This window comes from Leucopleurus acutus (assembly GCF_964270905.1).
Source record: "Leucopleurus acutus genome assembly, chromosome: 6".
Taxonomy (NCBI): Eukaryota; Metazoa; Chordata; class Mammalia; order Artiodactyla; family Delphinidae; genus Leucopleurus; species Leucopleurus acutus.
The window spans coordinates 99,482,366-99,623,363 of record NC_139149.1 but is presented as its reverse complement, the minus strand read 5'-3'; the positions used below and the strand labels follow the sequence as shown (position 1 = coordinate 99,623,363).

The 140,998-nt window shown below is 47.3% G+C and overlaps 7 protein-coding genes across 11 annotated transcripts in view; 3 read left to right on the top strand and 4 right to left on the bottom strand.

The window, feature by feature from the left end:
- Window positions 1–8,844, bottom strand: part of LOC309963397 (putative hydrolase PNKD) — a gene marked incomplete at its 5' end in the record, with an annotated part of 19,500 nt that extends 10,656 nt beyond the window's left edge. The window contains one exon of the mRNA XM_082841729.1: window positions 8,684–8,844. Coding sequence (XP_082697855.1) covers window positions 8,684–8,844 — 161 coding nt within the window. The remainder of the gene's footprint in view (window positions 1–8,683) is intronic.
- Window positions 8,845–26,859: 18,015 nt separating this feature from the next.
- TMBIM1 (transmembrane BAX inhibitor motif containing 1) lies at window positions 26,860–43,138 on the top strand. 3 transcript variants are annotated; one of them, XM_082841334.1, is made up of 12 exons: window positions 26,860–26,934; window positions 35,510–35,742; window positions 36,948–37,048; window positions 37,845–37,909; window positions 38,124–38,177; window positions 38,589–38,639; window positions 39,168–39,207; window positions 39,456–39,493; window positions 39,671–39,758; window positions 40,074–40,169; window positions 41,216–41,269; window positions 41,680–43,138. In XM_082841334.1, exons 2-12 carry the CDS (start codon window positions 35,550–35,552, stop codon window positions 41,824–41,826), a joined length of 927 nt encoding a protein of 308 aa, XP_082697460.1. In that variant the 5' UTR covers window positions 26,860–26,934; window positions 35,510–35,549; the 3' UTR covers window positions 41,827–43,138. The 3 variants fall into 3 exon arrangements, with proteins under 3 accessions (XP_082697460.1, XP_082697459.1, XP_082697461.1); XM_082841333.1 differs by lacking the exon at window positions 26,860–26,934 and adding an exon at window positions 29,651–29,869; XM_082841335.1 differs by lacking the exon at window positions 26,860–26,934 and adding an exon at window positions 32,860–32,984.
- A 738-nt stretch (window positions 43,139–43,876) lies between these two features.
- Window positions 43,877–46,316, bottom strand: LOC309963398 (putative hydrolase PNKD). The gene is made up of 3 exons (XM_082841730.1): window positions 46,243–46,316; window positions 45,314–45,482; window positions 43,877–44,230 (listed from the first exon to the last, which is right to left on the bottom strand). Exons 1-3 carry the CDS (start codon window positions 46,307–46,309, stop codon window positions 44,014–44,016), a joined length of 453 nt encoding a protein of 150 aa, XP_082697856.1. The 5' UTR covers window positions 46,310–46,316; the 3' UTR covers window positions 43,877–44,013.
- A 374-nt stretch (window positions 46,317–46,690) lies between these two features.
- AAMP (angio associated migratory cell protein) lies at window positions 46,691–51,706 on the top strand. 2 transcript variants are annotated; one of them, XM_082841107.1, is made up of 11 exons: window positions 46,691–46,879; window positions 47,341–47,493; window positions 48,223–48,342; window positions 48,879–49,018; window positions 49,272–49,416; window positions 49,694–49,777; window positions 49,877–49,992; window positions 50,153–50,256; window positions 50,378–50,468; window positions 50,663–50,817; window positions 51,211–51,706. In XM_082841107.1, exons 1-11 carry the CDS (start codon window positions 46,759–46,761, stop codon window positions 51,284–51,286), a joined length of 1,305 nt encoding a protein of 434 aa, XP_082697233.1. In that variant the 5' UTR covers window positions 46,691–46,758; the 3' UTR covers window positions 51,287–51,706. The 2 variants fall into 2 exon arrangements, with proteins under 2 accessions (XP_082697233.1, XP_082697232.1); XM_082841106.1 differs by having other exon boundaries at window positions 47,338–47,493.
- Window positions 51,707–52,101: 395 nt separating this feature from the next.
- Window positions 52,102–53,519, bottom strand: GPBAR1 (G protein-coupled bile acid receptor 1; the record flags this gene model as incomplete). Its single annotated transcript, XM_082840988.1, has 2 exons — window positions 53,434–53,519; window positions 52,102–53,136 (listed from the first exon to the last, which is right to left on the bottom strand). Exons 1-2 carry the CDS (start codon window positions 53,497–53,499, stop codon window positions 52,102–52,104), a joined length of 1,101 nt encoding a protein of 366 aa, XP_082697114.1. The 5' UTR covers window positions 53,500–53,519.
- Window positions 53,520–60,050: 6,531 nt separating this feature from the next.
- ARPC2 (actin related protein 2/3 complex subunit 2) lies at window positions 60,051–90,595 on the bottom strand. Of its 2 annotated transcripts, none has more exons than XM_082841377.1 (11): window positions 90,288–90,595; window positions 89,265–89,346; window positions 81,057–81,091; window positions 79,300–79,412; window positions 75,623–75,668; window positions 72,011–72,197; window positions 71,260–71,353; window positions 65,279–65,405; window positions 63,630–63,730; window positions 63,199–63,299; window positions 60,051–60,512 (listed from the first exon to the last, which is right to left on the bottom strand). In XM_082841377.1, exons 1-11 carry the CDS (start codon window positions 90,346–90,348, stop codon window positions 60,488–60,490), a joined length of 972 nt encoding a protein of 323 aa, XP_082697503.1. In that variant the 5' UTR covers window positions 90,349–90,595; the 3' UTR covers window positions 60,051–60,487. The 2 variants fall into 2 exon arrangements, with proteins under 2 accessions (XP_082697503.1, XP_082697504.1); XM_082841378.1 differs by lacking the exon at window positions 90,288–90,595 and adding an exon at window positions 89,566–89,689.
- Window positions 90,596–121,678: 31,083 nt separating this feature from the next.
- LOC309963396 (C-X-C chemokine receptor type 2) lies at window positions 121,679–122,764 on the top strand (the record flags this gene model as incomplete). Its single annotated transcript, XM_082841728.1, has 1 exon — window positions 121,679–122,764. Exon 1 carries the CDS (start codon window positions 121,682–121,684, stop codon window positions 122,762–122,764), a length of 1,083 nt encoding a protein of 360 aa, XP_082697854.1. The 5' UTR covers window positions 121,679–121,681.
- Window positions 122,765–140,998: the final 18,234 nt, after the last annotated feature.

Below are 140,998 nucleotides of genomic sequence, written 5' to 3'. Positions count from 1 at the left end.
GGTGAGCCCTGCAGTGGCTGGGCCTTATCAACTTCTACCCGGAGCCCTAATCAGCGCCGTGCAGGGGGCAGGCAGTCACCAGCCTTCTCCTCGTGGCTCCTCTGCACCCCTATGGCTGCCCCCAGCACTAGCCCAGCACAGAACTGGGACCCACAAAATGCTGGCTTAGTGACCAGGAAAGGCAGGGCAGGGCCAGGCGTGCAGGTATTAAAGTGACGGGCACAGGACTTCCCTGGTGGCACAGTGGTTAAGAATCTGCCTGCCAATGCAGGGGACACGGGTTCGAGCCTTGGTCTGGGAAGATTCCACATGCTGCGGAGCAACTAAGCCCGTGCACTACAACTACTGAGCCTGTGCTCTAGAGCCTGTGATCCACAACTACTGAGCCCGTGTGCCTAGAGCCCGTGCTCCACAACAAGAAAAGCCACTGCAATGAGAAGCCCGCGCACCACAACAAAGAGTAGCCCCCGCTCGCCGCAACTAGAGAAAGCCCGCACGCAGCAATGAAGACTCAGTGCAGCCAAAATAAATAAATAAATAAATTTATTAAAAAAAAATAAAGTGACGGGCACAGAAAGAGGATTGTCAACGCTGTGGTTGGCCCCGTGCCAGGCCAGTGGATCCTGTGAGGGCCGGTGGGAGCATCCAGGGCCCCAGTTACAGCTACCTCTGCCCCTGTTCTCCCCTCCCCTCCTCACCCGCCTGCTTCCAAGTCCCTCCCCTCTGCCAGATGCACCCACATGGCAGAGCATGCAGCTCACCTAGACCCAAGGGCATGGATGGGGCAGTGTCACTGGGGCACAAAATCCCAACTTCTAAAGTCAAAGAGATGCGGCAGGACAGAGGAAAGGGGGTCTGAAGATGGGTCCATAGTCCCGGCTCTGCCCATACAGGTTAGAGCATCTCTCCAGAGCCCACTGGCCTCATCTTTAATAATAATGACTTTGCCCACAGCTTTCCTAGACCCCACCTGTGAGCTAAGTGCCTCCCATCAATTATTTCCTGTCATCCTCCAAGCAACCCTGAGGCAAGTATCATTATTTCCTCCATTTTACAGACAAGGACAATGGAGCCCAGAGAGGGGGGGAAGGGATTTGCTGAAGATCACAGAGCGGCAGAGATTTACCTGAGGCAGCCTGACCCCGGAGTCCACACTCTTAACCGTTGCAAACCCCAAATAAGAGGGTAGGATGAGATGAGTGGGCCTGAACTATTCGGGGGCAGACCCAGCTCCTCTGAGGGCCTTTGCTGGGAAAACTGATCTGTCAGGGTGGTTACAGTGTTCCAGACACACAGCCCAGGATCTGGCCTCTGGGACCTCCTGGAGCACTAGTTTTAGTCTCTTTGAGACACAGACCCCTTTGAACGCTGTGACTTCTCTCCCCAGACCAACTCCTTACATATGCAGCAGTTTCCCCGAGGACTACAGAGGGTCAGAGACCCCCGTAACTCTCAGGAGAAGACCCCTTTCAATCTAGGCTCTGCCATTCTCTACCCTGGACTTATGACTGGGTGGATGGCTCCGTGGGGAGCATCACGAGCCAGATGGAGAAGAGAATTTAGGAAAAAAGATGGGACAATGTGGAAGTGAATGAGTCCCTGGGAAGAACCTGGCCTTCTCCGCCTCCTGTAAGGTGGCCCCACAGCTTCCTTTCTTCTGTTGCCCAAGGCAAGAAGCAGGAACTCACTCTCCAAGCCTCAGTTTCTCTCTCTGTAAAACCAAGTGCTCGGGCTTCCCTGGTGGCGTAGTGGTTAAGAATCTGCCTGCCAACGCAGGGGACAAGGGTTCGAGCCCTGGTCCGGGAAGATCCCACATGGAACGGAGCAACTAAGCCCGTGCGCCACAACAACTGCAGCCTGTGCGCCACAACTACTGAGCCCGCGTGCCACACCTACTGAAGCCCACGCGCCTAGAGCCTGTGCTCCGCAACAAGATAAGCCACCGCAATGAGAAGCCCGCACACCGCAACGAAGAGAAGCCCCTGCCCGCCGCAACTAGAGAAAGCCTGCACACAACAACGAAGACTCAACGCAGCCAAAAATAAAAAATTTAAATTAAATTAAAACAAACAAACAAACAAAAAACCCCAAGTGCTCCTTTTCTCTGAATGAGCAGCTGAGTCCAGGAAGTTCACGTGACTTACAAGATGACATTGACCTCCCCAGGGCCTGATGTGGAATTCTAACTCCCTGCCACGGGGTCCCCAAGCAGGGTCAGAATGTGCCCGAATGCATCAGAACGATCTCGGAGTGCTGGTGAAACAAAAAGATTCTGACATTTTCCTCTTTTGCTTACCCCGGCTCTGCCCCCCACCCTGCCCCTCCTGGATTCTGATTCAGCAGTTCTGGGGCCCGGAACTACCCACTGTGGCCTCACCAAAAAGAAAAGAAAGTTTCCTAATTGGTCCTCTGGGACCCACTGGGAGACAGAAAAACCACTCTGCAGGGCGGGGCTGGGGTGGCGGCAGCAGGCCTGGGGCAGCCTGGAAGGTGCCTGAGGGCCCTCCCCGCGGGTCGGGGCCGCAGGACACAGCACCCCGTGGCCCCAGTGAGGGCCACAGGCATACCTTTCACTCCTTGCCTCGCTGAACCAGAGTGTGGTGTCTCTGGTATCTGAGCCTGAACCTCCAGCCCATGGGAGGCCACCAGGGACAGCTGGGGCAGTGAGACACAGCCCCTCCCCACCCCCTTCTTTTGGCTGGCTGTGGAGAACACACAATGAAGCCCTTCTTCTCCCCCTCCTCCCTTGAGCAGTCTTGCCATCCTGGGCAGCTCTGAGAGAGGCCTGGGGGCTGTCTGTCCCAGCTAGGCCCTGGCCCCAGATTCTACCAGCTGGACAGCAAGCCCAGGCTGAGAGGCTTCTCTGGTCGGGGGGTGCTTTTGGCTTCTCCTCTCCTGCACCCCCGGGACCCAGGTTTTCCCAGGCTTTGCATCTGACCAGTGACAGGCAGTCTTTATGAAACCAAACCGGAAATGCCTGTCTGAGGGCTGAGGGACCTGGACAGCCACCAGGACACAGAGTCCTACTGGAGCACAGCCTGCTCTGAGGCCCCTCAGGAACAAGTCGAGCCACTAGCTGTTCTGTGCTTTCTCAGAACTGAGGAAACTGAAGATAAGGAGATAGCTAAAAAGGCCCTCAAGAGTGAGAGTTTCCGGAAGCTGCCAGCAGGGGCTGGGGGGTAGGGGGACCATTTCCCCATGACCAGGAGAGGGGCAGTGCCTGCGTCAGGTCAAGACACAGGCCTGAGCGGGAGACCACGGGGCCTGTGTCTATTGTCTCCATACCCATCCCGGGTCACCGTCTTTCCCAGGGGGTAGGGAGAGTGGCTGCTGAGGGCTCTTGGGGAGAACCAGAGACACAGGCATTGCTGGCGGCCTCTTTGCTGAATCTTGGTCCTGGGCAGGAGGCCTGGACTATTTCTGTCTCCTTGCCTGAAATCCCAGGCCACCTGCCCAGACAAGGCCCCTGGGGTTTGTTTGGTTCGTTCTGTTCTTTTTGATGCCCCCTCCCCACGCCCCCGCTCCCTCCCTCACCCTAATCCCAGGCCCTCTTGAGTCAGTCCTGCTCCCTGGGCTAGGCCTGTGGGAGTCCAGTGGGGGGAAATCACACCTCTGAACACCTGATGCAAGAATTAGCAAGAATATGCAGTGAAGGCTCTAGGAGGGGAGACAGCGCTGGGGGTCACTGGAGGCGGAGATGAATTTTGACTGGGGAGGCCAGGCAGGCTTCGTAGAGGAGATGGGACTTGGGCCAAGCTATTTATTCATTTAAAAGCCCTTTAACATGGGGATATATGTATATGTATAGCTGATTCACTTTGTTGTAAAGCAGCAACTCACACACCATTGTAAAGCAATTCTACTCCAATAAAGATGTTAAAAAAAAGCCCTTTAACAAGCACCAGCTCTGTGCCGGGCACTGTTCTGGAAGCTGGGATACAGCAGTGAAAGAAGTTTCTTCTTTCATGTGGCTCATATTCAGGCTGGGAAAGAAAACCAATAAACAATAGGCAAGTCGATATATAGGATGTCATGCGGTGATATGTACTACGGAGAATAACCTAGCAGCATAGAGTAACAGAGCGCAGGCGTGGGGGCCTTGCTATTTTTACACAGGGTGGTCAGGGTAGGCCTCTCGAATAAGGTGACATTTGAGCAGAGACCTGAAGGAAGAGAGGCACAGCCATGTGGCCATCTGGGGGAAGAAAGTTCTAGTGAGACAGAACAGCGAGAGGTCTTGGAGGTCAGACTGTCTCAGAGTGTTTGAGGAACAACAAATTGGCCTGTATGGCCGAAGCCCAACGAGCAAGGTGAACAGCATACCAAAAACAAGTGAGGTTGGGGATCGGCGGCCGCTCAGGGCCTTTGAGCCATTCTGGAGGGATCTAAGCAGAGAAGTGACACATTTCTGACTTCAGTCTTAACAGTTTCATCCTGGTTGCTATGCTGAGAGTGCGCTGGCGGAACAAAGGCGGAAGGGAGCTGTCAATTAGGAGATGAGGTGAGAGGCGACCACAGGCTGGCCCAGGGTTGTAGCAGTGGAGGTGGGTTAAGTGCTCGGTTTTGGATATATTTTGAAGATGAGCTTTGATGCAACAAAATTTGACGTAGGGAGGAAGGCCTGGCAGGCCCCAGACAGAAGTACAGCAAGAACACAGAGCCTGGGGAAGATGGGATTGGGGGAGATGGGTCCGGAGGGGATGTGGGAGAGCCCCTTTGGGTGAGGGGTGTGGACTCCACTCTGTAGGCAACGTGGCCTGGGGAAGGGGGCACTGGGAGCCATCCAGCCGAGGGGCCGCTGTAGATGGTGACACTGCAGCTCTCCAAGGTCCCAAGGCCTGCAGAAGAAGGACCCTCCCTGCTCCCTTCCTGCAGGCTGTGCTGTGGATGGCCCAGACCACTGCCTCTATGTGGCCTTTCTTCGGGCCACGAGCAGGTAGGTCATTCACTCAAGAGTCCTCAGCTCAGGACCTTTGCCACCCTTTGAAATCAAGCCAGTGGTCCTCACTGGCCCCAGAGAAGGGCTTTTCTCTTTCAGAAGTGGAGCGAGCAAGGTTTGTCCTGAGACAGCTGGTTTCACTTGGGTCAGGAGGTTCAAGAAAGATCATCTATGCTTAGGAGTGAAGAGAGCACTTGGTCAGGGAGGGTGGGAAGGTTTTGTCAGCTAGGACTGTCCATCCACAGAGGCCGAGTGCTTTCCACTTTCTCAGACATTCTCAAGGCATTCCCAGCCTAATTCCCCATTCACCCCCCTCCCCGCCCCACCCCCTGCAGACAGGCTCTGCTCAGGGGCCCTTTCTCTACTCAAACCTCCTCAACTACCACTGAGAAGGCAAAGGGGCAAAAGGGAAACAGAGGCATGAAGCAGGAGGCACACATAGGGGAGCACACACTCCGGATCCCAGCCTCCTCAAGCACACCCTGTTCCTCCTGGGGGAAACTGTCACGCCCTGCCTCCTGCCAGTTAGGGTGCCTGTTCACATGCTCCTCTCCCCGACTCCTTGAGAACGGCGACCAGACTCCGCTCATATCAGTGATCCCACAATCTCGACCCAGGGCAGTTAGGGGGGTCACTGAATGAATGAAGGGTTGTGGGATTTCCTGATGGGTACGTGGGCAGGATAGGCTTGGAAGACAGGAGTAGAAGCATGTAAGGAAGCTCCAAAAAAAAAAAAAAAAAAAAAAAGTGAGGGGCTTCCTTGGCGGTCCAGTGGTTAAGACGCCGTGCCTTGGGCTTGCCTGGCGGCGCAGTGGTTAAGAATCCGCCAGCCAATGCAGGAGACACGGGTTCAAGCCCTGGTCCAGGAAGATCCCACATGCCGCGGAGTAATTAAGCCCATGCGCCACAACTACCAAGCCTGTGTGCCACAACTACTGAAGCCCGCACACCCTGGAGCCCATGCTCCGCAACAAGAGAAGCCACTGCAATGAGAGGCCCGTGCACCACAACAAAGAGTAGCCCCCAGCTCTCCGCAACTAGAGAAAGCCCGTGCACAGCAACGAAGACCCAACGCAGCCAAAAATAAATAGTAAATACATTTATAAAAGAAAAAAAAAAGACTCCATGCCTCCACTGCAGGGGGCACCGGTTAGATCCCTGGTCAAGTAACTAAGATGCCGCATGGTGCGGCCAAAAAAAATAAAAAAGAAGTTGACAAGCCTCCCCAATTAAAGCTATCTGGGTGCCTATTTAAAAAAAAAAAAAAAAAAGGAAGCTCCAGAAGGAGCCGTGGCCCAGCGCCATGTATCCTCCCTCCCACCCATCCCCCATGCTATAGAATGAGCAATTGCTAACATTTCCTGAGCACTTACTACAAGCCAGGCCCTCTGTAGCATTTCATTTGATCCTCACAGGAGCCCGGTGAGATAGGCACTATCACCAGGCCCGTTTACAGATGCAAACAACTGAGGCACAGAGAGGCTGAGTTATTTGTCCAAGGTCACGTGGCTACTAAGGAACAAAAGCTAGGATTCTATAGCAGATTGTCTGTCCCCACATGCTCTGTGCTTAACTACTACACGCTGCCTCCCAGGCCCCGCAGAGTCCCAAATGTGTGTGTCTACCTCAGGTTAGCCCAAATCAACCCTCCATTCTGCCCAGTTATCCCCATCCCAAGACAATGGTGGTTATGTTTGAGGAAAGCCCTTAATAACACTGTCAAACACCAGTGAGTATTGTTATTAATGATAACATCAACAACGACTCCTCTCCCAGCCATTGCTTCCTATCTCCATCGTCCACTTTCCAGCGTCCAGCAGAATCCTCTACTTGTGGTCCTCTCAGCCACACATTTAGGATGGAGTGTGCCCATGTGCTCTGCCCCTCCCATCATGTCCTGCCCCATCCTGTCCCCCTCCCTCTCCATCCTTCCTGGAGGCACCCTCACAGCATTGACACCTGCCCATTTCCCTCAGACCGTTTCCTGCTAACACCCCCTGTCCCTCCCAGCAGCCAGCGGCTTCTCCCCCAAGGGACTGGACTGATTGTTTCCCAGACCCTGGAGGGGCAGGATCTGGGATTCTGATTCCAGGCACGCCCTTCTGCTCTGCAAATTTGGGGAGTGTATTCCAAGGCAACCTTGAAATCCAGCCACAGGAAAGCCCACGGAATACTGAATTCCAAAGAAGCTCTCAGAATTCCAAGTTTGAGGATTTGGAAACTCCCACACCCCAAGGTCTAGGACTAGCCAAACCCTCAGGATCCTGAGGTGGCGACCTTGGGAATTTTGATCTCAGGACTTCTGATTCCAGTCTCTTGTGGAAACTTAGTTTTCACTTCCTCAGGCCATTTGTGTGATTTCAATGTTACCAATTTTGAAAGCTGGAAGTAGATTTAAAAATCCCTCCCCAAATACAGCAACAAAATTTCCATAAATTTTGTAAGGAGAAATATTCTTTTAAATCCTAAATATGCAGATATTTGAATATTTGTAAATCTCATTATTTTAATGCAGAGCAGTGGTGACTTAGTTGGAGCATCATTGAGAATGTGACCACTGTTTGGGCTATTAGAGATATGCCCCAAAAGGCACACGTGCAAGATTCCCCCCCACCCTATGTTTTTCCAGTTTTCCCCCCACTGGGCCCTTATATCTCTTTGTCTTAGAGTGAGTGTGAGCACAGTCCTAGGGGTGAAGCTTCTGGGATATCTGGGGTGGTCGGGGGAGGAGGGGTGAATTGTACAATGTCTTCTCTGAAACTCAGGAAATTCCCCGCTTAGGTCCTCCCCCGAGCCTGGCCTGGGGCCAGGGCTCCCATAGTTCCCAGGCCCAACATTACCGTGCTTCAACTGGGGCCTGAGGTCCTGCCCCCTGGCCCTGCTGGTAATGGGAAGGGGATAGAGACCCTAGGAAGCCTTCCTCTTGTGGCTCCTTCCCTGCCTCTTAGTGTTTCTGGGGCAGAACAGGGCTGGTCGCCACCCTTGCTTGGCCCAGGAAGGAGTAGAAGTAGGTGGAAGGGAAGAATGAGGACTGGGGTGGGGGTGGAGGGTGGTCAGAAAGGAAAAAGTCACTGGAGGTCAGTGAACCAGCGAGAAGTCAGGCTGAGTGATTACGGTCGGATTTCACAGCCTGAGGCTTATGACAGGGGCCAGGATTGGTGGGGGAGGGGACTGAAGGAAAGGGACAGACCGACCTACAGAGTTGGGACTCTCTCTTGGGACAGAAGAGCTTACATTGAATGGTAGGGAGTTGAGCGATGGGGAGAGGGACAGGGACACATGGAAGGAGTTAGCGGTTTCACGTGAGACTTAGAAGGTCTGAGACATTCCTTCTCACCAGCACCTGCCCACTGGAGGAGCTTGCGGGGGTGGCGGGAGCCCGGGCTCCCGCACCTGCTCTCTTTTCCAGCTCCCTTGTCTCCAGCCCCTCATCTGGCTCTTTTCTCCAGATGTCCTCTCAACGCCCCCTTTCTCTGGCTACCCTGGCCTGCTCCCCACCCCACCCCCGCCGCAAACTGCTTTCCCCAGCCCAACCCAATTTTCCACCCCCAACTTCTCTTCCTCAGTCCCCCCAGATCAGTGGCTTCTCCAGCCTGCCTCTCCGATCGCTCTTCTCTGGCCCTGGATCCCCTAGCCCTAGCCGCGTCAGAACCCCTAAACCCTCCCCCGGCACCCCTCTTCAGTCCCCCTTTCCAGCGCGACCGCTTTCCCGAGCCCCGCATCCCGCCGGAGCCCGGCACGAACCCGATTCGGAAGAGCAGCCGCTTGCTACGCGCCATGAACAGGCTACGGAGGGTCCGCCGCGCTCGGCAGCTGCTGGGGCTCGCGAGCAGGACAAGGACCAGGAGCAGCAGCCCGCAGCTGGCGACCCACAGCCACGACGAAGGCCAGCCTTGCCAGGCCATGCTGGGGGCAGGCGCCCGAGGCCGCCCAGGGGGCGGGGCGGGGCGTTGCTACGCGACGGCTCGGCCCAGGCCCCCACTTGGAGAACCTGAGGGGTTGGGGCCACGCCCCCTGCACGCGCAAGCTGGGGGACTGGGGGCGTTCTGGCCCCGCCCCTTCATTGGCTCGAGTTCGCACCCGCCCACTCGCCGTCCCTGGCCCGGTGCACTCCTGGAATGTCACCCGGCTGAAGGTGGCCTGGCCCCGCCCCCGGCTGGCCGGTCGGGAGGCGTGGCCGGAGCCGGCATCTGATCTGCGCTAATCCCGGTATAAAATCGCTGGAGTCCGGGGCTCGGCCCCACACCCTCCCACCTTCCCCCAACAGGGAACTCTGAGAGAGGTCCTGGAATGGGCCTCTTGGCGGGAAACCGTAGCCTCATAAACTTTTTCAGCTGGAAGGAACCTGGGAGATCACATGGGTCAGCTGCCATTCATTCATTTATTCATTCACTAAATTACTTTTCTGTGTCCTCCTTTGTGCAGGCACTGTGCCAGGCTCTGAGAATGCAAGGATCAAAGACACACAGTCTCTTCATTCCTGGAGCCTACAATCTATAATCCAGCAGAGAAACAAGTCAAATAAGCAAACAAATATAATTATATATGTATTTATCTATACTTACATATACGTGTATATGTACACATACAGTGCTACCTGTGTGTGATTACAAATTGTGGTGCTATAAAGAAATCGAACAGAGGGGGCAACGATATGGAGGACAGAGAGGGCCAATTTAGATGGGAGGGCCTCCCTGAGCTGGTGACATGTAAGCCATGCCCTGAAGGATAAGAAGAGGCCACAGAGGCTGAGGGAGTGATTCGACCAAGATTATACAGCAATGGATGGCAGACGCAGGACTAGGACCCAAGGTATCCCAAGACCAGTGGGGTTTCCACATCATTAACCACCCCCCCCTCCACACCATGCTGCCTTCCCAATGAGTTCTAGAAGTTGTTAAGGTCAGTGGGTTGGAAGGAATTGTAAAGACAGGTGAGGTGACCTCTACAAATTTGGGCAAACTGGAGCTAGGGCTGGGCTCCTTCTGGCTCCAGCTCTAGCCCTAGCCCAGCACAGGGAGGGAAAGAAATCTGCAAACAGTGAAGGTAGCCATGTCCCCAGCGGGGAGATAGTTGGGGAGGGAAGCAGGGGAGGCACTGCTCTTGTTTCCTTCTCTTGCTTTTTGGGCTTCGGCCTGTGCTCCGGCCTGAGAGAGGCTAGATAACCTGACCCCCAAACCACACTTTTTCTCTCTCCCTCTGATGTACTCTTATTAGATAGCTGACTCTAAAGACTGAGTCCCCAGTGTGGAGAGTACAGAGCTATAGGATCATTACACACAATGAACTGGAGGCCTCATTCCTCCCCCCACCCCAAAAAAGCCAAGAGATGGGTTAAATTATCCCCAGACTGAATTGTAATCCCAACACCTAACCTGGGTTTCATTCAGTAACCCCAGACATGAAGTTTCTTTTATGTGGATACACCTTGAAGGCCGGAGCTATAACCTGCTCCCTCCCTGTCTCCTTACCCACAATTCAGCTTCTTCTCAGTGTCTGGCACATAAAAGGCTCTCAATAAACAAAAATCAGATAGAATTGAATTAAACCCCTGTGTATGCCGCAAAAGAGGCGGGAGTGAGAAGACTGACAAGCTAGTTTGTAGAAGGCCCTTCCGGGCCGATGGAGCTTGCACGTCTCTAAGTCCGTGTCTATACGTGCAAAGGGAAGAATTACAGGGCCTCATCAAAAGTCACTGTGAACACGCTTTTCTGCAGGTAAGGCTGTGCCAGGCATTATATTGAGAAATTAAAACACAGTCCCTGTCATCTGAAACAGGAAATGCAGGCTCAAGCATGAGCCTGCAGAGATACAGAGATGACTGAATCCTAAATCTAATCTCATGCTACACACACATTTACAAGATTATTGCTAATTATCCAAGATACATTTCAGGAAATGCAAGGAGCTGGACAAGGCTGGGGATAAGGAGTGAGAGTGGGTGTTTTGGGGGACTCATGCAGGGCTAGGAAGCCACCCTCCCCTCCCCCAGCCTGTTCCGGAAGACTTCCAGAACATATCTGCTCCAAATCTGCTTTGTTTTCACCTCCTCTCCCATGAGAATCTTCTGCCCCAGCCAGACTGATGCTTCATTATTCACCCCCTCCTACACTTTATACCTGATAATACCTCATTGCTTGCAGACATTTGGCTTAGGGGGCACTGTCAAGGTTAAGGTTTGCCTCTGTTTGGCAGATCTTTTACTTTGCTGAGATCTCCTCTCATTATCCATAGTTGTTATTGGAAACCTCAGGCCCAGCTCCAATTCCTTTGCTTTCAGCCAATATGCTTTTTAGAGTAAATAATTTCTGTGCCCACCCACCCCTCTACCCCTTTTTCTCACTCTGTATAAGCAAACTCGAGTGTCTCCTTGCCTAAAAAACTTCTCTTGGGGGCTTCCCTGGTGGCGCAGTGGTTGAGAGTCCGCCTGCCGATGCAGGGGACACGGGTTCGTGCCCCGGTCTGGGAAGATCCCACATGCCACAGGGCAGCTGGGCCCGTGAGCCATGGCCGCTGAGCCTGCACGTCTGGAGCCTGTGCTCCGCAATAGGAGAAGCCACAACAGTGAAAGGCCCACGTACCGCAAAACAACAACAAAAACAACAACTTCTCTTGGGGCTTCCCTTATGGCTCAGTAATTAAGAATCCGCCTGCCAATGCAGGGGACAAGGGTTTGAGCCCTGTTCCGGGAAAATCCCACATGCTGCGGAGTAGCTAGGCCCCTGTGCCACAACTACTGAGCCTGCACTCTAAAGCCCGCGAGCCACAACTACTGTGCCCATGTGCCACAGCTACTGAAGCCCGTGCACCTAGAGCCCGTGCTCCACAAGAGAAGCCACCACAAGGAGAAGCCCGTGCACCACAACGAAGAGGAGCCCGCACTCGCCACAACTAGAAAAAACCCACACACAGCAATGAAGACCCAACGCAGCCAAAAATAAAATAAATTAATTAAAACAAAACAAACTTCTCTTGACCTTGGGTCCCTATCTAGATTCTGTTCTGCCTTTATCTTAACACAAAGGAACACTAGTTTCCTGAAAGGCTGTCTCCGTGGGTGTGGTAGATTGCATTTCGGTTCTCAATTCTTCATCTCTCCCTGAAAACACACCCTTCACCATGTGACTATGCACCACCTCCATGGGGGTGCAATAGATTTCTCCCGCACCATTGATATTGGGCTTGACCTTGTGACTTGCTTTGGCCAATGGAATGATACAAGCAGAGGTCTTAGATGTGCTATTATGGTTGAACTTGGTCTCTGTAGCCATGCCTTTCACCATGAGAACATCCCTCGGGTAGTTAGTTGCTGGTTTAAGGAGAGTGAAAGACACATGGAAGTGACCTGACCCCACTCACAGCTTGGAAGCCAGCCCAGCCCAGCAAAGCCCAGCCTAGATGAGCTGAAACTTAGCCTGCCCACAGGGGCACGAATGAGAAGTACATGCTTGTTGTTGTATGCCTCTCAGTTTTGGATTTGCTTGTTATGTGGCATTATTGCAACAATAGCTAACACTGACAGTGGGAAGCAGAAAGATTAATGTGCTGAAAGCAAGGTGCTTAAATAACTGATTAGCTATTTGGAAAAGAGCAATTTAGACCCATGCTTCACAGAATACACCAAAATAAATTCCAGGTGAATTAAAGTGCTAAGGACATAAAATTAAAACACATCAAATTAGAAGAAAATTAAATGCATGTCCAATCTCTGGACAGTGGAAGACTTTCTAGGGCTAAAAGCAATAGAAGTGTTTTTCTAATTTTCTTTAATAGGCATATGTTACTCTTAAACTCAGACAAAAAGCAACTGAAGACTTAACAAGGGAAAGAATTACTCTTCTGGTTCCTTAAAAAAAAAATTTAACCTTTTTGTTATGAGGTAATATGAACAAAAGGAAAAGCCAAAAAAAATTTTTTGTGGAAAATACTTGTCTCAAATTTGTCAAAAAGTTAATCTACTTAATATATAAAGACCTTAAATAAATGAGAAAACACAGACCCCCAATTAATAAAGGGATAAATGGCTAATATACACATGAAAAAATGTTAAACCTCAAAAGAATCAAGAAAATGCAAGATAAACAATGAGACAAGATTTTCATCTATCAAAATAGCAGAGATTAAAGACAGTAACACAATTCTGAAGGCTTCTAAGAATATGGGAAGATGAGTATTTATACATTACTTCTGGAGGTATCAATTGGTACAGTTTTCTAGAAAGCAATTACCAATATGCATCAAGGCTTTAAAAATATTCATATCCTTTGACTCAGTAATTCCTTTTTAGCCACCTGCCCAAAAGATCTGCCCCAAATATATCATTTGAAATGTACACAATGGTGAGACTGTAAACAGCCAACAGGTCCGGCAATAAGGGAAGAGTTAAGGTTCTGTGAACCTCTGTGCAGCTTTAAAATGGTGTTTATAGTTAAAACCCAATGTATTGCATGATCCTGGATTGGATCCTGGACCAGAAAAAGGACGCTGGGGGACAGCTGGCAAAATTTGAGTAAAGACTGTAAAGGGATTCTTAGAATTGTATCAATGTTAACTTCCTGGTTTTGATACTAACACTGTAGTTAAAAGTAAGAAGTGTGGGGCTTCCCTGGTGGCGCAGTGGTTGAGAATCTGCCTGCCAATGCAGGGGACACGGGTTTGAGCCCTGGTCCGGGAAGATCCCACATGCCGCGGAGCAACTGAGCCCATGAGCCACAACTACTGAGCCTGCGCGTCTGGAGCCTGTGCTCCGCAACAAGAGAGGCCGAGATAGTGAGAGGCCCGTGCACCGCGATGAAGAGTGGCCCCCGCTTGCCACAGCTAGAGAAAGCCCTCACACAGAAACGAAGACCCAACACAGCCAAAAATAAATATACATTACAAGTAAGAAGTGAACATTTGGGGCTTCCCTGGTGGTGCAGTGGTTGAGAGTCCGCATGCCGATGCAGGGGACACGGGTTCGTGCCCTGGTCCAGAAGGATCCCACATGCCGCGGAGCGGCTGGACCCGTGAGCCATGGCCGCTGAGCCTGCGCGTCCGGAGCCTGTGCTCCGCAACCGGAGAGGCCACAGCAGTGAGAGGCCCGCGTACCGCAAAAAAAAAAAAAAAAAAAAAAGTGAACATTTGGGGAAGCTAAGTGTCAGGTGTATGGGACCTCCTTGTACTTTTTTGCAAGTATTTTGTAAGCCTGAAATAACTTCAGAATAAAAAGTTAAAAAAAATACACACAAATAAAACAGTATTGATATGTCGATAAACATTGTTTTTAAAAAACAATACAGGGGACTTCCCTGGTGGTCCAGTGGTTAAGACTCCGCGCTTCCACTGCAGGGCACGTGGGTTCAATCCCAGGTGTGTGTTGGGGAAGGAGATTCCGCAAGCCAGCGAGGACAATAAATAAATAAATAAATAATAAATAAATGCTTGACATAGTACCTGGTACAACTAAGCATTCAATAAATTAAAAAAACAATACAGGTGTGGCAGATCCTGTTGGTTGATTAATACCCATTCTCCAACTCTCCCTTTTTTCCTTGCTAACCCCTGTTTTGCCTATGAACAGCCATAGCTTCCAAGTGAGCCTCTCCCCAGCCCTAGTGGGGGGGATCCTGATTGGTCCAAGCCAACTGGCACTCTCATTGCCCTGCCAAGTGATTGATTAGACCGAGGAATATGACTCAATTCTTGACATTAGATAATAATAGCAAATATTTGTATAGCACAAATCATGCTCCAGGCATTGTTCTAAGTGCTTTACACAGATTGTCAGTTCTCATGACTACCTTATGAATCAAACACGGTTATAATTCACATTGGCAAAGAACACCAAGGCACCAAAAGATCAAGTCAGTTGCTCCAGGTCACACGGTGATTTGCTCCAGGTTGAGATGGGGAGGGAAATAGGCTGGAGGCCTTCTAAATAGGCCTTTCCTAGTTGTCAAAATGGGATATAGGGACTCCCCTGGTGGCGCAGTCGTTAAGAATCCGTTTGCCAATGCAGGGGACACAGTTTCGAGCCCTGGTCCGGGAAGATCCCACATGCCACGGAGCAACTAAGCCTGTGCAACACAACTACTGAGCCCATGCACCACAACTACTGAAGCCCGCATGCCACAACTACTGAGCCTGTGTGCCTAGAGCCCATGGTCTACAACAAGAGAAGCCACCTCAATGAGAAGCCCGCACACCACAACGAAGAGTACCCCCGCTCGCCGCAACTACAGAAAGCCCGCGCACAGCAACGAAGACCCAATGCAGTCAAAAATAAATAAATAAATAAATTTATTTTAAAAAAACAAAAACAAAAAAAAATGGGATATACAGGACTGTGCTCTTTTCTTGCTCCAGGATGTTGTCATTTGCCTGTGGTGCCTGGAACTATGGCAGGCATTTTAGGACTGTGAGTAAGCAGCCTAAGAGGCTATTCCAACAGCTAAAGATGGCAGAGCAAAAGTGGGGATGGAACTAGTGTCCTTGAAGACATAACTGAGCCCCTGAATTAACCAGTCTGGATTGGCCCCTGGACTTCTTGTTATGGGAGATTAAAATTGTCCTTACTGTTTAAGCCACTTTTAGTTGGGTTTTTTGATACTTGCAGCCAAAAGCACCCAAACTAGTACTGTGGGTAACTTTTGTATTTTAATCTAAAGTGGGAGGAAAAGCAGTATAAATTTTGTGTAATTGATATGACTGCTATAAGCAAAAATGCATAAAAAGTATCGAAAATGCTATCAGTGATGATCTTTAATTGATGGGTTCATGGAGTATCACTTGTTTTATTTTTTTATACTTTAAAAATATGTTCTGGGGACTTCCCTGGTGGCGCAGTGGTTAAGAATCCGTCTGCCAATGCAGGGGACACGGGTTCAATCCCTGGTCTGGGAAGATCCCACATGCCGCGGAGCAACTAAGCCTGTGCACTACAACTGCTGAGCCCACATGCGGCAACTACTGAAGCCCCTGTGCTCTAGGGCCTGTGTGTTGCAACTACTGAGCCTGCGTGCTGCAACTACTGAAGCCCGCTCGCCTAGAGCCCGTAGTCTGCAACAAGAGAAGCCACCGCAATGAGAAGCCCACGCACCGCAATGAAGAGCAGCCTCCACTCGCTGCAACTAGAGAAAGCCCGTGCGCAGCAACGAAGACCCAACGCAGCCAAAAATAGATAAAAGTTAAAAAAAATCACATTTGTATAAAAAGATATTTTCTGACTGTCTATGATGAGAAGGTAATACTATTTTAATTTTAAAAGTATTATTTTATTAAAACAAAGAAAGTGTCCTCCTTGCTGCCTCTACTTTCACTTCCCATCTATTCTCAGGCCACCCCATTGAGCCTCTGCCCTCACCATTCCATCCTAATTTGTCTCTGACCCCTTGAACCTCAAACGCGGTTGTCAGTATTCAGTCCTTGTCACTTAACCTCCAGGCAGAGCCTTCTTTCTTCTTCGCCTTCCCTGTGACAGTGTCTTCTGGTTCTCTTCTCGCATCCCTAGATGCTTCCCCCTCTGCTGCTGTCCCTCACTTTCACTGCTTCCCCTGACTTCAGTAATCACTTGATACCACTCATTACTCCCGAAGAGAAATGTCCACCCCAGCTTCCCCCTGGAGTTCCAAACCTAAATGCCCATCCTCTTTCTGGTCATCTCCAGGTGTGGTGGGGCACGTGTAGGGGGTGAGGGGCTTAGTCTCTTCTCTGCAAAAAGGACTGATAGTTTGCACCGAGCTATTTATTAAGGATTAACCACAATTACCCAAGTAAAGGACATAGTGCCAAGTTCATCACGGGTACTTACTAAATGTTCATTGATATTACTGTAACATGTATCACTCTTGCAACATCAAGGTCTGGTCCTCGTGAGTGCTCAGCCGTCACCCAACTTTGGGCACCTGAGTCCCAACACGTGGTCCATCGTGGGCACCTCCAGCCCCTGTCCACCTTACTTAGGTTATCAGACAAAGGCTTTGGAAGCCCAGCTCTGAATTGGGTCTGCCCCCTGCTCATAGCCAGTATCTGCAGCATAAATTCACACGGCTTGGTTTAGCAATATGGTCTCAACCCAGTTTTCTAGTGTTTTGTGCTCCCACCTCTCCCTTCCATGTCCCCAGCGTTCAGTCAGCCCGCAGTGGTCACTGTCCTGTGCTTTTGCCCCTTACGCCTGCCCTACCACACCTGGAGAAATCTTTTAAGGCTCACTTCTCAAGATACCTTCCACCCCAGCACACCCGAGATAATCTAAGACACTCCAGGAGTAACTGTAACTAATTAAGGCCCAGGTTCTCAGTCTGGGGAATTTTGCAGGCTCTCCCAGGGGGAGGAAGGAAGGAGGGTAAAGTTCAGGACCAGGGAGACTGATATGCCCCTACTTTTGAGTAACAGCTCCTTTAAAGCTAAAAGTAAATGCAATGTCCTCTTTGAAGCCCCTCTGCTCACCTCAACTCTTTGCAATGCCAGGTCACTACTCTACCTCCAGACTCTGGAAAAATGCCTGCCACCTAGTAGTCAAAGAGAAATGAATGGTTTGAAATGTAACCCTCACTACTTTCCACTTTGAATTATGAGGAGTCAAGCTGGGGGAGCCACTGTGGCCTCCGTGCAGGCAGAAATGGTGCCCTGTGCTTCCTGGTGTGCCCATCACCCCAGCACTCAGTGCCGACCCATTACAGAGGCACAAGTGTTCGCTCGGTGCGGGGCAAGGGAGAAGAATGGAACTAGCGTGTATGATTGTCTGTTATGCCCTAGGCATGCACCAAGCCCTCTCATGTGTTATTTCATCGTCCTGAGATAACAGTGTCCTTACATTAATATGAGCACACTGGCTCAGAGAGGCTGCGACTACCCCACACAGAGCTAATAAATGACAGAGCCAGGTCCAGTCCTGGTTTTATCTGACCCGAGTCCAGCCTCTTTCCACTGATACTGTTTTGCCAGCTGGGGTAGGGAGTGGGGTAGGAAGTGGTTCGGTCAGAGTGGTAGCCGGAGGAGAACTTTATGGAAGGACTGCTCTACGGGTGATGGGTGGGGGATAGGAAACACAAGGGACAGTGCAGTTCTCCAGGGCTAGGGACAGTGGGACTGTGTCACCACCTCTAGGCCTGACAGGTGCGGGGAGGGAGCAGTTATGGAACTTGGAGGGACAGAGTTTCGAGGACAGGGCCACCTAACTGCAGTTGTGACCTCTGGTTGTGGGATGACCCTTTGGGAGGGGGAAGAACAAATACCCCAGCCCCACTGGCTCCTGGCCACCCCTCTCCTGTGGGGTTCTCCATTGGCCAAATCCAGCTGAAGCTGGAGGACAAAGGGCCCCCTGCTGTGTCCACCCAGGCCAGCCCTGAGCACAGTGGAGAAGGGTGGGGATGGGTTTGGGGACAAATGGACGGTAGGCAGCCAAATGAGGCCAGAGGAGATATGTGGGTTTGGGGGCGTATTGACCCTTCAGAGGTGATGGCCGGGTACCACTTTTCACCCACTCACTGAGACGGCTCCTAACCGGCCTCCCTGCTCCCACGCTCCACCCCTCAACCCATTCTCCACTCAGAACCAGAGGGTTTTCTTAAAATACAGCCCAAATCATGTCCCTCCCCTATTCAAAACCATTCAGTGGCTTCCCTATAAGGTAAAACTCCAAATCCTTAACAAGACCCAGGAGGTCCTGCAGATCTGGCCCTGCCCACCTCCCCAGTCTCCTCTTAGGCCATGCCCAGTGCTCACCACTCTCCAGGCACACGAGTCTCCTGGAAGTTTCTGGAACACCCCAAGCTCTTTCAGCTTCCGAGTAGCCTCCACTGCCTTCACATAGCTTGTTCACTCAGAGAATAATAACAGCCTGCCTGCCACTGCACACACACACACGCACACACACACACACACACACACACACACACACACACACACAGCCTGTGTGACTCAGGCTGCTCTTCGATGCCAGCTTCTCAGAGCAGCTGCCTTGGCCGCTCCAATCTAAACGAGGCCCCTGTGTGCTGTTCTCGTGGTTGCTGGGTCCATTGTCCTTCAGTGCAGCTATTAGTGTTTGTAACAATACATTTACTTGTGAGGTTAGTGACTAATGTCTATCTTCCCGACTGGTCTGCAAGCTCCAGGAGGGCAGGGGCTGTGCTTATTTCATCCACTCCTGTCTCCCCATTGTTTAGCACAGGACCTGACACGTAGTCTGCCCCTCAGAAATATCTGCTAAATTCGTATTAAAGGGTTGGGTTGAGTTCTGGCTGCGCCACTCCTAACTGTGAGCCCATCAGATGACATTTCACTGTTCTGAGCTCAGTTTCTTCTTACATGAACTTTTTATTATGGAGAATGTAAAACATGTGAAGAAAGAGGAGAAAAGAGAAGGAGCTCTCATGTCCCCATTTTCTAGCTTCAACACTGGTCAACTAGTGGGTTTGGTTTCATTATCTGTAGACAAGGGAGATCAAAGTGATTTAAAGTGACCGTGACTCACAGTTAGGAAAGACATTTTTTTTTACGTGGAGACCCATACACAATACATTTATAAATAAAACAGAAACAAAGTTACACAGAACAATAGCAATGCTTATATTCTCATATTTTTCTAGCCTTTTTTTGAATGTAGGTATCACCTACTTAATTGATGTTACTAATGGGTCATGACCAGCAGCATGAAAAACGCTACGCTGAATGATCTTCAGCCTAGAAAACTGTTAAGGGTCCCCCTTTCCTTGCCAAGGGATGATAGCCAGATCCTGCCCCCTAGTGGTAATGTTTGGAAACCAATCGTGTCTTCCTAGAGGTCAATTTTTGACTGGGGAATAAATTCTTTCCAGGAAAAAGTACTGAGTGCAGGCCCTAGGCCATGCATCTGAGGTGGTGGGCTCTGAGATGAATTACAGCATAGACCCTGACCCCAAGAGTCTTCTCCCAATTGATGACCACAGCGTAATTGCTCTAGGGTCTGTGCTGTCCAATATGGTAGCCACTAGCCACTGAATACTTAAAATACGGCTAATGCAACTGAGAAATCTAATATTAATTTTAATTCGTTTACTTTTAAATATAAAAATCGATACTTGTTTCAGTTACTGGAAAACACTCAAATATGTTTGGACCAAACTTTGTATGTCAATTGACTTTTTCAACTGTACATTTTATAAAATCTAGATAAAGATTCAATATTTCTGATGAAAATTGAACATCCAAATTGAGATGTGCTGTAAGTGTACACTAAATACTTGATTTCAAAGACCTGGCATGAAAAAAATCTCATTAATAATTTTTTATACTGACTAAATGTTGAAATAACATTTTTAGATATGTTGGCTTAAATAAATATATTACTAAAATTAAATTCACCTGTTTCTTTTTACTTTTTAAGTGTGGCTACTGGAAATTTTTAAATTACTCATGTGGCTCACGCCATATTTCTGTTGGACAGCACTCACAAAGCTGGAGTTCCTTTTTTTTTTTTTTTTAGCGGTACGCGGGCCTCTCACTGTTGTGGCCCCGTGGCATGTGGGATCTTCCCGGACCGGGGCACGAACCCGTGTCCCTTGCATCAGCAGGCGGACTCTCAACCACTGTGCCACCAGGGAAGCCCTGGTGTTCCTTTTGATGTCCCTCCCTCCATCCCCTCCTGTGCATCTTGCATCCTTGATGGAGAAGGAGGAAGCTGCGAGAATCCTCATTCAGACTGGGCTATGGATGGGGGTAGGGATTAGGAGTTAAATGTTGGACCTATTAAGGTTGAGATGCCCATGACCTCAACACTCAGAGTGTGGTCTCCACACCAGCACCCCAGCATCACCTGGAGCGCATGAGAAATGCAGACTCTCAGGCCCCACCCTCCCTACTGCAGCAGAACCTGCATTTAACAAGATCCCCACGTGATTTGTTCGCACATAAATTTTGAGAAGCAGTCAGCTATTAGATAGCCAAGGGAGATACAGGTGGCAGTTCTTTTCTTTGCTCAGTGACATAGGAAGCAAGGTCAAGGCTGTGAGTGAGGCTGTGGAGCAGGTGCTGGAGTTTGAAGAGACTGGAGAAAGTGTGGCTGGGAATGTTAATATGAATGGATGAGAAAAACCCAAGTCTTCTGAACTCAGAGTGAGATCAGTCGGTGCCTTGCATGTTTTTCTCCTCCTTTTCAGCATGGGGGTGCAGCGCTGCAGTTTTGCCTGCTGAGTACCACGAGGCAGAGAGGGGTAAAGGAGTGGAGTGATTCTAATGATGGATCTGAGCTGGTTAAGGAGGGAATTGAGGCTGGGAGACACAGGGAAGACAATTCATAGATGGTCAATCCCAACGCGGTCACGGAGTTGTTGGCGGCAGGGTCCTTGAGCTGGAAAGAGAGATGGTGGTCAGAGCGTGGGGTGCTTGAAATTGAGATCATGGCGGATGCAGTTAATGGTAATGAGAGGTTCCAGGGCAGCTATTATCTTGGGCTGGAAATAAGAGGAAATGGCTGTTGGGTTTTTTTCGAGAGGGGAGTTGTTTAGACAAATGCAAGTGAAATATGAGGAAGGGTTTCCCAATCTAACCAGGAGGGGGGGGGGCTGCAAAAGCCGGGAATCCCCCCACAGGTGGGGATGACTCAGAAGGCCGAGGTCCACGGTGGGTGGCCATGGACAGGGTGTGAGAGCACACAGCTGGAAGGAACCTGGGCCTCTTGAGCTACCGCAAATTCCTCCATCTAGGGCCTGCTTAGTCTTCCAGACGAAATCATATAGCCGGCCAAACTGAGGTTCTGTTAATCACTGAGTCACTGGGGTTCTATCTCACAAACGACAATAGCAATAGAGTTTCTGCTAGGTCCCAAGCACTTGAAAACTGCTATTTTAAATCCTTACTGTCCTATAGTATCACCTCCTTTTATATGGATAAGGATACCCAGGCTCAGAGAAGTAATGTGCCCAATGTCACAAACCACTATTAAGTAATTTAAAGAGAACCCAGGTCTGTCTAGCACCAAAGCTGGCTGATAATTATTCTCCTTTGGGGATTCATTTCCACATTCCCTGAAGATTCTGATTCAGAGGTCTAGAAAGAGGTATCCTCAAGAAAATCTATATATTTTCACAAGCCCCTTGGGTGATTCTGGTGGTCAGGGAAGATTGGAAAGCACTGTACCCTGCACCCTGCCGGGCCATCGCGGTGCGGTGAATGTCAGGCTGGTTCTGTAGCCCAGCCTTCCTCCTGGGAAGGAGAAGCTCTTATCTAACCTGATTCAGCTCTGTGTAGTCTGGTAGAGTCACTAACAACATCACTGTGTGCCATTTTCAATGCCTTTCACATAGATGATTTCGTTTGAGGCATTGAAAGTCATAGGAGATAGGAAAGAGCAGTACGATTAGACCCATTAAACCCATTATAGATAAAGAGATGGGCCCAGGCCTCACAGCCACTCCTGGCAAACCTGGGACACCTCTTCCTCCTGGGATATTGCATCCACCATTCTTTCCACTCCTTATTTCTTTATGAAAGTGCTAACTAATGTTTATGGATATAAAGGCTAATTTTTAGGGGAAAGAACTCTGTCCTTCCCCCTACTCTAATATCTGTCATTCCTGCCTGAGAGCCTTGCCCTGACGCCAGTTTAGAGCATTAGAATTCCCTAAATTCAACGGATGATGGGGATGGGCTGTGCTGAGGCCTAGAGATAAATGAGACTTTGTCCTTGCCTTCCAAATGGAGAAAGAGGCATATTTACCCCAGGCCAGATTAAATGCCTCAATTCAGTACTACAAAGTCCTCTGAAAAAAAGGCAACTCCTTTGAGGAAGTTAGTGATAAATGAAAAGACCTAGCTTGGGTGGAGTAACACATAAGCTCTAAGTAACAGGGCATATGGCAGGAGGAATGTGTGGGACCAGTTAGTGGAGCCCTGGGATTGGGCAGCAGAGAAGGTTCTCTGGATCCTCTGAAAAGCAAGTCCCCCTAAAACTGAGTTCCCTTACTGAGTTTATGATTAATCTCTCTATCCAAAACTTCATTCCCTTTCTTGTCCCCTCTGACTTCAATTCTATGCTAACTGAACACTAACGACTAAAATTGCTGTTGTCGGTAACATCGTTAATATACTAAAATTGTTATTATGGATATCATCATTAACGTACAAACTCAGGTTGTTCCTTCTGCGCACGATGAGCTAATGGACCCTGGAATCATGAATCACCTGGCCAGAGAATTGTCAACAAGAGACATCGTGACTCGCGAAACTATGATTAAGATATGTCATAGAACTGTCATAAAACGATGATTAATCCCAGTCTCTTTGTGCTTCCCCCTTTAAAAAGCCCCCTAACTCAAAGACCAACTTGGAGTGGGCTTGGGGCTTGCCTCCCACTCCACTCCCTTGCTTGGCGCCCTGTAATAAACCCTTACTTTGCTGCAAACTCCAACTGCCAGTGTTTGGCTTTCTGTGCCGCGGGCAGGCGAGCCCTGTGCTCACTTTTACCCCCACTCCAGTCAAGTTTTCCCACCCACTCCCTGGGGTCCATCTGGGTTCCAGGGAACCACTCCACCCCCTGTCATCAATCACTAAACTTAGGCTACTCCATCCCTAAAATAAACATCACCCTGATGCCTTTCATTCCCCACCCTTCCTGCGGCCACTGACTTGACTTTCCTCCCAGAGCAGGGTCACCAGAAAAATACATGACACCCACTTAAATCTGAACTTCAGATAAGAAACAAATAAATAGTATTTGTATTACTACTATTGTATTACTATTACTATTATTTGTATTACTATTATTGTATTACTATTTGTATTACTATTACTAAATAGTATTTCCCAACATCGTATGGGGCAATGGGACATACTTATGCTAAAAGTGATTTGTTGTTCGTCTGAAGTTCAATTTAACTGATCGTCCTGCATCTTTCTTTGCTGAATCTGGCAACTTTACCCCAGGGGTATCACCAAGCTTCCCCCATCCTCCCAACCTCCCTCTAGATGGCTGTTGGCAGTCTCTTGGCTCCCCGTTGCCCTAGGGTAAAGTTTCAATTCCTGGACCCCTGCCTCCTTGCCCAGCCCTATTTCCTATCACTCTCGTCCCACTCCACCCGCCCCATCCAAGATTGCTGGGACAAGGGGCAAGCTCCTTGCTAAGCTCCTTGCTTCCGATACTGTTCTGTCTACCTGGAGGACCTGCTTCCCTGCCCCTGCACCAGCTAGGCTGATTCTTAAACATCCACCAACATGGTATCAGGTGTTACTGCCTCTCAAGAGTCTCTTTCTTTCTTTCTTTCTTTTTTTTCCCAGCCATGTGGTGTGGCTTGTGGGATCCTAGTTCCCGACCAGGGATCGATCTGGGCCCCCTGCAGTGGAAGCCTGGAGTCCTAACCACTGGACTGCCAGGGAATTCCCCCTCAAGAGTCTTTCTTGAAACATCCCTCACTCCCACACCACGCTCCTTTTTCTGGGATCCCACAGAACCAAGTGAACACTCTATCCCAGCACTGGTAAAACTGACAAAATTGTAATTATCTGGTCTTTTACTACCTCCCTTAGACTATGAGTTTCTTGAGGTCAAGGGCTGTGTCCTTCAGTTTTGTCATCTCTAGAACCGGAAATTCCTGTCTGCTTGGCAGACAGTAGGGGCTTAATTAATAATCTGCTAAGGGTCCTGCAGATAAGGCCCTATCCCTTTTATCCAGGCATACAATGGGGTCCAGAGAAGGAGACGTCACTATTGACTACCTATTGTGAATGGTCACCCTGGGCCTGGGGCTTCCGATGTTCTTTTAGGATTATAATTGTCAAGAAAAAAACATTGCCTGCCATTCTAGTTCTACAGGATCAAGCCATTGGCCACTGCAGTCACCCACCAACAGTGCAACCTGAGGGGAATTCCGGGTGGAGGAAAAAAAGAACAAACAGGAGGCATTCTGTGCTTTGGATATAAGGGTCCTTATATAGTTAAGATGCATATCTAAGAAAAAATTTTAATGACCCCAGATTCTTGCATCTTCCCATACATAGAACACTAAAATCTTCAATTTGAGATAGCTGTTCTTTGTGATCAGAAGTAACCTTTTTATGCCCGAATACGTGTTTTTCCCAGCAAAAAAGATCCTGTATATTCCGGCTCCTCCCTAATCTCTTTGGAGCAGTTTCTCAGAGCTATCTGAGAGGCTATGGTCCTTAGTAAGGTCCCCGAATAAAACTTAACTCACAAGTTTTATGTTGTGTGTTTTTCTTTCAGTCAACACAATCTTGATTCCATGATCCGAACATGGAGCAAGGCTTGTGTGGGGCTTGTCTGTGTGCATCCCCATGGCCCACTTTCCCAGGGGGTGGATGTGATTGCTGGCTGGAAAATGAATCCCCTTGAAATCATTGTAGCAGTCCTAGAAAGTGGAGCGTACTTTCTGGAGAAGGGACCCAAGTGCAGACAGCATGAAGGGATGTGAGGAGACGTGGCCAGATGCGGCAGCGCTTTGCAGTTCACAAGGACTCTGTTCTGTGATCCAGGGGTAAACTGATAGTGAGCGGAACTGTACTTGTCCCGGTGCGTTCTTGCTCCCTTTGGGAGGGGACTTCCTAAAGTGAGGTCTTTGACCCCAAACCGAACTTACACTGAAGGGTTGGGGTGGCTGGGGGAGTTAGCCCACCATAATGTCCGCCAGTGCCCCTGAGTAACTCCTACTTAAGTTATATACAAATAAACATACAGAGTGTGTGTGGAGGGGGCAATTTAAACAACACCTTTATTTTAATTGGTCCCACTACAATCCAAGTGGTAACCTTGCTTACTATGCTTTCTAGTAGTAAACACACTGCTCTCACTTATGTTTAGTATGCAAATGAGATTCCAGATAAGTCCACAGGTTCCTCCTTCCTAAGCCTTGCTCTGTGAAAGAGCGGGACTGGCCGCTGGAGATAATAATGTAAAGAAAAGTGCTTAGTGATGGGTTTGGAATCCCGAGGTTGTCCTGGTTGTCCAACCGCATTCATTTCTAGCTGTGTTTTGTCAAGTCACACCCCTCCCCATTCAAAAAGGAAAAGTGTCAACAGGCTGTGAACGACATTCAGCGCAGTGCCGATCTGCAGCTACTAGCACGAGATAAGCACCTTAAACAAAGCCGTTCATCTACCGGCAGCCTTGGCATAATGGAAAAAAACCATGGACTTTGGAACTATGTAAATTCCGGCAGCGTTTCAAAACTTCCCAGAACCTATTTCCTTGCCTGTAAAATGGAATGACTAGTACATTCTACCATTAGTGGCTGTGAGGGTTGAGACTACAGGTGCAAAGCCCCCAACACAATGTTTTGCACTGATTGTAGTGATCTACATCCCAGGATTTCTGACTCTAAAACACCTGCTTTCCTGGTTGAAGTAACTTCAGGCAGGCAATGTCTTAGTTCCCAGGGGCAGAGGTTCCAAGTTCCATCTATCTCTGCATCTGGATGTTTGAAGTTTAAAACTTGAAAAGTACATTTGGCTTAAAAGCATAGAATTGTCAAGGATGTTCATCACTGATTTATGTCTCATAATGAGAAAAATGGGAAACAATTTAAATGTCCTTAAAAGTAGGAAACCGATTTAATAAATCAGCAATAGCTGTGTGATAGAATACTTTGTGGCTTTAAAATTATGCTTTTGAAGAATATTTAGTGACAAGAAAAATGTTCATGCAAAAATGTGAAGTAAAAAAAAAGCGACAAGCAAAACATCGTACAAAACAAGTAAAACACGTAGATATATATAGGCAGAGAAGCATCAAAAGCAAGCTCTCGCCGCTGGGAGTCGGGAGGAGTGGGAAGAATTGATCTTTTCCTGTAGTTTTGAGTTTCCAACTATGACTACGTACTGCCTTAAAATCCGAAGACACTAGTAAGTCCTCAGGGACTTGGGAGGAGCGCGAACAGGGCGGGACGCGGGCGGAACCGGGGCGGACCCCAGCGCCGGGCTGGGGCCGGCGCGACGGGGCGGGGCATTGAACACCAGTCCAGTCCAGGCCTGCGAGGGGGTGACCAACTTGCGACACCGGGAGCCCGCGGACGCACTGTCGGGAGCGGCAGGCAAGCCAGGGGCCCGGGGCCGGCGGGAGTGGGGGGCCGCGGCCGGCGGGGACTCGGCCAGGGCTGGGGCGGCGCTGGGATGGGGTCCCAAACTTTCTTCGAGTGCGCGGTAGGCCAGAATGGGGCTCTGTCTCCCTCACCTTTGGAGTTTCTCTTTCCCTGCGCGCCCCGGGCGGGCGAGTGGCGCCTGTTTAGCCTTGGGAGCCGAGCCGCGGGTTGTGGGCACGATCGGGCCGGGGTCTGAGGGTGTCCTGTCCCCCGCTTCCTGGCGCGTATCTCTCGCTGGGCGTGTCCACAGTGCCAGCCCCAGGGTGGCCAGCTGTGCGTGGGATAAAGGCTGTCACGGCCTTAAGCTGGTGGGAGGGGGAGGGGAGGCGGCCCAGGGCCTGGCCTGGCCTCGGCTTGGCTCTGCACGCCCTGGTGGCAGCTTTGGTGTAGACGGGTGACCGAGTATTTGAGTGAGCTGGGGACCGGGTGGAAGCCATGAGCAGCCCCCATTCTTGGCGTGGGGAACCTGCCACCTCTGTCACCACGATTTTGCCTCAGTCCACACCCTTCTAGCCACTTGCCCTCAGACTGGGTTCAGAAAGCTACCCGGAAGTACCAATACTATCCTCCTCGGGCCTCTTTGGGCCGGAGTAAAAACCAAACAGGAAAATGGGAAAGGGGAAAACCGTGGAGACGGGACAGCGGGAGGGGCAGTAGAGGAAGGCTGCTGGGAGGCTCGGCCCTGATCTTGCGGGTTCTGCACCAGCTCTTGTCCACTGGGGGTCACCATCCCTTCTGACCCCACGGTGGCCTCTGTGTGGTATCCAGGGGTTGGGGTTCCCCCTGAGGAACCTGGACATGGGTTGAGGGGGTTAGGCCTGGAAACCAGGGACAGAGGCAGATGTCATGGAAGGTCCCTCGGGTGTCCAGTTCTCTGGGGCTCTGAAATATTCATCTCACTGGTGAGCTTTGGTTTCAAAGCTGGCGCCTTTGGCTTGGCCGGCGGTGGCAGGAGGAGCTAAGCGCTCCCTTGGGGCTGCTTTGTCAGGGGCCAGGGGGCAGCCGTACTTCCGCCTCACCTGCCTGCTCTCCCCACCTCTCCAGCCATGAGGACCCAGAGAGCCAGTTTAAAACTTAGAAAGTAGTGGTGGGACCACACAGGGTCAAGTGCCCTGACTTCCTGTCATCTTGTGCCGTGACCTCAGGGTCTCACCTGTAAAAACAGGCACCTCAGAGAGGTAATGACAGGGTACACCTCAGGTGTGGGGAGAAGCTCACTTCATGAGCTGGGGTAATAGCCGACTCAGCTCAGCCTCCTCCCATGGGAATGGCTCAGCTGGAAGAGCGCTTCCATCCCCAAAACTTGTCACCCTGGACCCTTCAGAAAGAGCAGAAGCCCCAGGCAAGGGACACACACGGGAAGGGCCAGAGTGGAAGCTCATACAGCAACCTGGGGAGAAGGTCTCTGCTAACGGTATGGTTAACCCTGATGTGGGCTTTCTGGAGTATTCTGTTGGGAATGCCGTGGAGGGGATGGCCTTGACAGAATCTTCCAACCCTGATTCTGGGGATCTAGGCCAAAACCTGGGCCTTGTTTTAAAGTAGAAATGATGCCCGGAAGTCCACAGGCCACAGTGCCAGGTACCTAGAGGGTCAGGGAGGAGGATGAGAATGAGTCCTTATTCTCGTATGTAATGATTGGTATTTTTTCCTATCACATGAAGGCGATGTTAAGGGATCGCAGCCTCCTGGCTCTGTGCTGGTTGGAGATGTCCCCCAGCCCTTGGCAGTGAGTCCCGTTTTGGAGATTATAGCGGCTGTGGGGACAGGGCAGAGGAAGGCCCCTTGCAGAGGATCCGGCTCTGAGAGTGAGGGGCCCTGCCTGGTACTGAATGTGACTATTCTGAGGGGCTGGGGGTGAGGACAGGTGTTTCAAGATATGAGGACTTAGGACATGAATCATTCTGAGGTCAGTCTGTAAAACAAAGGTGGCCTGGCCAGCGCGCCACAGGATGGTAACGAGGTGTGCCCTGATACAAATGTTCCAGCCTTAAGGAAGTTTGCAGGAACAAAGCCGAACACGTTTGCTCAGTGCAGAACTTCTCAGAGGCTTCCTGTGCCATTGCGCCTTGTGAATTTCCAAAAGGGGATATGGCTTGTTTTTCAGACTTATCTGTTTCTGAGCTCATCCATTAACATCTCGTGGGGCGGTGCTCTTTAAGGCAGTCTGGGAAATGCCTGGCTGGATGAGTCTAGCTTTCCACTCTCTGGTTCGGGTAACTAATCCCTCTTCCTTTCCCCGATGTGGGCTGATTTGGGGGGAAAAGGAGGCCAAAGGAGGTCATTTGCCTGGATCCTCACAACTAGTTAGTGACAGAGTCAGAACTTGAACCCAGATCTCTTGCCTTCCTGCCTCGTACTCTTTCTCTTCTGCAGCGTATCGCTGTTTCTCTGCAGGCTCTGTGGTGAGTGAGACCCAGGAGATGCTGGTCCAGAGGGCAGTCTGGGAGGAGAGGGAGTTATGGCCACCCCCAGGCCCAGGTCATGCCCTGTGCCTCTGCCCCTGTAGCCATCCTCCAGACCACTTTCACATCCGGCGGAGATTCTTTAGGAAGCAAGTCATTCCGCCCTGAAGCCTTCTGCTCTGGTCTGTTAGGCTGTTCATTCAAAAGTAGAGACTCTTGGAGTCCGAATGGACTTTGATCTTTTGGTTCAGTGCGCTTGCTTTACGGATGAGAAAACTTGAGTCCAGAGATGTGTGGTGGCTAGCCCTGACTCACACAGTGGAGTCAGGACCAGAGCCAGGACAAGAACTCCGCTCCCTGCCTCCTAACCCAGGGCTCTGGCAAAGGTCAACTTTCTACGAGGGAAAAGGAATTGGTGTCAACGAGAAAGGTCTTCACTACCTCAGCTGGCCCCGCGTGTTGGTGTTAGCCTCTTCACACAGGTGACTGGCGGGGGCTTCCGGGGCTTTTGCTCCAGGCAGGTGTAAAGGCAAAGGGCACTCGAAGTCAGACGTCAGATCTGGGTTCAGACCTATCTCTGCTGTTCGCCTGCTGGGGAACCTTGGATCGGGTTTTCTCCGAATTTCAGTTTTCTCATCTTTAGGGTAGGGATAAGGATAGGCCCCTCATAGGGCCCTTGCGAGGAGCAGACATCCTTGGTAGCCGGTAGTAAGTACACGGTACTTGCTACTCTAAGTGGTTCTCTTCCTTCCCTGCCCGCCGCAGGGAGGGGTTTGTCTCCCTTCTCTGCTGTGGGTTGTTCATTATCTGTCTGACTTTCCCCCTCCTCATCTTGAAGTTCAACTGAAAAAGGTAGGAGAAGATGAAACACAAAGGAGATGGATGGGGCTGTGTTTCTGAAGCTGCATCCAGCCCTGGTTATTGCTGTCTGCTTTCCTTATCTGCACTCCCCAGCTGTTCTGACCACTGGCTTGGCTGGGGTCTCCAAGGTCACCTGCACTGATGACACTGCTTTGCTCCCCTGGAGAAGGGTGATGGGGGGACCCTAGTACTTGGGTCTTCCCATGCCCTCCAGGGTGGCTTCCCCTTCCTTGGAGCCTGGAGCCACCTTCTCAGTTTCCGATTGGAGAGAGGCTACCCTGGTTAGAGCCCGGGGTGGGAGGGAGGTCATGGGTTGGCAGCCTTATCTGTTTCTGAGCAGGAGGGCATGGAGAACTGGGGGGATGGGGACTTGTTCTGGCTCTGCCTCAGCAATGCGTGCGCTGGCATCTGTTACTCTGAGTTCTCAGACAGCGGGCAGGGCTGGGAATGAAAGTTCCAAACCCATGACCAAGAGGGCCTGTCACGGGCTGGGCAGGAACTTTCATGGCTCTGGGGTTTCCTGGTCTGTCAAATGACCAGATGATTTCTAAAGTTCATTCCAGCTCTGACGTTTCAGTTTTTAGATCCTCTCGGCATCATCCTGTTGACCGCAGAGGCCAGGGGGACAGAAGGATAAGTTGATTCTGGGCCCCTTGGTCTGTGTGCGTCAGGCCTGGTGGCGTGCCCAGCCACGCCCGGGTGGATCTTTTTACTCCTCTGCCCTCCTGGCTATGTGCTGGGTTAGGAGGGTGAAGTGTTTGCTTGGAGGGGAGTGAAGAGCTGGGGGAGTTGGGGTAGGTAAAGGAAAAGGGAGGGAAGGAGGCTGTCACAAGAGGCCTGGTCACAGCAGGCCAGGGGCTGCGCTGCTGTGCCGGCTGGGTGGGGTTTCCTGAGATGCGCACTCTGAGCTATTCTTTCCATTCTGGCTCCGGGCACCCGTTCCTGGCAGGGAGGAGGGCAGGCTGCCTGGACCAGTCAGCTGCTCCTTTCCGCCCCTCCCTCCGACACACACACATACACAGGCACCCTCTTGCTGTAACCCCAGTAGCTCCAGCTTCCTCTCAGCAGATTCCAGAGCCTTAACCCTTCAGATGCCCCCCAGGGAGCCTGAACCTGGGCCCCAGCTGGCTGGGAGCATGCTGGCCACACTGAGACGGCGCCAGGGGAAGGAGGTGGCTTCCCCAAGGTTGCCTCTGAAATCCTTGACAGCCAACAAGTCCTGTGTTTGAGCCCACCCACTTCCGATGGCTGGGCCTGTGGGTCATGCAGGAGAAAGGAGAGGTTCTGGCTCCTTCCTGATGGGACATGAGAATGGGGTCATGAGATGGGGAGCAAGCTTAGATCTAACTCGACAAGGATGGGGTGGAGTCTGAATGTCTTGATAAACTGCATTGGGAGGAAGAATGTTGTAATGATTCGAGCTGCCAGCAATGGAACAGGCTTGCTTCCTGTTGTTGGAGTGTGTATGCCAACAACAGAAGCCGAATGTCTGCTGTATTTTAGGAAAATTCAGGCTTCCGATGGGGAAACTTAAAGGTCCTTTTTGGCCCCTGGAGACTGTGAGCCCCTCCAGTAGCTACCAGCGGAACTCAGATGCCCTGATTCCTGGTTTCTAGTTTCTGGGTATCAATCATACTCACTTTGTATCTTCTCCTGCCTCTTTACCCTCCTTCCCTTTGGACGCCACATTCTCCTGCGGTTCCCACCTTTAGTCATAGTCATGAAAGTAAATACCGACCACTTCTCCCTTTCCCTACTACCTAGTCACGTGCCAGGCCCAAACCTCATCCCTAGCTGAGGCCTTAATGACGTGGAAGTGGCCAGCGCTCCATGTAGGTCAGGCCGTGGCCAGGGAGAAGGCTCAGAAGCTGCCAATGCTGGCAGCCCTGGACCTGAGGTTCCTGCCCCTCTGCTCGGAGGGGAGTGTGACTGAGCTTAGCTACTCCCCTGACTGGCCTGAACACTCTTTCCATCTCCGGCGCACAGGTCTCTACACCAGAGAGCTGGGATGTAGTCCTGGCCCCGGGCCCCACTTTGTGGCCAGGGACAGGTCACTCTACCTCCTCCTGCACTGTGGCTGGCTCCTGGTAAAGGGAGGGGTCAGCTTGCCTTAGATAAGTGAGTTTCCTTTCAGTGATGACCTTTAAGAATCTCCATCTCTGACCACTCTCTCTCCTCCTGGTGGTTGCACAGGGTTTGCGGACCACGGGGATGATGGAATGGGCTGAATGGTTCAGCGTCCACTTGCTGTGTGAGCGTTCTTTTGTCAGTAGAGGGTCTGAGATGGGAAGCTTTGAGAAGTGATGTGAAGTTCGGATAGGCAGGGTGTCCAAACGAGGATGAGAGCAGAGACATTAAGAGCCCTGGAGTCGGTCTGGAGCTGACCGACTTCATCACACCCTAGCTAAGTAACCTTGGGCAAGTGACTTAATTCTCCTAAGCCTCTATTTCTTTATTGTAAAAAGGGATAACAACATATCCACCCTGTTGGGCTATCATAAGGATTTAATGAAATAATAACTAAAGATAGGCACTATTTTAAGTGCTCTACATAGATTTTCTCATTTAATTTTTATAACAACTCTGGTATAGTGTTAAACCCACTTTCCAGATGGAGAAACTGATGCATAGTGAGGTAAAGTGGTCAGTGCCGGTCTCTGGTGAGCACGGGCTGGTGGCTAAGCCCGCAGAGAACTGGACTGTGAGCTTCTGTGTTCCCTGCGGAGAGGTCTACTGGTGAGTTCCTCTGAAAAGAGAAGCGTCACAGGGAGGGGCGAGGGAGGGCAGAGGGCGTCTTCATGAGTCAGCGGCCCACTGTGCTGGACCGGAACCCCAGAGTCCTGGTGGCCTACCCAAGGCCGGCCTCGAGCTCCCTGATTCACTCTCTGGTTTGGGGAGGGACCTGTCTGCCCGGCTTGGCGGGTGGAGCATCTGGCTGGCGGGGCAAAGGGCAGGCCCCGCGTGGGTAACTGGGTTTGTCAGATAAGTCCCAGTCCGTTAGCGCTGGAAATGAGCTCAGAGATCATCTGGGTCACTCACCTCATTTCACAGAGGTGCGCCCTGAGGAGCCGACAGGACCAGGTCATGGTGACATCACTGTCAGGTGACTCGGCTGGGGCCTCCGATCACAGGGTCTTTCCTGCCAGTGTCTCGCCAGCCGTGTTTAGCCTGTTGTCAGCTGGGCCCACGGCAGTAACGATAGATAACCCTACTCCACAGGTGGCCCACCCGTGCTGCTTCCCGCAGACAGGATGCTGTCCTTCCCGTGGAGTTAAGGGGGGTGTTTGGAAGGGGAGGGGGGGAGGGCGCTGTCGGAAGAAGGAGCCTTTTGCCCCAGGGCAGGAGAGTCCAGTTTCTCTCCCTTCCTTTTTAAAAAAAGTCTATTAAGGGGATGCAGGTATTATAACTGCTCATGAATGTTATCCTACCCTGACAAACCCAAAATATTTTCGAAAACACTTACTATGCCTGTTTCTTAAACTCACACCACTCAGTGTTGGGTCTCCCCGTTCTCCGCTCCCTGTTTCCTCAGGGTGCTCCACCCCACCATGCAGGGCCTTCCGCCATGGCTGTGTCACACCCTCACTGTCGGGAAGGTTTTCTTATTTCTGACCTGACACATTCTTGATGTTCTGGTCCATTCACTCTGGGAAGATGGAGAACAGCTTTCTTCAGAATAACTCATTGACTTGGCCTGTTATTCGAGCCCTCCTCCCCGCCCCTCCCTGCTACCTTCCCCTCTCTGTGTTATCCCAGTCGAGAGAGGAGTTAAGACAATCCTTTATCTGCTGCCTGCACTCTGCAGGGAGCCCTCAAAAGAGAGGCCGCTCTCCCGCCCTCCTGGCAGAGCTCTGGGATGTCTGCTGACCTCGATCTGGGCGTGCTTTCTCCCTGTGGGTCCTGAAGTTCTTCCCTTGGGAGACACTCTAGGGGCCGGTGGTGGCTCTGTGAAGGGGCCCAGATTCTCTCAGGGCTTAGGGCCCTTCCAGGAACCTCCTCCTTAGCTCTTCCCAAGTCTTCATCTCTGCCACCTCAGAGGGGAACACCAGGCCCCAAGGCCATTTGTTTGGCATAAGAGGGCCTAGAGAGCACAGCATAATATAGAGGACGCCTACCCAGGACCTTCAGCCTACCTCGGTTCTGGTTGTGCCATCCACTTGCTAGTTCTGTGATCTTGGGAGTCACTTCACTGTTCTGGGCCTGGATTCCCTTAGTGGAGCTGAGCATCTGGGGCTGTACAACTTTGGGGTCCCTTTGGGCTCTGTTTCTGGGGTTCCCTTCTCCTCATTCCTCAGCCCTCCCCTGGCTGTGGGGCTCTCCTCCCGCAGAGAAGGCACTGGCTGGATCTGGCGTGACTCCTCCGCGCTCTCTCCTATCCTGGCCGCCAACCCGGGGGGCAAACAGGCAGGAATCACAGGGACACCAGGCACTTGGCTTTCGAAACGTGTGTCTCCCCCTCCTGGGGGCTTCGGGGCCCTGCACTCCCTGGCACCCCACTCCCTGGCAAGGCCACGAAGAGAGTGGTGGCAGCCACGGGCTGTCGCATGCCTGACGCTCCTTGGCTCTTATTTGAAGGAACCAGAAAGTCCTGTCTCTGGCCTGCTCTTCTGTGCAGCCTCCCAACCCCCAGGGGCCATCCCCGTGCACCCACTTGCTCAGGCCTCTCGGGTGGCCCCTGACTCAGCCTGCCACGGTTGGCCCTCCTCCTCCGGGCCTGGCAGCTCCAGCCCTGGGGCTAGCTTGTTGTCTTCAGCTTTGGGCCTTGGCTCTCCCCCAGCGCTGCCTTTCAGGCCGGGAGCTCCTGCCAGCTGCTGTGGGTGCTGGGCTGACCCCTTCAGTGGGTCCCAGCTGGCCCTGTGACTCACCCGTGGCTTTGCTGGGGCCATTGGGCTTCTTCCCTGGTCACTGGAAGGCCTTCTTAAGTGAGCACAGGGGTGGGGGCGGTGTGGTTCCCAGGCCCGCTGCTCTCATACCACTGACGCCCAGCGACTGCTTCGGGCTCCCGCACTAAATCCCGGTCTCCTGCCTTCCTGTGGCAGGAGGCTACACAGAAAGGGCTGGCGTGAAGGCAGAGGGGCAGGGGCTGAGCTGGTGGGGTGGGTGGTACTGGGGGGATGGGGGCGGTGGCCCGTGGGCAGGAAATGATGTGCTGTGATGGGGAGAGGAAGTCTGAGGCTTTCCTCTCCACAGAGGCAGGCTGGATTGGGGCTGAGTGAGCGGGGCCTGGGCACTCATGACTGCTTCTCTCGTCTTTCTTTCAGGTCCCAGCAGCTGGGGTCTCCCCTCAGCCCGTGAGCCACCATGTCCCACCCCAGTGCCCCCCCTCCGTATGAGGACCGCAACCCCCTGTACCCTGACGCTCTGCCCCCGGGGGTCTACGGGCAGCCATCTGTCCTGCCTGGTGGGTACCCTGCCTACCCACAGCCTGGCTACGGTCACCCTGCTGGCTACCCACAGCCTATGCCCCCCATCCACCCGACGCCCATGAACTATGGTGAGTCCCTGAAGGGCAGTGGGGGTGGGTGGGAGGAGGCAATACTCATAGCACTGAAGCTACTTCCCTTCCTTCCTTCTCAACTTCCTTTATCCCTTTTTTCATCTTCTCTTTAGCTCTCTCCTTCTGTTTCCCCATCTTTGTTACCTCCCTGCTTTTTCCTTCAGCTCCTAGCCCCCCGGACCACCTGCCAGCCCCTTTATTCAGAAAGGAGACTGGGTCCGTAAGACACACACCAGAACTTACACATCAGAGGAGAAAGTGGCTGGTGAAGTAATTAATTCCTTCAGAGCTGCGACCCGAGGAGGCCGCTTCCATTGCCCAGCGAGGCAGCTGCCACCCCACCTACACTCCCCACTTCCTTAGGAGCTGCCTTTGGAACCCAAAGCACTTTTTCTTTTTTAATATTCTCGGTGCTGACAAATCCTCATCTCTTAAGGTAGCATCTGATTTTCGCCAACATCCAGAAGTCGTTTGGATGCTTGATAAACATCATGGCTGGTAAATTTGGTCAGAAATGAGATGAGATTAGAATGTGGTGAGATTTTCCTGTGTGGCTCACATGCGGATTTTGAAAGCAGCTCCCAAAGAGGCATTCAAAGAATGTGTTGAGCCCCTGCAGCATCTCTGGAATCCTGGAGCACAGCCAGCTGTCATCTGGCCGTACGTGTTCTGGTGTGAATATTGGTACATCAGTCACATTTATGGTCACGCCTCGTCCTGTGCACACACACCCCTGATGTTTCTGTTTTCCCCGAGTCCTAATGTTTGCCTGATGTAGATCAGTCTGCACACTCGGTTCTCCATCCTCCACACACGTGCGCTGTTTCTATCTTCCTTTTCCTCCTTCCACCCCTGAGTCCCCGCTCTGACTCCGCCAGCCCCTCTGCCCCGCGCTTGCCTAGATTCCTCATGAGGTCGTGTCCCCTTGATGGCAGTGACCACAGGTGTTCACACCCCTCAGTAAATACATGCTGACGGAGTGGTCACACCTAAGCCCCCTTTGGCCAGGGGTACGCTGCTCCCTGTGGTACCAGCTCTGGTCACGTGGAAGGTACCTAGAGAACCTGGCTGGGGAGTTCCTGAGTTGTAACACATGTCTTTTGGCTGGAGATACCTGAGACTGTGAGATAGTCCCGTGGAGGCTTGGGGATCGAGGCCACACGTCCCAGGTCCCCAGTTGGTCATATGTGATCTGTCCCCAGGCTCAGGCCAGGGCTATGATGGGGAGGAGAGAGCTGTGAGTGACAACTTCGAATCTGGAGAGTGGGGTGACAGGAAAGTCCGACACGCCTTCATCCAAAAGGTGAGATATGGGTTGGGAGGCCGGTGAACCTGGGCCCCTGGGGCTGGGGGAACGGAGCCGGGGGACACTCGTTTCCACGCACAGGTGCTGCTGCCTTCTGGGTCCTCTGTAGCCCTGCACTCTCCTCAAAGGGGACCCCAGTTCCTCTAACCTGTGTTCGCCCACCTTTTGTTCCTCTGTTCCTTGACCTTGTTTTGGGGGGCAGATTCAATCTGGGAAAATCTGGGCAGCTTCTGCTGAAGTGTTCTGCCCCCTGCAAACTTCCTTCTCCTGTTAGACGGGAGCAACTTGAAGCCAGAACTGATTGCACTAGCTCACAGCCCCTGCCCCCACGTCTCACGTCTGCCCAGCACCTGCTCAGGGTGGACAGATACCTGACCAATGTCGGGCTGAACCGCTGTAGGCGCGGATGCTGAACCTGGGAGTGCGGTGAGGCAGGGGGCAGAGGTAGGGCAGTGAGTGACAGTGCAGGCCAGGTGCTGGGCAGGGAGGGGGAGAGGACAGGGGGCAGTGGGGGGTGGGGGTCAGCCCTGCTGGGGGCGTGTACAGCATCTGAGCCCTTACTGGGGGCGGCCTGCCTGCCAAGCTGCAGCTGGGGCAGGCTCCCAAGTGGAAGAGGAGTAAGAGTAGATCCTTCAGAATGAGGCAGGAGACTCCTCCCTAGCTCTGAAAGAGGGGCCAGGGCTAGGGTGGTAAGGTCTTTGGGGCTCCTTGGTCTCAGGGCCCGGCTGCTTCCTGGGGAGAGTCCAGGAGTGCAGGGTGGTGACCGTGCTCCCCACCACTGCCTGTGTTCCAGGTTTACACCATCATCTCCATCCAGCTGCTCATCACGGTGGCCATCATCGCTATCTTCACCTTTGTGTGAGTCTCTAGGCCTCTCTGCACCGCTGGGAAGTAGCTCTGGGGTCCTGGGCTCTGGGTCACCTGCTGGGAGTGTGGCTTGGGGTGGGCCCTCAACTCAGAGGGACTGGAAGAGGAGCTGGGATGTGGGCGATTAGAGAAGAGGGGGCAGGGCCTCGGCAGGGAGGCAGACAAGCCGCGGTGTGACTCCTCTCTTGTCCCCCCTGCTCCACAGGAAGCCCGTCAGCGAGTTCGTGAGGGCAAACCTGGCCGTCTACTACGCATCCTAGTGAGTCTGTGCTGCTCCCTGCACGGGGGCCAGGAGAGGAGGGGTGGCAGCTGACCAGCTTTTCGGGGCAGGGATCAGATCCTTTTGGAGAGGGGCCCTCCCAGCTGTGCTGGGAAGTGGGGTGTGTGCCACTGAGTGTAAGCGTCACGGAACTCCTGAGAGCCAGGGGTGGGGGACTGGTGTCGACGTGCGTCCTGCGGGACCATCCCCGTGTTCTGGCAGCCTCCTCCCTGGCCAAACCCCCTGTTACAGATGTCCTCAGTGTCCCTGGCTGGGTAGCTTCCCCTCACACTTCTAGATAGCCCTCTGGACCTCCAGCCTGCCGGTGTGGTGAGTGCCGCCAGGCTGGGCCGGGAGGGGGCCAAGGGGCAGAGGGGGTCTGGAGACTACTTCCCTGTCTCTTCTCCCCAGTGCTGTGTTCCTGGCCACGTACCTGACCCTTGCCTGCTGCGAGGGACCCAGGTGAGTCCCAGAGACTTAGACAGTGGGAAGGGATGGGGGTGTGGGGCTGTTTTGCACAGAAAGGGGATTCCTTAGAGCAGCTAAGTGGAGACGTACCGGCAGTGATGATGATGATGGTGGTGGCTATCGTTCGGCTGTGTGCAGAGTGCCTGCCGTGTGTGGGATCTATTTAGCTATCTAGCTGTTATTCTTACAGCTACCCTGCAAGATGTGTAGCACTTAAACTATTTAACAAATAGGAAGAACCCAAGGCTCAGAGAGGCCGAGGAACTTTCTCACAGTCACACAGGTAGTCAGAGAGCTGCAAACAAATCCAGGTCTTTGTGGCTCCACAGCCCAGGTCTGTCCTATTGTCCCTCTTGTCCCTGCACAGACACCTGAGTAGGTATCAAGGGCCATGCCAGCCTCGCCTCCCCCAAGTCCAGGCCTAATTCTCCAGGCACATAAGCCAAGAGTCTCCTTCTGCTAATGGAGCCTCTGAGACCTGGTCGGCCCCACACCACTTAACTATGGTTTCTTTCCCTTCAGACGCCGTTTCCCATGGAACCTTATCCTGCTGACCCTCTTTGTGAGTCTAGAAAGGTCCAGGGTGTGGAGATGGTGAGGGAGGGCTGGTCCCAGGGAAGGGATGGCAGGCCGTGGTGGAAGATGTCCCTAGCTCTCTCCCCGACCTTACCCTGACCCCTGCCCTTGGTCCCCCCGGGCTTTCCTACTCAGTCACACGTATCGTCAGCTCTGGCAAACCCTCCTGGCCGTGCCTCCGGGGCTCCGGCTCTCTTCTTAAGTGTCTCACTCTGGTCTCTGTCCTTCCCTCAGACTCTTGCCATGGGCTACATGACCGGCACCATTTCCAGGTACGTTCAAGGACAGTTACTACACGGTGGTGTGTTTTATAGGGGAGCGTGGGGCATCTCTGGGCTGGCAGCCACCTTTATGGGTGGATTCTGGGCACGATGCTTCCAGAAGTAGTAGTTTTGGAGTCATTCGTGTGTGGCATATGCCTCTGGCCTCTCTCAACTCCTTCCCTGCAGTGTGTATGACACCAAAGCCGTCATCATTGCAATGATCATCACTGCTGTGGTGTCCATTTCAGTCACCATCTTCTGCTTCCAGACCAAGGTGAGGGCACCGGAGGGCCCTTCCCTGGCCACCCCATCCCCCTGTTTTATACAGACCTGGCCTTCCGGGCTTGGCACATGAGCAGGCCTGGAAGGGCCCACACCCCTATGCCAGGCATTTCTCTCAGAGACCTTAATCCCCTTCCCTTCACAACTACATCCACAAAACTGCTTCCTATGTCTGTCCTTAGAATGTCGCGGTCACTCCCATGGCCCCCAGGAAGCAGCACTGGGACTCCCTGGAGGAAGAGGGAGGGCCTGGATGGCTGGGCCAGGTGGCCCGTCTGACACGTGCCTCCCCCTCTCTTCCTGGCAGGTGGACTTCACCTCGTGCACAGGCCTCTTCTGTGTCCTGGGGATTGTGATGATGGTGACTGGCATTGTCAGTGCCATCGTGCTGTCCTTCCAATATGTGAGTGTCCCAGGAGAGCTGGAGTCACTGAACCCAGTGCCCAGGGCAGACTTTCTGTATATGGTGGTGTAGCAGGCCCCACAGGCCTCTGGCTTCTAGAACCTCTCGACTGGCTGGCAAAGGCACCCACGCTGAAGCGTCATCCTCTGGACTGGGGTATCTTTCGAAATGGCAGGTCCTGGGAGCCGTAGCACCTGAGGCCCTGGACAGCATCATGGGATTCCTCTGGGAAGCAGTGGTTAGATCTGACAGCTGAGACCAGGTTCTCAGAGGCAGGTTGCCAGAGGCACCCAGAGGACCGAGAAGATGGGCTTGGGTGGAAGAGACCTTAGCGATCACTGTATCTAACTCTTCTTTTATTCCAGTCAGCGGGAGGGGCAGCGTGTGAGGCCCCTAGGCTGAGGGGAGCTTCGTGGCGGGGAGGGGAGAACAGTGCTGAAAGGGGAAGCACATGAATGGGAGGGCCGCCTGCCCACTTGACCATGGCTGGCCCTGCCCTTCTGTGGACAGGCCCCTGGAGGGCTGTTGAGCAGGGCTGCCCTGGGGGTGCTCCCTGACTCCGCTGTTTATCAGGGTGGCTGGGGGGCTTCCCTCCCAGCCCTCTCCTTTAGTCTGTCCCTCCCAGGCTGGGCTGCAGGAACACGGTCTATTGAAGGCTGACCATGACTAGGGTGAAGGTGATGGGGCTCTTCAAGCGGTGCATGCCTGGGTCTGCCCCTCCCGGAGCTAGAACTCAACCATTTTCTTTCTTCCAGAGCGTAGTGGACACCTCTGTACCTTGACTAACTTTGGAGACTGGCTAGGCTAAAGGATGCTGTGATTGGTTTTATATGGGCATTGGACGATGGCCTCTGTTTTCTCTACCATATATGTTACTATTCTTAACTTCTCCCGGGATCTGGAAGGTAGAAGTAGTCCTTTCACGTAGCTAGCTTCCTGGATCTTCGCACTTGGCCAGACATCCGGGGGGGAAGATGGTCCTGAGGGCCTGCCTCAGTCCAAGCTATGCTAAGATTTCTAATGCCATCCCTGTCCTTTCTCCCCAGGTTTACTGGCTGCACATGCTCTATGCTGCTTTGGGGGCCATTTGCTTCACTTTGGTGAGTAAGACCCCACCCCCTCTAGGAAGGGGAGCTGAGGGGACAGAGGGGAGGAACTGTGAGGATGGTGAATGTAGGCTGCTTGGGAGGCAGGGAGTGAGGCCACAGCCGCCCTTCCCTTTCCCTACTGTCCAGAGGTTCCACTGATTTTCTGGGCATTCCCGTCATCTCTTGTTCACACCGCCTGCTATGAGAACTGTGCCTGCTATGAGAACTGTCAGTGGGCCGTATTATGGAGACGGTGTGTCTGTCTCCCCTTCTGGACTGTGAACTGCTTTAATGGCAGAGACCACGTGTTCTGCTGTTCATTAATGTGTTCCCTAAGCATATCTAATGGCCCAGAGGCTCCCAGGACAGATCTGCTGACCACTGAGCCCCTGGGTCCTCATGTGTGGCTTCCTGTCCTGCAGTTCCTGGCTTACGACACACAGCTGGTCCTGGGGAACCGGAGGTACACCATCAGCCCGGAGGACTACATCACCGGCGCCCTGCAGATCTACACAGACATTGTCTACATCTTCACCTTTGTGCTGCAGCTCCTGGGGAATCGCGATTAAGGAGCACCTCCCGTTCCGCCCTACCCTTGGACTTTTCTTTCCCTAGAGGGCTGGGCCCTGTGATCTGGGTCTGGGCCTAGACCCCTTTCCTTCCCCTCAAGTAATATGCCCATTTTCCTTTCTGTCCGGGGATGGGTAGCCTCTCTGGCTGTGGATGTGTAGGTACTTGGTGGGGTTGGAGGAACTAGGGACTAACTCACTCTTGCCCTTAGTGGACTTGGCAGGAACTGGGCCAAAGATGTGCATTCTCCCTCCGCCCACTATGGGGCACCAAATCCTTAACAGTTGGGGTTGGAGTGGGGAGGGATGAAAAGAGCCTATCTGATAGCTAAAATGGAATATGAGAGGTAGGAGGGACTTTCTGGTGATGGGGTTTCCTCTCCCACTTCTGCCTCGGGCTTCTGGACTTGATAGCTGGAGCTGTTTCCTCTCTCAGCCCCCTGCAAAGCCAGAGAGCTTTGCCCCCGCCTCCTGGACGCATAGGCATTATCCTGTACTTCTTCGGCAACCTTGGCGCCTTCTGACTCAGGAAGGTAGAGGGGGTTTGTGCCCGTGGGTCTCCCCTGCTTCATTCAGCCTCTTCTTTCGACAGCACATATATACTGATCTTCTGGGTTTCGGGTGGGGAGGAAGAGGAGAGCGAGCAAAGCCAAGCGCAGAGGCCAGGACAGAGCAGCATCTCTCCGGGGCTTCCTCACGGCTTGTGGTGGTAGTGCAGGCCCCTCTGCGGCCACCTGGTCCCCATTCTCCAAAGCTGCCTGGGGCCTCCCTGGTGCTTCTGAGATCTCTAGTCAGAGGGACCTCCTGCTTCCTGTGCTCAGGCTGCTCACAGCAGAAGGTGAGGGACAAAGGTCAGGAGATGGGATGGGGTGTATGATCACCACTTCCTGGCCGTGTGGTCAGGAAGCAACCAGGGTGAAGAGAGACGGGGGTGTAGGCAGGGGAAGTGCCTTGGGGTCCCCCACCCTGAGAGATACGGAAGCTTAGTGTGGTGCCCATGGCTCTTCCCTTCTGCTAACTCGGGGGGGGGGGCCCAAGAGGAAGGAGACGCCCTTCTTAGTTTGTTAACTCACGCTTGGGGGATTTAAGACTTGGGCCCCGTCTCTCCAGCCAGCTACCGCTTTCTTCATGACACCAAGTGCCTCAAGCTGGAATGGGGAAGGGGGACAAGGGTCACTCTATGGGCTGGGGTGGAGACCCAGTCAGCCCAAGGGTATAATTAGGGCTCCTCTATTAAGTATTTGGTCCTAAATATATCCCAAATAAGGACATAACCAGAAATGTAATAAAGTTTAACGTTTAGAAGGTAAAACCCTGTTTGGCTCTGGTTTTCTTCACTTTAAGGTGTCGTCAGCTCTGGGAGAACTTGTCTGGCTCTGCCCAGTGCATCCGCATCCTAGCTTTGCGTTCTGGCTTGTATCGTTTACCTTTTCTACGATAACCAAGTCTACTTTGTCCCAGCGCTTCCTGGTGATGGATGGCTCAACCCTCAACCCCAGGTCTGGCAGGGGCCGCTCAGAGCCATTGCACATGACCTTTTCTGCACCACGGACCCTTTACAAAAGTGCATGAGAGCCATGAATTCTCTTCCCCTCAAAACTATGTGTACACACGATTTCACATATGGGGCGTGGGGGTGGGGACGGACCACAACGTTCAGGTTTAGAACTCCTGCCTTAGAAATCACTAGTTCAATCCCTCGTAACGAACAAGGAAACTGAGGCCCAGAGAGGTTGAGTCATTTGGACTCAGCCAAGAGGATTAAGTGCTTTTTTAACCTCCACACCCTGAACGCCTTCTTTGATTCTCTTTATTATTTGTTTAGGCTGAATGGAACCCCACCCTCCTGGCCAGCAGCTCTGAGGGCTTGGTCCCCAGGGCCTGAGCCTAGGCTTGTACTTAAGTCTCTGTGGTTTCCCCAACCATTCAGCCTGGAACACTGAGGCTTCTGTGAGAGGGAGCACACATGAGTAACCAACCCCACACTCTGCCCCTCCCATCCCAAGGGACTCACAAACCCAGTCCTGGTTCCTTTCCACTCAAACACTCAGTAACTTTATTTGCCTTTGGCTGGTTTCTTGGGAGGGATGGGGCTGGCAGCAGCCTGGGCTTCATGCGCCCTCTGGTGGGCCTCAGAGGCAAAGACCAGAAAGGACTTGACAGTCTGGAGACCACAATCAATACAGTCTAGGGGAGGGTGGCAGTGTTCCTCACCACTGCACCCGGGGACCCATCTTCAGGAGTCGGGGCATGATGGGAGGAGGCCCTGAACCTCTGGCTCTCATACTCGCCCGTGTTGGATGCCCGCATGTTCTGCCGAGCCTTCATCTGCTTCAAACGGTCCTTGTCCACTTCCCGCTTGGTGAGGATGAAGAGGAGGATACCACAGGGGAAGCCGATGGCCCTAGGGGTGGGGAGATGTGCACGGGGTTTGGGGAGGGGCCAAGCCTGAGCCAGAGGAGCTGGGGAGAATCTCATTCCAGCCTCACCAATTGCACGAACACTGCAATACCACTCGCATCTATTCAGCCTCTGTGCTGGCTGCTGGAGGGTCCCACTCGAATCAGATCCTGTCGCTGCCCTGCTCAAAACCACATAATAGCTCTCTTATCACTTCCTGACCAAGTTCAAACTCCTAGGCATGGCACAAAAGGGCCAGTGTGGTTGGGTCTCTGCCCACCTCGTCATTACTTTCCCCTTTAGCCTGACACTCCTCAGCATGAGCCCTGCCATCTCCTGCTGTAGCAACTGTGCATGATTTTCCAGACAGCCCATCCTCTTTCCCTCTCCAAGTCCTGGCAAAGATTCCCTCTGCCTAAACCACCCCATACCTCCTCCCAGACTCCCCTTCTTAATCTGAGTAACTGCTACGTGGGAGGCACTTCAGTGTGGGGAAAGGTCATGGAGTCACAAGACCTGGTGAGAATCCAGCTCTGAGCCTCAGTTCCCTCCTCTGTAAAATGGGGATGTCCTATTTATCTCAGAAAGACTAAAACATTACATGATAAAGTACTGGCACACCTTAGGTGCTGGAAAAAATGTTAATTTCCCCCCTTTTTTTCTTTTAATATTGATCAATAATACGTATTAAGATCAGAGTCAGATTCAAATAACAATGCACTGAACACCTTGTAGGTGCTACTACTATACAACTAATACAATCTCGCGTGATCTCAATTAAATCTCCATTAAAATCTCAATTGGGTCTTGCCCCAAGCTCCCAAAAGAGAGGATGAGGCCAGGGACCCAAATATGAATCAGATTAGCTCAGCTCACTCCACAGAAAACCCACTATCTCTCCAATTTCACATACTTTCCCAACTCCCTCCCCTGCCCCAGTCCTCTGAGATTCCAGTCCTCACACCCAGCAATCCGGTCTCCGCAACCTTGGATTCAGCTCACCACCTGAAACTTGGAGAAGTTTCTGGGTTCCACCCTCCCCTGATGCCACTCCCCACTGGTGGGCAAAGGGTTAGTTAAAACTCACCAGGCTAGTCCCACAGCTTTCATTGGGTTCTTGCCCCTCTTTCTGGGAATGTATTCCAGTTCAGGGGATAGGGGCTCAGGCTCCTCCTTGCACTCTGGGGAGCTGTGGCTTTGCAGTGCCCGGGTCCTGTTCTGGGAAGCCTTGTTAGCTGTGGCTCCTGAGAGAATCCCTGTGGATGGAGGCAAGGAAGGTAGGTAAGAGAAGGTGAGAAGAAAGCCCGGGGAAGGAATGGCTGAGATCTGAGGAAGGGGAGTGACTGCAGTTTGGAGTAACAAGTACCAGGGAAAGTCCAGAGGGAAATGGGAAAATCGCCATCGAGGTGGCACCTTTGAAAGCCACTTCCACGTCACTGCGGGCTCATCACCCTGGTGCCAGGAGAGCGAGCTTCGCTGTTCTTCATCTCATCAGACGACAGGATGTGAAGGACTGCAGTGGGGCTCACATTGAGACGTATGAAGGAAATCCGAGAAATGGTTTTCAAACTGCAGAATGTTAGTACTGGAAGGGAGCTTAAAGGTAGTCTACTCTATCCCCTCATTTTATAGAAGAGGAAACTGAAGCCCCAAGAGACGAACTGCTTCGCCCAAGGTCAAACTGCTAATTATCCGGGGCTAGAACCCAAGCCTCCAGAAGCCCAGGGCTCTTTCCTCTGCACTGCGGTGAGTGTGAAACACCTGGAGCACGGGAGTCTAAAAGGCTTCCTTGGGGCTCCCTTTCGCTGCAAGACCCCAGAGGTGTCGTGTAACGGGAAGGCTAAGGGATGGACTGGGTGACCTCTAGAGAGCATCTTTTAGCTCCCAGACTCTTTAAGATCCTGCAGAGGGGTTCGGGCAGTAATCGACAGCCCTGACCTCCTCCTATCGCCGAGCGGGATGTGAGTAAAAGGGTGCCCCCTGCAGTCCGGCCCTCCCCGGGGTCCCTCTCCTTACCCCGGAGGACGCGGGCATTTCTCGCCCCCCGGCCCTTCAGCGCCGTAGCAGCTACCACCGCCGCCATGTTCAGAACCCACCCCCCTTCACCGCGCTCCCCGCCGGGAATTGTAGTTTGCGTAAGGGGCCTCCCCCGCTCTTCCCGTCCAGCCTACAGAGCAGAAACTACATCTCCCAGAAGCCCGCGGAACAGACCCGAGAGAACTACTATTCCCAGGAGATACCCCGGAGGCGCGCACGCTCGCTTGTTGCCCTCCTGTTGGGGGCGGAGTCAGGTCGGGCGGAGTTGGGTTCTCCTCTCCACGCCCCGGCTCCGTCTCCCAACTCTGCCCTGTGATTGGTGGTTAAGCCAGCCCACCCCCTTCTCTATTGGTCGAGAGGCCGTCGCTCTCCCTGCCGGGGAGTCGCCTACGCCTACTTCCTCCCGGGAGGAGGGGCTCGAGTTCCGCGTCGTCGCGCAGAACTGACTCTGGGAGGCGTTTGGGCCCAGAGAAGTGGGTTCGCCGCTTGCGCCGCATGGAGTCCGAATCGGAAAGCGGGGCCACCGCTGACACCCCTCCACTGGAGACCCTAAGCTTCCATGGTGATGAAGAGATTATCGAGGTGGTAGAACTGGATCCCGGTCCGCCGGACCCGGGTGAGAGCTGCCGATCCTCGGGCCACGGGACAGGAGGCGCTCACCACTGGCCTTTGACCCCTGCTTCTCTCTCTCCCCACCCCACCCCCACCCCACCACCCGCCACCCCACCGGTCATTCCTACCGACCTCCTTCGCCCTTCCCCTCTCCCCCAACCCCACACTTAGTTCTCAGGCCTGGCCGGGGTGGGGGTTCCTCTGACGCCTCCCCTGGCCCTTCCCCTCACACACCCCCCCTTCCCATCATTCCCTCGCTCCTCCCTTCCCACACGGTCCCTGGCCAACCCCAGGTCCACAGACCTCTCCTGTCCTCCGTCCCATACGCCCCCTCCCCCTGCCGCTTCACCCCTTCTGTCTGACCTCACCTTGCCCTCTTGCCACACGACCACCCCAGCCTCCCCGCACTTCCTATCCCTCTTACCGCCTGCCGAACCCCATCTTTTAACCCTCTCCCCAAAGCAGACGATCTGGCCCAGGAGATGGAAGATGTGGACTTTGAGGAAGAGGAAGAGGAAGATGGCAATGAGGAGGGCTGGGTTCTGGAACCCCAGGAAGGGGTGGTCGGCAGCATGGAGGGCCCAGACGATAGCGAAGTCACCTTTGCATTGCACTCGGGTAGGTCTCTGAGGAGATCCATCGTAAACCCAGTCCAGGTGGGCATTTGAGCATCAGCCATCCGCTGTGTCGGGAGCATTATGAGGGACACAGCGGTGGGAAAATGCTGGCCTTGCCCTGGAGGAGCTCACAGGTAGGGGGGCAGTATGATGGAATGGAGGAGAGCTTGGCTCCTGGAGTCAGTTGAGACACTTGGGTTCAAATCCTATCCCAGCTACTCGTCTGTTTATGATCTTTATTAAAGTCTCTGGGTTTTAGTTTCCTTTTAAAAAGTTGTCACTGGTAAAAGTTCTTTTATTGTGAATTACAGGTAATAGTACCTTTTGGAGCATGTTTTAGATAATCCTCTTAAATATTAACTCTTAATAAGGAACCAGTAACATGACGCTTTCCTCACTCAGACCCCAGACTGGTGGCATCCCATGCTGAGAATTGTAAGCGCTGCACATGTACCTTTCTCTTGTCCATGGCATCAGTGTGGGGTGGTGAAGGGAACAGCACTGAAGGGGGATCTGTCCTGGAGAAGGACTTAGAGTTCGGCAAGCTTGGGGAGGGATTTCTCCAACAACCTGATGCTTGAAACTTAGAAGAACTTGGATGCGCCCTTCTTTTCCAGGAGGAAAGAAGTGTTACTTTGGGTGGAAGGGGGTGGGCTTCCCAAAGGTCCCGAAGGACAGAATCCTGGGTGGGAGCCCTGTCTCCTTACTCATGGAGTATCTCTTGGGACAGCATCTGTGTTTTGTGTGAGCCTGGACCCCAAGACCAACACCTTGGCAGTGACAGGGGGCGAAGATGACAAAGCTTTTGTGTGGAGGCTCAGCGATGGGGAACTGCTCTTTGAGTGTGCAGGTGAGCGGGCCTGGGTGAGGTCCTGCCCCTTTGGAGGTCTTAGGGGGCTGGCCTGCAGCGGTTGTGCATCCAATAGCCATTTATGGACTCCCGTTTTGCCAGCTCTATACTTGGCCTGAGGGCCCCAAAGAATAAAATGGTCTGTTGTGGGCATAGGGGAGGGAGGCACTGATTGGCTGAGGGAGTCAGGGAAAGGCCTGGGAGGAGGTGACACTAGTGAAGGAGAATTGGGGCAGGAAGGAGGCTGTGAGTATTTCAGGCAGAGATGTGGAACGGACAGAATGGGGAAGACATAGGCCTGGGCTATACATGGTTGAGTGGGGGGCCAGCAGTGTCTCCCCTGGGGAGACATGGGGATGTTGGCTTCTGGAGCAGCTCTGAGTTTGGACCCATCCTTTTTTCTGAGTTTTTCTGAGTTTGGATCCATCCTTTTTTTTCCCAGCTGGTCCTTTCTGGGGGCCAGATACCTGAGTCCCGTGTCCCCAGCACCAGGTACGCTGATGCTCTCTTCTCTTCCTGCCCACGCTTCTCTGCAGGCCACAAAGACTCTGTGACCTGTGCTGCTTTCAGCCACGACTCTACCCTGGTGGCCACAGGGGACATGAGTGGCCTCTTAAAAGTGTGGCAGGTGGACACCAAGGAGGAGGTCTGGTCCTTTGAAGCAGGAGATCTGGAGGTGAGATCATCAGAGTGGGATTCAACTCTGAGGGCCGGGGGAGGGGTGAGACCCTGGGGGTCCGTGCCACCTTGAGCAGACCAAGCCAGCTCTGAGCCGGTCCGCTCCCAGAGTACAGCAAGAATGTCTAGGCCCATTCCCTGGGATGTCCCTGCTGACTCAGAAGCGGGGAAAACTTGGCAGAGCTCATGGGGCAGACTCCTAGGTGAGATGAGGTGAGGGGCCTCCCTCTTGAGCCTTTGTCTCTGCCCAGTGGATGGAGTGGCACTCTCGGGCACCTGTCCTACTGGCGGGCACGGCTGACGGCAACACCTGGATGTGGAAGGTCCCGAATGGTGACTGCAAGACCTTCCAGGGCCCCAACTGCCCAGCCACCTGTGGCCGAGTCCTCCCTGATGGTGAGAGCAGCTTTCCTGAGTGCAGAGAGGTGGGGACCAGGGTTACGCGTCTCCCTGGCTCCCTCCTGGGCCACCGCCAGCAAACTCTGAGGCCTGCTCTTGGGAGCACTGACCTCCCAGGCCCCAGAGCAGACAGCTCCCCCTTTCCACCCGGGACTGGGTCTTCCCTGGGGCGCTGTGTGTTCCCTCACTTCCTTGCCCCCATCCCCTCCCTCCCCTGCTGAGGTGTCTGAGTGTGCTATCTGTTCTCTCCCCATCTCCATCTCTGGCCCTTTAGGGAAGCGAGCTGTGGTCGGCTATGAAGATGGTACCATCCGGGTTTGGGACCTGAAGCAGGGAAACTCTATCCATGTACTAAAAGGTATCTGGGGTGGGGAAGGTGTTAACCTAGGCCTTTGTGGGGCAGGGGCTGAGACCTGGGACAGGATGAAATCCGACTTACTCCTCTGCTTCATCCTAGGGACCGAGGGTCACCAAGGCCCTCTGACCTGTGTTGCCACCAACCAGGACGGCAGCCTGATCCTCACTGGCTCTGTGGACTGCCAGGCCAAGCTGGTCAGTGCCACCACTGGCAAGGTGAGTGGGACCTGGAGCCTGGCTCTGGGGCCTCCGCTTTCTGCGTCTCCTCCCCTTTGTCTCTTATTTTTCACCCAGCCTCCTTGCCCCACTGCCTTTCTTCTCTTAATAGAGGACCATGTTTCCAGGCTCTTCTCTGATCCTCTCCCCTGGCTTATAGGTGGTGGGCGTTTTCAGACCCGAGACCGTGGCCTCCCAGCCCAATCTGGGAGAAGGGGAGGAGAGTGAGTCCAACTCCGTGGAGTCCTTGGGCTTTTGCAGTGTGTGAGTGTGAGCGGGGCCTCAGCCTGACACGAGAGCAGGGGGCTTGGGGGAGGGGGCCTGGGCTGGGGGACCCCGAGTCCAGGTCCCTCCACAAGCTGTCGTGATACTCTCCTCTGCCCAGGATGCCTCTGGCAGCTGTTGGCTACCTGGATGGGACCTTGGCCATCTATGACCTGTCTACGCAGACCCTCAGGCACCAGTGTCAGCACCAGGTACAGGCAGCCTGGAGCCATGGCCACGGCCATGGGAATCCCAGGTCTCTGGGAGCGTCTGCCCCAGACCTGGCTCCTGTGTGGTCCTTCCCTATGGCCCATAGTCCCTCCCTCCTTCCTTGAGAGGTGGGAGCAGATGCCTGTCAGCTCTCCCGCCCCTGACCGCACGCCGCTTCTGCCGTACCCTGCTGCAGTCGGGCATCGTGCAGCTGCTGTGGGAGGCAGGCACCGCCGTGGTTTACACTTGCAGCCTGGATGGCATTGTGCGCCTCTGGGACGCTCGGACCGGCCGCCTGCTTACTGACTACCGGGGCCACACGGCCGAGATCCTGGACTTTGCTCTCAGCAAGTAAGTGAATTGGGCAAGGGCTGGGGTCTCTGTGTGTTTGGAAGGTGGGAATAGCCCATGGGGGTGTCACAGGGTCCTTAGGGTGTAGGGGGCAGCTGGGCCCCAAGGCCTGGGCCTGCCTGGAGTCATCTTCCGTTGACGGTGCGGCCTCACATCTCATCCCCTGGGCGCAGGGGCTGGGACCCCTTCCCCCATGCGGGCGGCTCTCCTCTGATCCCCTTGCCGGTTGCTGGCTTCAGGCGTGTTCACTGGGTGTGGGTCCGCCCAGCGCCAGGCACTAGGGGTCTGGAGTTGAGGATGAGCTGCAGGAGGTCCCCAGAGGGTCCCTGGGTGGTGGGCCTGGGGTGGGCCCGAGGTCTTCCAGTCCCTCCCAGCTGTGTCTTCTGTCCACAGAGATGCCTCCCTGGTGGTGACCACATCAGGAGACCACAAAGCAAAAGTATTTTGTGTCCAGAGGCCTGACCGCTAACAGCTGCAGCCTCTGCTTTGTGTCTGGTGTGGAGGGGGCACAGAGATCCCCATCAGCAGAGGTGGTAGGGTAGGAGGGAAGAGGAGGGGACGGGCCTCGGACTCACTTTCCAACCACTTCAAACTGACTTGCCCCCTCTCTGTCCCTTTCTTCTCTTAAGAGTCCCACCCCTCGGGCCCCTCCTTCCCGCCCTCTCCCTCCTAGTCCTCGCCCAGACCTGGCACGCCCTTCAGAGGGAGGTTCAGCCCTCTTTCTCTTTCACTTCCTTTGCTGGTGTGAGCCATGGGGGTGTGTATTTGTATGTGGGGAGTAGGTCTTCGAAGTTCCCGCTCTTTCCCTTCCCAAGTCTCTGGGGGCGGAAAGGAGGAAGAGATATTAGTTAACAGATTTTAAAAATGTAAATAAAATATACTTCCCAGAGACGTGTCTGTGTGGATTTCGTGGTGGCCGGACATGAGGAGGAACCAGTGAGGGGCGTGTCGGGGTGAGGCTCCCTGCCACATCTGCTGGATCTCAAGGTGCCTCAGCTCACCCCCTCAGGCAGCAGCATCCTCACCTACAGCTAGCTGCCTGCCTGTCTGGAACTGGAATCTCCCTGGATCCTCTAGGTTCTTTCCGCAGCTGCTCGCCTGTCCCTCCCTTGCTAAGATGTGGAATGAGATAACCACAGCTGGGAGCCAGGGGAGCTTTATTCAGTCAGGGTGGGGTCATATAGGGGCAGGGTCTCTGATCCAGAGGTGCGGGGATAAGTGGAGATGGGCTTGGTGGCCAAGATGGACGGATGCTTCTAGTAGGAACGAGCAGGGGCCCCTCCCCTAGTTCAAGTCGAGGTCCATGCTGCTCTGGTTGCTGGTGTGGTAGGCGGGGCTGGGTCCAGGACTGCCCTGGGGTCTTCCCCGCAGCACCCGGAGCCACTTCTGGGCGGCCGCCCTCCAGGGGGCCGTGTAGCGCTGATCACCCAGCCCCATGGCCACGGGCACGGCCGCCGCACTGGCGCTGCCCAGGGAGATGAGGGACAGCAGAGTTCCGGGCCCCAGCGGCGGGCGCTGCTCATAGGCCAGGACGGAGAGGAGCAGGGTGGCCACGTAGGGCCCCCAGCACAGCCCGAAGAGCAACGTGGCTCCAGCCTGTGCCCTGGCCTGCCGCCAGGTGAGGGCGCGGGCCAGGGCCGAGGGCGCGCCGCGGCACACGGCCCGCTCCAGCCGGCGGATGTCCTGCAGCTGACGGCGGGCGGTGGCCAGCACGTGGACCGAGAGAAGGGCGGCAGCGCCCACGGCGGGCAGCAGGACCCCATAGACTTCGAGGTAGAGGTAGGGGGCTGGGAAGACAGCCTGGGAGCTGCAGTTGGCCCCAGGGGCCCAGTGGTTCCAGCCCAGGGCAGGCAGGCTGGCAAAGAGCAGGGGGCCAGCCCAGGTGAGGAGCAGGGCCATCCGGGTGCTCCCGCGGGGCCGCAGAGGCCGCAGCACTGCCATGTAGCGCTCCCCGTGCACCAGCAGGAGGTTGGCAAGCAGGGAGAGGAAGGAGAAATTGGGAGCCAAGTAGAGGAAGAGGCAGGACCAGTAGCCTCGGCGGCTCTGGTTCCATAGGCCTGGCAGCACGGGCAGCGCCAGCCCGGTGAGCAGCCCGGCCAGCAGCAGGCTCAGGAAGAAGCAGCCAGCGGGTGGGCCGCGCAGGCGGTGGTCCCTGGCGATGCCCAGGGCCAGGAACAGGTTGGCAGCGACGATGAGGCTTGCCAGGGCCAGGGAGAGCCCCAGGGCCCCTGCGGGAATGGGGCTGGGCATCTCCCTGGTGCTGTTGGGTGTCATCTTGGGCCTGGGGACGGGGGAGACCTGGAGCAGCAGCGGGCGTGCCTAGACGGAAGATGGGGCAACCGGAGTTAGGGTGGGGCTGCAGGTCACTGTCTGCTCGGCAAGGCTGCACATTAATCCAGAGGTCGCAGACCAACAGACTGTGGGCCATATCCTGTTTGCTGATACACATTTTCCCCCCAATGAATTGCCAATTAAAATTTACATAAAAATTCATATTTTGGGCTTAAAAAAAATCAGGTCCTGCCTGTATGATAGCAACCAGCTGGAGTTGAGTTGTGGCTGCCTTCAGACAGCTCCCACAGTCCCCACCCAGCCCCGTCGGCCCATTTCTGTTATCTGTCTGGTCCTCTCTGGGCAGCTGTGTTTATGCCTCTGTTTAGGCTGAAAAGTGGACCCACCCATCCCCAAAGCATTTTGACCATTCCTGCCTCCACCGGGTGAGGCATCTAACACATTAGCTGACAGGATAGGATAGGGTCTGGCTGGTGTGTAGTGGTCCTCTGGCCAGCCAACAGTTGATGGCCTCCTTCGGGCTGGGGCCAGAGCCGGGACAAGGGACTCGGGGTGGGTGCTAAATGAAGGAGGGCGGTCCTTGTCTTCAGATGCTCGCAGGCTCGTGGGCACCCGTGCAATAAGAGGTGGTAGGTTGCTAAGGATTCGGGGTGCAGGTAGGGGCAGAAGTCACCCTGAGGCAGGGCTCACTGAGTTAGTGATGAGGCCAGGGCAATGGGTGGCAGCAAGGGGTTGCCCGGTCCCTTGCACCTCCCCTCCATCCGCCTTGTCACCAGTTACACCTCAGTGAGCAGCCTCCGGGCAGGACTTCCAGCCCATAAACTTGACGCGTCCCTACCTCTCTAGCGACAGGGCCTTTCCTGGGAACTGGCGGAGGGGAGGAGTTGCTGGGAGGGGGGAGGGTTGGCAGTGAATGTGCAGATGCCGGCGGCAGAGGGCTGAAGCGAGCCCAGAGAGGGAGGAGGAGCCGCTGGGCAGGGCCTGGCCTCTCTGTGGCTCTGACCTGTCCCAGTCCTCCCATGCCCTGTCCCCACTGCCACATCATAGGGATGGGGGACAGGGGAGGGGTCCTGGGCCCTGTGGGAACTCCTGCTTCTGTCAACGGGAGCAGCCGCTGTTGCTAGGATTGAAGTCAAGAGGGAAAGGATTCCTACCTGCCCCCTCCCCCGGGTCAGAGGATTAGAGGGCCCCACGGCCACCCTGAGCGCAGGAGATGTTGCCCCTTCTATCCCCAGCTCCCCTCAGGTACCCCCAAGCTGCTGCACCCCTTTACCCTCAGCTTCTGTTTCTTCTTCCTCAACCTCCCCCAGTGCCGTCCGCTGGGAACATCTTTGCCTCTCCAGCGGCCCTCCAGTTTCTGTTCCCCTTCATCCCTGCACTGTCAACTTTATTAAACCCCAGGAGACCTCAGAGTCCGTTACTTCAATCCTGGACTCTGGAGTCATGGGCTGGAGCTCCCAGCTCTTCGCTGGAGTGAGTCTCCCACCCTACCTCCAACAGACCAGCGAGAAAGGCAGGGTCGGCCGCCGGGGCGACTTCCCAGCAGTCTTATGGGTGTGCTGGCCGTGTGACCTGCACAACCCGGAGGCTCTGGTGGCTCAGGCTGCGTGCAATGGCCTCTGCAAGATCTGGGGTCGAGGTCTCCAGGTGTGGCCCCGGGGGCCGGGTGGGGAAGGGGGAGAGGGGGTAGGTACTCACATGGCTGTGAGGGACAGGTGTTGCTCCCCCAGCCTGGGCTTTCCTCTGAGTGTCAGGGAGTTGTCGCAGCCAGCGCTGCAGGGCTTCTGGTGATGTCTGGTGTCCTGACCGGTGAGGGCATGGTACCTCCACTGTGCGAGGACAGCAGGGCCCCGGCTCTCCACTGCTCTCCCTGGCTCTGCCCTCGCCTGGGTTCCTGGAGGGATGGAGCTGAGGCTGGCGGGGATCAGCCTGGCCCCGCCTCTGGGGGGTGGGACCTGGCACACCCTGAGCTGCAGTACTGGGAGGCCTTCCTCCCCTTTCTCCAGTGCCCCCTCCTTACCCTCCTGTACCAGTGGCCCCCTCTCCAGCCACTGGCCATAGCTTGCCACCAAGGCAGGTCACCCAGCTTGGAGCCCTCTGGCCCGCTACTGCGTAGCTAATCTTGAGAAATGCATCCCAGCTAGTGAACAATGATTTAGTCTGCCTTCTCCACTTCCCAGCTCATATATTTACATTTTATGAGCCTCAAACCCCTGGAGTGGCCAAGCCAGCTGACAATTCTGCCAGTCCGCATAGTGGTGTGTGTCTGATGGTCGTGGTGGTGGGGGGATGTTTGGAATATGAGAATCTTCACTGCCTGCCCTTCCTATCACCTGGTAGGGAATTTCAGCTTATAAAGCCAGGCTTGCCTTCCAGAATCTGGGGTCATTCCACACTTTTCTCAACTACTTTGTGAGTCAAGTTCTGGGCTATGAGGCACAAATAGCTCTGGGGTTGTGACTTGGGGCAAGCTACCTCTGGGCCTCAATTTTCTCACCTGTAAAATGGAAACAAGGAAAACCACCTGTCACTGTTGTTGTGGGGAATACCATGGGATAACATGTAACTGCATACATCCCAGTACCTGACATCTAATGGGGGAGGGTTCTCAACCAGTGATTCCCTTCCTCCCTCCTCCATGACGACTAAGAGGCATGAGCCAGTGCTGGAATCCGAAAGCCTGGGTTTAAATCTCAGAATCCTTTTTGGATCCTATTTTTTGGCTGTTTAAACGAGTAAATTATTAAAGTTCTCTTACTTTAATTTCCTCATCTGCAAAATGGGGCTCATATTGTATTCACCTCTTGTGAGACTATATGAGAAAATGTGTGGGGGACTTCGGCAGTCTAGCGGTTAAGACTCTGCGCTTCCACTGCAGGGGACACAGGTTGGATCCCTCGCCGTTGGGATCCTGCATGCTGCCCGGTGCAGCCAAAAAAAAAAAGCGTGTGATAAGGACTTGGGTCAGTGCTCGGCACAGAAGCACACAATGAAAGGGATTTCTGGCCTTCTCTGCACATCCCTTCCCTCCAGCCACCTGTCCCCTCTGAGAATTCCATTGAGAAAGGCTGATAGAGAGCCTGTGCAAAGCAAGAGGGGAATGACACTTTCACTCCACAGGGAAACACAAGAAACTAGGCAGAGTGAGAGGAAGGGCAAGTTCAAGGCTAGGAAGACCCAATTTCCAGCTTGTGTCACGTGAGGCTTTGGGGTGAGGGAGACAAGCAGTTACACTCTCTTGACGCCTGAAGTGGGAGGGAACAGGCTAAAACTGCAGCGAGAAAGCTGGAGTTTAGACGTTAGGAAAACGCTCCTTGTAGACGAAGCAAGGGGTTTTCTGTGCTCTCTCGGTGAGACCTGGGCCTGAAGGGCTGGAGGCCTGAGAGGTCTAGCTCTGCCAACCCTGCACAGCAGTCAGGAGGCCTGGAGAGAAGGACCTCTGTTGGGACAAAAACTGGGAAGAGGAAAGCACCCAGCCTCAAACCCATCCTCAAGGGAGCTGGTGGGTGGGAGGATGCTGCATTCCAGTGGACGCTCTCGGCCCCATGCTATCTGGCGGTGCAGAAGTCAGAGGCTCTGGGAGAGTTCACCCTGGGGCCTTGACAGAAGTGGGAGTGGGGCGTCTCATGTTGGATTGCCAGGAATAAACAGACCTCCTTCTGTTCCCAGCCCTGGCCTCCTCCCTGCAGGATCCAAGATGTCTGTGTTTCTTCTTCGCTACTCTGTCTAAACACTGTGTGGGATGACGTGTAAAGGAGAACAAGTTCGGGAGCCAGAGCCGGGGAGCCTGGGTTCTGTCCTCAGCTCAGCCCTGTTTCCTCCTTATTGGATCATTTAGTTCCTCTCTGTTCCATCAGTCCCCGGGACTGACTTATCCCCAGCCTTCTCTCCTTCGCCCACAAGAGGGCTCTGGTGCAGACAGTTTTCAGATGCTCCATCCAGCGGATCTGTGGGCCCTAGAGTTCCCCACCTCAGTCCCCGTTCTCCTCTCAGGTAGAGCCTGTATCATAGTGTCCAGTCTGGACTGTGGCAGGAGAGCCACTGGGTCTCCTTCGTGCACCCCGTTCTCCTGGAAATTTTCCTGTCGGCCCTGGGTGGCTCCCCATAGGCTCCGGCTGATGAGCCCTTGGGAGCCTCTGAAGGGCTCTGGGGACAGTCCTGTGACCAAGTCTGGCCAGGATCCTGGCTTCAGGAAGACTTTAAAGTCAGCTATATGGGCAGAGGAAACTCTGGTCCTTCCTGTCAGGGCTACGACAGATTCTTCAAGCCTCCCTCGGAGTCACACAAACTGCAGTGCTTTTAGCAATCCCCAGAAGGGGGAAGCATTGAATTCAAAATGGCCCCCAGAGCCGACCCAGGCTTTGGTCTTAGGTCTCTGTAGCTGCTGGGACGAGGGTCCCTCAGGCCTACTGCGAATGAGACTGAAGGGAACTGAAATGGTAACTGTCAAGTATCAGCTCTGGGTAGAAGGGCTGACGCAGCAGCTGGCATTACTTCCTCTTCCTGGCTTCAACTTCATGTCCTCTGGTTCCACACCTCCACTTCCTGTTACAGTCTTATTTGCTTTTCCATCAAGCTCCTGGTTCTTAGCTTGCCCAGGTCGCACTTTATCCAGACTTGGAGCTTCCCACTAACACCCTTCTCACCCCACACGGCAGTTTGAGGGCCACCAAACAGTGAAAAATATCACCGTTTTTGGTGAGGACCTGAAAAACCCCAATGCAGAGCGACCTTGGTTTATGCTGGACTTGGCTTCTCAGCAGTCCTGCCACTCTGATCCTCTTACGAGTACAAGAATGTAACTAAGATTTATTAGACGGTGTTATCAATGATAATTATAGGCATTATAAATGCCTATAATGTGATAGGCACTTATTATCTGTTCTCTATTCCTTTTTAAGAGCCCTGTGAAATAGGTGGTGTCATGTCCAAAGATGAGGCCATCGGGGCTCAGATTAAGAAATTTACCCAGTCACATAGCTATTAAGTGGTGGAACATGGATTCAAACCCAGGTCTGTCTTAAACACTGCTTCCACCTCTCCAGCTTATATCCCAGCTCATCTATACCTCCCAGGTATGGACCTTTAGGGTAAGGCAGCAAATTAGCAGCAATTGAGACTAGATCCCGTTTCTCGTCACCCACATCCTCTCAGCATGCTGACCCTCAGCTTGAGACCTCCCTCCTCCTACAATTCTATGGGCTTTGGCTGAAGTTACAGTGTGCCTTTATCCACAAAGGGGACGGAGGGTCCTTGAGAAAGAGTTAACTGTGCCCTGGAAACAGATGACGACAAAGGAGCATGTCTGGAGAGGGGTTTTCACCAGCATGGGTTTTTATGCTGACAAAGTCTTGGAATTAAGACAATTCCTTAGGGTTTATTAAAAAATATTTAATGCCTCTTTTTCTCCTAACTCCATATTTTCTAAGCAACCCTGGTTTTGCCATTTACAGCCCTTTTCAGAAGTCTGATCCCCATTATTGGCAAAATACAGTGAGTTCCAACTTACTAAGGAGTTATGTCCTAAAGTCAGCAGGAGAGCAAAAACAACTTCTGGCCAAAATTACCCTTGCAAACCCCTTCAATAGCTCCTGGGGTACAGAACACATCTATGTCACTGTCTCTCAATAGATCTAATTTAGCCCAGTTTTCCATCCACCAGAAGTAGGTGATGAGGCGCCACATCCCAGGAAAACACTGGGAAGACTCGATGTGGTGAACTCTCTCCACTGAAAGTCATGGTCAGCCCCACCAAGGGGACAGCACTCTCCGGGGCACATATTTGTTGAGGGGATGGGAACGTAACTGATCCTGAGTGAAACAAAGCCAGGATAACTAAATGACCTGTTGCTTTTAAATCTGATCATGACCCACAGTAAAAAGACATTTTTACAATCTAGTCAACATGTCTATAACTAAATCAGTACTTACCCTTAATAGGAGTGACGCATTCTGATTAGTATATATATACTATTCTATTTTTAAAAAACGCTGATGAAGTCACACGTGAAAAAAAAATGCACGGAAGACACAACACACACACACACACACACACACACACACACACACACACACACACACACACAAATGAGTGTATGCAAAACTGGTGAAGTCTGAGCAAGGGTGGGATTGTGTCAGTGTCAACTTCCTGGCTGTGATATTGTACTACAGAATTTCTGTACTATTTCTTACAACTGCAGTGAATGTATAATTATCTCACAATAGTTTAGGAAATAAAAATCTCAGGACATTTCACAATTCATTAACAGTCTCAAACCAGTTTGAAACACACTGAACTTGATGGAGACAAAAGGGAAAGCAAGAAGGTAGAAACCATTAGGGTCACCCTTAGACCATTTCAGGTGCCCCTAAAGTTCTTTTCTTCACCAAGCCAACTTTCTGAACCAATTGTATTTTAGGGATCAGTGGGGACAGCAGGATACCTTGCTAGGCTCTGTCCTGTTTATTAGGTAAGCATCTCCCACAGTGAGTTTTGTGGAATGCCAGGCTATTGGGCTCTTGTGTGAGAAAGAAACTGCCCAGTTGTTTGCATTAGACCCACAATGACCTGCAGAACCACACACACCATGAAACACATTTGGGGAAACGTTATACATTATTCAAGATAAAAGACTTCACCAGAAAACACATTATAAAGTGCCTGTCACTGTCCTGCAAGCTTCTTGGCCACAGCCAAGACTTAGTAACCAAGCTTTACAGTGAGCATGTTTAAGTTTACCCAGAAATGCCAACTAAGAGCTTACCAGTGAGCCATTCTCTCCTCTACAGGGAGGCTGGCAGGGGGTGGGGTGGGGAGGGGCCTCCGGAACCTAAGCTTTTCCAGTGCAGGTTTGCAGGTTCAAGGGCAGTACTGGTGCACCCTTCATCCCTTCTCCTCTCTTGTTTGGACTCACAGTCCAGAAACCCAGTGAATTCTCATGTAAGATAGAAAGATTTTCTTTATTAATGACCCCAACCGTGTTTCTTTAGATACAGGAGTTCTGAACTCAAATACTTAGGAGAAAACAAGTTAAGATTGCATTATCCTGCAACTCATTACCAGTAACATACTGCAAAGCAAAACAGCTCGGAAAAGAGGGGGAGGGGAAGGGGAGTGAGGGAGGGAAGATAAAGAAAAGGAATTAAGTTGATCAAGTGGAATTCGTTTTTTTCCTTTTTTTTAAAATTCTTGGGAACCATGAAGTCCTTGCAAGCACAGCTCGTTTTTGCAGATTATTTTCCAAATGTGTACAAAATGGAACCAAAACGGAGAATCCCTTAAGAACCTGAAGAGGTGCAACATTAAAAGCTACGATTATCCAGTAGCAAGTGTTCCAGCCTTCAGCTGCCAGCCGCTTCCTCTTCCTGTTCCCAAGAGTTAGCGGGATGAAAACGTCTTCCCCCTTCAAAAGCAGAGAGTAAGTGTGAAGGCTGGTTTCTGTTCACCTTTCCGTCCACCTCATGCTCTGGGCTAGGAATGGGGTCCCGGAAGAGACAGCAAACACGAGGTGGTAAGGTTCCTCAGGCAGAGGTATGTAGGAATTCCAGGCACGGGCTAAGGTCCAGCTTTCACAGAAATGTCTCATCATCTCTTCCTCCCTATTGAATACTTTGGGGTACCAAGTAATACCTGTGCTAATAAGCCCACGAGGACAGTAAATGTACCAAGTTAGACAGGAGAATCACCTGCCCACAATTTCTGGATGGCCTAGACCTATTTGCATTTCAGACTGGGCTCAATCCTCTTCCGAGTAAAGCATTCAGGGTCCTCCTACACAGTTTATACCTATTCGGGCTAGCAGACAGCAGTTCCTTAAATCTTTCACCACGGGGGCAGGACGTCCAAAGAAGCAGCCCTCCAAACTTCCAAGGTTAAAGGTGCTTCGTGCTGTCACGTGGTGACTACACTCAGCCACGGAACACTTGCCTGACTTAAGGTTCCTGAACTGGGGTGTCCTGTTCCACCCAGTTTCTCCCCAGAATAGCCAACTTTGGGAACAGGCTGGTTCCCAAAGATAGGGGGTGCGCATTTGGTAAAGCATCCTGGAAGCTAGAGCTGAGAATTACGGGAAACTGAGGCAAAAATACAGGGGCTAAAGCTTTCCTGCCCTGATCGTGTCATCCAACCCAAAATGAAGCTAAAATATTTTGTTATCCATTCCCCAGTAAAAAGCTCACGTGTATCCAATTCAGGCAGAGCTCTGCGGGGTGCTGACGGTTGGCTTCTGATCATAGCAGACCCGCCACGCGCCTTCATGCTGCTCTGGGTTCTGAAACCTCACACAGCAGGGCAGGGGTCCCGGCTTCTTCTGCCCACCCTTGGGAACACGATCTGGTTTTCAGGGTGGATGCAGTTGTTTACCTCACCCTCTCCTTTCTGGGGCCCACCTCTGCCACTGACGTCATAGGACAGAAAAAGGCAAAGCTGTTCCTCGTAAGTTCCAGGAAGGAGGTTTATGGACAGTTTGCTCATTTCACGGATTCATCTCTTCCCAGTCCCCCATCAGGACAGGGAATTGTCCCTGCCCTCTGTCCACTGCACTCACTTTGCAATGACCCCCCACGACCGCCTGCTGGCTGTGTTAACAGGGCAGGGGAGAAGCCGTGCAGGGAGACACTGGGTGGTGGCTGCCTAGTGGGCCCTTCTCCTGAATGGACAAGGCAGTTACAGGGCTGACGGTGACACAGCAGCTCATGATGCCCAGCCTTCCTGTTCGGTGGGCGACAGGCTGGCCAGGTCAGGTTGCCTTCTGCTGGCTCACCTCCTGGCCTCTACTGAACTGCCTGTCTCTTCACTGGGCCCTGAAAGTGGCACAAAATTGGCTGCCTCACACTCAAGGTCACCAAAGTGGTATGGGTGAGAGAAGCAAGCAGGGAAAGGGGGACCTGTAAACTCCAGGACGGAGGCAAGGCTCTGCAGGGCAGCGAGAACGTGCGTCCCCCAGGGCACACACCCTGCTGTCTCCCCATCTTGTGAGTTCTGCCTATTTTAGGGTATGCCACGAAGCTGGCATCTGTGGCTATGCCACGGTAGAAGGAATGATACTGCCACGGCACGTGGACACCTCTCTCTAAGCAGAGGATTGAGCTGTGGACTGAACACTCCGCTGGCTCTGGGCAGTGGGCGGAGCTATTATAGAGAAAGGCCTTTGGTACCAATTTCCTAACGAAGAGACAGGCAGCCTCTAAAGCCTAAAGAAGGCAGGGGCGACTTAACTTGTTCTGTATAAATGTCTGAGGTTAAAACCCTCTGCTCAGGCAAGCAAGCGTCAGACACCTCTCTCATCCTGCTGAATGGCAGCAGGAACTAGCTGGGCAGAAGAGGCCAGGGGGAGGAGCCTGAAGCCCTAGGCACACCATACCTACTGAAGGCTCCCCCCAAGATTACAGGGTGCTGGCAAATGCACTGGCTGTGAGGGTTGTGGGTAGGCTTAGTTCACCTCAAGATTTTTAACTCAGTGGGCACAAAAGACAGCAGATCAGCACTTATTACCCTACCTGGAGAACAGGACTGCCTAAACTTTACCAGAGGGGGACCCAAGATCTGGCACCTGGCACAGACCCAAATCCCCAGGCCTCAGACCATGCTGGCCTCCTGCATGTAGAGCCTCACACCATTTAGGGCTCTCATCACCTCCATCCCTGATAAAGGTAACTTCCTCTCCATGCAAAATTCCTGCCGCGAAGTGGACCAGGAAAAAGAACACTTAGGGGTGGTTCCACGCCTATTTACTCAACTAAATGTCCTTAAGCAAATTACTTCATTTCTCCAAGAAGACCCTGAGAAGGACAAGACTGGCCCCTCAACTCAGGCCCAAAGAGAACACAGCTGATGTCAGTAAAAAAGTCCCTCTGTATTTTATCCTAGCTGCCACTCTCCTCGCTTATAAAGATGTAGAAACAAGGAAACCCACTAGGAAGTGAAAACCTGTGTGTCCCATCTTTAGTCTGCTGGGCAGCTACAGGCCCAACCCTGCCTGCCTCACATGCAGCTACTGCCCAGACACACCTGGGCCACCGACACCACTACCTCCTCCTTGGTGAGCTTAGGAGAGGAAGGTGGTCCTTCTGCAGGACGGTGTGACTCACGTGATTGTTTTCATTTCTTTTTTCTCAGCATCAGGGCGTGCACGATTCAGCACCTTGAGGAAGTCAGATGTTTTTGCCCGCATACGTGTGTGAATATAGGCCTGGAGGCAAACACAATGGGTACTGAAGCAGAGTCATCTTCTAGAAAGACAGCTTTGCTCTAATTAGCAGAAATTATCAGGAAGGTCTGGGAATATCCACCCTAGGGTTGACACAGGGCCATGCAAGGAAGCATATATTCATCTCTCTGCTATGGGGAGGGGTGAGTGAGAGATGGAGAAAGGCCATGATTTCTTGAAGCCTCTAGAACCACCTACAAGAGGTCATAGCAAGAGCCTGGAATACAGAGATGACTTTCTATGGCATCAGCTCTGGTGGAGAGAATGACCCAGAGCACAGGACACCGAGGCGCTGCAGCTGCTCTCACTCACCTTTGAGCACTTGATGTGGTAGTGCAGGTAGTCCCGGAACGTGTGGATCAGGTTGATGGTGTTGTCTCGAGCACTGGCGTTGGTGTGGCGAGGGAACAGCACTGGGCGGCGGTGGGGGAGGGGGATAGGCAAGGCGTCAGGGTCTAATAACACCAATGCCAAAGGGCGGGACGACCAGCAGCCTACAGTCAGCTCCATCTCTCCCTCCTTAAGGACCGTCCACTCATTTCATTATGGGCTTTGTCAGGGTTTCCTGCCAGCGAGTGCAAATGGAGGCGATCATGGTCGAAAACCAGAGCTCCTCAGGGAAAGGGTTTGGCCCTGGCATTCATTCCAGGTCTGGATTCTCTGGCTGTGCACTGTGAAATCTACTCCTTCTGCCACATACCTATGAGCTCCTGCCTCTGCAGCTCAGCAGTCTCTCTGGAGGATGACACTACTGGCTACCTGGGTGGACTGTGGAGCAATCAGGATTAGAGAACAAAGCCTGCCTGTCCTAGGTCCTTGGTACTGAAGCAGAGTAAGTCTTCAGATAAACTAGATCCACAGAGGGTCATGCAGTCTGTGGTGAAAACCAAACAGCAAGGGAGAAGGATCTGAGCGCTCTTGATGAGGATGGGCAGGAGAAGCTGCTTTGGCTGGGGGCTGAGAAAAGCCCCCCTGCCGCCAACCCCCTGAAGCCCTGTGCAGTCACTCAGCCCTGCGCCTGGGCCGACCTGCACACCTCTCCTTCTGGCTCCCTGGAGCCCTCTCTATCTTCTGCACCCACTCTACTCAGTGGTCTCACCATAAGCAAAATCCTCAAGTATAAAGATTTGTTGAAATGAAAAGGAATGCCTCATAAGAAAGGGTGGGACCCCTGTGTCAGCTTGCCCTGAGAGAAAAGAGCACCAGGCCAGGAGACAACTACATTGCAAAGGTGCTGAGATGCCAATGACTGTAAGTTTACCATCAGTTTAGGTACCATAAAGAGAGATGCTGCCAAATTAAACTGTGGCAGGCTGCGAATTGTGAGCTGTGTGCCAAACTCAGAGAGTAACGTGAGAAAACAATGTACCTTAGATTTAATGAAACCTGGTAAATCAACTCGCTCATCTTTGATAAACTGGTGCACCTTCAGCACTGAGGTGAATTAAAGAAAACTCCAGAAAGGGGGACATTTTAGTGGCATCTGGGGCAGTGGGTGAACAAGCTGCGGTTCTAAACCGTCAGCTATAATGATGAGCCAGCTCACTAGGCTGAAGCAACTGTAACAGGGGAGCATGTGAATTTTTTCAGGGGGAAAGTGGAGTCAGTGAATCATGGCTGGAGCTCTGGTCTAAATCAGCAAAAAAACCAAGAAACGCCAAAGGACACAGTATTCCCACCCAGCTGCTTAGCAATGCTTACATGGCCCTAACTCCTCACACTTGGTATCACAGGCTACACTTTTTTCCTTAGGATTTAGGAAAAACAGGGAAAAAAGGAAAATGATTACTGTATAAAAATAGCACTCGACCTGTACTAGCGTCCGTGGCAGGCCTCCTACAGTCATGGCAGCGGCAACAGGAATGATCGATATGCCTGCTTTCACCCCCGCCCCCCTTAACCACTTCAACTGCAGTATGAACCCATCAAGGTGCGCAAACGCGGCAACCCGCCCCGCTCACCGAAGGTAATGTAGCCGATGTTGTCGCCCACGGCGGCATCGGTGTCTTTCAGCTCAAGAGGAGGTTCCCTGTGGCTAAAGAGGACCTGTGGGGCTGTGTGGCTGGCTCTGCGTCCTTCTTTGAACTCCTGCCAGGATGAAGCAAAAAGCAACCAGAAGAGAATCTGGTGTGAGATGAACGGCAACTTACGCTCCAGGGTGTGCCCTATGGGTGTGACCTCTGAGCCCTCTGACCAGCAGAGGCTAATAATAACCTACACCTAATGTGAAATATTACAAGTGCTGGCTGCTATCAATGCACTTCAGATTCAGAGGAGAGATCACAACGTACTTAACAAGCCCGATCTTCAATGAGTGTGGAAAAGCACTGTTAATCCTTTTGCCTTTCTCTTGTTCTGGAAGAACATAGGTGATAAAATTACTTCTGAGACTAAACAGACAGCAAATTGCAAAGCACTGGGAGAACCAGATTACATTCAGGATAATGACTACTGCTTATTAGTCTCTTTTGATTTAATGTGAAAAAAGGTTACATTTTTCAGGAAATTTAAAAAATTTCTGGGTGAATGGAACCCAAGCTTTAGCTTAAGACCTCAAGTTGGGGACTTCCCTGGTGGTGCAGTGTTTGAGAATCCGACTGCCAATGCAGGGGACATGGGTTCAATCCCTGATCCAGGAAGATCCCACATGCCGCGGAGCAACTAAGCCTGTGAGCCGCAACTACAGAAGCCCGTGTGCCACAACTACTGAGCCCGAGTGCTGCAACTACTGAAGCCCGGTGCCTAGAGCCCATGTTCCGCAACAAGAGAACCCACCACAATGAGAAGCCTGCGTACCGCAACGAAGAGTAGTCCCCACACAACCAAAAAAAAAAGACTTCGAGCTGAAGTCTTAACTCATTTAACCTTTGCACACAAAGCCCTTTATGAACTGACAGATTTTTCATCCCTCCTCTCACCCCACCTCCACTTCTTCCAGTTTCATGAATACTATGCTTTCTCTGGGCTCTGAGCCTTTGCACAAGTCTTGTTTCACTGAGGTAACTTAGACCCTGTTACTGTTTAGAATTCATCAATGAGAACTTTAGACCAAATTTAAGCCCTTCTTGGGAGAAGACAACAATGTTAAAGACGTTAAGCAGTCTTAGTGTTCACTGAGAAAAGGAGACTGTGTGACATGAGAATTGGAAGTCCGACTTTTGACTCTCGCTCTAGAATGGCCGTGGATGAAATCACCACCACCCTGCATAAGAGCTCACCTTTGACAAAATGTATCCACCCTCACCAAACTACAGAAAAATGCCTAAGGAAGTAAAACACCAGGCCATTCCTTCCATGTTCTAATCTCCACATCTCAAGCTTTCCCAATCTATACATTCCTGTGTAAATAGACAAGTGATACAAGGAATCCCTGTCTCAACCCAGATCTGCAAGAACAGGACTAGATTTTCCAGCAATGCCAGTAAAACCGCCGATTCAAATTCTCTGAGTGATGGCAGAAGGATGGAACCAAAGGCTTTCCAAGGTCTCTGAGTTTTATGAGTATACTGAAAGCATGTTATATAGCCATTTGGTCTGCAACGCTCTTCTACTGCTGCTCAGATATGACCTCTTCTATAACGTTATCTCCAATAGCCTGGGGGTAGCTGGCTGCTCTCCCCTCAGGGTTCCCATGTCTTTTCTCTACTGTGATACTTTACTATTCATTAATGCGTCTGGCTTCCCCACCAGGTTGTAAAAGTTCCTCAAGCCAAGGATCCTGCTTTTATTCATCTCTGTATCTAGTCCTCTGCCCTTCAAAGAGGCTGTCTAGCACATGGCTTGCTGAATGAAAGAAAGCACCTCTACCCTAGCTGACTTCAGTGCCAGTGTCAGGACACTGTAAAGGAGAAGGGACTATGTTTCCATTTGCAGGTAGGAGAATACGCACCGATCAGCAAGCCTTCAGTAAACGAGGAAGGATAACACCTGAGGAGGTCTAATGCCCAGTCTGGGATCTCGCCTGTTTCACCACCCTGCCTCCTGAGCTCACTGCATGGCTTCTAAAGGTTGGTGGGAAATAAATTAACATCACTGGGTTAGGTTAGCTCCCCTTTGAATTTTGTTCCCCAAAGGAAAAATACTTGGAGAGGGAGGAAAGGATCCAAGATCATTCAAAATGGAAATTCTTAAAGCAAAGCTTGTGAGATTGCCCTTCTCTAGAAAACACCTTTCATTCTGCAACTGGGTTGGGAGGTTCTCTAACTTCTGTCAGTTTTCCTCTTTAGCCTCGGGGGAGAAAACAGAACAGATAATAACTGCCCGCCAGTATTTTCTTGTGTTTAGTAAGCTTCCTGAAGGCTCCGGTTCACTGGTACACGTGGCATTCACAACCAGCTGGAGTATTTGTAAGCCTGTGGTGACTTGGCAGCATTTCAACAGTTCTGTATATGGAAAGTGATACATTTCAAACCTTTCAGACTTGGTTAACAATATACTTCTGATTTGGGGCTATCCTTTAGGCAATCTCATGTTTCTCCTTGGTTTTCTCTCTTACATAACACTTAAAAGCCAATCAACCCACCAACCAGCAGCTCTCTTTTCCTTAGTGTCTTTGTTACATATGTATCAGCAATACTGCCTCTTTTTTCTCCCTCCAGCTGGGATGTCTTTTGAACATCACAATACTATTTCTTTCCTCCATCAAAGCACAATTGACCACAGGAAGTTTAGAATAAACCCAAATATACACAGAAATTTAGTATATGATAAAGGTAGCATCTTAAAATCAGTAGTGTAAACATGGGCTTTTAAATAATTGCTGCTGGGACCAGTGGGTAGCCACTTAGAAAAAAAGATGTATCCACCTTTCATACCATGTACCAAGAGAAACTCCACACAGGTAATAAGATTTATGTGTAAAATATGAAACTATAAAAACACCAGGAAAATAATACAGGTAAACTTCTTTATAACCTTGCAGTAGGGAAGGAGTTTCTAACTATGACTCAAAATCTGGAAGCCATAAGAGGCTGACCAATTTAACTACGTGAAAATAAAGTTCTGCATGGGGAAAAAGCAAAACAAAACAACAACAAAAACAACACACAAAGTCTAACGACTAACTGGAAAAAATATTTGCAATTCTTATCACAGAAAAAGGGCTAATCTCCCTAGCATATGAAGAAATTGAGAAGATCAATAACCCAACAGAAAAATGCATAGGGGACATAAAGAGACATTTCACAGGAAAAAAGAAACAAATAGCCTGCAGCATAAAAAAAGATGTTTTGACCTTGTTCATAAGAAAAGTAGATAGCATTTTTAACCTGTCAGATTGGCAGAAATCCAAAAGTTCAACACTTTGGGGAAATGGACACTCTCATGCATTGGTGGTGGGAGGGCAAATGGCACAACTTCTATGGAGAAGAGTTTGGCAATACCCTCCAAAATTACTCACTTTGAATCAGTGTTCCCAGTTCAGGAAAATATCCTATAGATACAACCCCACATGTATACAGGTAGCAAGGGGCCTAAGGGGCCTCAAAAGGGGCATCTTCACAATTGCCTAAGAGGCAAACTGCTTCTGTCTTGTCTCTGAACATGAAGAAACCAGTGGTTTCCACTTAACTTCTCTTACTTACTAAACTAACTTAAAGATCTAATAATATAAAAAAATCCTAGCTCACCATACTCCAATGTCCAAAAGGGTAACTATTGTTTCTATTGCTTTTCACGTAATAAGCGTTGAAATGAGGATATCTACCAGATTTTCCCTGGTGCTCAGCTCGCACGCCTACAAAGATAATGCCCCAAAGCTGAGCACTGGGACATCCTTATGAGTGGGGAATGGAAACTCCCCGTTTTTTCCTTACGGCAGCAATAAGCATCCCTCTAAGTCTGCCTGCCAAATGACAAAAGCAGGGACTGTGCTCTGCCCCGGTTGGAGGTGCATATGCCAGCATGAGAAAACAGAGACCCGCAGCAAGCAGACAGTGACCATAAGGAACTGCAAACAGCCTCCCCAGGTCACAACACTCTGCGCTGGGCATCCACTGTTCTCCCTTCTCCTAGAAATTTAAAACAGCTAGGCCCAGGACAATGATCAGATGATTTATTCTGGAGGGGAAAACCAGCCAAATAAGTCCAGCTTTCTATGGTCATTTCAAATAAATTACCTCAGCCTTTGAGTTTGGAGAGGGAGGCAGGGCAGATGGCTTCCTGAGCACTGCCTTCTCACATGGTGCCAGGCCCATCACTCACTGGAGAAACTGTCAGTGCAAAAATGCAGACTTTCTTTTTCCTTTTAGAAGTGCCCTACCACATGTACTTTGAGGGAGAGCTTAAGTTCACATGCAAAAAAGAACACACAAACTTCTCCTAAGGAACAAATCTCCAGCACACTCTCCAAGATCAGATCTGTTTAAAGTATAAAAATAAGTTAAGATGTTGTCTGGAATAAAATGGAACAAGACTGGTAAAAAACCAGCCAAATCTAAATATATAGTTCATAGCTTTTAAAATTAGCTTGTCAGTCTGGATTTAGCCCAATTTCTGAGCTACTGCGTTTAATTCCCCTGTCAATTCTGCATAGAAACGCATGAAATGCCTGCCTGAGGCTTACATTTAGGACCCAAGATATACATATCTATATATATATGTACATACACACACACTTTCGTAAGTTTGAGTACTCTCAAATGCTGCGTCAATATTCCAATTTTTCTGCACGGGGACTACAAAATTAGTTTCTGATTAATTAGCTTAAACACAAAAAGCCATGGGCTTCCCTGGTGGCACAGTGGTTAAGACTCCACATGCCAATGCAGGGGACATGGGTTCAATCCCTGGTCCGGGAAGATCCCACATGCCACAGAGCAACTAAACCCATGCGCCACAACTACTGAGCCTGTGCTCCAGAGCCTGCGACCCACAACTACTGAAGCCCGCACACCTGAGCCCGTGCTCTGCAACAAGAGAAGCCACCACAATGAGAAGCCTGCACACGGTAACAAAGAGTAGCCCCCGTTCGCCGCAACTAGAGAAAGACCGCGCGCAGCAACAAAGACCCAACACAGCCAAAAATAAATAAATTTATAAAAACAAAAAAACCCAAAAAGCCAGCACAGATGGATCAAACTGAGAATATCCTTTTTGAAGATTTCCCTAGCCACTTAGAATGGCTACACATAAAGTATTCTCACTATATTAAGCACAATTGTCTTTCAACCTAACCTGGCAAAAGAGATTCTGTCCCAGAATTCTTAAATCTCTTCACCCTGCTAAGGAACAGAATGAACCTACAAGTGTTTTGAAATTTAACCACTGTACTAGATTTTGAATGCTGAGCCATCTCAGAAGAAACCAGCCAGGATACCACTTCACCAATGAGCTCTCACATCCTAAAGCCAGCAACTGGTTAGCAGACAGCATGACAAAGCCACAGCGGGTGTGTTGTGTCAGACCTGAGTCCAACCGTACCAGAAATCCAATTACAAAATGTCCTGCTAAACCCCATTACTCTTCTAGTAGATGAGCTTCTTCTGAGGGAGGCACTCCCTCCATGGGGGCCTCGGTCAAACTCAGGCCCCTTCTCTTCACTGTCAGTTCGACAACTCTACCCTATTAATGCATTACCTACTACTTAAGAATTTTCTCTAGATTCCATTCTAAAAAGACTTTATTTGGGACTAAGTCAAGCCAGTAGACCTTGCTAGAAACTTGAGGAAACATAAGAGGGCAGGAAATGTGACCAAGCTTTAAATTAAAGACCCCACGGGAGGAAGGATGCTTAATATTCAGTCATTTTGTCAGTATGTTTAATATTCAATTCACCCTCTAGTCCAGTCCTGCAAAAGGGCTAAATCCACCAAGAAAGAAAATTCATGAGTTTGATGGGGGCTGTTTAATCAAAGGAGCTGCCAGTTCTATGCTCATGGTGTGCTTTGATGACGAGGTGTAAGTCACCAGGCCATGGCTCCCCCCCAAGATATCTGCTCCATACCTGCATGAACACCTTTCCAATGACCACATCGTCGTCATCCTTAAACACTGTGCTGAAGACTACTGTGACTCTGTCCTTTTTAGACTCAACATACCTGAGGGAAACAAAACCCATGAGAGTGAGTACAGAACCAGAACAGGGTTTTGTCAAGAACTTGCTCTACAAGTGAAGTAGGAGGGTAAAGTCACGAATCTGTTAATTCATAAAACAAGGTGGCCAACAAAGTCAGTATAATAAATGCATGCCAAAATAAATAAATAAATAAATAAATAAATGCATGCCCTATGTGAGGCAAGAGATGAAAATCACCCAAAGTGGATGTTACTAACTTGTCTACATGCTCCGACATGGAATCCAGAGTTAGTGATTCTCAGAATTCCACTTTAAAGAATGTATTCCTTTATATACTATGAGACTCACAGCATGTAGATGATCCAAGAGTTGCAACAACACAGAACCTACAGTCACCCTCTGCCTCCCGATTATCCAGCTATACTACTGAAGGGGACTCAAAATGATGGTGCCTTAAAGGAGAGCACTGGATTCTCTTTTCATCTTTTGCCAACTTTCAGTATCTGGAGACAAGAAGTGGCCTTTCCCCCTCAACACTTACATCCTGGGTTAAAAAATTTTATGAGAAAGACACTTGGGGGATTCACACAATAGAGTTTAAGGTTTGACTTAGCCGAATGACTTTCAGTAAGCATGTGTGACAGCCACACCAGGCTTCAGGACCAAATTCTATACTCACATGGTCTCATCATCCCTATAATGGATAACTGCCCTGTTCTCTCCTTCCTTGCCCTCTTCTTGGAATTGGAAATATTTCTCAAAGACAGAGGCAAAACAGTTTCGTTTCAACATGCCAGCCTGATGCACGATGGAATCCTTGGATGCAGGCAGATTTTCAAGGTCATATAGCAAAGAGACATTGTATCCTGGAGGGGAAAAAAAACACCCAACAATTATATTAAAAAAAACTTTACAGGTTCTAATGACATTTTATTTTGTCTCAATGTCTATACTTTTAACCCAGGTAGAAAGCTGTCCATTCCCATTTACTTCAAAGGGCAAATGAGATGAAATAAAAAAATCTTAATTCTTGCAGAATTACTGTAAATATATATATAGCTAATTAACAGATAATATGCAAAAATTTGAATCAATATCAAAGATGACTGATTACAAATAAGGAATGGGAGGAAGTCATAATCCTGGAAACTTCATTAGAAATTTAATGTTCCAGACACAGCTGTGAAGGGGGCTGAAGATGCTATCAAGCTATAATATGAGTTACATATTTTCCTCTGAGGTTTAACATGCCAAGTGCCAACACGGCCAGCAGTTGGGCTGCTTTTTGATAATAAAATATACCCGCTTACATGCTATCACAAACCCTGAGGATGGAGGTAGGGAAAAAAACCTAAAAAGGGAAAAAAAAGGGTACATATACCTCCCCAATAGATTTGTGTACCCTGTAAAATTTTCAAGGTGTTTTAAAATATTTGACTTCATTTGATCTCCATAAGAATTCTTTGGGGACTTCCCTGGTGGTGCAGTGGTTAAGAATCTGCCTGCCAATGCAGGGGACACGGGTTCGAGTCCTGGTCCGGGAAGATCTCACATGCCGCAGAGCAACTAAGCCTGTGCGCCACAACTGAGCCTGCGCGCTACAGCCCGCAAGCCAAAACTACTGAGCCTGTGTGTTGCAACTATTGAAGCCTGTGCGTCTAGAGCCCGTGCTCCACAAGAGAAGCCACTGCAATGAGAAGCTCTCACACTGCAACGAAGAGTAGCCCCCTCTCGCCACAACTAGAGAAAGCCCGCGTGCAGCAACGAAGACCCAACGCAGCCAAAAATAAATAAATAAAATTAAAAAAACAAAAAGAATTCTTCGAAATAGGTAGGCCAGAATATGGTTATTCTCATTTTAGAGGGAAAAAGAGGTTCAAAGAAGCAAAGTGCCAGGCCAAATGCAGCATGATATAAAGGTGGAGGCAACTGTTTCTTGAGCTGAACAAAAAACTGGGTCCAAATCCTGGCGTTGACACTTCTGGCCTTGGACAAATTGCCTAACTTCTACAATTCCTGCATCTGTTCAAAAAAAAAGGGTGGTGAGTTGGGGGAGGCTGCTGGGAGAATTAAAAGAACACACAGTATTTAAAGTGCCTGGAACATAGCAGGTCATCAATAAACGGGGCAGAACAGAGACTGAAGTCCGAGTGTACTGACCACTACACTATTCTGCCTCCTTTATAGCGTGTCCAGCACAAATTCCAACAAGGCTGGGATGCTTTATTTTATAATCTAGCCAAATAATACCTGCCCAAAAACCTACAGATGATTCTGCAAGAGTATCTGTACATCACCGAGGATCATTTCATATTCTAGACAACTGATCGCAATAATTTTGCCAGAACTGTATAGATTTCACATTTCCAAGTATCTTAGACCTCTATACTTTGTTATTATTTAATTTTTTTCCAAAAGCATTCCTGGGGTCTGTGTTTTTTGTTGGATCTATCCTCACTGAGAGCACTGGCTGGCTATCTAAATCTCTGTTCTAGATCGTGCTTAGCACATTTTTGGCACTCCAATATTAAATAATACCAATCACCATTCCATTTTGGATACCTGAAAACCAGATAAATAGACCACAAGATTAGATTAAAAAAGAAAATATTTAAACTTGAGGTTTGCTATTTTTAAGAAGCCAAATAAAACAAACGAAATAAAACTATAACTGAAGCCAGACTTAAGTACGGCTTCTGACATGATGAACAGAACATACTGAAGAAAAGTAAAAATCTAGTATGCCCTGCTGAGTTTTCCAAACTTGCCTAGATAAATCCATAGAAAAAGAGGAAGAGACATGCTACCTTCACATCTTTTTATACTTTGCACTTGTCTGAACACAAGGTCTGCAATTTGGTAGCGTGTGCTTTAGCACAGAAAGCGGAAGAGAAGGCCCAGAGACAGAAACATAAGCTCTCTGAGTTATACTCTGCTTGTTCTGATAGATTTTAGGATCTGAGCGGTGACAAGCATGTCTGAGAGTTCCTTTATGCTTTTTCTGCTATAGTTCTTTTTTTTCCTTTCTTTCTGAAATTCCTTGATTCCTCTTAAAGCCTACAGTGTTATTTATCTTTTGGCTTTTATTTCTGAGATACGTTTGGACCATCAATTTGGGGATTAACACATTTCAGTATTCTTTAGGAGTGCAAAGCTCTCATCCATAAATACTCCTAGTAGCAAGTTACATTCCAAAGGCGCTTTTTCTTTATAGATATTTTGTTTCCAAAGCAGCACATAAGAGTCACAGGAAGGTATTCTAATGGGAATGGTGAGATGGTGTCATGTTGTTGTTTTGCGGTACGCGGGCCTCTCACTGTTGTGGCCTCTCCCGTTGCGGAGCACAGGCTCCGGACGCGCAGGCTCAGCGGCCATGGCTCACGGGCCTAGCCGCTCCGCGGATGTGGGATCTTCCCGGACCGGGGCACGAACCCGTGCCGTGTCCCCTGCATCGGCAGGTGGACTCTCAACCACTGCGCCACCAGGGAAGCCCTGTTGTTGTTTTTAAAGTAACTTGTTAAAAGAGACAGACACACCTTCCTTTTTAGAAGGATTTGTTAGTCAAGGTACCACAGTCACAGGATTTGAGTAACAAATATTATGTTCAAACAGTCTTACAACTTGGTCCTGACTATGCGGCCCCGGCTAGACACCTCAGAATTTGAAACTACCACTTAATCATAGGGATAAAAATACTGTTTATTTTTTTCTACTTTAAACTTCCTTTAAAGCTGTGTAACATAGCTGTTCTAATCAAGGACGGCCATGGTGCTTTCCAATACCTCTGGCCACGAAGGAGGCAGAGATCACTGATCAGAACAGATGAAAGGGGCTGAAATTTTTGTTACTTGAAAATGTGAGAATAGTTGTGAATATTGCTTTTCCTTCTCCAAATGTACAGTGTACAGACAAACGTGTTACTAGGGGCTGGGAGGGAGACTCAATGTTTGCTTAGTCTTCTCAAAAGGCATTTTAATCATCATGGGCAAACAAAGGTGGCCCTCTGGCTGAAACATTAAGGGAGAGTCATTAGGCCTTAGCCAGTAAATGTTAAAAATGGCATACATCAATTCTCTGTGTGACTATAACAATAATGTGAACCATTACCGGACAATGCAAACCCCTTAAAAGCTATTTTTACGGAAAGAGTTGAAGTGGGAACTGAACTCATGCAAAAATATTTGTAAGATGAATTAACATTTAAACGAAATCCTTTGGCTAAAAAAGCACAGCACAAAAAAGGACAGGTCTCTTTCTATGTCATCCCACAGCTGCTCACATTACTACATACCTGATTCTGGATTTACCAAAAAACTCCCGTACACTCTCTTTAATAACTAGAAAACACAAAAACAAACAGGTTAATTCAAAGTCCATGATAATTTCATTATTTTCAAAGCACTGTGCTGGCTAAGCTTTTCCTAAGCCAGCGTTCTTCCTAAGTTTCAAATGGCGAATGAGAAACTGGATAGAGGGGGAAGCAGATTTATCTGAGTTACCAAGCAAATCACTCACAGAACTGCAATTAACTCCAAAAGGTTGGTCTAGGATCTGTGTTTCAATCAAGGTTCACCCTTTACTCTTTTAGGACTCAGTCACACCCGTTACATGACGAGATACAACCAGAACTGTCGGGAACTGATTCCAGTTAGCTTATCTTGTATGCTTTAAAATTATTTAGCTCACCATCATCTTTTTTTAAAAGACAAAAAGCAATGGATAACTGAATCTTAGCCAGTTATTTATGCTGGTGGGTCCACAGAAGCTTGTACTCTCTAAATGTCTTCTTCTCAAAACCAACAAACAGCTGGCTACTTCCCAGCTTTTTGGAGTAAATGATAAAACAAGAGCCCCTTTTACACCTTCTTATTTTTTCTCTGCCGGTATGACTGCTCTCCCTGGTAGAAACTGCTCCTAGGCTGACATGGTTTAAGAAACAAACTTTTTATTCGGGAAGGAACAGTTCTGACTTAAACGTTATATGGGACATATTAAGCGGAAGAAAGGCAGTTATTTGAAGAGAGAAAAAAAATAAATATTAAAGTCACTAGAATTTAATAACCTCTCAGTATTTAGTAGTCTTTATATGTTTAAGAGGCAAAACACTGACAGGGCTTATTACTATGTCTCCTTAAAACCTTACACTTAGGGAGGCAAGGTGTCATCACTATTTTATAGGAAGGTAGAACTGAGGCCAATATATTAACCCTCAGTAGTATAACAGGCTGTAGGGTTTTGTCTCTAGGCATCCAATTTCTAACTCTATGCCACCACAAACACACTAATGATTCTCTTGCATTTTCTGGGATATCAAAAAAAGAGGTACTGAATCCAAGACAAGTTACCAAGTTAAAAATGAACAAGAGTACAAACTTGTTTTAATTGTAAGAGTGGCATGTGTGTTTTAAAGGATCCCACTAGCCAGCGAAAAGCACTGCGAACACAGGCAGCACTAGAGTGGAGGTCCATGTGAGCAGGGCCTCTGTCTCGTTCACTCCTGTGGTCTCACTGCCCATCTCTGACATCCGGGGACTCATAATAGATCTGAGCAAATGTCGATGCTTTTCTTCTAATCTTATTTTCAATGTACTCTCTAGGTTATTTAAAACAAACACAACAAACAAACCAGGAGCAAACCATTTATTTCACGTCCCATTTAAAAAAATTATCACATGGTAGGTTCTTTCCCCCCATTCTTCAATATTCTTTAGTATTCCACATATCAATCATTATCCTATAGCTGGAAGCAATTCTCAACGTGCAAAACTTGGATAATAGGGTGGACCTCACCGCATGAATCCGTGACCACACTTTTTGTATAAAGGTAAAAGATAAGTAATGTCACATGTAGTTCCTATTTGGTGACCATACAGCCACTGTAAGGTATCTCTTTTACAGAAGAGGAACTAAAGGGAGAAGTTCAAGGTCATAGAGTCTGTTGACCTTCAGGTGTCCCATATACCACTTCTCCTTAACTGTCTGGGGGAAAAATAAAGTAACACACATATCTCATTAACAATTTTAACTAGCTACAATTCTGTACTGTGTGTACTTGGAGGAAGGGAAAATCAGATGTGGGAGAAACCACAGCACCTAAGATTTACTTTAATTCCAAGTTACCAAATTAATACTCTGAGATCTAAGAGGTTTTTAGAGCCAAAATTACACCACATTCAACTCCTCTGCGCCCTCCTCTTGGCAAAACCAGCCAGCGCTTCCCTGCTGACTTCACTTGCACTTTTAACCATGATTCACTTTTCAATTTGTGCCCCCTCTTTAACAGGCCACCAGAAGTTCAGACCTTCCCACCCCAGCAGCTGAGGCTTTCTGCTTTGAAAAAGGGCCTGTGACAAAGTAACAAGCTTCCTGTGGTTATCCCAGGCTGGTCACTGTTTAACCAACCCAGGGAGCCATTTACTGTGCACTCTGCCCCAACACTGCGAATGTTACGTACTCCACCCACTTGAGTGGGTGGGGCTGTTTCTTTGACCCTTGTGGTACCTACGAGAATAGCAATGTGTTCTGGAGTTCTACCATAAGGAAAGCACAGACTGGAAAGGAGATTTAAGAAATCTAGCTTAACACTTTCTCTCCCTCCCATGGATTGTTCTTATTGCACCTATATCTTTAAAGAGAGAGGACTATCTAGGGAGAATGATCACACAATTTTTTAGTTGTTTGTTCAAATGTTCAACAGTTCTTTCCAGGTAGTTGTCTTCTACTTCATCTAATGCCCGGCCAGCTTAATGCCATTTGTTTCCCCTTGCTCTTCATCTGGTAAAGAGTCAGCCACTATCACTTATATAATTAATAATCTTTCAAATGCTTTAAAAGACTAGGTCTTTCTCCTGAAGCTCTTCCTTTTCGGGTAAAATAACCCTGAATACAAATTCTCTACACCATCCTTCTTCCCTTGAATTTATGAGGCAAATCAGAAAAGGTTTTAGCTCTACCCTTGAACTTACAGGGCAAACCAATCACATATGAAGAAGGAAGGGAAGTGACGGTGTATGGCTCTTGGTATTCTTCATGGTTAACATCAATTTTAATTTTTATTGTTAAGATTTTGATTATACTCTTTTGCAAACAGCCTTTTTCATTACATAAATTTTAAAGAAGTCAAAAGCTACTACTCTTAATCAGAAAGAAAATATATCTGATTTCATTCACCAGACTGTATCTTCATTCACCAGATTAAGGAGAACCTACTTTGTTAAAACTAAAAGATATTTGAAAACTGATTCAGGAACTGAGTCATACTTCCTGCTTTGAGACCCAACCACAACGTGCACACACTGGTGTAATAGCATTTTCTTTCTTCCATAAATGGCTCTCCCCAGAGCAAACATAGTTCAACAGGAACCAAACCCAATGAAAGAAGTCAGTGAATAAAGCATGGCCATCAGAGTTTCAAAACGCATGGACACCCTTTCTTATTTCCCCTAAGTTAGTCATAAAGAAGAGCAGATACTTAAAGAGGCCAGCTCTAAAGAGCATTAAATTTAAAAATTGAAAGGGCAGATTTGTGCCTAAATTTCCAAAATAAGAAATTAAGATTGTAAACTTGAAACAGGTCAGAGGTTATATACCTACTTCACAATGTAACAGAAATAGAACAGAACCCATCTCAGTCTTGTGATAGTTATTTTTGTATTGGTCAAGGAAAAGTATTCTTTGCTCCATTTTTTGAGAACTAAAGCTCTTTTTGATTTCATTGGTTAGAGAACATCTTTATTTCTTCAGAGTAAAAAAACAGGCAAGCAAAGAACCAAAACTCTTTCTGGGAAACACCCTTCTTTACGACTATGGGAAACAGAGTCAAGAGCCCCTGGTTAGGTGAGCAAGCCAACCAGAGTGGCCCGTGCCAGTAGGGATGACTCAGTGCCGTGGATCTTCTAGGAGTGGCAAGCTACCAAGAAAAGGTGAGAAGGAAAAAAGAGTCCCAAGGAAAAGTGATGTGGAACTTACCTCATCAGCACCATGTGCCTGAAGTTCCTTGTAGAATTTCAAAGAAATACTGACCATTACTTTTGTTTTGTCTCCATTAGGATTTGAAATATGATAGAGGACTCCATCAAAATCTGCAAGGAAAAGCAAATAAGGTTGCTTAAGTTGGGAACAGGGAATAATATCTCAAAGTACTTGCCTACATGTTGCAGGCCACAAGGAAGTCTCCCTTACAAGTAGGCATATAAGTGAAACTGCATTTATTTTAAATCCATGTGGAAAGTCAGCAGAAACACTGAGATAGAATTAGAGAGTACCTATCTCTTTGCTCTTTTCTAAAATTACAAAGCTATTTTTACTTTAATCACAGCTTGGTGCTGAAAGAATTTGAAAAAAAATCTTTATTGTGATGTATTTTAAACACGTATAAAATATAATTTATAACAAACCCCTATTCTCATCATGGCTTCAACAATTATCAACATATGGCCAATCTTGTTTCACTCAGACACACCCCTTGCCAATGATTTATTCTGAAGCAAATTGCACACGTCACTTCATCCATAAATATTTCAGAATACACCTCTAAAAGGTAAAGAAGACAGTTGAAAAGAAAAGAAAATAACCCCAATTCCACTGTCATGCCTAAATTAAAAAAAAATTTATTAATATCAAATATCCAGTCAAGCACTGAAATATTGTCTCAAGAATTTAAAAAAAATATTGTTGTCTTACTTATGTAAAACGTTCAAAGAAGAGAATGAATAATATTAAGCCATTCTTGATTAGGCCTGATAGCTTAGCTGACTTTTTTTTTTGTCTTTTAGCCTATTACCTTTTTTAAAATTTGGACCAAGCTGTTAGTCTCCAAAAACTGAGTGACAGTGGTGATGTTAGTGAGGTTTTTTCAATATAGAATCCCTGTGCACAGATAATCATCATAGTACCAAGTTGAAGGAATCAAATGGAGCCACATTTAAATAAGTCTAATTTGAATTTCAGAATGTGCTGTGTTGGGACGTTGTGGCCACCTTTGCCACGCATGTTCTGTTGATTCTGTCAATAAAGAAGACTTCAGCTTCAAAAAAAAATTTTTTTTTGTCTTATTTGAATTAGGATCCAAACAAGCCCACACACTGCATTTGGTTATCCCTTAAGTTTCTGTACTCCACAGGCCTCCCCTCTCTTGTAGTTCCTGAAACCAGGTGCTGAGTGTAATTACTTTAGGGAGATCTGGCATTGCTAGTTAGTATGAGGGGAAGGGGATGGTGCCTGGCCTCCAAGTCACAGCACTTCAGAGCTGCAAAAAGTGTTCCAAGATCATCTAGCCAAGTACCCTCATTTCTACAGAGCACAACTATCCAACTCCTCAAAGTTCACACAGCAAGTGAGTAGTATCAATACCTAATTCTTTCTAGGAAAAGAAAGCAGTAACATCTCTCTCTGACTTGTGGAACAGGTCTCTAGCACTTTTGTGATTCCCCACTCCTCTAGTGCTAGGCAAACTAAGATGATGGTTAAAGATAATAACAAAATATTTCCAAATTTAAAAAACCTTAGTTTGTACCACAAAATTAAACCCAAACTTCTAAGATATGAGCAGGCAACTTTATATAGCTCACTAAATCCATGGAATAATCATCTAAAATAAAGACCCCCCCCACACACACACAAAGACAATCAAGATAGTAGCCCTAAAAAGCTTATTTTAGGAAGAATTTTATTTTCTATTTTTTATATTGTGCCTTCTTCTTAGTAGGTGAGATAAAGGCACTTACCTGCAAATGTTACTTCTACAGCTTCTGGTTTGTTTCTGCAAAACAAAACAAGTCCTTTAGTTAAGATAACTATATTGCTGGGACTTCCCTGGTGGTCCAGTGGTTAAGACGCCACACTTCCAATGCAGGGGGCATGAGTTCGATCCCTGGTCAGGGAACTAAGATTCTGCGTGCCGCATGGTGCAGCCAAAAAACAATATAACTATATTGCTGTTTGCCTTCAAGGGGACTTGCAAAAGGCTCCTGAGCTTTATTTAAGATCGGACCATCCTGTAAAAATCTTATACTTACCATTGATCCAGGTACACAATTCATTTTCTTATGCATCTAAACCTCTGTAGTTATTTAGGGTGGAGGACTGAAAAAAGGAAGCAGGACAGATAAAGCTTTTGTTTTGCAGCTGGAATCTCTGCTGTGGTTGTGCTCACCTTCAATTCTCAACTCCTTAAGACCATGATAGACGTTTGAATATGTGACCCACAAAATGCCCTCTTTTGGTCAATCCCTCCCCCACGGGACATACTCAGTGGAGGTAGCACACTCAGCAGGAAAACTTCTAAACAGAGCATAGAATGGTTTAAATTTACTTAAAGTGAACGGATGATTTCAGGCTATAAACGATACAGTTCTATTCCATTTCAAAGACAATCTGTCTTCCTACACATCTTTCCCTCTCCCTTACATGAGCGAAGTACTCACCACTCTCCTTAGTGAAGCCCTCTTTGGTTCCACCCTATTTTTTTTGGTTTTGTTTTTAAATTCCAGTGTGTACGTCCATAAAGTATAGCACAAAATAACACTGCGAAATCACTGAGAACAGTTAAGACACCTGTTTTCCAACTTTAGCCTTTTCTCCAGGACCATGTTTTCAGACAAATTAACACTACACACCTTCTTTTTCTTGCCTATTCATCTATGAAATGGGAGAACACAAATGATCCTACCTACCTCTCACAACTGCTAAAGATAAAACAAGAGAACAGACACAGAAGAACTTATCCTGGAAGGCAAAGACAGTCTAACACCTTCTGGGCGATTCCCAGATGAGCCTGGAACATGGACTTCTATTTGATAAATGCTGCTGAGTTATTACCTAGAAAGCATGACATATATCCTAGCTATAAACAATAACCAGTCAATTAACCTCCAGTGAAAAGCTACTTTACATGCTTTCCTCACTTCTCCTCAAAGCCCAATGGCAGGAATCGAATGAAGACTCTACAGTTTTATCAGCTAACACCCTAAAACTCAAATGATTCCACTTTGTTTTATGGGCCAGCAGACAAGATATACACATTTTCATATTTACTCTTGCCTAGCTTGCTCAAGACCTCATGATCAAGTGCGTATCTCTTTTACTATCTCCGCTCCCTCACCTGTAAAAGGAACAAAGACTGAGTTACCCTCCAGAGTTGCTGGGAAATAATGGAATAGATAACGTGGTTTATGACTGTTAAAAAGCTGCAGTAGAGCTAAACAATGCCTTTCAAGGAAACTGGCCTCTCCTAAGCATATGTTAGCCCTGTCGTAAAATCAGCCTATACAAATAACATACAAAGTTCCACTCTGCTTCTTCAAAGCCATCCATCCATATGTGACTTAGATAAAGTATTTTGGGTGTCTGAGAATCGAAGCATCAAGTGGGTTTATGGACAACCAGTGAGTTCGGAATATGATGAAAAGAACTGTATAAAAATTTAAGTTGTTTCTGATCTTTCATTTGAAATTGTAGCCTGGAGACTAAGGCAATGACTGGCCAACCACCATTTTTCTCTTCTAGAAAACAGGAGCCAAGGAAGAAGTAGACACGTTAATCTACGGCCCGCTTGAGTGAAATATTAAGAGGCTGCACAACGGGAGGAAGCACTGAAGCACATTTTCCAGAGGAAGGCTGGCTGTGCCAAAGAGGCAGGGTGGAGGCTTATAAAAGGCCACATTGTATCACTTAGTAGGCGGCTGGTTTTGTTTTTTTGTTTGTTTTTTTTTAACCTTTAGGCTTTAATTCAGCCAAGGAAGGACTGAGTTCCTCACTTTCTCACTTCATCAACAGACCGAGAAAAATCAAGTATAGATAAAAAACCTTAGAGTTCCAACATTTTGACTCAGAAATTCTGCATTTCTCTAGCCCGTAAAGTTCCCTGAGCACAGCTCCCCACTGGGAGAACTCTCTAAGATCTATACTACGTGGTTTGCTGTTTGACTTGGGAATATTTGTCAAATCACTGCCATTAATATTTTAGCTTACTATTTATGGCTGCATAAAGGTTGTAGAGGAGAGAGGCAGGCTGCTGAGGAGAGCACTGGGTCAAAGGAGTCCTCCTGAGGCATCAGCTGGGAGTCAGAGGTCTGAGAACTCCGTGCCCCAACATGGAGACTGCACAGAGCGGGAAATACACCAGGACAGGGCCATGACTCAATTCCAAGACCAGGTGTTTCTTATTTACTTTTGTGGTTTAAAATCATGGAGCTAGAAGGGAATAAGATTGGTCTGGGAGAAAGTGTACCATTTAATAGGCCAAAAGGGTAAATCGTTATTTTCTGTTCCACTGTCTGCTAAAGTTTCAGATGCTGCCGGTGAGTTTAATCACAGAAAAAGCATGTCTTTCAGAGTTGACTCTTCACCTCAAGTTCTGTCCCTTACTGGCTATGTAACCACAGGCAATGTTACTCAAACGTCTGCGAGCCTAAAATTCCTTTTCTAGAAAACGGAGATTAAAAGCATCTACCACACAAGGTTGTTGTGAAGACTAACCGAGATGCTATGTGGACAGCAAAGTTTCCCAATCAGGGTCTTGTGACTAAGTTATAGATATGCTGAGATAATGATCCCCACAGCCCTTAGGGCAGCCCAGAGGCAGGACCTCTAGGCTAGACCATTTACCCAGATGTGCCACAGGTATGGTCATGTTCTGTGTGTGACATACCAGGAATCACCGGGGAAGGGTGCCTGTACAATGCTTAATATATACGTCTACCCCCTCTCCAACTCCCAAGAGCCCCAGTTTTGTCAACTGTATTATTGGAACTGCTGTCACCCAGGCACACTCTGAAATGGAACAAAACCACGTTAAAGCTTATAGTAAAGTGCCTGGTTCATAGAAGGTGATCAATGAATTAGTTTTTCTTCTAGGTAGAATCAGAGATCAGACTTTGGAGTCATGGTTGAGAGAGGTTTTGGGAGTGTGGTTAACTCCCAGTATCAGGAATTGGTCAGCACAACAAGGAGAAACAGAACCATATTACTGTCAGACTGTTGTAATGTCTGGAATCCTAGAATAAAGCCCCCTGGATAAGCCCTCAGGGCTACTGACTGGACAGTACAAGACACTAAAACATATTCAATTCATTCAGATGGGTTTCAAGAGCCATTCTTAAAATCCTTTAGAAAAAAATTTCCTTTTATCCTTTTTCTAAGGAAGCTTCTAGAATGTCACTAATCAGTCAATAAAGAACTCCTGGCAACTGTTATTGTCCAATCCTCTTTCCTCACTAAGGGTTTTGGAGTTTTTACTCCCGAATGCATCCAGTTCCCCGTTGTGCATTTGTGTCCCTCTTCTAGTTATCCCTTCCATAAGCTGAATTAGAGGAATTATTGAATTCTGCTCATCATCTCACCATAAAGTTTTTGATTACTCTCCTTTAAGTCCTCTCTGAGGCTCCCATCCTCCTTTTTGAGCAAAGCCTAGAAAAATGGATCATGTTAGGTAAGAAGTGGGTGGTCCTACTCTCTGTTAAGCCACGTCTCAAAATAAGAACAAAGAGGGTCTAAAAGCTCATTCACACAATGTCAGAAAAGTGATAAACTGCTAAAGAAACTAAGAACCATTCTATCTGGCTTCATCCATTGCTTCAAGAAAACACTTATTAAGCTGACTATACACACAGTGAGAATGCTGGGAAAACAAAGATGATGAAACCACAGGCCCTGCCCCTAAGGAGTCTCAGGTTTGGTACACACGTAGGGAGTGCAGCTCTGGGGTTTTATGCCCAAAGTGGTCCCAAGGCAGCCAGAGGGTGCGCAGCAGTGTTTAACTACAGTGACCTGTAAAAAGACCAACTAGATTGTCTCAGCAAGTCAGCCACTACATCCAATTTCTTCTAAATGCTTAAACAATGTCCTAATTCCAAATCACTTCAAACTAGTATGTCTCTCTGAGGACATATGCAGCATATCTGGGAATGAGAACAAGGTATCAGCAAGATTTAATTTATTCCTTTCTCAAATTTCTCCTCCCACAGTCCTCACCCACCCCAACTGGCACAGCCTGCTTACTGAGCTTCACTCCCCCTTATAGAACCACAGCTCCCCACAATATGCACAGCTGTGGCAAGGAGCCAGCATGCACTTAAAATCAACAGCAATTTGCATCTGACAGCATTTCCTCAATTTTGGACTCTAGCTAAGCCGACAAGCCTAATTTCTGAGGCTGTAAAGGTTCTTGGTGTGTACATACTAACAAAAGAATTAAATTAATTTGCCAGATTACTTCTGCTTTAATTGGGGGCCTGGGTAATACTTCCTAAATGATTAAAAAAAACAAAAACAAAATGCTGTTGACAAGACCTGCACATGAGGTTATCTGCAGTGTTCAAAATAGCTTCTTAATCAGTCACAGTCTCTTAGCTTGGAGGCTGTTGGGAAGACAATTTACCAATAACTATCATTCTGTGAGGATACAGAAATCATTCCAATAAGCCACCTTCCCAATAGGGCAGTAGGAAAAAAAAATAACGGTAAATCGTTTGGAATGAATCTTAGGCTTTGTTGGAACTGCCTCCAAATTAAAAGGGTGTCGTGACCAAATGTATTCTTTTTTTTTTTTTTTTTTTAGTTTATTTATTTTTGGCTGTGTTGGGTCTTCGCTGCTGCACGTGGGCTTTCTCTAATTGCAGCGAGCGGGGTCTACTCTTTGTTGCGGTGCGCGGGCTTCTCACTGTGGTGGCTTCGCTTGCTGTGGAGCACAGGCTCTAGGCACGCGGGCTTCAGTAGTTGTGGCACGCAGGCTCAGTAGTTGTGGCACACGGGCTTAGTTGCTCCGCGGCATGTGGGATCTTCCTGGACCAGGGCTCGAACTCACGTTCCCTGCATTGGCAGGTGGATTCTTAACCACTGTGCCACCAGGGAAGTCCCCAAATGTATTCTTAAACAATTTAGATGACAGAATTGCTTTATTCGAAGGAAATTTAGACTTTCAGTAGGAAGTCACAGGCAAGAAGACCCAGCAGGATGATATGAGAGGCATCACTCTCTTCTGTTTCATACTGTACAACACCCTTCAGTGCTCACAGTCCACAGGTAAGGAGGCTGGGCAATGGTTCGAGGCTGCAGTTTACTCTCGCATGGGTACATTATGAGAGGCCCATAGAGAAGGACCCGTCATAAATCCATTACCATGCTCTGAGAGGCGTTTAAAATAAGATCAATTTCAAAAGGAAAATTACTCTAACAGTATTCTAAAGTATATACGACAGAACTATTTTTAAGACTATCTATCTCATGCTTATGTTCTTAGTAGCTGGAACAGTGCTACATTTCCAAATGCAGGCTTTCTGCAATAATGGAAATGTTCTACATCTCTGCTACCCAAATACCGCTGCTCCTAGCCACATGTGGCAACTCAGCCCTAGAACTGTGGCTAGTGTGACTGAGAAACTTAATTTTAATTCACTTTAATTAATTTTTATTTAAACTTAAACTAGCCACATGTTGTTACTGGCTATCATTATTGGACATCGTGGAGATGGAAGATTCACTCTGGGGAAGGCTGCTCAGAACCTAATTTCCCCAACTGGTTTGTTGAGAAGTGTAAAGCAGGGTGGAGCTGACCTCTCCCAGCATGTTCCCACAAGGGCCAAGCCTTTCAAATCCCCAGGGTTTCTCCTCAGCACTATTGCCTTTCTTTACTCTTTCTCTGATCTCCACCCCAACACGTGTCACCCCTTTGGTCCTCTGTAACTTTGCCAATGCTCTCAGAAAGGTCCCCCTTTCCTGTTCCTGCCTGGTGCTGAGCACTGGGAGAAGCCTACCAACGTTTATGATTATCACACTAGTCACCCTTCTCTGGAAGCTCTGGCTAGGCATGCACCTTGATAAATTCTTAACTACTCTACTGCTGCCTCACCTTACTGGTATGCCTGGAAATTCACACTCGTCTAGAAACAGGCTTCTGCTAGGTGTTACATCTGCAATCCCAGGAAAGCCCTACCTCCTAGGCTGAATATCATAGTCTCTTTTCAAAGGTTTTCAAAGTGCTTTACAGCAGAATACGTTTTGAGCCCACTTACTTAAAGACACACCTCAAAGGGAAGAAGAGCCAGAAGAAAAGACAAAGCTTGCTGCCCTGCCCCAATACTCAACATCGCTACAACATATACTTTGTAAAAAAAAGTCCCAGAAGTTCTAACTTATGCCTTCCAGACTTGAGTGCCTACTTTACTCCCACTGAAATGGTTAGTAGCTCTTTTTAAGAGTAATGTTCTAAAAGCAGAAGAGCTGAAGCTCTGAGTTATGGGCTACATTTCAGAATCACAAGTTATTAACAAACAAGTAGTTGTGAAGGTACTCCTACACCACAAGGCATGCTTCTACTTGAAATGCACAGGCATTTATCTTGTAGATCAGCTTATAACCACCCAGGTCTCATTTTTTGCTAGTCTAAACTTGAGAATTCACTTGAGATCAGCTGTGAAAATGCAGAAGTTAATTTAACTTCCTCCTATGTGCTACACTGCTCAAAAAAGGACAGAGCAATCACCCAAAATAAGCCACTAAGCCGATTCGTTTGAACATTTAAAATGCAAAGCAACTGGTAAGTGAGGCTGGAGACACGAAGCAAGTTAGCCTAAAATATAAGCAACTGCAGTCCCTGGCAGGAAACAGTAGCTACTGCTCACTGTATGTGTTACTTCAAGAAACGTTGTGCTTTGCTTTACAGATAAAATCTGTGGCCTTATAGAAGAGATAGACAATATATTCAATTTAAGCAGTGGGTTATAAGTATTTTTTTTAATGCCTCCAAGCCACAAGTTCATTATGTCCACTTAGAATTTCCCCTCCACCAATCCTCTTCCATCTGTGGCTCTCCAAGCACTTGCTCTTTTCATTAGTTCCCAGTTCACCAGAAACGGTTTGCACTTATTTCCTCAACTGTGTAAGCAAGATGTGAAGCCCCATCCTCACAGATGGGGAAATGAGGCAAAGGGACTGGCCACAAGCCACCAGAAATTAGAAGCTATAACCAACTCCTTGGTTTAAATATATTACAAAAGCAAAGCAGCTTTGGGGGAAGAGGTTGTCTTCTACTGATTCTTGTGTTTGAAAGAGAAGGGTGCCTTTGAAACATGTCCTAAAGCCCACTTTTAAAAAAGCCAATGGCTAAAAACAGGTTTCATCTAAGAACTTAACAGACTCTAGAGGCTTTTAACTGTGTATCTAGGCCAGAATTACTGCAGAAGAAATCACAGACCAGGGGTATGGTATAAGAATTTAAAAGATAAACAACCAGATAGAGGACAGCGGGTGAGGAAAGGATTATTAGAACCTCAGAAGAGCGATAAGGAAGGGCTGTGGATGTGGGGGACGACTAACTTTGCTTGAGAAATGTAACAAAATGGCCAGTGTCTCTCACAGCTGGGTTCAGGGAAGGTAAACTAGAGAGATCATCGGGTTTTCCGGCTGCAAGGCTGGGCCTGCCTTCAGTCTTCCCTCCCGCTCCCTTAGACGAGGTGGGGGGTGGGGAGCGAGAAGACTGGTGGTGATCTGGGCCTGCATCTTCTTTCCTCCTCCAGTCCTGGGAATTCCTGAAAACTCCTTCCAACCCAATCCCAAATGGGCTCTCTCCGGGTTCTGAACAATGACGGGGAATACAGAGGGAAGTGGTCCCCTGCTCGCTCCAGCGGGCAATGGGATCCTCCAGCGAGAGTTCTGGCCCAAGCTACCCTCACGTCCCACAGGTCTCCTGCACTTTGGCACGCGCTCTCCTGTCCACTCACTGCTTCCGCATCCCTCCTCTGAGCCTCTCCCCACGCATCTCTGCCCCTCACCCCACCGCGCCCAATCACCGCCCACGTCTACACCGCCTGGGCAGTCCCCACACCCTGCCAGGTCTCCCACCTCCCTCCTCCATGTCTGGGGGGCTGAACGATTAGCAGGGGTCAACTCTGCCTCCCCCGCCACCCACCAGCCCCCGGCCCCCAGCGCGCGCTCACCCGGCGGCCGCGTTCTCGAACTTGAGTGCGAGCGTCTCCTCGATGATGCGGTTGTTCACCTCCAGCAGGATCATGGCGGCGGCTGCCCCGGGCAGGGGAAGGAGAAACAAGGGCGGGTGAGGGTGGGTAAAGGAGGAAAGGACGGAGGGAGCGGCCCTGCTGCCCCCTGAGGAGGGGAGCTGGGTGGGGTAGGAGGTTAGGGGAGAAGGGGAAAGGGATCGGGGTGGGGGTAAGGGAACGCGCGCGCGCTGGCCCGCGCACGCACTCACTGTGGAGACACCTACCCACCCACCCGACCGACCTGGCCCCCGAAGCCTGAACCCGCCTGCCAAGCCGCCGCCGCCGCCGCCGCTGCCGCCTCACTGACGAGCCCGGTCCCCGCCCAGCCCCCGGCTCTAGCCGGCCACTTCCGCTCTCACACCCACTTCCGCTCGCTGCCCGGACGCGCGGCCCCGCGGGGCCATTTCCGCTCCGACCCCTCGTGCACGCGCACGCAGGCGCGCCGGGCGGGGGCGGAGGCCGCGCATGCGCATGTGCGGTGCCGCTTGTTCCAACTCCACTTTCCCATAGACGCTCCAACTGGCTGTGGTTAGTGTGTTTCCTACCCTGCTGTCCTTCCCCGAGGCCTGCCTCACTGTCCGCCGTCTCCCTCCCGCACTCCCCAAAGGTTTACTTCCACTCTTCCCGTCTTGTACTTTCAGAGACCCTACAAGAAGCTCGCCCTTGTCATCTCCCAGCCGGCTTCTTTGCTCTCAGCTTGTTTGCTGTCGGTGTGACCCTTCCTCATGCCACACTAATGGCTGTCCGGCGGCACCATCGTGCATTCATTTCTTCCACAGATGTTTAATGGGCTCCTGCTCTGCGCTGGGGATACAGTGGCGCGTGAAACAGATGAGGTCCCCCCCTCGTGGAGCTCATAGTCTGGTAAAGGAAACGGACTACAAACTCAATTTATGTAACTACAGAGTATTAAAAGGGCAAGGAAGGAAAGGAATGAGAAGTCACCGAAGTGAATAAGCCTACCTGGTTTCCTGTCATGCCTCCATTTCTCTGCCGGGAGCTGCCTCCAAGGTGCCCCGAACATGATTTTCTCTGCCTCTGAAACCCTTACCTTCCAGTACCTCTGCCAGAGACATACTTTTTTCACTCAACTTCATGTGGGAAATGAACTCATTTTCGTGCTGCGTCTGTACCTTCTGCCTGTGTGCCTTGTTTTGTATTTTTCCTTCTCCAGGGAGGAACTGACAAACGAGTTATTTTTACATGTATTGATTTATTTTATGCTAAGTGCTCCCAGGAAAGCGGGGGATGGGGAATGCAGAAAATGAGCAAAAAACTAGCTCTTGTCATCGAGGCCCAGAGAGCCCTTCAAAACGGATTTATTTACCGGCCATGGATAAACTTCGAGACATTGCGGATACCCCCAAATAATATGCTAATATTTTGACGTTGTTTATTGAACTAAAATAATACGCATACATAGTTTAAAATATATATATACATATACTAGAAGGCTTGTAATGAAAAAAGCAGTTCTCTGGCCTACTCTTTAGAGGCAATAGCCTCAACTCCTTTAGATACTCATCCAGATTAGATCCATATATCTAAATAAATGTGTATACTACTAATTCTTGATTTGTTAATTTTAAGGGTTATTTGTTGACTTCCTGCCGTGATGGATAAGAACATGAATGAGTCTATCACTTCTGTTCTCCACCTCCACATTTATATAACTATTTTTAGTTAAACCAATAATCAGCATTTAAATTATGTTTGCGAATACTGTTTACTAATGAGCCAATAAAGGTAGTACAACCATGCCTTCTAGCTTATGCAGCCCTCCCTTTTTCTTAGAGTTAATTATTGCCTTTTTCCCCTCACTTGTCAATTTTCTATATTATCTACAGTTGGCTGCCCCCACCCCTGCAAGTGCTCCAAGACTCTGTCCAAAACTCTAGCAATATTTTCCATATACTCAAATGCATAAATTCCATTTTTTTCTCTAGAGTCTTTGTCCCAGAGCCTCCTTCCTCTTGTTTCAATCTGGGCTGACTGATCTCTAGACTTGCTATACAGTTGTCATTCTGGGATTTTCCTTCGTTGCTGTCATGGGCTGGTTTTGCCCATTTCATGGATCCCATGCCTTCTTCTTTCTTAATTTACTTCTTTGTTTTGCTAAAGCACCTCCTTTAGTAACCTTGTAAGGAAGAGAGATAGGGGATATGTTGTTGGGATCTTTGCATATTTTAAAATGTCTTAATTTTATTCTGATACTTGATTTGTAATTGAATTTATAGTTGGGCTGGTTATTGAATTCAAGTTTGAAAATAATTTTCCATCATAATTTTGAGGGTATTATTCATTTTCTTTTACCTTCCAGGGTTGCTGTTGTAAAAAGTCTGATTCCTGTTCATATTCCTGATCCTTCGTATGTTACATCTTCTCCATCTCCATCTCTGGAAGCATTAGGATTTTCTCTTTAGGCTGTTGGTTGGAAATTTTATAATGATGTGCTTTGCTGTGACTCTTAATTGTTTTGTACTGAGCACTCATTCAGAGTGGAAACTCATGTACTTCAGTTTTGGAGGAAATTTTCTTTGATTATTTACTTGATAATTTCTTCTCCTCCACTTTTTTTTGTTCTCTTTCTGGAATGCCTGTTATTTAGAAGTTAGATTTCCGGATTGATCCTTTCATTTTTTTCTTCTATTTTTTGTTTCTTTGGGTTTGTTTGTTTTATTTTTAATTGTGGTAAATGTACATAACATAAAATTTCTCATCTTAACCTTTTTTTTTTTTTTTTTCGGTACACGGGCCTCTCGCTGTTGTGGCCTCTCCCGTTGCGGAGCACAGGCTCCGGACGCGCAGGCTCAGCGGCCATGGCTCATGGGCCCAGCCGTTTCGCGGCATGTGGGATCTTCCCGGACCGGGGCACGAACCCGTGTCCCCTGCATCAGCAGGCAGACTCTCAACCACTGCGCCACCAGGGAAGCTCATCTTAACCATTTTTAAGTGTACAGTTCAGTAGTGTTAAGTTTATTGACATTGTAATGCAACCAATCTCAAAAACTCTTTTCATCTTGCAAAACTGAAACTCTGTACCCGTTGTTTGTTTGTTTTTGTTCTATTTTTCTGCAATATTTCCGTGTCATTATCTTCAACCATTTTAAATTTCAGTTTTCTTATTTTTAATTCCCAAGACCTTTTTTCCCCAACTCCCCTTCCCATATTCTATCCTTGTTTTATTGACAGGAATATCTTCTATCTTTCTGAGGATATTATATGTTTTATGGACAGGAATATCTTCTTTCTGAGGATACTATAGTGTGTTTGTTTTTAGTTTTTCTCTAAAAACTAAACTGCTCTTTGCTCTGTTTCTTTCTTTTCTTTTCTCATCTCTCTCATTTATGTTAATGGCCATCCTCAAAAGTCTGGTTACTTTAGCAGCCTGTTCGTATTTAGGGATGAGACTCCAAAAAGCTGAGTGGAGGCTGAAGTGTGTGGACAAGATGTGTTGACAAGCACCTTACTACTTAAAAGGGACTAGCAGCATTGGCTTCCTCTGGAAGCTTTTTGGAAACACAGAATCTCAGGTCCCACCATAAACTACAGATTTAGAATCTGCATCTTAGCAAGATCCCTAGGTGATTCAAATGCATATTATGTAGTGAGAAGCACTAGATTAATGGACTTCACTCTAAGGTGCACTGATGATGTGCCAGATTTCATAGAGGGCCCTCATATGTCAATATTGGTCTTTTCTCCAGAGAAGGATCCTCTAGTTGCTTTGGGCTTATAAACTTGGCTATGAGTGTTCCCAGAGTCTTAAGAATGCTTTTAAAGTTCCAGCCCACTTCCACTTAATGCCATTATAATCTCTGTGCCTCCCCACTGCCTTCCGCTGGGTTTGAGTGTATAGAAAATGAATCTCTGTTGGTGGAGATGGAGGAAGGGGTGGAAATGGGATGGGCCAGTGGGGAAATGGGATGATCACCTGACTGCTTGGGGACCTAGAATGCTCTTTATACAGATTTTCAACCAATCTTCCTATTTTCTTCATCTTGCTTTTGTTTTTTTAAACTTCTGACTGATTGAACAAATATCTTTGTCCCACCACCCAGCTTCCTTGAATCTTAACATTTTATGATTAAACTTGCTTCACAGCTTTTGTTTTTTTCTTTTTTTTTCAGAGGTTTTTAAAAAAGAAATACAGTTGAAACTTCCTGTGAACCCCACCCAATTCTATTCCTTTTTCTCCTTCCTCCCCCTCCTCTTCAAAGGTAACCATCACCTTGCATTTGGTGTTTATCCTTCCCACACATGTTTTTACACTTTTACTACATATGCATGTATCCATAAACAATGTGTAGCAAATTTGCATGATTTTAAGCTTTTTGTCGATAAGTGTCATACTGTACATCTCCTTTTGAAACTTGTTTCTTTTAGTCAGCAATATGTTTTTGAGATTTACCCGTCATTACGTGAACCTCTTTTAACTGTGATATAGCATTCCAATGTACGATTATATGTTATGATTACCAAGGTATTTATCCATTCTCCTGTTGAAGGACACTAAAGTTCTTTCCAGTATTTTTTCTCTTACAAGCAGTGCTGTTTGGAACATTCTTGCACACATTTCCTGTGTACAGGTGTGAAAGTTTCTTTAGAGTATAGCCCTAGGATTGTAACTGTTGAGATGTGGATTATGGACACCTTTAACTTTTCCAGATATTGCCAAATTGCTCTCCAAAATAGCTGTACCCATTTATACTTCCACTTGCAATGTATGAAGATTCTCATTGCTCCTTGTCCTTACTAGCACTTGGCATTGTCAGACTTTAAGTGGATGGATATTAAAAAACATCTGATTGTTTTTAAAATAAGAATTAGCCAGGTAGATAAAGAGAGGTAGAGCTGGAGAGGGGAAGTGCCAAGAGATGGACAGCTGGAAACACGGTAATAGCTAACATTCAGGTGGAAGATTTATTCTGTGCTAGGTGCTGTTTTAAGAACTTTACATGTATCTCTTTGAATTCCTGTGACAGCTCTAAGAAGTAGGAGCTACTATTAATAGATGATGAAACTGAGATGCTGATAGGCTAAAGAATGTATCCAAAGTAATATATGTGGCTGGTCATTGAACTGGGATTTAGACTCCAGATGTCATGTTTTGACATGCAATATTGGTATCCAACAGGATAGTTGACATGACATGCAATACTGGTATCCAGTACTGAACTGGATAGTTCTGCATTTTAGTTTCAAGTATGATAAAATCAAAGTATAAAAAACTGGACCTGACACTTCATTTAAATAAAGACAACAGCTTCTTGATTGAACCTTCATCCTGCTGAACCCTGATGGCCAAAGTAGGGAAAGCGACTGTTCTAAAACAGCCTGAAATTTGCTGCTTTCAGTCGTAAAGACAGAGGATGGAGGTCATTTTGGGGTTGGGGGGCTGGAATAAATTGAAACTTGATTTTTGTCCATTTAGGATGTCAGTTGTAATCCCCAGGGTAACCACTAAGATAATAGCTAAAAAAATGTATAGAAAAGGAAATGAAGAAGGGATCAAAACTATACACTAGAAAAATCAATCGAAAGTAGGGTGTATTCAAGGAAATAAAGAAAAAAGTTTAAGATATAAAGAAAACAAATAGCACAATGGTAGAAGTAAGTCCTTTATTATCAGTAATCATTTTAAATGTAAACGGATAAGGTCAATTTATTAAAAGATGGAGATTAGCAGAATGTACAAAAATCTGTGATCCAGCTATATGCTGCTTACAAGAAACTTTAGAAGCAAAGACACAAATAGGTTGAAATGATTGGAAAAATATATTCTATGCAAATAGTAGCTACAAGAGAGCTGGGGTGGCTATACTAGCATCAGACAAAATAGATTTTAAGTTAAAAGTTGTTACAAGAGACAGAAGAATGCTGTATATTGATAAAAGGATCAATTTATTGAGAAGATATAGTAATTATAAACATATACACCCAAAATATAAGAATCAAATACTGACAGAATTAAAGAGAGAAATAGATAATTCTACAATAACAGTTGGAGTTGGCCTTCAATATCTCACTTTAAATAATGGCTTGAATATCTAGACAGAAGATCAATAAGGAAATAGAGGACTTGAAGAACATTATAAATCAAGTAAACCGAACATACATGTACAGAACATCCCATCCAACAACAGCAGAAATACATTCTCCTCAAGTGTACGTGGAACATTCTCCAGGATAGACCATATGTTAGGCCATAAAAAAATCTCAATGAATTTTAAAAGATCAAAATTGTACAAAATATTTTCTTCAATGACTGGAGAATGAAACTAGAAATCAGTAACAGAAAAAAACTGAAAAATTCACAAATGCATGGAAATTGAGCAACACATTCTTTAACAACCAGTACATTAAAGAAGAAATTACTAGGGAAATTAGAAAATACTTTGACATGGATGAAAATGAAAACATAATATACCAAAACTTATGGGATGCAGTGAAAGCAGTGCTCAGAGGGATATTTACAGATCAACACCCTAACTTTATACCTTAAGAAACTAGGAAAAGAAGAGCAAACTAAACCCAAAGCTAGCAAAGGAAGGAAATGATAAAGTTTAGAGCATATATAAATTAAATGGAGAATAGAAAAACAATAGAGACAACCAATAAAACCAAAAGGAAAGTTCTTTTTAAAAAAGATCCAACAAAATTGACAAACTTTTAGCTCAACTAAGAGAAGAAAAGAGAAGATGCAAGTAACTAAAATCAGAAATAAAAATGAAGATCTAACAGAAAAGGATTATAAGAGAATATTATAAACAATTGTATGCCAACAAATTAGATAATCTAGATGAAATGAACAAATTTTTTAGAAATGCACAAATTACCAAAACTCACTCAAGAAGAAATAGCAAATACCAACAGACTTCTAACAAGTAAAGATATTGAATCAATAATCAAAAACCTCACAAGAGGGGCTTCCCTGGTGGTGCAGTGGTTGAGTCCGCCTGCCGATGCAGGGGACACGGGTTCGTGCCCCGGTCTGGGAAGATCCCACATGCCACGGAGTGGCTGGGCTCATGAGCCATGGCCGCTGAGCCTGCGTGTCCGGAGCCTGTGCTCCTCAACTGGAGAGGCCACAACAGTGAGAGGCCCGCGTACAGCAAATACAAACAAACAAAAAAACCTCACAAGAAAGAAATGTCCAGGACCAGGTGGCTTCACTAGTGAATTCTGATAAACATGTAAAGAATAATTAATACTGACTCTATCCAAACTCTTCCAAGAAACAGAAGAGGAAGGAAAACTTCCTAACACATTCTATGAGGCCAGCATTACCTTGATAGCAAAGCTAGACAAAGATACCACAAGAAAAGCAAATTACAGACCAGTATCTTTTATGAGTATAGATACAAAAATCTTCAGCAAAATGCTAGCAAGCCAAACCCAAGAGCACGTTAAAAGGATTGTATACCACAACCAAGTGGAATTTATTCCAAGAATGCAGGGTGGTTCAACATAAGACAATCAATCAATGCGATACAGAACATTAAGAGAATGAAGGAAAAGAATAAAGAACATCTCAATAGATGCAGGAAAGGCATTTGACAAAATACAGCACCTTTTAATGATAAAAATACCCAGAAAGCTAGGAACAAAAGGGAATTTCCTTAACACAATAATGTACATTTATGAAAAAACCCACAACTAACATCATACACAGTTATGAAAGACTAAAAGCTTTCCCCCTCAGATCAGGAACAAGACAAAGATATCTGCTTTCACCATTGCTATTTAGCATTGTACCAGAAGTCCTAGAAGCGCAATTAGGCAATAAAAATAAAGAAAAGACATCCACACTGGAACACAAGAATTAAACTATCTCTATTTGTGCTTCGGTTTTGTTTTGTTTTTGGCTACACTGTGCGGCATGTGGGATCTTAGTTCCCAGACCAGGGATTAAACCTGTGCTCCCTGCAGTGGAAGTGCAAAGTCCCAGCCACTGGACCACCAGGGAATTCCCTAAACTATGTCTATTTGTGGATGACATGATTCTATATAAAGAAGATCCCATAGAATACACACACACACGCGCGCGCGCACACACACACACACACACACACACACACACACACACACACACCCCAGCTAGAGCTAATAAGTGAATTCAGCAAAATTTTAGGGAACAATATCAACACACAGAAATCAGTTGCATTTCTATACATCAGCAATAAACAATCTGAAAAGGAAATTAAGAAAACTTTATTTCCAATAGCATCTAAAAGAATAAATTACCTGGGAATAAGAATAGCCAAGGAGGTGAAAGACTTGTACACTAAAAACTACAAAACATTGCTAAAAGAAATTAAGACCTGAATCAGTGGAAAGACATCCCATGTTCATGAATTGAAACACCTAATATTGTTAAGCTGGCAATATTCTCGAAAGCAACCTACAGATTCAATGCAATCCCTAACAAAATTCCAGTAGCCTTTTTGCATAAACGGAGAAGCTGATCTTCAAATTTATAGGGAACTGCAAGGGCCTCTAAATAGCCAAAACAATGTTTTTAAAAAAGCAAAACAAAATCAGAGACTCACACTTCCTGGTTTCAAAACTTACTACAAAATGGAACTTCCCTGGTGGTACACTGGTTAAGACTCCATGCTTCCACTGCAGGGGGCATGGGTTTGATCCCTGGTTGCAGAACTAAAATTCCACATACCATGCAGCATGGTAAGAAAAAAAGAAAAGAAAAGAAAGAAAAAACTTACTACAGAGCTACAGCAATCAAAACATTGTGACACTGCCATAAAGGCAGACATATATAGACCAGTGGAATAGAATTGAGAGTTCAGCAATAAACCCAACACTTATGGCCAACTGACTTTTGACAAGGGTGCCAAGGCCATTCAATGGGGGAAAGAAGAGTCTCTCTTTAACAGATTGTACTGGGACAACTGGATAACCTCATGCAAAAGAAGGAAGTTGTACCCTTACCTCACTCCTTATACAAAAATTAATTTAAACTGGATCAACAACCTAAATATAAATGCCAAAACTATAAAACTATTAGAAGAAAACATAGGGGTAGAATCTTTAGAACCTCAGATTTGTCAATGGATTCTTAGACTTGACACTAAAAGCAGAAGCAACAAGAGGGAAAAATAAATTGTTCTTCATCAAAATTAAAAACTTGATAGACACATACAAGCTGTACCTCTAAACCTGAGGTGAGTCAGCCAAGAGCTCTCATTAGGTATAGTCAGCTGAAAGTCTAAATATGAATAATGCTATTGGTTGTGCTATTTACAGAAAATTAGAGATTTATTTAAATTTTAAGTGGTTTCATGTGCCTCCCAAGAAGTTATCTGCTTTAGAAAAATCACATGTATTGAGCCTCTCATTTTGGCATAAAAAGAGAGACACACCACTTTTATTAATAGTTTCTCCCATTTCTGCTGAATAAATGTTGAATTGAAGGAACGCCAAAGCATTCGCTTGCCTGGGATGCTTTCATGTCTTGGCCCTGTGCTAATAGGAGGGACAGATGTGACAGGGGAGATCAGGAGGCTATTCTATTTGTCTGGGTAGGAGATGATGACAGTTTGCTCTGGGTGGAGTAGTGGAGATGGAGAGAATTGGATGTTTTTGAGAGTTATTTCAGTGAAGGAATCAAAAAGTTCTGGTGATAGATTGAATAGGTGCTGCCTTAATTATCAATACTGAGTAACAAATTATCAGAAACTTAGCGACCTAAAATAACATCCATTTATTAGCTCACAGTTTCTATAGGTCAGAAGTCCAGGCATAGCTTGACTGAGTCCTCTGCTCAGGATCTCACCAGACTTCAATCCAAGTACTGACTGGGGCTGTGAATCAGAGATTCAACTGGGAAAAGATCCACTTCCAAGCTCCCCCAGATTGTTGGCAGAATTTATCTCTTTGCAGCTGTAGCACTGAGCTCCCCATTTTCTTTCTGGCTGTCAGAGGGCCCCCCACACTTCCTTGACAAATATGACAGCTTAATTCTTTAAAGCCAACAAGGATGTCTCTCTCACTTCAGCCTGCAGGATGGAGTCTTATAATAATGGGAGTCCTATAATTATGGGATTGACATCCTGTCACCCTCGCAATATAAGACAACCAGAACAAGAGGCTGACGTTCATCACCTTGGCCACATTCTACTGATTAGAAACATGTCACAGGTTCTGCCTTAAGGAGAAGGGATTATACAAAGGCATAACTCAGTAGAGGGGGGTTATCACTTTAGAGTGTGTCTCCCACAGGTAGGATAAGGGAAAGCAAAGTGTCAGCTCTAATATTCAGATTTCTGCCTTGAGCAGGTGGGTGGAAATTGTGCTATTTATTGAGATGAGAGCATGGGGGAGCATGTTGGTTGAGGGCAGATCTTGGGCTTAGTTGTTGACCTGTCAAGTTAAAATGCTCAAGGGCATGAAGGATGCCTATTCTGTTCTTCACTCTTTATCCAGTACCTAGTGTAGTTCCTGCCATATAGTAGGTGCTCAATAGAATGAATGAATGGGTGAACGAATGAGTCTGTGAGACATCCAAGTGGAGACAGTGATAAGCCAATATCTCTTGGAGGTCACTGGTGTTTGTACAATGATTAACACACTGCCTTGGATGAGACTGCCTAGGAAAGAGGGTAGAGGGAGGAGGGCAAGGGTCTCAGGATTGAGTGCTGGGGCCCCCAGTACTGAGAGGTCAGCCTGGCGAGGAAACACTGCCAAAGGATACCAAGAAAGGATGGGCACAAGAGTGTGGTGTCAAAGCCTCCTGAGAAGCCAAGACAGTACCGAGAGGTGTCCATGGGGAGAACTGGTTTTGGCGGAGTGGTGGAGCTAAGGAGTGGACAGGAGGTAAGGAAAGGGAGGGCAAGCCAACAAGTCTTTCTAGAAGTCTGGCTGTAGGGGAGGAGAGATTGAATGATAACTGGAGAGAGATGTCATCCACTATAGAGATCAGCCAGGTTCTGATGTTGAGAGAGGGCAGCTCAAGGCAGGTGCTGGGGCTAGACCAGCTTTCTTGGTCAGAGTGGTAGAGAACACCTTCTCTGCTGATCTCATGGTCTTGCTTTTATACTACTCTCTCTATCACGTTTTTTATTGTAGTCAAGCTAACACATTTCTTTAAGAATGTTAAGGATGGAAAATACACTCAAGAGGTCTCTTTCCTTCCCCCTTTTTTCCTCCTCTTCCCTCCTTTCGTCCTGCTCCCAAATCATTCTGTCCAGAATGTGTTTTCTTCCCTTCCTCCCTCCCTCCCTCCCTCCCTTCCCCCCTTCCTTCCTTCCTTCCTTCCTTCCTTCCTTCCTTCCTTCCTTCCTTCCTTCCTTCCTTCCTTCCTTCCTTCCCTCCATTGGTATGGAAGACACTTGAGCAGTTTTCATTGAGGACTAGTAGGCTGCAAAAGAGAAGAAGTTGAAAGTAAAGCAAAGATGGTAATTAATAGTGTGAGGCTTCTGAGAAAACGGTGGGGAGACGGACGGTAGGGCACGAACTGGCTTCGCGGTGGCTGAGGGACGCAACTCCTCTGTGGCACAAACAAGGAGGAAGGCGTGCCGTGGGCCCAGTGAAAGTATTGGTTTGGTGTCAGGAAGTAGAGGGAGGTTTCCAGGGCTTAGGTCCAAGTGCCTTTTGTGTCCACCTCCATCCGCGAGACACAACTTTTCATGTAATAAACTTAATATTTGTTGAATAAAAGAATACGTGCAGAAATCCTTTAAAGGACAGCGTAAATAGCATTTGTCTTCCTTGATTTTTCAAAATGAAATACTGATTGACTTTAGTTATCCTACAGATAATACATGCTCCTTATAAAAAATGTAAATAATATAGAAAATTTCCCTTGAAATTCTCCCCCACAGAGATAACACCTGTAAATGGTGAGCATCTACCTTGCCAGTGGGTTATACATTAAACAAAAGAGGATCACCTCATACGTGGAATTGGGTGAGCTGTTTTTCTCACTTTAACGTTGTATCCTTTGTGTCAATACATGAAGGCTGTCCTTATCTTTCATAACACCTGCTTGCTATCCACCTCTGAGTCTCATACATTTATTTAACAAAAACCCTTTGATAATCATGTAGGTTGTTGCTAATTTTTCAGTACAGCTTCGCACACCTGCACCATTATTTTATTAAAATAAATTTAGAGGAGGGCAGCACATATGCGCATTTCAAATTTTGATACCCATCTCCAAATTGCCCTCCAAAGGACTGTGCCAATTTAAGCTTCCATCAACAGGATGTCAGGTTGCCTGTTTCCACACACTCTTGCCAACAACCGGCTATTAGAAATCTTTTTAATCCTGTCCATCTAAGTGAAAAATGAATCTCGGTTTAATTTGCTTGGATGTAGTTATTAGTGCGGTTTGACATCTTGAATATGAATTTTGGCCATTAACAAGTCTTCTTTTATGGAGTGCTTCTTTGTGCCTTTTCTTTTCTATTTGGCTTGTAATTTTCTTAGTTATTTCTAAATAATCCATAGTTTAATAATACCACTCTTTCTCCAGCATGTTGCAAATATTTTTTTCCATTTTGTTATTCGTCTTTTAGCTATGCTGTAGATTTGCCTTGCTATACAGAGATTTTTCATTTTCACATCAATTTTCTCAATTTTTTAAAAAAATGGTCTTTGTCACTGGCATAGTACTAAGAAAGCTGATTGTCTCATCAAAATTATTGAAAAATTCTTCTGTTTTCTCTATTCGTTTGTCATTTATCATTTTTTAGTTAAACTTCTGTTTCTGCTTATTTTTAATGACAAGAGCAATATATGAGTACATCCTAGTCGCTTCCTTAGAAGTGATCACTGCTATTCGATCAAGGTCTGTGCTTTCAAACTCTTATATGTTCATATGAAGATACACACACATATTCAATATAAATGGCATCATTCTATATGTGTTATTTATAACTTGTTTTTTCATTGAACAGTGTTTAAATATTTCCTTGTCAGTACCTATGGATTGATTTCTTTCCTTTCTAACTGCTGAATGATAGTTTATTGTACGAATGTACCATAAATTGTGGTTTTTATAAAATATTTGTCTGCAATTCACCTGAATTTGTGTGTGTGTGTGTTGTGTAGAGTGAGAGATATAACTTAATTTTTCCCAATAATTTTCCAACTATCTTAATACCATGTGTTGAATAACCCATCTTTCCTCTACTGACTTGAAATGTTACTTTATAGTTGAGTGAACACTAGATTGACAATGTTGGGAGATGGGCATAGTAAAGTGCTCAGGAGAATATGAAGGCTTTCCTCTTCTGCTGTACCAGCTGTACTAGCTGGCCTGGCATTCTTGTTTCTCCCCTGGCCATGTAGCTTGCTCTGAACAGACATGAAGGGCTGACCAATATTCCCTAGTTGTTTTATACCCATGTACAGAGAAATCTTAGCTTTGAAATGGGGCCATTTCTCCTTCTTCTCCTTCACCATCATCATCATCATCATCCTGAATAAGGTGGTGGTAGACCTGCCAACTATTTCTGTCTCCCTTGAGTTACTTGAGGTGTGTACAGCCTTATGCACCATGTGACTCAGGGGAAGACCCTCATCTATAACATTCCCTCCTGGAAATCTGGAACAGGAATATCTAGTCATCTGGCTTTGCTTTCGCAAAGTGCTCCACTGGTAAAAACGAGATGATTTGGGGTGGTACATAGTGAATCTGTTTTAATTTAATTTAATTATAATTTAAAAATTATTATTCTTTTTTACTTACATTGTAAAGGATACAAATGAACAGCCAGATGAACAGGCAAGGTCTAGAAGTGTCCTGAGAGCAGGATCTTCCCTGTGGAGATGGGGTGTACCACCCTCGTGGCCGGTAAATGTACTCAGCAATCCAGAAACTGTTTTAATTTTAATCGTTACATTTATTTATTTATTTTATTCTAATGGGTATTAAAAAAAATGACACACACGAGAGCACAAGGCTTAAAATAGGTATTTAATTTAACACAAGTGAATAAATGTAAAGAACACTGTGTTTGAGTGGACGTGGCAAAATGCTACAGAAGGTTTGAGGATGATTGAAGTTTGGAAAATCCCAAATTAGATGGCAGTATTATCAGTCAAGAGTGCCCTCAGGGGAATTCCCTGGTGGTCCAGTGGTTAGGACTCTGGGCTTTCACTGCCGAGGGTAAGGTTCGATCCTTGGGTGGGGAACTAAGATCCCACAAGCTGTGTGGTGGCCAAAAAAAAAAAAAAAAGGAGTGCCCTCAGATGCAAGTAACAAAAACCTAACTCATGGTGGCTTAAAAGCATGGAGGTGAGGTTTTAAAAAGAAGTTGGTTTTTGTCTTTTTTGGGGGGTTTTGTTATTTTACACATAATTTCCACTTGGACAATGTTGGTTCAGGGGCTTGATGATGTCTGAGGGTGAAAGACCTCTCTGTGATTCTTTTGGCCTTTTCCTCATGGTCCCATGATGGCTGCTGCTGCTCTGGCTATCACAACCAAAAGGAAGAAAAAGGAAGAGGTGGCACAAAGCAGTGCCTTGCCTTTTGTCAGGAAAAGCAAGAGCTTTCCCAGAGTTCCCAGCAGTCTTCTCCTTAAGCCTCATTTGCCAGAACCGTATAAATGGCCACTGCCATTTGAACTTCCACTGCCAAAGTGGACTGTAGATTGTTGTAATTGGCTTAGACCATCCTCATCAAACCGAGGTCCTCTTAGTGAGGAAGGAACGGGAACGGGTTGTGGGTAGACAACTGCAGTGTCTGCCATGTGGGGATGTGTGGACCTGCAGAGAGAAGCAGACATGGGACACCATCTGCCCCAAAGAGATGCTACTGTGGAACGAATGTCAGGCTCTCAGCTCCAATCCCTAAATGACCAACTGTACTTCATTTCCTCTTCTTGCAAGTTGGCAAGATTGCCTGTTGTATCATTTCCATAAACCATCTTTGATTTGAGCTAGTGAGAGTGGGTTTTTATTCATTATAGCCCCAAGCAGTTTTTTTTTTATTTTACTGAAGTATAGTTAATTTACAATGTTGTGTTAGTTTCAAGTGTACAGCAAACTGACTCAGTTTTATATAGATATATATATATAGTTTTCTTTTCTATTATAGGTTATTACAAGATATTGAATATAGTTCCCCATGCTCCAAGCAGAATTTTTGACATGTGTTAAAGTGTGTTTTCTCATTTGTTCTTTACAGCAGTTACTAGAATCCTTATTTTACACAAGAGGAAAAAGAAGCTCTGAGGTTAACTTGCTCAACTTCATGTGACTTTAACAGGTTTTCTGACAACTAATATATTCTTTATGCCATCTCTGTATTTTTTAGAGGACCATCTTTAAAGGCGAAGTGTTTATTCCTTAAATAGCATCAAGAGGACAAAGGGATAAGTACATGAGAGAGGGAGTTTCCTTGGGGGCTGGTCAATGTCACCCATCAGCTCTGTCCCTGGCTTAAATCAAAAGGCAGAAGGCAGCCTAACTCTGTCACGCATCTGGGTTTCAGAGACCTAGGGAATGTTTAGTTTTCTGCTTGTCTATTTCCAAACTTCATGCATGTAATTTATTGTCCTGATTACAATTTAACGTGGTTAGAGGATGTGAGACATCCAAGTTACAGATCTGTGTGAGAAGCACAAGAGAAATCAAATGCATTTGGGAGCTGTGGTCTTCCTCCCTTCTCACACCAGAGTCGCTCCGTGGGTGACCTCAACCAGCCGTGATTTTAACCACCACCGAGACAGTGCTGACTCTCAAGATCTTGATTCATCCTGGTCCAGCGGAAATCATTACCTCCTCTCCCTAAACTTGATATTTTTCTTGCATTCCCTATCTTGGCAAATGGTAGAGCCATCTACACAGTCATGCCAGGACGTCATCTCCCCCACATGCAAACCCTTGCCACATTATGTAGATTCTTTCCTCTAAATCACACTGTAATACGCCCCGTCTTTCCTTCCCCGAATGCTTCAGTTCAGCCCTTCATTCCCTTTCAGAGGATGGTGGCTGCCATCTCCTGGATTTGGTGATTTCCAAGTTCATTGGAAAACCTGGGGCACTTGCTAATCATCTAGATTCCCAGGCCCTTCTCCTAGACTCTGAGTCAATAGGCCCGGGGTAGGGCCCTGGAATCTGTATGCTTAACAAGCGTCCCAGGGAATTTTTCCAAGCAATGGGCAGCACTGATACCTCACTGGTCTCCCTGCCTCAGGTCTCTCCCTTGTCAATCTAGCCCTGCTCTGCTGCAGAAGTGTCTTCCTAAAATGTACCAGAGGCATTTTTTTTGTGCTGCACAAAACTCAGCCTCTGTAACTTTATAAACAGGGTGTGATTTAGTCACTACCTCCCTCTCCAGTCTCATTTCCTGCCTTCCCTGGACTTTAATAATACAAATTGTTCATCAGATTTGAGGATCCCATTGCTTTTTCACTGCTCAATGCCTTTGCCTATGTTGTTCTTTCTGCCTGGACAGTCCACCTTCCCCAGGTTTACCTGGAAAACTCCTATCCATCCTGCAAGATCCAACTCAAGTGTTCCCTCTTCCCTGAAGCTTTTCTTGCCCCCTTTGGAGCTTGAGCGTATGTTTATTATTGCAGCTGCCTCACTGAAGTCTCTGTGGCAGAGTCTCTGCTTAGCCCACAGGTACAGGTAGTATTTGTAGTTGTTGCAGGTGCTCGTTAAACAGCTACTGAATAGATAGCTTTTTCTCTGTGAGAGGAAATTTAGTGAAAGCAAATAGGGCAATTTCCCAGAAAATAGTATTCCCACTCTTTCCCCTGTGAGTCTAAACTCTGTAGAGTTTCTTACTGTGAAAAGCAGTCCTTATTCTATCTGTTTACATTTGCAAATTCAATACGTTAAACTGTGTAATAACAGTCAACATTTACCTGGTGCCCATTGTGTGCTAGAAATTTTGCATTCACCACTTCACTTATCCTACAGATGAAAAAACTGAGGCTCACAGGTGAATTAATTTGCCCAGGATCACAAAATTGGTAAGTGCCAGGATTGGTACAATGCTATTCTGCCTCTTTCAGAGATTTATATAATAACCACTAGGATATGCCATATGTGTTTAGGATAAAACATCCCTGTATTGAGGGGTGCAGGTAATGTAAGTGAGTGAAGCAGTGTGGGCATGAGGCAATAAGGAGGGGTGTGGAGTGTGGCAAACCGGAGGGTGTACACTCTGCTTCAAGGAGGTAGCCAAGACTTAGTGCCAGCTGATCTGTCTCCCCAGCATTTTTGTGAAAAATTTCTAACATGTAGCAAAGCTGAAAGAATTTTACAGTATATGCCTATCTACCTAGTACCTAGATCCTACTATGAACATTTTACTTGCTTTATCTCATATCTATCCATTTATTCATTAATCAATTTTATTTTTTTCTACTGTAAATATTTCAAAGTAAATTGCACGCACATCTCCCTATATACACCAGTATGTACATTAACTAGAGATCAATATTTGTTTTTAGTTTTAGATATAAAATTTATGTACAGTGAAATGCACAGAACTTCAGTGTATATTCACTAAGTTTTGACAAATAATGTGCTCTTGTCATCTAAATTTCCATTGAGAAATATCCCCCAATCTAGAAAACATCACCATCATTCCCAAAGTAGCCTCACGTTCCTCCTAAGTTTGTCTCTGCTTCCATCCCCCTAAAGTAACAACTGTTTTGATTATTTTTCTTTCATAAATTAGTGTTGCCTGTTCTAGAACTTTATAAAAGCAGAATCATACAGTATATACTCTTTTGTGTAAGACTTCTTTCACTCAGCATAAAGTTTTAAAGATACATCCATGTTGTTGAGTGTATCAGCAGCTCTTTCCTTTCTGTTGCTGAGAAGTATTCCATTGTATTTGACTTATGAACATACCACAGTTTGTTTATCCATCTTCCTATGCATGGACACCTGGGCTGTTTCTAGTTTTTGGCTATTATGAATAAAGCTATTAATATTTTTGCACAGATATGTTTGTGGGCATGTATTTCCACTTCTCTGGGTATATTCTTAGGAGTGGAATTTCTGGGTCATAGAGGAGGAGTATGTTTACTTTTATAAAAAAACTGCCAGACCTTTTACCAAAGTGGTTGCACCATTTTACATTCCCATCAACAATGTATGAGAATTCCAGTTGCTCCACATCCTCACCAGCACTTGATTTAAACATTTAAACATTTTCATTTAAACATTTTTTTGAGTCATTCTGGTGATTACATAGTGGTATTTCCATTGTGGTTATAATCTGCATTTCCCTGATGGCCAATGATGTTGAACACTTTTCATGTATATATTACTCATTTGTATATTGTCTTTTGTGAAGTATCTGTTCCAATCTTTTGCCTATTTTGGGGAGAGTTGCTTGTGTTTTATTATTTTTGGAATTCTTTGTATATCCTCGATGCCAGTCACATACATGTTTTACAATTATTTTCTCCCAGCTTGTGGCTTGTTTAATACTTTTTACAATGGTGTCTCTTTTGATGAACATAAACTTAAAATTTTGACAAAGTCTAATTCACCAAAAAAATTTTAAAGGTTATTGCTTTCTTTGATTTGTAAAAAATAGTTTGCTTACGCCCAAGTCACGATATTCATCTACATTTTTCTCTAAAAGCTTTGCAGTTTTAGCTTTTACATCTAGACCTAGGATTCATCTCAACATAATATTTGTGTATAATGTAGGGGTCAAAGTTCATATTTTTCCATATCTAGTTATTCCACCACCATTTTATGGATGAAATTTTCCTTTCCCCATTTGATTGCTTTGACACTTCTGTTGAAAATCAAGTGATGGTGTGAGTGTGGTTCTCCTTCTAGGATCTCCTTTATGTACCAACTTTAGCTGATTTTTGCCATGGGCTCAGTATTGTCCCATCTTCCAAATTTTAGAAGAGAGGATAGAAATCCAGATTTCTTTTAATGTGAAAAAGTTTAAATTTTAATAGGTTGAAAATCAATTCTAATTTAAATGAACAAACAAAGAAACCAAACCTGTCTAGCCAAGGAAACTCATCTGCAGGCTGATCGGGTCTGTGGCATGGAGACTAGGAGAGGTAATTTCAGCAGGAAGCTGGTTATACTATCTATGTTCAAGTATAAATCAAGGGCCTTATTTCGTTTTTTCTTTGAGGTTGAAGAATATATTTTGAATAAATCAAGGAAGTATAAGTTTGTGCGACTATTATTTCACTAAGATAATTAGTTATCTATTATTATAATACTTAAAGTTTAAATATAGAAATATGTTATTATGGAATTTGTATGTCAACATACTCATTTAATTTTCTGAAAATTTTCCTTCAAATATGTTAAAAAAATTTTTATTTTTAAATTGAAGTATAGTTGATTTAAGGGCCTTATTTTAAGGGAAAGAAAGTGGGAATGTTGCCAGGGAAAGTAGGTGGGTTTCAATAGTCCAGGAGAGTCCATGAGAATTCACTGCCAGGGCGAGTTTAAAACCCAGAGCCTGAAACAACAAGGTCCTACTGTATAGCACAGAGAACCATATTCAGTATCCTATGATAAACCATAATGGAAAAGAATATTATGTATAACTGAGTCAGTTGCTGTACAGCAGAAATTAACAGAACATTGTAAACAATAAACATTGTACTTCAATAAAAAAAAAAGTCAAAAAAAAAAAAAAAGCCCCAGGGCCTGAGGTTTCTTTGGTGCCTAGGAGAGTGGGGAAAGACAGCAGCGGAGCTATTTGGAATTGCATCTAGCAACAATACAGAGAGAGGGCCTAGTGGGAGACAAGAAAGTCCAGGACACCCTTGGTTGCAATGGAGGGGAGAGTGTAAGCAGCTAGACAGACCAGTGACGGGAGAGGGACAAGGACCAAGAGAGTCCAGGGTGAGCTGACTTGGAGTTAAGGGTCTGGAGTGATGGGAACTAAGAGAAGTGACAGGCCTCTAGGCCCAGGCCCAGGAAGATGCTTCCTGGAGTTGGCTGAGGCCTCTTCAGCTCACTGGGTGGAAGGTGAGACAGCAGCCAGAAGACATACACGTGCGGATGCCAGAGCTTCAAGGATAGCTCCCAGCAGCACGACATACTTCCCACCCCCATGGTTAAGTTACTGGCTTTTAACATGTTAAGATTATATTTCACACTTAAAACTTAGAAAGGGAACCATGTCACATGTTTCAAAAATAAAAAAAAATTAAAAGCTATTGATGAAAAGTCTTCTTCCACCTGCCTTCCATCTGCCCAGTTCCCATCTCCAACCCCTCCACCCCCAGGTAAACATTTGTGCTGTTTATCTGTATTGCAACAAAGGATGCTACTTTGGCTGCCCCGTCTGTCAGACAAAATGTTGATTATGCTGATTGAGCCACACAGAGTAGAGCTTAGTGCAGCTGGCAGCATATAAGAGAACATGAGCAAGTCTGCATTAAAGACAGAAGTTTGGGGCTTCCCTGGTGGCGCAGTGGTTGAGAGTCCGCCTGCCGATGCAGGGGACACGGGTTCGTGCCCCGGTCTGGGAAGATCCCACATGCCGCAGGGCAGCTAGGCCCGTGAACCATGGCCGCTGAGCCTGTGCATCCGGAGCCTGTGCTCCGCAACAGGAGAGGCCACGGCAGTGAGAGACCCGCGTGCAGCAAATAAATAAATAAATAAATAAAATAAAGACAGAAGTTTGTTAGAACTTGCTAGAACCTTGTCTTATGAATATGTAAGAGAGTGCTATCAGGGAAGGAGATCATTCTCCTCAAACTGGGACATGGTGGTTGTTATGGAGTGAATGTTTGAGTCCCATCAAAATTCTTTTTTTTTGGAAGAAAATCCAAGATGGCTGTAACGGAGATCAATCACTTCCTGTGATTACATTTTAGTAGAATTAGAAAAAAGTAACAAAAGTTGGAGTAAACCAGCAGGTCTTTCCCCAGACACTGAATCTGCCAGGGCCATCAAAATTCATGTGTTGAAGTCCTAACCTCCAATGTGATGGTATTTTGTGGTGCTGGTGGGGTCTTTGGGACGCAACTAGGTTTAGATGAAGTCATGAGGGTGAGGGCTCCCCTCCCCGCCTCAAGTGATGGGATTAGTCTCCTTATAAGAGGAGGAAGAGGCCAGAGCTCTTTCTTTCTCTGCACAGAAGGTGGTGGTCTGCAAGCCAGGAAGAGAGCTCTCACCAAGAACCCTACCAGGACTTTGTCTCACAAACTGTGAGAAATAAATATCTGTTGTTTAAGCCACTGAGTCCACAGTATTTTGTGATGGCAGCCCCAGCTGACTAAGACAATTTTGGAATTTTGGAGAACCAAAAAGTGAGCTATGAAAAGATTTTCAGTTGTCTGAAATAATACCTTTTAATTGCTTTGCCAAGTGTGTCCAAACGTGCTGTGTTTAAAAGTGTGGGTTCACACAAAGAGGCTGAGAACCGCTGGTCTGGAGGAAGGGTCTGCGGAGGAAGGGGGATGGCCACAGGGACAGCTATTCATGAAGCCTGTGACAAGTTTGTGAGATACGACCTAACGGGTGGTAAACTTCACCTGCTCCTCTCAAGCCGCGCTCACGCTCTGGCAATTGCTAAACTCTCATCTGGGAGGATGTTAAGGGGAGAATGAATGTATGCGAAAAGGTTTGCAGACCTTAAAAGGTGGTGTTACGTTCTAGACATTGGCTGCCTAATCCAACTTCTAGCGGGTAGAGGGTATTTCCACGTGGATTATTTCACTGCCCGCCCCTTCCCTCGCCTGCCTGCCGGCCCCCTCGCCGTGTTTGGTTTGAATTGAAGGTAATGCTGCCCTCTTCTGGATTTATCTTGAAACTACAGTTCCTGGCCACCAGTAGTAGATTTTTTTTTTCCCACTCTTGCTAGATCTCAGGTGCTGTCAGCATCGCTAGGGATCTCATGCTGTCCAAAGCCATGGTGGGGTCCACTTTCCCTCCAGGGTAATTTCCCAGAGACCAGATGCGAGATAAACAGAAGGCAAGCCACTCGTGGGTCTCCCAGTGTCTAGAAATATAATCCATCTTTCTTTCCTTTTCTTTCGTCAACAACTTTTTATGGCACCCTAATTGCCAAGCTGTCTCATAGGCACTTGGGATACAGTGATAAAAATAGGTAAGGATCACTGCCCCCGTGACGCTTATGTTCTAGAGAGGAGACAGACAATAAACAATAGAGCCTATAGTAAACAAGTAGATTATATAGTATGTTAGAAAGAGTTAAGTGCTGTGGGGGAGAAAAGTGCAAAATAAAGCGGGGTTAGGGACACCCAGCAATGGTGATGCAACTGTAAATAGGTGGACAGGCTGGGCCCCATTGAGAAGGTAGCATCTGAGCAAACACTTGGAGGAGGCGAGGGAATTACCCGCAGGAGCATCTACAGAAGAGCATTACCAGAAGCGTGAACTGCAGAGGCAATGCCCTAAGGCAGGAGCAAAGCCAGCAGGCCAATGTGGCTGGAGTAGAGCTCTAAGGGACAAAAGAGGATACGATTAGAGAGTACTATGGACTGAATTGTGTCCCTTACCCCCAAATTCATATGTTGAAGCCCTAACCTCCACTACATCAAAATGGGACCTTATTAAGAATCCGCCTGCCAATGCAGGGGACACAGGTTTGAGCCCTGGTCCGGGAAGATCCCACATGCCGCAGAGCAGCTAAACCTGTGCGCCACAACTACTGAAGCCTGTGCGCAACACTACTGAAGCCCGTGCGCCTAGAGCCCATGCTCGGCAACAAGAGAAGCCACCACAGTGAGAAGCCCATGCAACGAAGGGTAGCCCGGCTCACTGCAACTAGAGAGAGCCCGCGGACAGCAACGGAGACCCAACATAGCCAAAAATAAAAAAATAAATTTTAAATAAAAAAAAAATGGGACCTTATTTGGAAATAGGGTTCTTGCAGATTAATTAATTAAGATAAGGTTATCAGAGGGGGCCCTAATCCAACATAATTGTTGTCCTATAAAAAGGGGAAATTTGGACACAAACACATGCACACAAGGAGAACAGCATGTGAAGATGAAGGCAGAGACTGTAGCGATGTTCCCACAATCAAGGAACGCCAGAGTTTGTTAGCAAACCACCAGAAGCTCAGGAACAGGCCTGGAACAGATTCTCCCTCGCAGCCCTTGGAAGGAACCAATCCTATTGACACCCTGATCTTGGGCTTCCAGCTTCCAGAACTGTGAGAAAATACTTTTCTGTTGTTTAAGCCACCCGGTTTGTGGCCCAGAGTGCAGGGGGTGGAGGAGTGATGGAGAAAGCCTTAAAGGCTATTTAAGGACTTTCACTTTATCAAGTTCACTTTTTTTCATGATTAAGTGGGCTATATCACCCCCAATGCAAGCATTACTCAATGTTAGAAAACCATAATATAATTCATACGCTAATATATCTAAGAAGAAGAAAAAAAACCCCATATGACTATCTTGATAGGCCTTTGACAAAATTCAGTACCTATTCCTGATTTAAAAAATAAAGCTCTGGGACTTCCCTGGTGATGCAGTGGTTAAGAATCTGCCTGCCAATGCAGGGGACATGGGTTCGAGCCCTGGTCTGGGAAGATCCCACATGCCACGGAGCAGCTAAGCCCATGCACCACAACTACTGAGCCCGCGTGCCACAACTACTGAAGCCCGCATGCCATAATTCCTGAAGCCCACGCACCTAGAGCCTGTGCTCCACAGCAAGAGAAGCCACCACAATAAGCCTGCACACCGCAACAAAGAGTAGCCCCTGCTCGCCGCAACTAGAGAAAAGCCCGCAGCAGCAATGAAGACCCAATGCAGCCAGAAAAAACACAAAAATTAAAAAAAAAAAAGTCATTAAAACAAAATAGGTAACAACGTTAATAGCAAGTATTAACTAAACTCCAGATTTTATCTGGATTTTTCTAGATTTTCCATTATCTCCTCTTTCTGTACCAAGATCCAATCCAGGGTTCCCCATGGCATTCAGTTGGCATGGCTTCCCAATCTCCTTGGTCTGTGATAGTTTTGCTTAGTCTTTCCTTGCTTTTCATGACCTTGACAGAGTTGAGGAGTGCTGGCCAGGTATTGTGTAGAATATGCCCCAATCTGGGCATGTCTGATATTTTCCTCATGATTAGACGGGGTGATGGGTTTTTGGAGAGACTATCAATGGAGGTGAGGTGCCCTTCTCTTCACATCGTCTCGAGGGTACGTGAGACCCACACAGCATCCCTGGTAGCATCAGCCTTCCTCACTTGGTGAATGAAGGCAGTGTTTGTCTGGTTTCTCCACTGTGCAGTTACTTAAAATGCACTTAAGAAAATGAAAGCAGTAAAATTCATCCTTTGGAGACGTTGGAGGGTAGTAAGAAGGCATGACACGATCTGACTTAAAACAAACAGATTACTCTGGCTAGTGTGACGAGAACAGAGTGTAGGAGAGAAGGGGTAGACGCAGGGGAGACTGGGAGGTCACCTTAGCGATTTAGGTGAGAAGGGATGGTGGCAGGGGCCAGGGCAATAGCAGTAGAGGAGATGAGAAAGTAGGAGTTGGAATTTATTTTGGTAGAGGTAGCAGAATTTTCTGGTAGATTGAATGTTGGGTGTAAGAGATAAAGACGTGTCAATGATGAGTCCATGAATTCTGGCCTGAGCTGTTGGAAGGATGGAGTTGCCATCACCTGAACTCAGGTAAAAAGTCCCGTCTGCCGTTTATCTCTTCTCCACTCCTTCAATATTTCACCCACCTAAGAAATATTTATTTGGTGTCTGGGCTGGTTGTATAATTTGCAGGACCCAATGTAAAGTGATAATGCAGGGTCCCTTGTTCAAAAAGCAGGAAAAAGCTTGTTTCTTTCTTCCATGGTCTTTCTCTCAAGGGGACAGACTGGGGAATTCCCCGGTGGTCCAGTGGTTAGGACTCCACGCTTCCACTGCAGGGGGTCTGGGTTTGATCCCTGGTCGGGGAACTAAGATCCCACAAGTTGCATGGTATGCACCCCTCCAAAGAAAAGGAGCACAGAGTGTTTTTTATTTTCTATCTAATGTTGCACTCCCTGAGGCTTGGGGTATTTGGGGGTGGGGGGAGAGGGAGGCTGAGCCCCTTGTCCCAGGGAGGCAACAAGAGGTGGGACTGCACTAGAGCAGAGCTCTAAGCCCCTGTGCGTGTTCCATTGCCCCATCAGACCTCAATTACAAAACACAAATTCCAAGATAAAATCATAATTTTGTCTGGCCACAGAGCATTACACCCCAAGTGCAGAGCTCTTCCGAGCATGGGACCCTGTACTACTGCACAATCACACGCCCACTCCCTGTTTGGCATCTACTAGTATGTGTCACACACTTTGCTGGGCACTACGTATGCAAAATAGAATCCTTTACAGAGGGGCAAGGAGGAAAGGACGAGATGCTTTATTCATCACTGCTCTGTGTCAGAGTCTTGCCTATTCCCAGTTTGGTGGGAGAAAGAGTCCTAGAAATGAGTGTATTCCAGTCTGAAAAGTACAATAGTAGAGAACGGGGTGGGTGGTACTGGGCCCCGAGGTGAAGGAGACTGTAGCGGACTGAAGGGTTGAGGAGTTAGGAGGAGGCTGAGTCTTGGACATCTGATCACCAACCTCGCTGGACAGCCAAATCTGAGGGAGGAGAAGGAAGATGACCATCAGAGTGTTATTTATTTACTTTTGAATGAAAATGGCTGAATACATTTTTTTTTCCGATTGCAAAATTAATGCTCATTTTAGAAATTGGGCCACATCAAAGGATATAAGCAAGAAAGCAAATATCCATAATCCCAACACCCAAAGATAACCACTGTTGACATTTCAACTCTTATTTTCTGCCTGTGCACATACATCCATACATTTAGTACAAAATGTTATCATCCTGTACATTCTGCTTCTATTATAGATACCTTTCCACAGCATTAAGAGTAGCTGTACATTATTGTGTTTAATAGAAACATAGTGCTCCATTTTACAGATCTACTATAATTTGTAAAAAAAAGTTTTTTGAAGGGCATTGAAATATTTCCAAATTTTATTATTATAAACAACTCCGAGATAAACTTTATGCTCCCGCTTCCTCCCTGTTCCTACTTCTTTCCTTCTTTCCTTCCCTCACATAAGTGGGATTGCAGGGTCAGAGGGTTTGCATTGTTTAGTGAGTCTGATACGTATTCACCCAACAGGACTGTATATAGACAGTTAAAAGTCATGGAACATTTATTATCTGCTGGATACTATACTAAGCACTTTAATTTACCCAACGATCCTCATACCAACCCTATGAGCTGGCTCCTGCTTTTAGTCTCATTTTACAGAGGAGAAAACTGAGGCACAGAGTGCGTATCTAGCTTCCCAATGCACACAGCTGGCCAGAGACAGAGCTGGGATTTGCACCGGGGTGATTTGGTTCTAGAGCCTGTGATCTTACCCCATTTCATCATCACATAGCTCCATGAGGCAAGTATCCCCATTAAAAAAAATAATTTATTTATCTGGTTGGTTGCACCGGGTCTTAGTTGCGGCAGGGGGGCTCCATACTTGTGGCATGCGAACTCTTAGTTGTGGCATTTGGGATCTAGTTTCCTGACCAGGGATCAAACTCGGGCCCCCTCCATTGGGAGCACGGAGTCTTATTCACTGTGCTACCAGGGAAGTCCCAAGTATCCCCATTTTTATGGATAAGGATTTTTTTTTTTTTTTTTTTTTTTTTTGTGGTACGCGGGCCTCTCACTGCTGTGGCCTCTCCCATTGTGGAGCACAGGCTCCGGATGCGCAGGCTCAGCGGCCATGGCTCATGGGCTCAGCCGCTCCATGGCATGTGGGATCTTCCCAGACCGGGGCACGAACCCGTGTCCCCTGCATTGGCAGGCAGACTCTCAACCACTGCACCACCAGGGAAGCCCAGATAAGGATATTTTGATACATGCTAAGAAACGTGTCCAAGGTCAAAGCCTGTTAAAGGAAAGCCGACGTTTGAATCGTGGTCTGTCTTCCTCCAAAGCAGGGGTTTCTCGGTCCCTCGTGAGGATTTCTGAGTTCACTCAGGAGAGTGTCCTCAGCTGGTGTCTCACCTGCTCACTCTCCAAGGTTCCTCTCTGGCTTCCACCAGAGGCTGGCAACCAGGGCTGGGAGGTCTGCACCCCCAGGACACACCCCTGTCAAGTCCTGCCATTACCTGTCTGCCTGGACCCAGTGTCACACTGACATTCCTTCCCCTCTCCTCTCATCCTAGATCACTGTCGGGTTCCAGAACTCTCTCAGCTGGTCACAGTTTTGGTTGCGTGTACCAGACAACTCCATTTGAACTGGGCTTAACAACAAAGACAATTTATTGGTTCATGTAACTGAAAAGTACACAGAGAAGAAGACCTCTGGTCATGGTATGTTCAGGGCCCTGGCTCTGTTTTTCTGTGATTATCTCTGTTCTGTCCTCCTCCACGTGTTAGTTTTTGTCTCTGGATTGGTTTGCCATTTATGGTAGCAAAATGATTTGCAGCAGCAACAAGACTACATACTTGCTTTTCCACAGTCATTAAACAACCATCCTGAACTTGGCTCTGAGTGGGATCATCTTAGGTCACATACTTGCCCTTGAACCTGTCACTATGGCAACGGGGACCATCACCGGGGAGAGGGGTGAACCTTCTCCTCCACCTCCCTTGCCTCTACTTTGGTCCCCAGGTCCAAGTGGATTCTTCTGCAGGGATGAGAAGAGATGCTGATGCTGGCATCAAAGCTGACAAAGGGACGAAATAGATATCCTTACAGCTATATTGTGCTGTTCACATGGTCTTGCATAGAAGCTGCCATTTCTAAAAGAGAATGGCAAGAACAGGCCTCTGCATTTTGCCAGAGGACTGGCATTTGGGCTGCACATGTCACAACAATCTTTGTGGCACTGGATGTTCTGCACAGAATGGAAAAATTCTCTCCCATTAGGAACATTATAGATCCATTTAAGAGGGAGCCGTTATAAGTGGAAAGTGACGTACGGAAGATACGTTGGGTGGGCGAACTTGCTGGAACATTTTCAAGTGGGTAAAATTTTATTCCAAGCACATCTGTATGTGCCTTTCCCCCTCCTTCAGTGACATGCTCTTTCCCGCCATGAAGGGAAAGATTCTTTTCAACTCTTGTCCTCCAGATCGTCTTCCCACTGGAGACCTAAGTTAGCACTATTGCCACCCCCATGCTCATCCAGAGGGGTTGCTTCCCTTTTACTCCTCGGGTTTGAGGGAGTACCAGACCCTTCCCTAGGACCCCAGTGATTAGTTGAAATAGACTCGAACGCTGAACCAACTTGACTGAGGGCCTGGGAAAGCAGAAGGGAATTTTACACGAAGAGGAGCTTAAAACCAGGTATTAGATCAGGCTGCTCTCTCTCTGGTCTTTCTCAATGGGTCTCTTCCTTGCAAAGACTTCCCTGTCCAGTGACTGCTGCCCCCTCGTGGCAAATACTCTCTCAGCTTGCATTGAGTGTGTATAGGCTTTTGCAGTACACAACTTGGGCAGTCTGTTTTCTCTTGTGTTCCCTAACTTCTGCTCCAGGAGCTACCTTTTCCTTAGATGATTAATAGGAGTAATGTCTGCTCCCTCAAGGGACTACGCCATCTTCATGTTCTTTCTAGTCTAAGCATCAGATCACAACTGGTCAACACTTGTAAAAGCAAAGCGTGGGTAACCCCAGGGCAATTGTCTCCTTACACTTCCTGCTATTACTCATAAAGGATAAGAGAACCCGGGAGGAGAGCATGACTTAGTTTAAGAAATATGGGGCTTCCGTGGTGGCGCAGTGGTTGAGAGTCCGCCTGCCGATGCAGGGGACACGGGTTCGTGTCCCAGTCCGGGAAGATCCCACATGCTGCGGAGCGGCTGGGCCCGTGAGCCATGGCCGCTGAGCCTGCGCGTCCGGAGCAACGGGAGAGGCCACAACAGTGAGAGGCCCGCGTACCGCACACACACACACACACACAAAAGCCTCAAATGGATGTGCAATTCAGTGAGTCCTGGCTGACTGTGGCTTAGGGGCCCCCCAGTATGACACTAGTTGCCTTAAGAAATACAATGAAATTCTCAAAATCAGTTCTGAAAATAAAGGACCTAAATTTAAAAAAAAAAAAGAAAGAAAGAAATATGCTTGCCCGTGGCAGAATTGTAGGTACCAGTGCCATGATAAATTCAGCACTTAGGGTAGGGGCAGGATTTACGCCTGCATAGGTTAGCACCAACTCTAAACAGTAGAGGATGGTTTGGAAAGGACGGGCAGACCAGCTCGGCTGTATGGAAGCGCAGCTTTCAGGCACACCTTATATAGACTGCGTGGCTTCAAGTGATAGACACCCTGAATCATGGTGGGGATCCACGATGCATGAATCAAAGGAGATATGACTGACGTCATTTATTCTACAACCATTGAGTGAGCACTTACTGTTTCCTGGCAGAAAATTGGAGAGGGTCTCTGGCAGCCCACGGTCTAGTGGGACAGGCTGACTTGTAAACACATCATTACAGAATGATAGGCTTCATGTTATAATGGAGAAGTGACTAAAGTACCAGAGGTAAAGCTAAGGGACAGACATTAGCTGCTGCGAGCAGCTGAGGCAGGTTCCCAGAGATGCCATCCATCATTACTGAGAGTGGGGAGAACGACATGACCCCCACTCCTCCATTCACCGACTGCCTCAGCTCTGATGGTCTCCCTGGGGTCCAGCCAGATTTCCAGGAGTGGCCCCCAGCCTCAGGGCCATTCTAATCAACAATCGTGAGCTGGCAGTGGTTGTACCACGGAGCGACTGGCGGTGGAGGGGGTTTAGTTCTCCCTCCAAAGCTCCACCAACAAAGATTTTGCTTCAGCAAATGTTTCACAATTTTAAAAGATATTTGAAAACTGTTGAAACCTGTTTAGGGCATGATTTCATGGACCAACAAGTTTTTTCCACCAAAGCTTGCCAAAGAAGTCTAGAGTTTAAGTAATTATTGTGTGCTTGCTGTCCAAACACAGGTCAAGTGCAATCTTCTACCTCCTTCCCACTGGGTTGCCCCCTAGTCCTAGTGGAGGACTCCTACAAGGCCCTCCTACTTTGAATTCATTCTGAAGTCTCTACCATGCAAAGTCAAGTCTTTTGCCCTTTATTCATGTCAGGCAAGGTGGAAGCTTGGCTGGAAATAAATGGAAGTAAATGCAAGAAAAGGAAGACAGTAAAAGTAGTCATCCACAGAGTGGAGAATTCAGATAAGGGACCCTGAACTCCATCTTCATGCCTGGTTCCCCTGCTTGGACGTGTGGACCCTGGGAGTCTCTGATGCCCTGTGATCACTTGACTTAACCTGTTCCCCAAATGTAGACATGGGCAGGGCTCAGGGAGGAGCTGGGCTGTGACGTGCCTTCCCTATTTCATTTTATTAATCAAGTTCTCTCTCAGTGTTAAGTCACTCTGGTCTCTGAATTCCAGGCTCTTACAGTTGGACACACATGGCCAGTGACTCAGGTAGGAAGCCCCCTCTGTTTGCCAGGACTTTCTTTGGGGCAGGGTGACTTGGTTTGACTGTATTTTAGAAAATGCATCCATTTGTCTGGGACCTGTGACTTCTGCTCAGTTAACTCCCTGCCTCCTCCCTTGCGACCGTGTATTCAACCCTGTCCTTATACACGGTGACAAGGGGGCCGCAGCCGTCTCATCTCCTCCTTTCATACCTCTCCTTTTTACAGGGAAGAGGATGACTTTCCCCAATCTGATGTTTATTGCTTTGCCCTAAGACTTTGTCTTCTGTGAAAATGCAGTCCTGGCAGGGGTATTAAAATGTGTGAATCGAAATGAACTCATAGAACCTCAGACTTGGAAGCATCTCAGGGATTATTTACTCTGCCTCCCTAAATTCGGATGAGAAAATGGAAATCTGTAGAGGTAAAAGGACCCATTCAAGGTCATGTAACTTATTAATGACAGAATCAGGATAGAGTGAGGACTGGATACCAGATGTCCTTATTTCCAGTCTTGGTAACTTTTTATAGGTTTTCAGATTGTTCTCGGAAGAGCCCTGGGGGTTTTGTGGGAACCTCCGTAGTGGCTGTCTGGTTGGAGAGAGCGGCACAACCTCCCTCCCCAGTAGATGAGCTTGTATCTGTTTTACATATTGGGCTTCTGGTAAGATTTTGCTTCAGCAAATGTTTCACGATTTTAAAAGATATTTGAAAACTGTTGAACGATTCTGTGGCTGTTTAGGGGGTGATTTCATGGACCAAGATGGGGGCTTCTCTTAAATGCTTACACTTCCTTTAGACAGAGGACCCAAACATTTATTGCTCCCTTAGAGAAAAGGCTTAAAATACACCTTTTTTTTTTGGCTGCGCCGCATGGCATGTGGGATCTTAGTTCCCCAGCCAGGGATTGAAGCATGGAGTCTTAACCACTGGACCGCCAGGAAAGTCCTTTAAAATACACTTTAATGCAATCCATTGCTATCATTTTCTTCCCTCAGTAGATTTTAAGAAGGTTAAACAAGAATCAGGAAGGGAATTCCCTGGCAGTCCTGTGGTTAGGACTCAGCGCTTTCACTATTGGGGCCTGGGTTCGATCCATGGTCAGGGAACTGGGATCTCACAGGCTGCACGGCACGTAGGGGAAATAACATAGAAAGGGACATCTGAACAGATGAAGACACCTGAGGAAGGTTTGCCTCCTTCCATTTTGCCTGATTCTGGCCCTCCCATGAATGTATAGGACCAAGCTGGTCCTCCCATCTGAATGCACAGACATGGCTGAGGATGGAGAAAGCCAAAGAGAGCACAGAGGCAGTATTATAGGTAGAGTCGATGCCGTGGTAGGGCCGACCAACAGCAGAGGTTTTTCCCTGTAGTCCATCTTATCCCACAGTCAAGCCTCAGAGTTATGGAAAGCTGACAACACGGTGAAGATGATCTCTAAAGCAGACAGAGATAGAGATGAAAGAAGGGATCTCCGGCTACCAAACTAGCAGAGAAGCAGAAGATATCCCAGTAACCACTATCACGTCCTTTTTAATTACTTACTTACATACTTCCTTCATTTATTGGCTGCATTGGGTCTTCATTGCTGCACGGGCTTTCTCTAGCTGTGGTTAGCAGGGGTTATTCTTCGTTGTGGTGTGCAAGCTTCTCATTGCAGTGGCTTCTCTTCTGGAAGAGCTCAGGCTCTAGGTGTGTGGGCTTCAGTAGTTGTGGCATGTGGGATCAGTAGTTGTGGCATATGGGCTCTAGAGCTCAGGCTCAGTAGTTGTGGTGCACGGGCTTAGTTGCTCTGCATCATGTGGGATCTACCTGGACCAGGGCTCGAGCCTGTGTCCCCTGCATTGGCTGGCAGATTCTTAACCACTGCGCCACCAGGGAAGTCCTGTTATCACATCCTTGATGAGAGTGACTTGAATCTGGGTTACTAAATCACCTTTCCTTCCTTCTAATCTTTCAACCAGATCAAACCATGACTATCATCCTGAATGATTTATTTAATTACACTGATTTGTGGGAGTTGTTTGAGGATGAGTTTGCAAATTTCACTGGCACGCCACCCACAGAAGGACATCGTTATAGTCCCTGTAAGATGGACACTGAGACGCTCAACAAGTATGCCGTGGTCGTCATCTATGCCCTGGTCTTCCTGCTGAGCCTCCTGGGAAATTCCCTGGTGATGCTGGTCATCTTATACAGCCGGGTGGGCCGCTCCATCACCGATGTCTACCTGCTGAACCTGGCCATGGCTGACCTGCTCTTCGCCCTGACCTTGCCTGTCTGGGCCACCTCCAAGGCAAAGGGCTGGATCTTTGGCACAGCCCTGTGCAAGGTGGTCTCACTCCTGAAGGAAGTCAACTTCTACAGTGGTATTCTACTGCTGGCCTGCATCAGCGTGGACCGCTACCTGGCCATTGTCCATGCCACACGCACGCTGACCCAGAAGCGGCACTGGGTCAGGTTCATATGTTTAGGCATCTGGGTCCTGTCCTTGATCCTGGCCCTGCCCATCTTCGCCTTCCGTGAGGCTTATCAACCACCCTATTCCAGCCCAGTCTGCTACGAGGACATGGGTGCCAATACAACGAAGTGGCGGATGGTGATGCGGGTCCTGCCCCAGACCTTTGGCTTCCTGCTGCCCCTGCTGGTCATGCTCATCTGCTACGGACTCACCCTGCGCACGCTCTTTGCGGCCCACATGGGGCAGAAGCACCGGGCCATGCGGGTCATCTTTGCTGTCGTGCTCGTCTTCCTGCTCTGCTGGTTGCCCTACAACCTGGTCCTGGTTGCAGACACCCTCATGAGGGTCCGGGTGATCGCGGAGACCTGTGAGCGCCGCAATGACATCGGCCGGGCCCTGGATGCCACCGAGATCCTGGGCTTCCTCCACAGCTGCCTCAATCCTCTCATCTATGTCTTCGTTGGCCAGAAGTTTCGCCACGGACTCCTCAGGATCATGACCATCCATGGCCTGGTCAGCAAGGAGTTCTTGGCCAAGGACGGCAGGCCTTCCTTCATTGGCTCTTCTTCAGGGAACACCTCTACTACCCTCTGAGACCGCACGCAGGGCTCCTCCCTCCTCTTTAGCATCCGCCCCAAGCCGCATGTCCTCTGGCTGCTCACAGCCCTGTGTCCAGGCAGCCCCCCATTGTGGTTACAGGAAGTTGCTGAGGCCACATCCTTACTAGGCCCCCAGCTATGGATTCGAAAGTCCTGGCCCCCACCTCTTATTGTAATTACCATGTCAACTGCTAGAGCTCAGTGTATCCTACCACTGAGACCACAGCACTCTGTCTTCTGGCAGACATTCTTTGAAGACACTCTTTTAAGTGATTACAAAAGGTTCCCACCGTTGGGAGGCATTAGTGTCAAACACCATTGGTTGCTTCCCCAACTCTCCCTTTCCTTGCTGGCTAACGAAGTCCACCTCCCTTGAGAGAGGCTGAAAATGACAGATACTCACTTTCTAAGACTCCCTTAAACTAGAAGTGGCCATATCATTTGGTTCTGATTAATAAGGCTCAAAGGCAATAGTGTGCTAGTAAACCACTTTCCTGGGAGAAAGTCTTAATGTTCTGTGGTGTAACTAAATGCTCTTACCATGGCTGATTTCAGGGGTGGTGGTGTTTAGCAACAAGTTCACAAAATCTAGATAGTGTAATAATCTGCTTCCACAAACTGGCTTCTGTGCACTCTTGCTTAAGAGGAAGTCTACTGGGGCCAGGGGACTCCTGGGATATATTCCTGATTTAAAAGACACACACACACATACATATCCTTGATTCTTGCCTGTGAATACGGTTATAGGATATGATGTGTAGAGATGAGCCAGTCACTTTGTGACAATGAGGCAAAAAGTGTGCCCAACACACTTAGGCTGGTGGAGCCAAAGGATAAAAAGGACCTGAGAATAAAGAGCCCAGAATAAACCATAAATGGTCAAATGACTTTATTTATTTATTTAAAAATGTGTTTGGCTGCGTTTGGTCTTCGTTGCTGCGCGTGAGCTTTTCTCTAGTTGCGGCGGGTGGGGGTTACTCTTCATTGTGGTGCGCCGGCTTCTCACTGCAGTGGCTTCACTCGTTGTGGAGCATGGGCTCTAGGCGCTCGGGCTTCAGTAGTTGTGGCACATGGGCTCGGTAGTTGTGACTCACGGACTCTAGAGTGCTGGCTCAGTAGTTGTGGTGCTCGGGCTTAGTTGCTCTGCAGCATGTGGGATCTACCTGGACCAGGGCTCGAGCCCGTGTCCCCTGCATTGGCAGGCAGATCCCCAACCACTGCGCCACCAGAGAAGTCCCTGGTCATATAACTTTAAACAAGAGTGCCAAGACTATTCAATAGGGGCTTCCCTTTCCTCTCCCTCCTTCCCTTAATCCCCTCTCCATCTCTCCTACTGTGTGACTCAGTGCTCACCTCCCTTCATCCTCTGCTGCCCTAAAGACAACTCCATCAGGGGTTTCAGTAAGTAAATAAGGATCCATATCGGGTCTGGGAAAATACAAATGACTAATACACATCTGAAAAGATGCTTGGCCTCACTAGTAACCTGTGAAGTGGGAATCAAACAGCAATAAATAACTTGGAAGTGTTTTAACCAGGTCAGGGATGTAGTCAGAACTCTCTTCAAACAAATGCAACATTGTTTAGTTAGATTTTTTAATGCAGTGTGTAATTCTCTGGGTATAGCTCAATGATTTGGATTTCAGATCTGTAAGAATGCCAAGGTGTTGGTACTGAAGTAACACAGTATATGAAAATATCAGAAACTGGTGTTCCGATCACTAGATAGGGTAAGGATTAGACATCTGGTCAAGGTTAGGGAGATGGTTCACCTTGGGGAGGAGCTCCATGTCCAGGATGTGGCTGGGATCAGGGGTGGGGTGCACCTTAGGAGAGGAGTGGGGGGTGGTCAGAGATGGGAGAGAGCCAGGGATGGAACTGGGGTTAGGGATGGGGTAAACAACAAGGATTATACAGGGGACAGGGATTGGGATGCGACGGTATGTTTTGCACAATGTTTGCTGATTTTTAAAATTATTTAAAAATTATTTTTTTATATTTTGGCTGCACCATGAGGTATGCAGGATCTTAGTTCCCCAACCAGGGATAGAAACCCACACCTCCTGCAGTGGAAGTGCGGAGTCTTAACCACTGGACTGCCAGGGAAGTCCCAATGCTTGCTGATTTTAAATTTTGAAAATTTGCCTTGTGGGCTTGGTTAAAATGTTCCAGCCTCCAAGTAATAACATTGAATTATACTATTTCCCCCTACACTGTTCCCCTTCTTAGCAACCACAGCCTCTTCACCACCCCTTGCCTCCCTATCAAGTGGCCTATTCTTGGTGGTTCCAGCAAAAATATTAATGGATAATCTGTATTTTATTCCATAGGGGTTTAAGATTGCTCCTTTCCCAGCAACTTGCATTTTAATTAGGGTCTTCCAGCGGCTGAAAGGACTCATAGATGCAGATGAAATAAATCGACCGTCTCCTCTTTGGTCTAAGGGTCTTCCCAGAGATATATTCCAAGAGATAACCATGAACCAAGAAATAATGAAGAGTTCAGGCATAACTTGGAGACATTACAAGTTTGGTTCCAGACCACCACAATAAAGCGAACATAGAAATGAAGTGAATCACCTGAATTTTGTTTTTTTTGGTTTCCCAGTGCATATAAAAGTTATGTTTATACTGTAGTCTATCAACTGTGCAATCGCATTATGTCTAAAAAATGTACATATCTTAATTAAAAATACTTTATTGCTAAAAAATGCAAACCATCATCTGAGCCTTCAGTGGGTCATAATCTTTTTGCAACTGTAACAGCAAAGATCACTAGTGAGCAAATGCTGTTGGAAAAATGGCACCAATAAACTTGCTCTGGGTAAGGGTTTCCACCAACCTTCAATTTGTGAAAAACGCAGTATCTGTGAAGAGCAAAAAAGCGAAGCACGGTGAAACGAGGAGGTATGCCTGTACAGCCTTTGCTATTTCTATGCAGAGGTTGGAGAGGCCAAAGATCTCTGGGTGTGACCCAGAAAGCCAAAAGTGGCTCACAGCTGAGCCCTCACCATGACTGTTTTTATCTATCCTGGTATTCTGTTTTTAAACTCAGGATTCTTCTTCCAAGCCTGAAGGTAGAAATGAATTAAAGAATTAAAAAAATAAAAATAATTGGAATATGTTAATGCAAACTTTCTAAAATTAGTTTTTCTTTTTTATCAAAGTATTTCACCTACATTGTTTAAAAAAGTGAAATAGCTTTATAAAGCTTATAATGAAAACCAGAAGCAGCCCTCCTGCCCCACTTCCCCCAGGCAAAGGCAACAACTTTCTTTCTGTAAAATAAATTTATTTATTTATTTTTGGTTGTGTTGGGTCTTCGTTGCTGCTCGCAGGCTTTCTCTAGTTGCAGCGAGCGGGGGCTACTCTTTGTTGCGATGTGTGGGCTTCTCATTGCAGTGGGCTTCTCTTGTTGAGGAGCATGGGCGCTTGGGCTTCAGTAGATGTGGCGCGCGGGCTCAGTAGTTGTGTCTCGTGGGCTCTAGAGCGCACGCTCAGTAGTTATGGCGCATGATGGGCTTAGTTGCTCCACAGGACGTGGGATCTTCCTGGACCAGGGATCGAACCTGTGTCCCCTGCATTGGGAGGCAGATTCTTAACCACTGCGCCACCAGGGAAGTCCAAAGGCAACAAATTTCAACTCGCATAGCTGTTTCATTCAATAGAGGTCTACATATTTCTAAATATCGTGCTTATTCTGCTAGCTCTTGAGGTTTTTTTCTGAGTTTTAGATATCATCTATTGACTTTCAATCTTGGCTTATGAAGATTTAACACTCTCTCACACTCTCTCTTGCTTTTACTCCTGTCCAAGCAAACACAAATACTGCCTCTTCCTTTCTTCCAGGACATGGATAACACACTTTTTTGGTTAAATCAGCATTCAATGTTTTAGTTAAAATGACTATATAAAAAAACACTTCACAGTTGGGTGCAATGTTTACACTTCCTTTTTTTGTCCAAGTTTTGTTTTCCTTAGAATTAATGATAGGATTTGTCCATGTACTTTTCATTACATCACTCTCAAATGTCTCCCTCAATACATTCACAGTCATCAGATAATCAAGGTAATAAACATCAGATAATCTATAACTTTTTTTTCTTTCTTGGAGAGCCCTTGCCTAGAGCCCTTTATACCCCTGTTCCAATCTGGGCAGGTTACTATGCCTGCTCTTTTTTTCTAAAAAGCTTTAACTACATTTCCAGATAAATTTTAGAATCTGATTGCTAATTTCTATAAAATGTCCTGCTGGGATTTTGATCTGCATTATGTTGAACCTATAGATCAGTTTGGAAAAAGTTGACATCTTAATAACATTCAGTCTTCCAATCCATGAGCATGGCAGCTTTCTCCAATTATTAGGTCTTTTCTATTTTGTCTTGGCTGTGTTTTGTAGTTTTCAGTACATAGCTCTTGTACATATTTTGTTAGATTTATCTCTAAGTATTTTATGGTTGTTTAAATGCTATTATAAATGGTATTTAATTTTTTTAAAATTTCCAGGTTTTTCTTATTATAGAGAAATATAATTGAGTTATGCATATTGACATTGTATTCTGGGATCTTGGTAAATTCACTTATTAGTTCTAGTAGTTTTATTTTTAAAGATTCTTTTGGATTTTGTGTGTACGCAATCATGTCACCTGAGAATAAAGACAGTCATTTCTTCCTTTTATTTATGCCTTTTATTTACTTTTCTTGCCTTATTTCACTGGCTAGGTCCTCCAGTACAATGCAGAATAGAAGTTGTAAGAGTTTGCCCTGTTCCTAGTCTTAGGGTAAAGCATTCAGTCTTTCTCTATTAGACATGATGCTAGCTAAAGATTTTTCATGGAGACCCTTTATCAGGTTGAGGAAGTTCCTTTCATGAGTGGGTGTTAAATCTTCCTCTTTCTTTAAGGGCATGGCCTCTGGAGCCAGACTACTGCTGCTTACATGCTTTGTGACTAAGGGCAGATCATTTAACCTCCCTCTACTACCTTCTAAAATGTGGATAATGATGATGTTCAGCTAATTCCTATGAGGATTAAATTAAATGACCACACACACACACACACACACACACACACACCATTTAGAAGAATACCTATTATACCATAGGTGCTATATAAATGTGAACTATCATAATTTTGGTTTACTCCTTTATTTTGTTGTACTACTGGATTTTTCTGAGAAAAGATATATAGTGGATAACTTTTTAGAAATCCTGAATTTTCAGAAAAGGCTTTATTCTACTCTCACATGTGATTGGTATTCTGGCTGAGTATTGAATTCAAGGATAGAATTCATTGTCCTTCAGGTTTTTCTTAATTTCATTTTGCAGGCTTTTCTTAATCTCTTCTAGCTTGTAGGGTTGCTGTTGACACTTATGATGTTATTCTATTCTTAATCTATTTTATGTGACTGAATTTTCTCTTAGAAACTTTTAGGATATTCTCTTTATCTTTTCAGTATTAGAATGCAGGATGATGTGCCTTGCTGAGGGTTCTTTTCTCATTCATTTTGTTGGGCACCTGGTGAGTGCTTTTAATCTGGAAACTCAGGTTCTGTGAAATTTTCTTGTATTATTTCTTTGATATTTTCCCTCTCACATTTCCCATTCTCTTTTTTTTCCAGGATTCCTTTTATTTGACTGTTGAACCCCCAAGGTTGATTTTCTAATATTTTTTCAATTTTTCCTGTTTTTTTAATCTTAATCTTTTCACTTTCCATGAAATTACCCTTAACTTTATTCCTCAGCTTTTTAATTGGAACTTAAAATTTCCACTATCATATTTTAAATTTCCAATAGGCTTTTTTTGTTCTCTAATGTTTCCTTTTATGGCACTTCTTTTTTGCCTCATGGATGTAATATTTCCTTTTATCTTTCTAAGAATATTATGGTTTTCATGAAGATTTCTTTAACTCCCTTACTGTCTCTGTGTTTTTCTTTTGGTCTGATAACTCAGTTACAACTTGACTTCTACTTTCTGACTTCCATTAAAAAAATCTCTTATCTTTTATTTTCCTTCACGTTCTCTTTTTTCTTGTACTGTGTGAGAGTATGCCTTAAATAAAATCCCTTTAGTGTAATTTGTAGTGGATTTTTGAGAGGGAGCAGATATAAAAACATTTCTCCAGTCCTCCATTTTTGATATAATAAGTCCCCTGGATTTAAAAAACATACTTATTTTAAAATCTCATCCAGATTGTCTTATTTTAACTTTAGTTCCTCAGGTGTGAATTCTCCTTTTTGTTATGTTGGCTAACTGTTGATTGTAGTTTTTATTAGTTCTTTGTAATATTCGATTATGAGCTCATCTATCGAAGAGCACTTTTTTTTCCCATGGGAGTCTTGCATGTGTCTGGGATTATGAAGAAATCTACACAGGGGCAGTGTCATGGCTGTCCTTGCTGGGGCCCTACTGGGTCATATGGTTCATAGCATTTTTGGTAATTTTTATTGTTATTTCTTGGTCCTAGGTTTCCACATCATCCCAAAGGGCATATTTGGATCCTCACCATTTTCTACTCAGGACTTGTAAGTCTGGATTGTCCCTCAGGTGGCCCTCTTTCCCCCATGTCTAGGGCAGGCTGCTCATTTTTGGGTCATGTCTCATAGCTGGCAAATATTTTTCTATCCCCAGGCAAGTGTGGGTCAGCTCTTCTCTGGTTCCTGGCTTTTTGCAGGGAATCCAGTTCCAGTTCCCTGCTGTACCAGGGTCTGTAGACCACTGGTGTTAGCATTCTCATTCTTGAGATGCACAACCATTTCTAGCATCCTCTGGGTTCCTGTGGCTTCAACTCCTGCTTCTTGATTAAGTCTGTACATCTCTAAGTTCCCTTTTCATATCTGGCATTTAGAGAACCCCCTTTGCCTTTTTTTTTTTTTAGGTTTTTTGATGTGGATCCTTTTTAAAATCTTTATTGAATTTGTTCCAATATTGCTTCTGTTTTATGTTTTGGTTGTTTGGCCTCAAGACATGTGGGATCTTAGCTCCCCAACCAGGGATTTAACCCACACCCCCTGCACTGGAAGGCAAAATTTTAACTACTGGACCACCTCGGAAGTCCCTCCCCCTTTGCTTTTGATCTCAGATATTTATTTTAAAAATTTTAAATATATGTTATCTAACATTTCAATGTGTGTGTGTGTGTGTGTGTGTGTGTGTGTGTGTGTGTGTACTGTTGCTTCCCCTGCTCCTCAGAACACTATCATAATAGGATATCAGTAAAAATTCAAATAACACATAAAATCAATCAGTCTCTTCCCATTCATTATTTCCTTTCCTTAAAGATAAGTGTAGTTAAAACTTCCTCCCAGTGAATTTTAGTGTCAGTCTGGAGGACACATTGACCAAATGTCTAGTTAACTCACAGCCTCTATGTATAGCTGCATATGCCCCTGTGCATGTGTATGTATGTGTTGGAGGTGAATGACCCTGCAGTATCTCAGAATTATCACGCCCTTCTCTTAGCCAGGTTCAGATCAGCAGGGTGAAAGAAGTAAGATATAGAAGGTAAGTGGGGAGGTGCTTCTGGGGAAATCCAGTCACTTCCGACATGGGAAGAAATCGGATTGCCCAACAGAAACCTATGAGGCCACATCCGTACTTCTCTTGGTTCCCATGTTGTAAACAAGACTGTTTTCCCAAAAGAGCTGGCTTTGCTCCAACTTTGAGAGTGTTGAAGGTGGAGAGAGGCTAAACAAGTAAGGCCTAAGGGCCACACGGTGCAGGGCTCCCCACTTTGCCAGCGTCCTTGTACACTCCCCTTAGCTGGGATCCTGATGATATTCTGCAGGCACTGTCCCCTGTGCCCATTCGCCAAGATGTTATAGAAAAACATATGTTCATAAATAGGAATCAAATGGCCAGTCAGCTGATTATGTATCAAATGCCTATTATGCACCCAACTTTGTGCCAGACCCTTAAAATAAGGACAGGTACTGTAGAAATGAAACTTAGGGGACAAGGAAACTTGTGAATGGAGGATATGTGAGGAGTTCATGAAATTTCCTATAGTGTCGAGGTGATCAGGACGAAGAGATCTGTCTGGGGGTTCTCGTGAGCCACAAGCTGAATCTGAAGATCTGGGAAAAAATGTTTCTAATTAAATAAAAGAAAGAAAAAAAAGACTTAGTAGTTGTGTGACCTAGAATATTCATTTAAACTTTCTGCTGGCACATAGGAGCTCAATAAATATTTGCTCTTTTAGGAGTAAAAAGAAACAAAAAACAAACAAACAAAAAACCTTTCTGAGCTCAGTTTCCTCTTCCATGAAATGAGGTTGAATTAGGTTTCTAGTTCTAAGACGAGATGTTCTATTGAAGAATCTATGCCTCTACAGATGTGAACTTGATATGAAACTTCTATCCTTGCTCAGAACATGAACCTTAGTAATTAGGTGCTTCATAGAAGATCACTTCTTAGTGTATGCTTTCTGGGCAGCTGTTGACCAGGCTTGACATGAAAATTTCGAGAGAGGCCTCCCTCCTTCCCCCTCTCTTTTCTTATTCCTCCTTTCCCTGGCAACTCACCCTCCAGCACCTTCCTCCCTCAACTGTCAGCAATTCATTCCTTTGCGCTTGGCAGGCCCCTTGGAAAAACAGCAAATTCCCCTGGTGAGGGGAATACATTTCTTTCAGTTATTAAGCCTAGAAAGATAATGGGTTTTTGAAATCATTCTCTTGCCCAGAAGAGCCTCTCTTTCTGAGCCTTCAGGGTCATGAGCAAACTTGCACACTACAATCCAACACGTCAGCTTAGCCTCTTACTAACAGATGTGTCTGCTGGTAACTGCAGACCTAAGATGTGCCAGGCTCGGTGAAAAGCATTTTTTACATGAATTATTTCATTGAAAGCTTACCAAGACCTTACGGTAGGAATTATTATTATCCTGTCTTATAGATGAGGAAAATGAGGCCCAAGGAGATTAAGTACCTTGTCCAAGGTAACACAGCAGCAGATAAGTGGTAAATTAGAGTTTAAATCAAGGATTAACTGCTTTCAGAGTCTGCTCATGATACGTGAAGCACTGGTGGAGTGAGAGCCCCAGGGGGCTTTGAGTCAGGTTGGGTCTTAGTCTATCCTGAGTTGTATGGTCTTGAGCAATCACTTAACTTCTCTGACCCCTGGTTCCTTGAAGGCTCAGTAGCATTAGAAGCTTGTCAATGTTCAAGGTAATGGATGCCAGGTTCTTGGAATAGACTAGGGCCTTGAAAAATGGCAGACATTATTATCAGAGCAGAGAGTCTTAGAGAGTTGTGTCAGTTGAGGAACAGGCAAGTAATCCCAAATCTAACTTTAAGGGCAGTGCTTCTGCATGATATCACAGGGTCAGGGGCTAATAGGAGAGATAGGATATACTGCTTTCAAAGACATCAGGCTGTTCTGAGATGAAAACACAGCTGGAAAGGGGACCAATGGTCTTCCTTCATGTTCTTCCAACATCCATTTTTTTCTTCTTCTCCCAGGTCATTGCCATTAACATACAAGCTCTCGTCTTATAATAACTCTTGTTGAACCCACAGCGCTATCAGCTATGGTCCTATTTCTCTGCTCCACTTTGCAGCTAAGCTCTGGGTCTCACTGCTCAAAGGCTGCTTTAAGCCTGTGAAGGGAGCTGAGGAACATTTAGCGGAGTCTCAGCTGGATCCTGACCTGGGCTGACTCTGGGGTTGGGATAAGTCCGGGCACAAATGAAAGGAATGAATGGTCAAGGGCCCTTTAGGGAATGAGCTCATCCCTAGGGGACAAGAGTAAAACTCATGGGTCTGCAGAAAGCCATCACTCAGAACTGGGGGCAGTGGGAGTGGGCGCTGCAATTAAGACCAGCCCTGGCCTGTGGACTCTGGCCTGAATGTTAGGGAGGTGGGGCTGGGAGGGAAAAAGAGAAAAGCCGGGAGACTTTGGCAGTGCAAGCAACATACGTGGATAACCTGGCCCTGTTCCCTTCCAGGTGGCTGAGCTGGAATTGGCTGAGGGTGAAGGCCAGCTTGGCAACAAGGCCCGGGAGCCTCAAGGGAGCAGGTGGGAAGAGGGTCCTGGAGAACTTTCCTGAGGTGCTGAATCACTGCATTCTCACTGGCTGTACACAGGTGTAAACAAAGAAAGAGCTCAAAAAGAGAAAAGGAGTCAGATTTCTGTCCCATGAGGAGTGCAGAAAAGCATCATTGTTATTTCCCCACTCACCACACACTTCCTCCTTCTTAAAGTTCTGTTTTCTCTGGGCTCCTGCTTTCCTCCTGCATCTTTGCCTTCTTTTCAATCTTTTTGGAAGACTCCTTTCCTCTTTCAGTCCTTTAAATGCTGACGTTCTTCCAGATCCTCTTCCTCCCCCTTTTCTGCCCTTTCCCTATTGTCTGCTTTCCCTGAATGACATCATCTACTCCTGTGGCTTGAATGATCTGCTGTCTCTGTGAGAATTATCTCCCCAAAATGTGGAGATTGTAGCCCATTTTCCCTGGGCTTCCAGAGCTGGATTCCAACGCACATTGACATGTCTCCTTGTGCCCTCACCATAAATTCAAAGTTAAAGCCAGCGTCTTCCCTCCAAAACCTGCTTCCTTCAAGCCGTTGGTCCAAGTTATAGGTTGAAGAATCCTTTTGACTCCCTCCTTCTCACTACCCCACCCTTATCCAATTCACAGCCAAGTCCTGTTTTTTTTTGTTTTTTTTTTTGCGGTACGCGGACCTCTCACTGTTGTGGCCTCTACCGTTGCAGAGCACAGGCTCCGGACACGCAGGCTCAGTGGCCACGGCTCACGGGCCCAGCTGCTCCGCGGCATGTGGGATCTTCCCGAACCAGGGCATGTGGGATCTTCCCGAACCAGGGCACGAACCCGTGTCCCCTGCATCGACAGGCAGACTCTCAACCACTGCACCACCAGGGAATCCCAAGTCCTGTTGTTTTGCCCTTAAAGATCTCTTAAACTCAAGCCCTGATCTTCACCACCTCTGTCATTACTTTGCCCAGACACTCACCATTTCTTCTATAACCTCCTAACTGGACTCCTGCCTTGATCCTCAACCCCTCTCGGTCTATTCATATACCACTCAGGGAGCAATCTGATTGCAGTGTTCATCGGCTTAAAGCTCCTGTTGCCTGTGGGATGAAGTTTCCACACTTTAGCACAGCACTCAAGGCCCTCTGCCGATAGGCCTTGCCTACTGGCCCAGATCTCGATATGGCATACCCACATCTGGTATAGCCTTTGCTTTGGCCATACTGGATTCCTTAAATTTCCCTGAATACCTCATACTGGCTGCCTTAGTCTAGATTTCTTTGGTTGTAAGTAACAGAAATATGCTTTAAAGAGGCAGAAGCCTAAAGGGAATTTAGTGACAGGATCCCAAGGGTATCTGATGGACCCCAAGGGTCATGAGATTCTAAGAGGGACCAGTACTAGGAGGAGCAGGAAGGTGGCTCCTTACTTGGGCTCTCTCTTTTTGATGAACACACTTCTTCATCTCTACTTCATTTAGCAGGTCTATTTCACTCCTCTTTCTAGGTACACCAGCTTTCTCTGCTTCTTTCTGTCCACAGCTATCCATGAGTTTACATCACCCCAAATCAATTGAAAAGCTCAGGTAACATCCCAGTCTCCCATTTCCAGGAAAGCAACTCTGGTTAGCTCTGCTTTGGCCGGGGAGGTAGAACACACGTAGCTTGGAGAAGTGAGGTTTGGGTTAGAGACTTCTGTATGACACATACAAAAGTCTCTAAACTGTAACATTGCTGAGCCTTTGCATATACTGTTCCCCTTTGCTGCATGTTCTTCCCTGCATCTCCAGTTGGCTAAATTCTATTCATCCCTCAAAAGGTAGGTCAAGATTTAGACCTTCCAGAAAGCCTCCCCAGGCTGAGTTACGAGTCCCTCCATGTGTTCCCATAAGACCGTTGCATAACTTGTCTCTAACGCTTATCACATTTGGGTTGTGTTAATTGATTTCTGGTCTATCTCTCCACTACACCATGAGGTCACTGAACCTTTCACCTCTTTCCCTCTAGATTTGGAGGAATAGCTAGGTCTAAAATGGGGATAGATTCAACTTTTAAATGAATGAGTGAAACAGCCCATTAGTCTCTATCCACCACATGCAGGTTTTTTGAGGGGCTGGATTCAGGCATAAGATGAGAAAAAAGAAAATACCACAGTTAGCTTATTCTGGTGGCAGCATGTTCCTCACTGTTCATCAGAGTTCCATGAATATCAGCCCTCGGGAAACTGCATAATTTAGGCTTAGTTTTCTACAAGTTTACAGGGTTGTGACTTCCTAGATGAAAATTGCCTAATTTCACTAGTAGCTGATGTAAATAAGTGAATGGCTAAAGGCAGAACACATCAGATTTTAGAACAGATTTGAAAAACATCACCGCCTTTATATGACAGGCAAGTGGATGGTGGCTGTGTACATTTTGTATTAACACTATAGCTAGGAACTCATTTGAACTTTATATGAAAATTGCTATGCATAAAGTTTAGTCCAAATTACTACATCCATAAGTTGGAAGAAAATTAAAGATTTAAATAAGTATTAATAGCTAACTTTTTTTTTTTTTCTGGCCTTGCTGTGTGGCTTGTGGGATCCTAGTTCCCTGACCAGAGATTGAACCCACGACCTTGGCAGTTAAAGCACCAAGTCCTAACCACTGGACCGCCAGGGAATTCCCTAAGAGCTAACATTTATTGAAAGCGTACCATGGTCTATTACTGAGCTAAGTGCTTTATATGTAGTAAATAACTAATTTAATCACTAGACTACCCTATGGGGCTAGTTCTCGTTAATTACTTTTTAGCCCATTTTACGGAGGAGGAAACTGAGACACAAGAGTTTAACTAGAGTCGGGATATGCATGCAGGGATTTGACCCCAGGGCCTACCCCTTCAAGCACTCTGCTAAACCACCTCAAGGTACGGGTTGGTACCTTTCTTCCAATACTTACCTGTTAATGATGGTTACTTAATTATGCCTTGTTTCACCATGCTTTAGTTGAGTTTTTCTTTTAAAACATCCTTTATGTTTATGCTTTTAGGTAAAAAAAAAAATCTCTCTGTGCCTTACAAAATCCATGTTTGGAATTTCAATTTCTCCCTTTTCTTCCTAACACTGGTATAATAAAAAAATTTAACATTTTCTAATCTGCTGGATTGAAAAAATGCATCTCAAAGATGAATTAGTTATAGAGATCTGCTGTACAATATAGTGTCCATAATTAGCCATATGATATCGTGCACTTAAAATTTTGTTAAGAGAGTAGATCTCAAATATTGTGTTCTTATCACAAAAAGCAAACAAACAAAAAACAAAACCAGGGCTTCCCTGGTGGCGCAGTGGTTGAGAGTCCGCTTGCCGATGCAGGGGACGCAGGTTCGTGCCCCGGTCCGGGAAGATCTCACATGCCGCGGAGCGGCTGGGCCCCTGAGCCATGGCCGCTGAGCCTGCGCGTCCGGAGCCTGTGCTCCGCAACGGGAGAGGCCACAACAGTGAGAGGCCCGTGAACCGCAAAACAAAACAAAACAAAACAAAACCGAAAACAACAAAAAAAGCAAAAGCACAGAGGGACACAAGGAAATTTTCTGAGGTGAGGGATACGTTTATTATCTTGATTATGGTGATGGTCATGGGTGTAATCATATGTCCAAACTCATCAAATTGTTTACATTAAACACCTGCAGCTTTTTTGGTATGTCAATTACATCTCAAAGAAACTGTTAAAAAAATGTAAAAAACCCTCTCTCTGTGTGGCTGTTAGGACTTCGTGGCATTAAAAACTCTTGCAAGAAGCTTTAATCATGTTAATGTTTACCACTAAATGAGCTGCAAACGTTTACCTGCTTCACGTGATGGTTGGGAATAAATGAATAAGTGACGGAGCAACTTTGGAACCACCCTCTGGGTCTCTCTCAAAACCAGGTCTTCCTTCTCCCTGAATCTTTATCTACACGTGTGGAAGAAAAAGGTCATGAGCACAATGGCGAACCCTGCAATTTGTCCTGTGGGAATTAGGTTCCCCAGCGACTTGCGAGGAGGTGTCCCAGTGCAGCAAAGAGGGGAATGAATGAGGAACCTGGAGACCTGGGTTCAGCACTGCTTCCATCACCTGTAGTTCAAGACCTTTGGCAAGTGTCCACCTGTTCTGGGCAACAAGCAGCTCACCTGTCAAAAGGGGAGGTCAGTCTATAAGTGAATTTTTTAAGCTCCCTTCCACCCAGACAGTCTATATTTAGGTAAAGCAGTTCAAGGCCACCACTCCCAGATGGGCAGGTTTGACACTGTACAGCCCTAGCAGGGTGCCATTTGCAGAGAGCACAATGTGACAAACACACTCATTACATGTATATGTCCGAAGCGGAATTAGTAGAATCTTCCCATAAACAGAGGTAGTTTATGCTACCTTGACCCTGGTCCCTGGGAGCTACTATGACACTGAGACCCTGGAAGCTTTCAGAAGCTCCCTGGGAGTCATTCTTATTCATTTTTGGCAGTTGACTTGGACACTTGGGCAAGGGAGTTAGGCAGGGGGTAGTAAAGGTGTCCAAGTACCATAGCCAACTGTATAGTCTAGTGACGTAAATCCCTTAGCATAATGCTGGACCTCCAAGCAAGTCCTCTAGAAACGCCAGCTGGTATCATTGCTGTAGTGGGAATAGAGAACAAACATGAGACAGGACACCTTGTGGGAATCAAGAGTTTGACCCAAACTCTGGGTCAGCTTGGCACAGAGCCAGCTTTGCTAGGAAACCGGTGCTGCTGTTTATGGCCAGGGGAATGTGTCTGACATCAGACTTTGCAAGGCTCTGTTGGGAAATCAGTGATGCGTCTGTCTTCTCCGGGAAGGTGCCTTGTGCATGTTTCTGAAGCTGCAGGGGGAGGGGACTTAGGTTGGGGCAGTGGTGTCTGCACCTCCCCGCATCCCCTCCCCACCACCACATCTGCCCCAACTTGGGCAGATGGAATGGTCAGGAGGAGGCCCCATGCAAGGCCACCTTGCTTTTAGCTAGAGGTCAGCTAAGGGGAGTTGTGGGGGTCTTAGAGAGCGGGTATATGTGGAGAGAGAGAGGAAGTAGAATACGTACCCGCAAGGGAAAGAATCATCCTCACAGACAATTTTAATTCCAACAGGACATTTCTCATCTCCAGTTTGAAAAGCTTTGCCACCATTGCTTCTGAGTCAATGGGTTTTAAGCTTGAGGGTTTTTTTAAATAACATTGACTTTTTGAAAATTTATTTTTTATTGAAGTATAGTTGATTTACAATGTTGTGTTAATTTCTGCTGTACAGCAAAATGACTTAGTTTTACACATATATACATTTTTAAAATATTCTTTTCCATTATGGTTTATCCCAGGATATTGAATACAGTTCCCTGTGCTCTACAGTAGGACCTTGTGGTTTATCCATTCTATATGTAATAGTTTCCATCTACTAACCGCAAACTCCCAGTCCATCCCTTTCTCCATACCCCCTCCACCTTGGCAGCCACAAGTCTGATCTCTAAGTCTGTAAGTCTGTTTCTGTTTTGTAGATAGGTGCATTTGTGTCACATTTTAGATTCCATGTATAAGTGATATCATATGGTATTTGTCTTTCTCTTTCTGACTTATTTCAGTTAGTATGATAATCTCTGGTTGCATCTATATTGCTGCAAATGGCATTATTTCATTCTTTTTAATGTCAAGTAGTATTCCACTGTATATATGTACCACATCTTCTTTATCCATTCATCTGTCAATGGACATTTAGGCTGTTTCCATGTCTTGGCTATCGTGAATAGTGCTGCTGTGAACATAGGGTGCGTGTGTCTTTTTGAATTATAGTTTCGTCGGGGTATATGCCCAGGAGTGGAATTGCTGGATCGTATGGTAATTCTATTTTTAGTTTTCTGAGGAACCTCCGTACTGTTTTCCATAGTGGCTGCACCAACTTACATTCCCACCAAAATAAACTTGAGTCTTGATCAGACTCATCTTGGGCTCCAAATTTCCAAGGACCCACCCTCAGCCATTCAGATTCCTTGGGCCTGGGACTATCACCTGACCTTAACCTTAAGCTGGGCTGGTGAGTTGGGTACCTTCTGTTTGTTCTTCCGGATCCATTCTCTGCGTTTCTCTACCACGCTCTATGCCCTGGGATGCTGACCAATATGGAAGGCCTTAGTGGATTCCCTGTCCTCTGGTTTCTCAGCTCAGCTGATAGGAGCCCTCGTCGGGTATCTGTGGGCAGAAGCTTCGAGTCAGGGCATTTGTTGTCCCAGCTTTGTCCCTGCTGGATGCTGGGATTGGCTCTTGTCAGCTAGGCCTTATCATACAGCTTTCCCTCTGGGCTCCTGCAATGGCTTCCCTACCTCACTCCTTAGGTCTAGGGATAGTAACAGCTCTCAGTCGTTACTGGCCTTGGGGTGCTGACCATTGCTCATTACTTTCCCCAAACCCTTCTCACACTTTTGTTAAAGGTCCATTTATTCAAGTCTCATGAGTTTGATGAAACTCTCTCTCCTTGCCCAGCTCCACTATGCCACCTGGTTCTTGCCAGGACCCGGATCCATTCAGGGCTTACCCGTAAAGCTGCATTTTAAGCAAGGAGTCCATTTTAAACACGGATATAGAAATTATTATAGAAATACATTAGAAATACTGCTCCAATGGTCTTGAATGCTTCTTAGTTCTCTTTTGGGTCCCTAGTGCTTAACTTACTTGAGACTAAGGTGATGTTTTTCAAAAGCAACTTTACCAAGAAATGAAGTTTTTTTTTTAAAACAAGGACTGATACTGTTCAATGAGAAAATATAAAGGCATAGAAATGGGGATATCCACAAAGCCCAGCCTCCTCGTCCATAAGGAGGCCTATATCCATGCTAGCCCACAGGTCCCATCCACAGACACCAGGCCTCAGTTCCCTTGTTTTTGGAAAAACTCTGCCCCAACCAAATAAATTGGAACAATGCAAAACTGCATGAATTAATCATGAATATTACTCTACCTTCCAGTTCTCTTTAACAATAACTCCTTTTAACAGTTTGGTATATATCCTCCCAGATATTTTTTGAACACTTATAAAACCATATATATTATAATGTTTTTACACAAATGGATAAGCCATTTACTACGTATTTTTTTTTGCAGTACGCGGGCCTCTCACTGCTGTGGCCTCTCCCGCCGCGGAGCACAGGCTCCGGATGCGCAGGCCAAGCGGCTATGGCCCACGGGCCCAGCCGCCCTGCGGCATGGGGCATCCTTCCGAACCGGGGCACGAACCCGCGGCCTCTACATCAGCAGGCGGACTCTCAACCACTGCGCCACCAGGGAAGCCCTCTACTTTCATTTTTCATTTAACATTATTTCTTGAAGATCTTCCCATGTCCTTTCATATACAACAAACCCTCAGTATCACAGGGTATTTGTTCTAGGACCCCCCCGCCATGGGTACCAAACTCCATGGATGTTCAAGTCCCTTATATAAAATAGCATTGTACTTGCATATAATTTCTGCACATCCTCCTGTATACTTTAAATCATCTCTAGATACCTTATAATAGTTAACACAATGTAAATGCTATGAAAATACTTGCTGATGGATAGCAAAGTCAAGTTTGGCTTTTTGAACCTTTCTAGAATGCTTTTTCCAAATATTTTCAATTCACGGTTGGTTGAATCCACAGATGCAGAACCCATGGATATGGAGGGCCGACTGTAACTACTTCATTATTTTTAAAAGATTTTTAAAAACAGTTTTATTGAAGTATAATTTACTTAATATAAAATTGACCGGCTTTAAGTACAAGATCTAATGATTTTTAGTAAATTCACAGAGTTGTACAACTTTTACCACAATTCAGATTTAGAGTATTTCCATCACCCCTAATAGAACCCTAGTGCCTGTCTGCAGTCACGCCCTGCTCCCATTCCCAGCCCCAGGCAGCCACTAATCTGCTTTCTGACGCTATAGATTTGCCTTTTCTGGGCATTTTATTTTAATGGACTCATACATGTGGTCTTCTGTTCTGGCTTCTTCCACTTAGCATCATGGTTTTAACCTTATGTTTAAACCACTGCCTTCAATGTATTCCATGGTGTGGACGCACCTTCATAGTTGAACTAGCCATTTCCCTATTGATGAGCGTTAGGTTGTTTCTAAGCTTTGCATTTTATAAATAAAGCTGCAACAAATAGCCTATATACATTTGTCCACTTATGTGGTATTTCTATAGGGTACATTTCTAGAAGTGCAGTTGCTTGATCAGA

Coding starts and splice junctions, on each gene's coding strand:
- LOC309963398 (XM_082841730.1), bottom strand. CDS start 46,309: ATGGCGGCGGTGGTAGCTGCTACGGCGCTGAAGGGCCGGGGGGCGAGA. Junction 45,483..46,242: donor AAATGCCCGCGTCCTCCGGG/GTAAGGAGAGGG, acceptor CTCCATCCACAG/GGATTCTCTCAGGAGCCACA. Junction 44,231..45,313: donor AAAGCTGTGGGACTAGCCTG/GTGAGTTTTAAC, acceptor CCCCACCCCTAG/GGCCATCGGCTTCCCCTGTG.
- TMBIM1 (XM_082841334.1), top strand. CDS start 35,550: ATGTCCCACCCCAGTGCCCCCCCTCCGTATGAGGACCGCAACCCCCTG. Junction 38,640..39,167: donor GCCTGCTGCGAGGGACCCAG/GTGAGTCCCAGA, acceptor CTTTCCCTTCAG/ACGCCGTTTCCCATGGAACC. Junction 39,759..40,073: donor TCTTCTGCTTCCAGACCAAG/GTGAGGGCACCG, acceptor TCTTCCTGGCAG/GTGGACTTCACCTCGTGCAC.
- ARPC2 (XM_082841377.1), bottom strand. CDS start 90,348: ATGTTCGGGGCACCTTGGAGGCAGCTCCCGGCAGAGAAATGGAGGCAT. Junction 89,347..90,287: donor GAGGCATGACAGGAAACCAG/GTAGGCTTATTC, acceptor TGCCCGGGGCAG/CCGCCGCCATGATCCTGCTG. Junction 60,513..63,198: donor AAAGAAATGAAAACAATCAC/GTGAGTCACACC, acceptor CTGCTTTTGAAG/GGGGAAGACGTTTTCATCCC.
- AAMP (XM_082841106.1), top strand. CDS start 46,759: ATGGAGTCCGAATCGGAAAGCGGGGCCACCGCTGACACCCCTCCACTG. Junction 46,880..47,337: donor TCCCGGTCCGCCGGACCCGG/GTGAGAGCTGCC, acceptor CTCTCCCCAAAG/CAGACGATCTGGCCCAGGAG. Junction 49,019..49,271: donor TTGAAGCAGGAGATCTGGAG/GTGAGATCATCA, acceptor GTCTCTGCCCAG/TGGATGGAGTGGCACTCTCG.